Below are 144179 nucleotides of genomic sequence, written 5' to 3'. Positions count from 1 at the left end.
CACTTAAATTCTATGGTTGGAATGAGTTTCTTTCTCTTCATATAAATCTCAGTAATTCTTGCAATTACCATTACCCAATCTAACTATCCAGTATCTGGGAACATGCTCCTACTTACTCAAGTACAGTTGAGCATCCCTCCATTATTAATGTCATCCCTGAATTTCTGTTACTTTATCAATTACTACATATCCCTGATGAGACTGTTAACTTTTTGAGTGAAGTTCTTATGCATTATTCTTTAATTCCTATTTTATGCCATACCTGGGATATAAAAGGCACACAGACAGTATTTTTACTGGAGTGAACTGAAATCTCCAATGTCTGGTATGGTAACTTGCATACAGTTGATTTAAAATATTTGTTAATTTTGTGAAAATAAAGCTTTACTCTTTCATTGCGCTTTTTTTATTTTCAATTTTTGTAGAAAATTACCTTCTCTAGTACCAATCTCACACAGTATACTTCTTGGATAAGTTAAATTTTAAAATTTAAATAAAAACTTTATTCCAAAACAAAATTGAAAATATAAAAATTCAAATAAAAGTATTTTTAAAAGATATTTCAATGTGCTTACTACAAGTTTCATTTATTTGGGATTTTGCTAAACAACATATTCTTCATGCATAAAATAATAAGCTTATATTAAATATGTATCTATACAAAAGGTGAAAAACTAGTCAATCATTTTTTACTGGGCCTAAAAAACAAATTATTTGAAACATAGCTTGAAATGTTTTATTTTCTCAACTCATAAGATTGAGTCATAAGTTTGGAAGGAGTTACAAAGGAAGCTTAAATATTCCATGGCTTTAATGTCACATTTTTAATGACTATAAATGGTATTGTAATAAAAGTGATGGTAAAATCAAGTAGATTATTTTTTGTCTGATATCCATATATGATATTGTTATTCATTTACTGTAAAACAATTGAAAATAGATCATAGAGTGTCTTACTTGCTAGGATACAATACGAAATTCAGAGGCAAAAGGAAGTTAGGAGATTTTGAAAAGCACCTTCATATAAATCTCAGTAATTCTTGCAATTATGTTTGCTGCATTTTGAATGGATCTAGAACAGCCAAGTGGAATATCAATTGTGATAGATGGTATTTCTGACTGTGAATATGCTGAAATATGTAGGCTGGTAATCATTAAGTTGTGATGCTGCTCTTACATAATAAAAATAAGAACATAATAAACTGTGAGCTGAATGGGATGCGTTGTGGGGTGGCTCATCTGTCTTCCACATGTTACAGGTATACATGACTGGTTTTCCGACTGTGCTACCTGTCACAGGTAAATTGAAACTCTCTCAAATGCCCTTGAAACACCCCAACCTTTACCTCTATGGGACCCTGACAGAGGATATGGTTCAGTTCTTAATAACTGCAGCATTGCCTACTTATATTTCAACAATGCTGGCTTCGATGGTTAGGCAAGGAGAGTTATTCCCTGGTGAAATTTTTCTTACTAAAATCTGTGTCAGCATCAGTGTGCTTTTGGATATTGCTGTCTCAGTTAAATAGACCACAGTATTTGTGGGATATGAAGCAGCTGTCTCAGTCATATATTTCTTAGGATGGTGAGGAGATGAAAAGTGATGACAGTAGGAAGAAGGCTAATAGGTGTGAGTAATGGAGGAGATTTAGATGCAACAAACACTGTAAATCAAATATTAATCACAAGCTGCCAGTGATAAATATTCTTTATTTGTTATTATCTCTTTTTCTAAATGAAGCTACTTTTATTCAAGAGTACTGTTCACATATTACTTCTTTGATCACACACTCATGTCTTAGCAATCAAATTAGGAAGAGGCTGATGCTTTGCTTCCAATTAGTTGGAAACATTTTATATTACTAGAAAGCTTGTTGACATCAGTCCACAAGGGACATGTTTATCTTATCATGAAGTAAATTGTAGACAACTTACTATTGTTTCTGAGAATATTATTTAGAAAGATAAGCTATTCACATGGCTTTCCATTGCATCTATATCTCTCTGCAGTGGTAATGAAGACAATTTAATAGATCAAATTATCTAATTTCTGTCACAATCATACCCCAGATTAACTAAAGCCAAATAAGTTTTTTTTTTTAAATGTGACCTGTCTTCATTGTCCTAAAAAACTGGTACTTGAGTAATCATGTCCAGATTTCTTCTTTGTCACTTTTCTTAGATCTCATATGACATGAAAAAAATCACTTATTTGTATGTGCTTTTTATATCCCCATATGGGCGATGGACTACAATTACCACTGTGCATATCACTGTTCCTATTTAAGAGCTTAGTGGTGATCCACTGTAACAGGTAAGGCTTCGCCAGTCCAGGAACAAAAACAAAAACAAAAAACAAAAACAAAAAATAATAATATAATCAAAGTCAAGTAGTGATCTTAGAATAATTTAATTTACCTTTGGTTTAAACCTGACCAAGTATAGTCCATGAAATATTGCCCAGGCATCCCCAGAGTAAGTGGTCCAAAGTAGGACAGATGATTTAGCTAATGAGCTTCTTCCTTACAGAACTTTTTCTTTCTTTCTTTTTCTTTCTTTCTTTCTTTCTTTCTTTCTTTCTTTCTTTCTTTCTTTCCCTTCCTTCCTTCCTTCCTTCCTTCCTTCCTTCCTTCCTTCCTGTCTTTTCTTTCAAGTCTGAGGGCTGGGTTCTCTTTTTCCTTGCCATATGTTCCTAATGCCAACCCTATACTGCCCCTTGTATGATTTCCTATCACGATATATTTTTTTTAATGCTAATGATCAATAGGCATTTTTTTTATTTCTCCATTATTGGCTTTGGAAATACTCTTTCTTTTTTTTAGTTTTATTTATTTATTTTGAGGGGGAGAGAGAAAGAACGAGCATGAGTGGGGGTGGGGGGTTGGGCAGAGAGAAGGGAGAGAGAGAGAAACCCAAGCAGTCTCCATGTCAGTGCAGAGACAAGGTGGAGTTCTAACTCAAGAGTCATGAGATCATGACCTGAGAGGAAATCAATAGTTGAAACCTTTAACTGACTGAGCCACCCAGATGCCCCTGGAAATGCTTTTGAGTAGAAATCACTATTGTGTATCTGCTCATAATGTTTTTGTCAGCTTTTGCCTGGTAAGAACTAGATCAAGAGATGATCTACACAAACATTGCAGTTGATTAACTGACATTCACTGATATGATTTGACTCTGGTCATTTATTAGTTATTTTGTTGCAAGTTTTCCACAGCTGCTGTCTTTGCAAGAAACTTAATTCCTGTTTAGATTTTTAAAGTTAAAAATTCTTATGTGAAACTTAATTATTCAAAATACTCTGTAACTGGGAAAGGCTTCACGGAAGCCTTACAGGTGGCAAGTTAAGCAGACACTGCTAGCTTTTGATGCCATTCCCTGGATATGATCTTCTGATACATATACAGTCTATAAATGGTCCCTTACCCCCTGAGCCCTGCCCTTCTATTAGGAGACTCCCTGACTATCAAATGTGTGTGTCACCTTGCTGGTAGAAGAGTATGAGCTACCCAGACTCCTTATGGCACAAATCTCTGCTAGCATTAACCGTGTAGAAAAGATCAGGCAAAAGACTCCAAAGAACTTTAAATGGTAGAGTCCTGACCAGTTTGATTTGGACAGTTCTCTCTAAGCATAACACTAGAGAAAGGAACAACATATTCTGGATTAATTGCTACCTCTGGGGCAAGGTGCCATTTTAAAACTCATGGTCACTGAAAGATCAGGGAACTTCACTCCAGTATCAACGTTCCAAACGTAACACTTCAAGATCTTCTGCTGTAGAAGAGGAAGTTATTCTCTGTTCCCAACAATACACTAGGATAGGATGGAAACTGTCTCTTCCACAATATTAAAGATACTTTTCAGAACTTTGAGAGTCCTAGCATAAAGTGTAAGAAGTTGGAGGCATAGTAGTGTATAAATTGGAATTTGGGACAATTTATGCTTACACAGGTGGAATTTTAACCATTGCATTCTGTAAACAAGAATATTTGATTAGTAGACCCAAAATATGACATAGAATATACCCATTACATTAATATTATGAGTACTCTATAGTTCGTCTTTGTTTTATGTGTGTGTTTGTTTGCTTGTGTTGCTTTTATCTGAATGATATTTTACCAGCACTTTTAGTGGTAAGGAACAGAATTTATTTAAAGTGAAAAATATTAAAACAATCACAGCTACAATAATTTGTTAATGGATATGCAGTATACATAGATATAAATTGTTTCATTATTAACAAGTAAAATGGGTGGGAGAGAGGTAAAAGTGTAGAGATTTTGTATGCAAGTGAAGTTGTTATTATCAACTTAAAATAGACTGTTGTTAGTATAAGACATTTTATGTAAGCTCCATGGTAAGCATATTCAAAGAAAATCTATCAAAGTTTTACAAGGAAAAAAGAGAAAAGAATCAGTCTATCAATACAAAACAAAACAAAACACAATAAAGCACAAAGTAAGATAGCAAGAGAGGAGGGGAGGTAAGCATAAGAGGTAAGAGGTAAGGGGAGGTAAGAGACAAACAGAAAACAAGTTACAAAATGGCGATAATAATCCTTTCCTATCAATAATTACTTTATATGTAAATGAATTAAACTCCCTAATCAAAAGGCATAAAATGGCTGAATAAATTTTAAAAAGAAGATCCAACTGTCTACAAGAGCTCACTTTATTTGTTTTTTAATGTATTTATTTTTGAGAGAGAGAGAGAGAGCATGAATGGGGGAAGGGGATAGAGAGAGGGAGACACAGAATCTGAAGCAGGTTCCAGACTCTCAGCTGCCAGCACACAGCCTGATGCAGAACTTGAACCCACAAACTGTGAGATCATTACCTGAGCCAAAGTCGGAGGCTTAATTGACTGAGCCATGCAGGCACTCCTATAAGAACTCACTTTAGATTTAAATTTAGGCTGAAAATAAATTAACGGACAAATATATTTCATGTAAATGGCAATCAAAAGAAAGCAGAAACGTCTATTCTTATAGCAGACAAAATATACTTTAAGTCCAAGCTGTCTTTGGAGACAAACAAGGTTGTTATATAATGATAATTGACACTTGTGTCAATTCAGGAGAAAGATATAGCAATTATAAATACATATGCAACTATCATCAGAGTACCTACACGTATAAAGTAAGTATTGACAGATCTGAAGGGAGAAAGTGACAGCAATATGAAACTAGTAGAAGACTTCAATAACCCACTTTCAAAAGTGAATAGAACATCCAGATAGAAAATTAATACAGAAGCAGTGTTCTTAAATAACACCATATTTTATTTTATTTTTTTTAATGTTTTATTTATTTTTGAGAGAGAGAGACAGAGTGCGAGTAGGGAAGGCACAGAGAGAGAGGGAGACACAGAATCTGAAGCAGGCTCCAGGCTCCGAGCTGTCAGCACAGAGCCTGACACGGGGCTCAAACCCATGAACCACAAGGTCATGACCTAAGCTGCAGCTGGCCGCTCAACCCACTGAGCCACCCAGGTGCCCTATTAACACCATATCTTAAAAGGACCTAATAGACATATATAGAACTTCCCAACCAACAGCAATAGGATACACATTCTTCTTAAGATCACATGGAACATTCTCCAAGATAGATCACATGTTAGGTCACAAAACAAGACTTAACAAATTTAATATCAAAATCATACCAAGTATCTTTTCTGTCCAGAATAGAATAAAACTAGAAATTAATTACAATAAGAAAATAGAAAAATTCATAAATAAGTGGAGACTAAACAATATTTTCTTGAGCAGTCATTGGGTCAAAAATAAAATTAATTAAATAAATTAATTAATAAAATAAAAAAGGGAATTTCAAAAATATCTTGATACAAATGAAAATGAAAACACAACATACCAAAATTTATGGGGTATAGCAAAAGCTGTCAGTACTAAGAAATAACAGGTTTATGGCAATAAACAGTTACTTTAAAAAAAAAAAAAAAAAAAAAAAAAACAAAATTTAAGGGGAAAAAAAAAACCTCCAAAAAAAAAAAAAAAAAAGTTTTAGGAAAAAAAAAATTTATTTAAAAAAAAAAAAAAAAAAAAACAACTCAAGTATACAACCTAACTTTACACCCCAAGGAACTAGAAAAAGAACAAACCAAGTCCAAAGTTAGTGGAAGGAAGAAGATTAGAGAAGAAATAAAACAACTAGACAATAGAAAAAAATTAACAAAACTAGGAATTGGTTTTCTGAAAAAAAAAACAAAATCGATAGACCTTAAGCTGGACTGAGGGGAAAAAAAAAAAGAACTAAAATAAATAAATTCAGATATCAAAAAGGAAAAATTACAATGGATGCTTCAGAAATAAAGTGATCATAAGAGACTATTAGAACAATTACATGCCAGCAAACTTGATAACCCAGAAAAAATGGGTAAATTCCTAGAAACATACAACCTACCAAGACTGAATCAAGAAGAATGGAAAATCTGAATGCAGTAAATCAGATAAGGAAATTGAATCAGTAATCAAAAACCAACAATGAAAAGTCTAGGACCAGATCACTTCTTGGGGAAATCCTATTATTTCTTATTATAATTTCCCTTTATTTATTACTTACTATTACTTACTATTTCCTTTTATAATTTTCCATTTATTGTTTTCAAAGTTGAAACATCTGTTATTTGTGTGGTAGACAACCAGCCTTCCATGACTATGCTTTATACTTCTTATAATTTTTATACAATTTCCATCTCTATCTTTCTGTTCTACTTTCCCTGGTATTTCCATGATTTTATCTTATAAATTCAATTTATTATTGTTATTATTATGTTATTTTAGCAAGAAGTTTTAGCTTTTAAAGGCTATTTCTTCCTTTATTTTTACCTCTCTTTGAATATGCCATACCTTTTCCACTTTTTGAAGATAACATTTAATATATATTTTTAATATCCTTTGGGATGGTCTCCTTGAGTATCTTTTTCTTTTTCTTATTCTGATTTATGCTGATAAATAAAAAACCTTTTATGTATGGTGGTAACTTTTTAAGAAAATATGTGATAATTATTCATAATTTATATTTTTTTCTAATGAGGAAATGAAGCCCTTTCTTCATGGACATGCTTATTTTTAGGAGAGCATTGAGTTTATTTGTTATTCTCACAGGATTGAAATAGAATGATGAGGAGGGTTTTCTTCTGTAATGTCAGTACCCACTAAACTTTTCTGACCCTCCTTGTACTTTTTTTTTTTCTTTTTAATTTCCTTAAGTAAGAGTATTGGTCTATTCCTCTCTGAGTAAACTCTAGGCTATACTCCCTGCACTATACATGGAGCCCCGAGGGTAATTGTATATTAAAATAAAACAACTTTCTATTAATACATCCATTTCCATTTCTAATTTCTCCTTCTTTCACTCTTCCTCTCTACCTTCCTCCACTGTTTCTCAGACTCCAAAAACTTTTCCAAAGAAGATTGACTTCATCCTGCTTTCATAACTTCTACTTTCATTTTCCAACACAATTTTATAACTTTTATGTTCCCCAAATCCAGAAATACTTTGTCCACTGCTGACCTTGTCCTGACTCTGCTTATTATTGGTTTATATCTTTTTCTATTTCTTTATATGATTTTAATGAAATTTCAGGAGAGAAGAAAGGCAAGTTCATATGTCAGGTGGAATGTCTTTAAACAAAAGCTCCATAAAGATTTGTGAAATTTAATTTTGGTCTGACAAAACTAGCTATACCTATGATTTTTAAAAAATACCTTTTTTAAAAAAACTTTTTAAAAATGTTTTTATTATTTTTGAGACAGATAGAGACAGAGCATGAGCAGGGTAGGGCAGACAGAGAGGAAGACACAGAATCCAAAGCAGCCTCCAGGCTCTGAGCTGTCAGCACAGAGCCTGATGCGGGGCTCAAACTCACGGACTGTGAGATCATGACCCCAGCTGAAGTCGGGCGCCTGACAGACTGAGCCATCCAGGCGCCCCTAAAAAATCTGTTTAAGGTAGATAAAATAATGAAATAAAACATAAAATCATATATTTTACAAATGTGGCATTTTATTTTAAAGTTTTATGTCTTATTTTACCCTTTGGGTGGTGGGCTTTTCAAAATAAATAAAATGGCAATATTGTACCCAATCAACACAGAAAGTGTTCCATTGTCTCATCCTTTCTTCATCTATTAAAATGTTTCATACTTTACACACCAGCAATCCTTAATTAATCCATGAGCAAGTCTGTCATTTCTCAAATGAAATTCTAGTCAACAACTTTCCTGGAAAGGTTAAGGAAATGGAGGTGACATGGAGGAAAGGATTAAAAGAGGCAAAACTTTAATTTTCAACATCAAACAAAAACTTTATCTTCCCCAAATATCTGTTCTAATAGATCATATTGGTAACATAAAACAAAAAAAGTAAATATAGAGAAGGAGATTTGAACACCAAAATGAAGTTTTCATAATTCTCAAAACCTTTAATTTTAAGAAAGCCCACTAGTGACATTATTTTGCAAGCGTTTAATTTAAATATTGATTGACTCCCTAATCTGCAATGTTTCAAGTATTAAGTATTTAAATAACATTCACATAAAGTAAATATTTCAAAACCAACTAACTCTCCAAAATTCTTTTTTATTATGAAATAAAAGGGAAAACCCTCTGGAGATTCTAATACTCCCAATTTTGAAAATGCAGGCAGCATGCAGAGGTAGGTTTTGCTGAGGCTATTATTGTATAGATAATGAGTGCTCTCCAGTACCAACATGTATTTCATAATAGCTTAGAGTTTTAATAGCACAGGAGTGAGTTGTTTGAGGACTGAAGATTTATCTACTCTTGACTGAATGCATATGGAATTTAGCTTTTAGTTTCCATTCAATCTCTTTAACCTGCTCTTGTTTACTGAAAATCTGTCATTCTGTTCTGGTTTGAGGCTTTTTTTTTAACTGAATGGCTTATATGCATGGCATGGCATGTTATTCAGTCTTAGTGAATGATAAAGCTCATTAAGGAAGGAATTAAATATATAAACACAAAGAACTGTTACTCTGAAACTCTATTCTGCCAAAGACCAGTTGCCCATTCCTAAAACTTCTTTTTCAATACACATACCTAACCATCTCTATTTTTTCACAAAACTATTTTACTTATATTTACATAATATATCAACACCTTTTCATTTCCTTTTATATTTCCCCTTCAATGAGTGGAAGGAAAGACTACCAATATTCTAGTATAATAGACTTTTAAAATTAACCTTGAGGTCTCCATCACCTTTCTGACTCTAAATACATGCTCAAGAGATAAACATTTGTTTTCAAAGAACGGCGGCAAAATCAAAGCTGTGAGCTGATAGAGGGGCTAGGCTTGTGGATCTCTGAGTCCAGAAGAGAAAGTTAATTAGGAATTTGTCTCCTATAAGAAACAAAACATAAATAATCTCCAAAGAGGCAGAAGTCAGGAGTCAGAAGTTATACAGTAATGTCCAGGAGATATACAGAATTCCTGTTTTTAAGTAGGAGCTATTGAAAGAGGCTGAAAGAAAATGCCCAAAGCTCTAGACTAAACCAGCAGGTTTGAAAAAGGAGAAATAGAGTCTCATACACAGCCACTGAATGAAGCCACCACCTAATTGCTATGTGGTCTGTTATATTCCCATTATCAGCTATCACAGAAGTCCAAATTCCCAATATAAGATAAAATTATGGCTTAGATATTTTTGAAAAACAATAACTGGTAGGTGGCCAATCTACCAGATATCAAAATTTATTTATTTTTAAAAATTTTTTAAATGTTTATTTATTTTTGAGAGAGACAGAGAGACAATGTGAGCAAGGGAGGGGCACTGAGTGGGAGACACTGAGTCCAAAGCAGGCTCCAGGCTCCGAGCTGTCAGCACAGAGCCTGATGTGGGGCTCAATCTCATGAGCCATGAGATCATGACATGAGTCAATGTCAGATGCCCAACCAACTGAGCCACCCAGGCATTCCATGAGATTTATTTACAGGTGTAACTTTGAAATTGTCTTAAATAATAAGTTCAGTTGAATGCCTATTGAATGCCTAGAAACAAACCATATGTGTGTGTGTGTGTGTGTGTGTGTGTGTGTGGGTATAGAGAGAGAGAAAGAGGGAGAACAATACAAATTAGTTCATGATTGGTGAACTATTTGATAAACGGTTCTAGAAACACTGACAACATATATGTGCAAACATGAAATCGTTCCCTATTATACTTTAAAAAACATGTCCAATTAAAGACTTAATACAGAAATTAAATTTATAATATTTTAATATGGTGCAGTTGAATATGTTTATGATCTGAGGGCACTAAAAATTACATTAAAAGAAACAAAGCAGCAGCAAAAAGTAAAAGAAAGATCCATTTGATTAAATATATGTTAAGTCTATACAGAAAAAGACATTACTAGCTACATTAGTGGAGGAGCCAAGATGGCGGAACAGCATGGAAGTTTTTTTGCGTCTCACGTCCATGAAACACAGCCAGACCAACACTAAACCAACCTACACACTGAAAGGGCGGGCCTACACCGGCCGACTCCATCTTGTTCTGTGTCCTTCACCTTGACCACACCTCCTCCCCTTGAGTAACCCCCCCTCACCTGCCTAACAGGACTCGGACCCTTCCCCAGAACCCTTCCCCAGCCAATCGGCTGAGGCCATAGCCATTACCTCACCAACTGCCCCTAGGCCCCAATAAAACCTTTGTACTTTTGAAACTCGCTCTTTTTCCCTGGTATCTCACCGCTGCGTAGGTGCAGGTAGGGGATTGAGCTCGAGCTAGCTCGAATAAAGGCTCTTTGCTTTTGCATCGGACTCGGCTCCCTAGTGGTCTTTGGGGATCACGAATTCTGGGCATAACACACACCTAGAAAACTGACTGGAGGATTAGCACAACAATCTGCACAACCTGAACCACAGAATTCAGCAGGTACGTGGCGCGGAGAGGTGAACTTGGGGAGAGAGAAGCTGGTGGCTGGCAGGGAGCCGCTTTTGCAGGAGGAGAGAGGATGGAGACTGGGGAGGGGGGAGAATATGGGAAAAGCACCCCTCCCGAAAAGCAGCTGGAGAGAAAGTGTAACATCGGAAACAGCTGCAGGGACTAAACTAAAAAGGGAGAAAGGAGAAAGGAGAGGGTTTAAATTCCATTAAGACTGTAAACAAGGGGAGCGCAAACGCTGCAACTCCGCAGTTCGGTACCTGGTGGTGCTCTGGTGGGAAGGGCGAATCCCCAGGAACAGAGTGGGGTCCGGGAGGTTCTGGAGCCACACGGGAAAAGCGGTTCCACTGCTACAAGGACACTGGGTGGAGACTGTTGAAGCCACCTGGTCCACACAGACCCGAGAGAACGGCCACATTCGCTGGTGCTGGAACAAGGTCATTAAGGGTGAAGCCTGGTGCCAGATGTGTGTTGTGATTTTCCATAACCCCTGAAAAGCTGCTGCTGCACTATCTTGCAAACTTTTTCTGGCTGGCACCTGGCCGCAATCTCTGGACATCGGCAGCAGCAGGGTCCTGCAAGCATTCCTGGGTGCAAGCGTTATTCAGCCATTGCTCGGTGAGACCCTCCCACAGAGGGGTGGAACGGGTCGAAGCTGCAGTCCTTCAGAAGTAAGAGGCCGGGGAAAACAGCCGCATCTGAGACAAAACTCGGCAGAGTGGTACTGCCTGGGGCCTGGTCACAGAGAGTAAAAAAGCGGGGAGTGGATGAGAGCTGAAGACAGAGGACAGGTGCGCTATTGCTGATCCAGGAGAACAGACTGGGTGACTGGCTGGCGCCATTTTGACCACTCCCGTGCATGCGCATATGCACCTAGGAGCACCGCAACAATCCACCCAGTAGGCTAGCAGCGCCATCTAGTGGAGAACGTAGCCATTACACTGAGCCCCACCCAACTGGGCCAACCTCACTCTTCAAGAACCCAAGTCTCACTGCGGGCTTAGTTTATAGGTTATAAAGTGCTACATACTCTGACTTCTAGGAGAAAACGAAGTAATTTCAGTCCTATTTCAATCTGTTAGCAGGTCCATCTGTTCAATTTTCTTTCTTTTTTTTTTTCTTTTTCTTTTTTTTCTCTTTTACACTACTTTTCTTTTTCATGAATACAGAATGAAAAAATTCAGTTTTATTTTCAATTTTTATTAAAACTATTTTTCGCTAATTTTTTACTATATTTTTTACTTTTGTGTAATTTTTCAAATTCTTTCTTCTATCATTTTATTTTAGTCTACTTCAGTGTATTCACCTTTTCAAATATTCAAATGATTTTTTCTTTCTTTTTCTCTTTCTGTTTTGTTTCTTTTTCTTGAATGCAGAAAGAAAAAATTCATTTTTACGTTCAATTTCTATTAAAATGTTTTTAATTTTTTACTATATGTTTTGCTTTTATGCAAATTTTTTCAAATTCTATTTTACTTCCATCATTTTATTTTAGTCTACTACAGTGTATTCACTTTTTCAAATTTTCAAATGATTTATTTTCTTTCTTCTTGTTTCTCTTTCTCATTTCCTTTCTTCCTCTTGAATAGAGAAAGAAAAAATTCATTTTATTTTTAATTTTTATTAAAAATATCTTTCTTTAATTTTTTCTACTATATTCTTTACTTTTGTGGAATTTTTTCAAATTCTATTTTACTCCCATCATTTCATTTTAGTCTACTTCAGTGTATTCACTTTTTCAAATTCTCAAACGATTTCCTGTCCCCCCCCCTTTTTCCTCTAATCTGCCAAACAACTTTTAACACCCAGACCAAAACACACCTAGGATCTAGCATCATTTATTAGATTTTGTGTGTGTGTGTGTGTGTGTGTGTGTGTATGTGTTTAATTTTTTAATTTTAATATTTTTTTTAATTTTAACTTTTTTTACTTCAATTTCTCTACCTCATTAATTCCTTTTCTTCCTTCAAAATGACAAAATGAAGGAATTCACCCCAAAAGAAAGAGCATGAAGAAACGACAGCCAGGGACTTAACCAGCACAGATACAAGCAAGATGTCTGAACCAGAATTTAGAATCACGATAATAAGAATACGAGCTGGAGTCAAAAATAGATAAGAATCCCTTTCTGCAGAGATAAAAGAAGTAAAAACTAGTCAGGATGAAATAAAAAATGCTATAACTGAGCTGCAATCACAGATGGATGCTGCAGCAGCAAGCATGGATAAAGCAGAATAGAGAATCAGCAATATAAAGGACAAACTTATAGAGAATAATGAAGCAGAAAAAAAGAGGGAGATTAAGGCAAAAGAACACGATTTAAGAATTAGAGAAATCAGTGACTCATTAAAAAGGAATGACATCATAATCATAGGGGTCCCAGAAGAGGAAGAGAGAGAAATAGGAGTAGAAGAGTTACATGAGCAAATCATAACAGAAAACTATCCTAACCTGGGGAAAGACACAGACATCAAAATCCAGGAAGCACTGAGGACCCCCATTAGATTCAGCAAAAACCGACCATCAACAAGGCACATCATAGTCAAATTCACGAAATACTCAGGCCAGGAGAGGATCATGAAAGCAGCAAGGGAAAAAAGTCCTTCACCTACAAGGGAAGACAGATCAGGTTTGCAGCAGACCTATTCTCAGAAACTTGGCAGGCCAGAAAGGAGTGGCAGGATATATTCAATGTGCTGAATCAAAGAAATAGGCAGCCAAGAATTCTTTATCCAGTAAGGCTGTCATTCAAAATAGAAAGAGAGATAAAAAGTTCCCCAGACAAACAACAATTAAAGGAGTTTGTGACCACTAAACCAGCCCTGCAAGAAATTTTAAGGCAGACTCCCTGAGGGGAGAAAAGATGAAATATATATCCATATATATATATAAATACCCAAAACAACAAAGATTAGAAAGGACAGACAACACCACCAGAAACTCCAACTCTACAAGCATCATAATGGCAATAAATTCATATATTTCAGTACTCTAAATGTCAATGGACTCAATGCTCCAATCAAAAGCCCTAGGGTAACAGAATGGGTAAGAAAACAAGATCCATCTATATGCTGTTTACAGGACACCCACTTTAGACTTAAAGACACTTTCAGATTGAAAATAAGGGGATGGAGAACCATCTATAATGCTAATGGTCAACAAAAGAGAGCCGGAGTAGCCATACTTGTATCAGACAATCTAGACTTTAAAATAAAGACTGTATCAAGAGATGCAGAAGGACATTATGTCATAATCAAGGGGTCTATCACCAAGAAGACCTACAATTGTAAACATCTATGTGCCAAATGTGGCATCACCCAAGTATATAAGTCAATTAATCACAAATATAAAGAAACTCATCAATAGTAATACCGTAATAGTAGGAGACTTCAACACCCCACTCACAGCAACGGACAAATCATCTAATCAAAAAATCAACAAGGAAACAATGGCTTTAAATGACACACTGGACCAGATGGACTTAATAGATATATTCAAACATTTCATCCTAGAGCAGCAGAACATACATTCTTCTCCAGTGAACATGGAATGTTCTCCAGAATAGACCATATATGGGGCACAAATCAGCCCTAAGTAAGTACAAAAAGATCAGGACATACCGTGCATATTTTCAGACCACAATGCTATGAAACTCAAAATCAACCACAAGAAAAAATTTGGAAAGGTAACAAATACTTGGAGACTGAAGAACATCCTACTAAAGAATGAATGGGCTAACCAAGCAGTTAAAGAGGAAATTAAAACGTATATGGAAGTCACTGAAAATGATAACACCACAACCCAAAACCTCTGGGACGCAGCAAAGGCGGTCATAAAACGAAAGTATATAACAATCCAGGCCTTCCTAAAGAAGGAAGAAAGATCTCAGGTACACAACCTAACCTTATGCCTTAAAGAGCTGGAAAAAGAACAGCAAATAAAACCCAAAAGCAGTAGAAGACAGGAAATAATAAAGATTCGAGCAAAAATTAATGCTATGGAAACCAAAAAACAAAACAAACAAACAAAAAACCCAGTAGAACAGACAGATCAAAGAAACCAGAAGCTGGTTCTTTGAAAGAATTAACAAAATTGATAAATCACTAGCCAGTTTGATCAAAGAGAAAAAGGAAAGGACCCAAATAAATAAAATCAAGAATGAAAGAGGAGAGATCACAACCAACACAGCAAAAATATAAACAATAATAAGAGAATATTATGAGCCATTATATGTCACTAAAATGGTCAATCTGGAAGAAATGGACAAAGTCCTAGAAACATATACACTACCAAACTGAAACAGGAAGAAATAGAAAATTTGAACAGATCCATAACCAGTAAGGAAATCGAATTAGTCATCAAAAATCTCCCAAAAAACAAGAGTCCAGGGTCAGATGGCTTTCCAGGGGAATTCTACCAAACATTTAAGGAAGAGTTAACACCTATTCTCTTGAAACCATTCCAAAACATAGAAATGGAAGGAAAACTTCCAAACTCTTTCTATGAAGCCAGCATTACCTTGATTCCAAAAGCAGACAGAGACCCCACTAAAAAGGAGAACTATACACCAATTTCCCTGATGAACATGGATGCAAAAATCCTCAACAAGATATTAGCCAACTGGCTCCAACAATACATTAAAAAATTATTCACCACGACCAAGTGGGATTTATACCTGGGATACAGGGCTGGTTCAATATCCACAAAACAATTAACGTGATCCATCACACCAATAAAAGAAAGGACAAGAACCATATGATCCTCTCAATAGATGCAGAGAAAGCATTTGACAAAATACAGCATCCTTTCTTGATAAAAACCCTCAAGAAAGTAGGGATAGAAGGAGCATACCTCGAGAACATAAAAGCCATATATAAACGACCCAATGCTAATATCATCCTCAATGGGGAAACACTGAGAGCTTTCCCCCTAAGGTCAGGAAAAAGACAGGGATGTCCACTCTCACCACTGTTATTCAACATAGTATTGAAAGTCTTAGCCTCTTCAATCAGACAACCCAAAGAAATAAAAGGCATCCAAATTGGCCAGGAGGAGGTCAAACTTTCACTCTTAGCAGATGAAATGATACTCTATATGGAAAACCCAAGATTCCATCAAAAAACTGCTAGAATTGATTCATGAATTCAGCAAAGTTGCAGGATAGAAAATCATCCATTTCTGCAAACAGAAATTGGTTGCATTCCTATACACCAACAATGAAGCGACAGAAAGAGAAATCAAGGAATCGATCCCATTTACAGTTGTACCAAAACCTATAAAATACCTAGGAATAAATCCAACCAAAGAGGTGAAAAATCTATACGCTGAAAACTATAGAAAGCTTACGAAAGAAATTAAAGAAGACACAAAAAAATGGAAACAGATTCCATGCTCCTGGATAGGAAGAACAAATATTGTTAAAATGTTGATACTACCGAAAGCAATCTACATATTCAATGCAATCCCTATCAACATAACACTTGAATTCTTCACAGAGCTAGAACAAACAATCCTGAAATTTGTATGGAAACCGCAAAAGACCCCGAATAGCCAAAGCGATCTTGAAAAAAGAAAACCAAAGCAGGAGGCATCATAATCCCAGACTTCAAACTATACCACAAAGCTGTAATCATCAAGACAGTATGGTACTGGCACAAGAAGAGACTCTCAGATCAATGGAACAGAATAAAGAACCCAGAAATGGACCCACAAACATATGGCCAACTAATCTTTGACAAAGCAGGAAAGAATATCCAAGGGAATAAAGACAGTCTCTTCAGCATTTGGTGCTGGGAAAACTGGACAGTGACAAGCGGGAGAATGAGCCTGGACCACTTTCTTACACCATACAGAAAAATAACCTCAAAATGAATGAAATACCTCAATGTAAGACAGGAAGCCATCAAAATCCTCGAGGAGAGAGCAGGCAAAAACCTCTTTGATCTTGGCTGCATCAACTTCTTACTCAACATGTCTCCGGGGGCAAAGGAAACAAAAGCCAAAATGAACTACTGGGACCTCATCAAAATAAAAAGCTTGTGCACAGCTAAGGAAACATTCAGCAAATCTAAAAGGCAACAGACAGAATGGGAGACAATATTTGCAAATGACATATCAGATAAAGGGTTAGTATCCAAAATCTATAAAGAACTTATCAAACTCAACACACAAAAATCAAATAATCCAGTGAGGAAGTGGGCAAAAGACGTGAATAGACACTTATCCAATGAAGACATCCAGATAGCCAACTGACATATGCAAAAATGCTCAACATTACTCATCATCAGGGAAATACAAATCAAACCCACCATGAGATACCACTTTACACGTGTCAGAATAGCTAACATTAACAACTCAGGCAATAACAGATGTTGGCGTGGCTATGGAGAAAGAGGATCTCTTTTGCATTGTTGGTGGGAATGCAAGCTGGTGCAGCCACTCTGGAAAACAGTATATAGGGTCCTCAAAAAACTAAAAGTAGAACTACCCTACGACCCAGCAATTGCACTACTAGCCATTTAGCCATGGGATACAGGTGTGCTGTTTTGAAGGGACACATGCACCCCCATGTTTATAGCAGCACTATTAACAATAGCCAAAGTATGGAAAGAGCCCAAATGTCCATCGATGGATGAATGGGTGAAGAAGATGTGGTATATTAATACAATGGAGTATTACTCGGCAATCAAAAAGAATGAAATCTTGCCATTTGCAACCACGGGGATGGAACTGGAGGGTATTATGCTAAGTGAAATAGAGAAAGACAAAAGTCATATGACATCACTCATTTGAGGACTTTAAGAGACAAAACAGATGAACATAAGTTAAAGGAAACAAAAATAATATAAAAACAAGGAGGGGGACAAAACAGAAAAGACTCATAAGTATGGAGAACAAACTGAGGGTTACTGGGAGGTTTGTGCATATGGAAAAAATGGGAAAGCACGCTCTAGAGAGAACACTGAAAATATTGCTGGACAGCTTTTGCCAAAGAGAATTAGTGTGTTATACTTGGAGTCAATCAAACATCTCAGCAGAAATCAAGAATGGAGACGTGGTTATCCAGAAAATTTCTGTGGAAGACCCACATGTCAAAAGCTTGAATCTCCCTGAATTGCATGGAAGATGGACAGGTTTTGAGAATTTTATAGCAAAAGAAATGTTGCCAGCTTGGACTGAAAGAGACAGAGAAAGGATGAAATCAAGAAAGAATGACTCTGAAGGTGGAGCCACAGATGCAGAAGACTGAGCTAAGGCCTCATCTTGGGCTAAGAGGGCAAGGCTGTCATCACAACAGGACCAAAGGAGAGTCTGTTTGCACCTTCCCAGAAGGATCCAAAATCCTTCTGATTTGGGCTTTCCTGATAAACAGTGGAACAGAAAAATGTTCCTTAAGACATAAGGAGGAGGTCTAGAGGAAAATGACCCTGATTTGAGCTTATATTTTATTCCTGGTAATAGCAACATTATTTCTTCAAGAGCATTTAAACTGTTATTCAACCAAATACAACATAGTTTCTTTAAAAATAAAGATAACATATGGGGCGCCTGGGTGGCGCAGTCGGTTAAGCGTCCGACTTCAGCCAGGTCACGATCTCGCGGTCCGTGAGTTCGAGCCCCGCGTCAGGCTCTGGGCTGATGGCTCGGAGCCTGGAGTCTGTTTCCGATTCTGTGTCTCCCTCTCTCTCTGCCCCTCCCCCGTTCATGCTCTCTCTCTGTCCCAAAAATAAATAAAAAACGTTGAAAAAAAAATTAAAAAAAAATAAAGATAACATAAATATGCATTATTTACATTATTTAGAGAAATACAAAATAAACATTGAATTATTACCAATTGTTATCACAGTTTAATTTTCTTAGTTTCATTTTCTAGAATAAAATTATTTTATTTTGTAATGAGAAAAACATTTTTATTTATACGAATATATTTATATTATATTACATTATACTATATATCACATTATATTAATCAGTTTTGTGTGTGTGTGTGTGTGTGTGTGTGTGTGTGTGTGTGTGTCTGATCCATTAGAGTATTAGTGTGGAAAGTGCAATGACCTTATACAAAAATCCTGATTTCTGGATTTATTGCTGCCTCTTAATATTTGGACCTTGGACAAGCCACTTAACCTCTCCAAGGCTATTTCCTGCCCTACATACCTCACAAAGTAGGTGTAAGAATCAAATGAGATTATTTATGAAGGGTCTGTAATTCTCAGTATAAACGTCAGGAATAATTATTGCAAAAATAATTTTAACACAATTCCCAGATTCATATACATGAGTAATGTGCACTTTTTACTAGATATTTTAAAGTTTTTAAACTGTCATTTATCCTACAAAACATATTTGTATTTTCTCATAATAAAGCATCATATTTCTATAGGATTCTGGAGAAATAACCATGGATGTTTATATTTAGGTGAAATGTCATGCCATCTATCTGTAACTAAGAGAATTTGGAAATTTATTTCAAATTAACAAATGTCATGTTTGGTGCAAAGATTGTAACTATTAAACGCTGACATTTTGAAGCAAATTATTTGCTCTTGATGCGATCTTTGGAATTTATTAACATTTGGAGAATTTGATTCTTATTATTTGTTATTGTAATTTGTTTTGATTTGGTTTGGTTTCATTATAAAGAAACTTATCTGTAATTTACCTTTTTGGAAAGGAATGATTCCAGTCTCTATTGCATCAAATGAAAGCTTGAGCTTCAGTCCTGAAAGTAATTAATGTAAAATTTGGACTCCATTTTTCAAAAGCCCTCACAAGTCCTGAGCAATAACGGGAGGTGAGGGAGAGAGGCTGGATTCCTCTTTGAGACCCAAGTGCAAAACAGGACATACACCTACACTTTTATATCTCAGGAATTTATATTTTGTATGTGACTTCTTTCATAGTTTTCACATGAATTCAGGAAAAGAAAAAGGAAAGGATGTATAGCTGTAAAAGCTGAAAGCGCTAACTAATTAATCTTTTATATAGTATAACACCAAAAAGAGTTCTTCGAGAATACTAGAAGTTCCATAAATGGTTTCTGAATAAATTATGTAATTAAGGAAATTAAAAGAAAACACTGGAATGGAAGGTACAAAGTACAAATCAAGCTAAAATTTATCTTAAATTCTTATTTATTAACTTCTGGCAGGACACATTTTATATCAACGAGACAATATGATGGTGTGCGGTTTATACAAGAATTTTGGTTTGATGTTTGTCTAGCTGCAACTAAGTGGGAAAAATAAAGTTATTATAGTATTTTTAATATTTCATCTATGGCCAACCATCATATCTATGCCTGAATAAAAATGAGTGACAAAATTTTACAAACAATTGATAGTACAGTCTTTGAGTACTAATGGGAATTACCTGTCTGTAAGTAATCTAGACTATTTGATTATATATTCAAGATAGTGTGGAGTGCCTGGGTGGCTCAGTCGGTTGTGCATCCAACTTCGGCTCAGGTCATGATCTTGTGGTTTGTGAGTTCGAGCCCCACGTCGGGCTCTGTGCTGATAGCTTGGAGCCTGGACCCTGCTTCAGATTCTGTGTCTCCCCCTCTCTCTGCCCCTGCCCCGCTTGTGCTCAGTCTCTCTCTGACTCTCAAAAATGGATAAATGTGAAAGAAAAATTAAGATAGTATACTGAGCTCTGACGTGTATTTGTAGAAAAGTTATTTTGGAAATATGTGGCCATTGTTATCAGAGTAACATTAAGTCATAGAGTGATTTGTTCTTTCTCTATGTGTGTTATTCTACCCATGCTTTATTATTATTTCATATATATAGCATATATTTGCCCTATTAATATCAATGAATTTACATGATTCTTATATTTGATTCTATTATCAATTAAACATTGGAGTCCATAAAATTAATAACAGATTGAAGTTACCCCCTTAAAAAGAAAAAAATCACATGTAGTCTTTACAAATTTTCATAGACTATAATAACATGTTTACTCTAAGACAGCCAATTTACCTCATAATCTGTTATTTTTTCATTATTATTACTGCCATGGCAGCCAGGTGCCACAGTCATCTTGTGCACATCTACACTACATTCCTAGCAGCCACTGATGTTAATTTAAGTAATCATGAGTAACTGCAAGCCACAAATTAACTCTCCCAGTTACCACCACATACCAGGAGAAGGTTTTATGTGTGCTCTTCACATAGGCACAATCCAATCTCAGGATCCCATTTTGAGCGTCTGTCACAGTAAGTGCATGGATAAGGTTCCTGGCTGACCTTGAAAGAGGAGGAGTCTGTCTTCTATTTAATATTTATGTTTAATTTTTTCAGGCCTAAACATAGGCAATTACAGAGGCTTTACCTGGGAGGCCTTCTGGGGAAGAGCCGCTCATCCCACTTAGACTTGGTGCACGGCCAATTAATGCACTATGGTCTAAGAGGGAGAAGTTGAGTCAGGACTCAAGGCATTTCAAGTCTCATGGCTGGCATATTTTTCTACCAAGGAGAAGTGTTCACTCCTTCATGTGTCAGTGGAATATTTTGCAATCTCAATTCAAGGGTCATATTTATTTATTATCTACCTATCTATTTATTTATAAACTTTAAATTTATTTTTGAGAGAGAAAGCATGAGAGGGAAAGGGTCAGAGAGAAAGGGGAACAGAGGATCTAAAGCAGGCTCCATGCTGATATCAGTGAGCTCAATGTAGGGCTTGGGGCTTAAACTCAGGAACCACAAGATAGCATATCTGAGCTGAAGTCAGATGCTCAACCTACTGAGCCACCCAGGTGCCCAAGGGGTCACCTTCATTTAAAAGTCTCTCCCAATCCATGTGCTATCCCCACCTCCCATGGAAACAATGACTTCTGCTTATAGTTATCAGAGTTTAAACATGGCAACCACACCCATTATAGATATTGCAAGCAGGAAGAGAGTTCATACAATGAATGAGCTATCTATACATGATTGCAAAGGCTAAAACTAAGAGGATCACCAAGACGTCTATTAGCTATCGAGCTCACAGTTGACTTTCAGCAAGTTTCAGGAACTACTACAGAAAACTGCTGTTGTTGGTCATGGTTGCCTCACCAACAGAGGAAGGGGGTTCACAGAGTACATATATAGGTCACAACAATATGCCTGCCAAAGCCCATACGCCTGCCACCAAATGTTGGTGGAGTACGGGTGAAGCTTGTGCTCTTTGCTGGTCAGTGGCATATGGTGAGCTGGCATCTGGCTGGAGGAAACAAGATGAAGGTGCTGGAAGTTTCTGTTGAAGTTGATGTCCTTTGAGGGTGCCTGGGTGGCTCACTTGGCTAAACATCTGACTCTTGATTTCAGCGTAGGTCATGATCTCATGGGTTCATGAGAGCAAGCTCCACATTAGGATCTATGCAACAGCGTAGAGTCTGCTTGGGATTCTCTCTCTCAGTCTCTCTCTGCCCCTCACCTGTTTGTGCTCTATCTCTCTCTCTCTTAAATAAACTTAAAAAAAAAAAAAGACATCCATGTACTTTGAGGATATGTTTATTCATATTTTTCCTGCATGCTAAGGAACTTTAACATCTTTTTCAACTTAGTTGTTCAGATAATTTTTATTAATGTAAATTAAATAATTGTGTAATGCTTTGTTTGATTCACCCTTGCTGGTCATAGTTGTATCTATCATCCATCCCTCTATGTATGCTGAATATACAAACAAAATAATTATGTGCCCTTGAAATCAACTTTTAATCTCTGCCCCTCCAAGAAAAAAAAAAAAAAAAAAGCAAAGAAATGCTGATTCTATTAGGTTTCCTTTCATAGAGTGTAATTCTGTGATGTTATCAAAACCTACTATATTCTACTGAGTAGTCTGGCCCACATTCTGTATTCAGAGGAATCACTGCCGCATTTTAACATTGCGGCTTCAAGAACTAATGGCAGCATCTTGAAATTCATCTATTTTGAAACTTCAACAAATATGCCAGAATTAAATTTAAAAAAAAGAGAAACTGATACAAGCAGCATTGCATTTTTTTAAAAAGTAACATATAGTTATAATTTGAACCTGGCTAAAAATCTAAAGCTTGCTCTGGCAAAATGAGAAACAATTTTTTATCGGTTCCAACCATTTACATTAAAATGAAATAAAATACAATCCTGGCTTATGGTAAGCTAATATATTTTGTTTTATAATATGTAGTATTATAAATCTTTAAAACCATGTAACATCAAAATTTTAATGTAGACATTTTATTTTATACACTTTTAAATTTGCTAATACTATGATTGAAATATCTGGACCTGGTTAAATCTACTTTTCTATTCGTTATGCTACCTAATTTTACAATCAGATAAAAACTGAAATGTTTTTTTTTTCTTATTGGCATAATAATTAAGTTATCTTTTCTTAAAAACTACAATGCATTCACCTTATATTATTTAATAACTCAGTGACCTTGCAAATCTCCTCTTTAAAAGAGATATATTTTTACTTATGCTTTGTGAAAATGGATATTCTTCATTAGTAAAATTAATCACAAAAGTACACTAATGCAATAACAAACTTGACCTGATTTTTTGAAATATGGGATACTTCTGGGTAAATGTCCCAAGAAATGTGAGTCAGTTGAACACGCTCACCTTCTTGGCAAGCATTTTAATAATACAATTTTCTCCTTTGCTCCATTCAAAGCTCTACTTCTCTTGCTATTAAATTATACTTTTGGCTCATTGAAGTGTTTATGAATCAGCATTGCTTTAAGTCAATCTGTCTCCACTAGCATTAGTTTTAAATATAGAATTTCAGTGAGTAGAAAAATAATAGTTGAATGTGAATCAAAAGTTACAAATATAAATTATTAATCCTATCTCTTTTACAGTCTTTGGTTTTTCCTCTTGAGTCCTTGATAGTTTCAAGAGTGATAAAATAGCCATATTTCTAAGTGTACTAGTGTAGGAAAAATGCTACACTTATTTAAGATTTCTAAATATGTAATGGATAAGGATAGTGTAAGTAATCCTTGGTTTTTGTTCACCTGAAAACAGAGTGCATATTTCTTAAAGAAAAATAATCTTAAATACATTTTTTGAGAGTGCACTTTAAATAAAACTGGAGATTTATACATGTTACTAAAATAATTGCATATATATCCAAATTATATGTTTTTAATTCTCAGATTATTGATTTTTTACTAGAATTGTATATAGAGAGACTTTTCTTTCAAATTAAACTCAGTTTTAGGACAGTAATAGCAGTTATAATTTTTACTAGTCCTATCATAGAATATTGATGAGCTATGGTCAAATTTCAATTAAAAAATTATCTTCTTAAACTCCCCACCTGCTATTGGCTTTTCTCTTACTTTATTTTAATTAATTAGTTTGTTGTAATTTGCATTATAAGTGTACCAAAAACTGAAGTTACCCTTTATTCTACCTACTCGCAACAGGATTTATTTTAAAATGTTTTGAGATTTATTATAATAGATGCTAACACAATGAAACATTATTTTTATAATAATTACATCAGTTCAATTATTTCCAAGTTAATTTTTTGAAGCTCTCTTGTATGTATTATATTAGGATAGCACGCTCAAAATTACATCCGTGAACTGCCTGAATATAATATGCTATCTCATTTCAAGTCTTAGTGTCAAGAACGAGTTTATTAAAGAGAAAACTGGCAGTGAGGATGACGAATAATATTTGTCATTAACTTTATTATTTTTTGTTCTACTTACCTTCATTTTCTTCCATACCTTTCCTTAAATTCTCTTAGAAATTTTGTTGTGGTATCACAAAACTGTAAGTTTTTATTTGTTATAGTCTTAATTAAATGTGCTAATATATTTTATCAATATTCATTCTCATCATTGTTTCTTACATACTACCTTTTTCCAGGGGTTTATTTTTGTTCTTACTGAATATCCTTTAATAAAATTGTAATGAAGTCCTGTATAGACTAAATTATGCTATTAGTGTTATGTCTACAGGTGTATTTATTTTTCTCTTACCTATGAACTACAGTTTAATTGGTAATAAAGCTTTAAAGAGAAAGCACTATTTGCTCAGCAAATCTAATATTTTGCTGAAATATATTTTTGGTCATGAGATATTCACTGTCAGTTTAATTGCTCTTCCATGATAGGTAGTATATTGAGACCTTTGTTAGCTTTTAAGATATTTCTTTGTGGACTGCTGTTTGATTCCAAGTCTAGATATAAAATTGTTTTTATTTTTCCTATTCAGTATTTATTTGCCTTTTCAATCTGAGAATTTACTACTTTTTCTTTAGGCACATGTGCAACTTGATTTTGCCTTTCAAATTTGGTCTTTAATCCATTTGGCATTGATATCATTATATGCTGTGATGTAACTAATTTTAGGCTTTTTCATTTGTTTCTTTTTCCAAATTGACACCAACCGTTTCCTATACTTTGGTGAAGACCCAACTCTCACTGTTCTGCAATACCAGGTCTGTCATAATTAAGGTTTTATAGATGTATAGGTCTATTTCTGTGCTTTCTTCTGTTTCATTTGTCAATCCATTTGTTGTCAATTCCACCCTGCCAATTATTAAAGCTGTAATTTTGATATTGTAATTCTCTTCAGCCTGTGTTCCCTCTTAAATCATTTCTCGGATATTCTTATCCATTTGCTCTTTTTAAAAGATAATATCATTCTGTCATTTTTCAGAGAGACTGTCAGAATTTTTATGAGACTTACATTGCATTTGTTGATTAATTTTAAGAGAATTAGCGGCTTTTTTGTGTGTGTGGTGAATTTTCCTGTGATCTTCTCCCTTAAAACATTTTAGTCAAATTTTATTCTCCACTTACTGTTCTGCTTTCCTTCTCCAAAATACCTCAGTTTAGATCTATCTATTATGTTCTTTACAATTGTTATCTTCTCTTGTTTTTCTTCTCTCTCTCCATTTACCCTGTACTATGGAAGTATTTCTCAAGTTTTTCTTTCATATAACTGTGGGATCTTTAGCAATAGCAATTTAGCATTTTACTTCTTGAAGATCTATTCAGAACTTGGTGGTTGAAAAGAAAGAAATTATGCAGTTTTCCATGTTTCTGCTCATGCAGCACTATATCTATTCTTAGATCTGTGAATTATGGCAGGTTCGGTGCTTACCAATCACCATTGTGTGACAGGTATTCCAACCCACAAAACTTTGCTTTACTGATATATAGATTTCTCCAACTTTTTGATCCCTCTTCAATCTTTTCTTCTCTGGATTATGGTAAAAACTACAATTGTGTCTATGGATTGCTATTATGACTTTAATGCTTTGGTTCCTATTATAGCGTCTCACTTCGTAGGGATGACGCCTTTTGAGATGCAGTGTCTTATTCTACCCTCCTCTGTATTTTTCTCTTTTACTTAATCATTTAACATTTTTGATGGAAGCAAACCATAAGAGACTCTTAACAATAGAGAACAAACTGAGGTTGTTGGAGGCAGTGGGTGGGGGATGGGCTAAATGGGGGATGGGTATTAGGAGGGCACTTGTGTGGAGCACTAGGTGTTACATGTCAGTGATGAATCACTAAATTCTACTCCTGAATCAAACATTACACTATAATTTAACTAACTAAGATTTAAATAAAAATTATAAAACAAAGAAATGCTTGATGGAAAAAACAGACTGATCATTAAAAAAGTACTTATTGTGGGGTGCCTGCATGGCTCAGTTGTTTGAGTGTCTGACTCTTGAATTCAGTTCAGGTCATGATCCCAGAGTTGTTGGATCAAGCCCTGATTTGGGTTCCATGCTGAGCATGGGGGCTGCTGAAGATTCTCTCTCTCTCCCTTTGCCCCTCTCCCCTACTCACTCTCTCTCTCTCTAAAAAGATAAAATAAGATAAGAAATTACAAAAATATATTTATTGTATTTCTGTTATATATCAAGCACTGCACAAGACTCTGGAGATAGGCTGACAATCAAAAGTAGATCTTCCTCTTGCTCTTAAAGGAGCACAAACACTGTAAGAGAGAAAGGGGGTAAGATAGAGGTCGTTGCCTTGACAGATAGGAAATTAAAACTTAGAGAAGCAGTTTGAAGGAAACAGCACTTTAACAAGGGATTCATTATTTGAGAGGGAAAATGTCTTCTCTGAAAAAGTGATATTTAACCCATGCAATGCTAGTTATTTATTTATTTATTTATTTATTTATTTATTTATTTATTTTTGAAATAAGCTCTATGTCCAACATGGGGCTTGAACTCATGACCCCAAGATCAAGAGTTGCATGCTGTCTAAACTAAGCCAGCCAGCCCCCCCTGCCCCTAACCTCCACAATGCTTTTAAAGACAAACTGAATGTGATGATTTTTCTGGTTAATAAGCCCTTGATTTTCTCAGTCAGAGGAAAGACTCTTGCACTACAAAGTTCATCTTCATAACTATAATAAGTTTGTAAAGATTCCTCCCAGTATCTGACAATACTCTGTATGGAATTTTAAGTTTTTAAGGTTGTGAGTTTTCATCTTGTTCTGTGTTTCCATAGATATTTTAGCAGGAAGTTTGGAAAGATTGCCCAAGGGCTCCTTGTTTATGCCATTTAAATCCAGAAATCCTGAATTATTTATTAAGAAAAGAAGAAAATATTCAGTATGACTGCATACCTAAGCTGTGTTGTTAATGTGAGTTTAGAACTTTGACATTTGACTGTCTGTGTCTGAATCATGGATGCATTTACAGTCATGTCCTAAAGAGAATCATGATCTTTACCCAATTTGTAACCTCTTTCAGTGTTTGTTTTAAAATACTACTACTACTACTATTACTACTACTACTGATTACAGTAATTGTGATGTTATTGGTAATGAATCTGGCTAATATTTATTATTTACTATGAAACAGGCACTATGTTTTTTACTTTACTTACATAATTAACCCACTGTATACACTCTGCTATAGCAGACACAAGACTTAAACTGGTATTCATGTTTTGAATCTGTGGTCCTTGGTATGTTTCATTGCTTTTTTATAGTGAGGGAGCTCATTCATGTGTAAATTATACCACACCAGACAGGCAACGTGCATATCACATAGTCTGTTTCAAAACTGCCCACCTAGAAATTCCTTTTTCTTAGTCTGGAATATTTTAATTATGGAAGTTTGGGGAAAGTAGATGGAGAAGAAGAATCATTGTTAGTGGTGGGACCGCCAGTTGCAAAAGTCTGCAATGAATACAGGGAAGGCAAAAGATGAGAAAAGAATAAATAATGGTTTGCAGTGAGAAGCTAGTTGATACCGTTTCATATATTCCTCATACCATTTAGAACTAGAGCTGGATTGTCAGACAAAGCCAGTGTTTTCTCAAACGGTCATTGTTGTCAGTTCGTACATTGTATGCAGAAATATGTGTATATTTAGATGTATATGTTGTGTGTGTGTGTGTGTGTGTGTGTGTGTGTGTGTGTGTGTATGTGTGTGTGCACACACGCACACTTTGGGTGTTTTTCGTCCTTGGACTTGCCTCTTTAGGGGAGAAAATTATTTCTTTTCAATTTGCTGGTGCTGTCATATTTTCCTAATGTGACCAGTGGAATTCATCTACACCTGGAAAGTCTAATGCCTGTTCCAGACTTGGCCAATAGTTGTGTCAAAAGTAAATAATAAGTTGCTATCCCCAGACAAGCTCCACCACATTATTTGCAGCTGCCCCAAATTCCTGTTGAATAAAATGATTACTATGGAATAATGTATTGCATGTTCAGGTGAAGGTATCTGTCTGAAAAGGGGACAAAATGTGTTGCTTATGATATAAAATAGAAAGAATACTCAAAAAGGATAGGTAATTTTGTATCTGTTTTGTTCATTAGTGTATTTTTTTAGAAACTCAAACATTGCCTGGCCTCCAGTAGGTTCTCAATAAATAGTGATTGGCTAAATATTTAAAAATACATAAATATTTAAGCAACAAAATAAAAGTGATAAGAAAGAAATGAGATAAATTTTCCAACTCAGCCTGCGGTATGAAAAAGTTGAGTGAAAATTTAAAAGTCCAATGAAAACACCAAATGGACTGCATTCCTGAACACCACTGGGAAATCAGGCCAGGTGTCCAGAAACAGGTAGGAATGACTTCTTAAGTTGTACCCCTGTCTGACATGGAATTATTTTGGTGGTTTAAGCTATAAAACCCTGTATATTGAGGAGAAGTGAGAGTTATAGACATTTAATGCACCGATTCAAGTTTTCACCTTTATTTTAATCAAATGCAGGAGGATATTAAAATTTCATCCTAAGTTTTTCCCATCAAAACATGCAAATTACCCTTTCAGGTCTTTAACTACACTGAGATATAAGACCTAACAGGTTATGAAATGAAACATAATTATGGGCCAAGGACATTTTTCTTTCAAAATCTTTATAATATAAAACTTTAAAATGCTTTATGACTCTTCTATATAAGTAGCAACTAAACTTTTAAAAAGTAAGGTCCTTTTTGCAAATTATTGTGAAATTTCCAACTTGGTAAAAGTAAAGACAGAACCCTTTATATTCAAAAATCATTATTCACATAAACCACTTAATTAATCTCTTTTGCATCATCTTATTTCTGTCAGTCCATTTTTATTTCAGAATGAGTTTGATATTACTACTCTACATGAATTGATAAATACAGATGGCTGGATGCATGATGGATGGAGATAGATAGATAGATAGATGTATAGATAGGTAGCTATAGAAAGTTAATTTATGATGTTTCTTAATATGAAATAAGGATATTCACTTTCATTATTGTTATGGGTTTTCTATGTTTATGTCCCTAAATTCCTGATGTTTTCTTAGTTGGCCTAAGGCATCATGTGCTGGTTTGAATAGGGTAAAAAGGAGGTGAGAAGGGATATAGAATTCAACATGCAGAAATACAGAACACAGGTAATATTCAGCTTCCTACATGTATAATAAGATAATATTTTTTAGCTACTCCCACTCTTCTTTTTCTTAAAATTATATTGTGGTAAGAACAATTAACATGAGATCTATATTCTTAGTAAATATTTAAGTGTAAAATACATTATTGTTGACTAGGTCTAATGTACTGCAGTCTCTAGCTGTACATCTTAGTTGGCGGAAATTGTATGCCCTTTGATTGGTAACTCCTTTTTTCTCCCTCCCCTCAGCCCTTGGAAACCATCCTTCCACTCTTTGAGTCTATGAATTTAACTATTTTAGATACCTCATATGAGTAGAATCATGCAGTATTTGTCTCCTTATTACCCTTAGTGTAGTGTTTTCAAGATTCACCCATACTGTGACATATTGCAGAATGTCTTTATTTTTCAGGTAAAATAGTATCCCTGGGTGTGTGTGCATGCGTGTGTGCGTGTGTGTATAGTTATGGCTTTCTGTGCTGTCTCACCCCAAATTCTCCAAATCTTGAAACAGAGTCACAAGAACCTATCCAGAAAGCAAAATTATATTGGGAAAATATCTTCAGTTTAGCTTTCTTGTTCTACTTCAAACTTCAGGTTATGTGAATGCTGAGTTGAGAGTTAGTGAGCATTTCTGGAAGTGCAGTGGAAGGACTGGATGATTCCACAGCAAGGGCTGGTTGTAGACAAATGGGCCAGGAAGCTGGACAGTAAACAAAACACTCACTCTGATGTTTATAACTGTCAGCAGTCACGGTTAGACGAAAATAATCCAGGAAACACTCTTGGCACTTGACTGTGATAAAAAAAAATATGGAAGCATAATTTGTACCATTTGTAGACTGCAGTCAACAACGCTGACAGGGTAAACAATGCTCCTGTAAATGTGAGAAACCGGCTTCAGTATCAGCTGTACCATCAGGGGGTCAGAGGCAGTTCTTCCTTGGAGAGAACTGAAAGAATGAGGATTATAAGTGAGAAATTGAGAACTTTCATTTAAATCAAAGCCTGGAATTTTATAAAAAGATTGACTAATTATTAAATTGGGATAAGTGTAAAATAGAGTGACAAAAAAAGTTTCCCCTAACAAAAGATAGATGTACTGATGGAGATCATATCAGCTATAGGAAACAAACAAAACCAAAAACAGAACAACACAACAATAAAAACACCTCTGCAGAGTTTTAATATGAATTAAATTGTATTACGTTACAGACATATTAAGAAAAAAATTGTAGGGGCGCCTGGGTGGCTCAGTCGGTTGAGCGTCTGACTTCGGCTCAGGTCATGATCTCACAGTTCGTGGGTTTGAGCCCCGCCTCAGGTTCTGCGCTGACTGCTTGCTCAGAGCCTGGAGCCTGCTTCAGATTCCGTCTCCTTCTCTCTCTGCCCCTCCCTTGCTCACCTTTGTCTCACTCTATGTCTCAAAAAAAAAAAATGTAAAAAAATTTTTTTAATAAATAAAAAAGAAAAAAAGAAAAAAATTGTAAAAAAATCATATATTTTTGATAAATGTAATCTAACTGATTAATCCAAATATGTGTGATATTTGGTTGGAGTCAATAATATCAGTTGTCAAATAAAAACAAAAAACAAAATAAAAATAACGAATCCACACCTATGTAAAGAGGGACTTTGCTCAAAAAAACTATTGTAATAGAGATAATTCTTGGACCATAAGATTGGCAAAGTCTTGAAATCAAACAGAAAAAAAAACTTTCTTTTCTTTCTTTTTTTTTAAGTTTATTTATTTTGAGAGACACAGAGGCAGCACAAATAGGGGAGGGGAAGACAGAGGGAGAGAGAGAGAATCCCAAGCAGGCTTCACACTGTCCGTGCAAAGCCCCATGTAGGGTTCGAAATCATGAACTGCAAGATCATGACCTGACACAAAACCAAGAATCCATCACTCAACCGAGTGAGCTACGCAGGCACCCCAAGACTTTATTTTCATAAGGAGAGATAAACAGGGCTGGAAAACTTTGTACAGAAGGGAGGCAAGAGAATGTGATTAGGCAGATGGTCTGAGAGTGGCAATTTGAGAAGAATTTTGGTCACCTGATTCTTATAATGAACCATTAAAAGAGTAAATTCTGTGCCTCAATAGTCACTTAGGTATAAGCCAAAGTTCAGGGACATATGGGGAGAATGGCAGTCTAACTATTGTTTGATCAAGCAAGTCAATGAGTAAGTAATGGGCAATGTGAACACTCGATCACAATATGAACTCATATCAGTATAGATAAGGATAGATGATAGATCAATAGATAGATTGATAAATCAATAGATTATAAATAGATTGATGGATAGATGATAGATAGATAATAGATTAGATGGATGGAAGTATGGACATATATGTGTAAATAACTGTATGTATATTTTCTAACTCTGCCAATTCAGAAGGCAGAAGTGAAGAGCATTCTAATTAATAAATATAAAAGGAATCATGTAAATATAAATATCACCGTTAGGTAAAAAACACAGTAATAATTGATGTACACTCAATAGGTACTAAAATTTGAGGGAATATGGATGATGAGAAATAGACATTTGCATAGTCTCAAATTACATAACACAAGTTAATTATTCATCATAATGTATAAAATAATAGCTTTACTGGGAAGAAACTTGACATATACCTCCCTAACCAAATTTGGACAGAATACTCATTCTTCATTCTGTTTCATGTGTAAGCCTTCTATTTCATAAAATCCTATTGATAAATTTCTACTTTTATTCACCATTCAGATTTACTTATAAAAATTTTAGTTTCCATTTTTATCTTATTTTAAGTATTTTCTTAACATTTTCTCATTGTATTGTTTTTTTGTCTACGTATAATAACATTTTAAATGAATGCACAATTTAATAATTTTATTAGGTAGTGTGTGATTTATTAGATATTCATAGTACTTTCTCAGAGGTAGCCATCTGACCAAATGCCACTGAATTTTCATGACAATGGCAAAATATGTGAAAACACTGCTGTACTGGCTGTTGTTGAAGACAGTTGGTGGCTGCATAAGAATGGATGCCAGCAGCTTGTCATTCAGATAGAGTTAAATTTGTATGATTAACGACGCTAAACATAAAGATGGAAATATTATCTTTCAGTTATCAAGGAAGATTTAAAATTTGGGCAATTCTATCTTTCATAGAAATACAGGACAAAGAGAAAATGTAGTTTCTTAAATAATTGCAACTATGCATTTTTAGATTTTTATGGATATGGTGATATACATAATGCAGGAAACATCTCAAAATGTTCAAACACATTTTGAAATCCAATTTGATTGCTTGAGATTAATTAACTAATACTATGAGTGAATTTGATAGGATGTTAAAAATGTAATTTATTTTCTCCTTTACATTTGGAAGAAACATAACTTTCTCTATTAGTCAGTTGCTATAGTTTCTAGAAATGAAAATCTGTGCCCAGTGCATTTTTTTGTTTGTTTTTTGTTTTGTTTTGTTCTTGTTTTTGTTTTGTTTTGTTTTGTTTTGTTTTTTGTTTTTTTATCATCTTGCCTTTTGGCTCTGGACAATATTGTTTTTTCTTTGAGAGTAGGCAAGTTTTTTCATTTGGCAAAACTAGTAATGTCTTCCAAAATTATTTCATAAATTATTAGAAAGGTCCAATGGAAAAAAAAAGTAATGATAAATTGTTTTCTATAAAGAAAAATAGACTATAAAACTTCTGGAGTATTTGTCCTTCTTTGTAGTATATTCTGAGGTGGGTAAAAGTAGATATTCAGGGTAAATCTAACCCAGGAAGAATCCTAATGATAGTAGAGGGATATCTTGGGTATTTACTAAACATAACAAACTTTTTCCCAAAAAGATTCAAAGGAAGTCTCCCAAGGGCCCTAGCAATGTTCCTTGTGGAAACACACATATAGAGAGAAAAATAAGCAATTTTTTCTTGTGTGTACATGTAACTTTCTAGTCTTTCTCAGCACACACATCTTATAAAATTTTTTTTGTAATCATGAGAAAAAATAGAAATTAAAATGTACACATTAGTTTTATCAGTCAGGATCATGATAACTTGAAGTAAGAAAACATTAAATCAAAACATGCTTTTCCCTCTAAACACCTTTAAGTTATTGACAGATTACATAACTGATTCAAGGCTAGTTTCCTCTTCTATCTTCCATCTGCCTCTCTTCATCTTGAAATATTGATATGAATATTCAAGATCCTTGAGGCACTTTACAAACTGTCCTTACCATGGTCATCATCCCAAGGATGGCCTGCTTCTTTAAATCATCCAAACTTCTGAGTTTTTTTTATACCTTATTATATTTAAGAAATTATTTGATTACACACGACTATTTGATTATAAGGTACTTTTTTTTCCTATTTAAACATCAACTTACAATGTGAAATACGTTGTCATTGGTATGGCAACATTGGACGATCATAATTTCTTGGCAGCAGAGCAATGCCTCTGTGTGATTCATCTCAATGAAAGAACACTGTCCAAGGGCAGTGGCATTACTGTCCTCATGACCTCATAAGGGGTTGTTGAAGTCTTCCTGTAATAAATAAGGAAAGCACTACTAAAAGTTTAAGGGGGAAATAATATTCCTTTCCTGAGAACTTGAATTTCAAGTGGCAAAAAGGTAATCCCCAAGTCTCTTCTATTGAAGATAAGGCAGGTGAGATAAATGCCTGGAATAACATTCTAAATCTGATATGACTCAGGGTGCCTTCCTTGTCCAAAGCTCACATTGAAAGAATAACAGAAGACAGCTTTCTAAGAAATGACCATAGTCAATCAAGCCATGATGCTAAGCCAAAAGACATTTCTGTAGAGACAGACCTATAGTCTATGGAGTAGCCTCATAAGATTATTATGTTAATTGAACACAGACAGATGCTCTCAGATCCCCTCTGTTGGGGAATTTAGTGACAGATAAAGAAGTTAAGAATAATGGCAAAAAGAATGAGAGAGCCTGAAGCAGAATCTATTAGGCAATAAAATCAATGGGTAAACAGGAACCATAATTTAGAGTAGAAAGGAGGTAGCAAGATTGAAAGAAAAGGAGAAAAACTGGAAAAAGAAGCCATTGGTACCTCAGAGGGAAAGAAGGATTGGAAGTCATTGTGTCCTGAATGATTTTCTAAGTCTCCTTAAGACAGCTCTTTTTCATGTCCTCAGGAATTTGTCCTCACACAAATCTATTAATTTTGGCAATCTGATTGTCAATACCTTGAAACTTTTAAGATAATAGCACAAACATCCTACAATAGTGCAAGAGGGTTCGCAAATTAAAAAAAAATATAGACAGTCTTTGAACAATAATACTTTGCTCAGAATTGTGCAATATGTTTCTGAAGTACATGAAGCTCCTAATACTGAACATGAAAGCGATCCATGTCAACTGCAAATGTGAAACTGTATTTCCCCCAGAGGATATTTGGCAATATTTGAAGGCATTTTTGTTTGTCACCAAAGTGAGTAGGCAGCTGCTGCTGGTATTAGGCTGCTGTTTAAATATCTTATGATGCACAGGACACTCCTCCCCCCCCCAAACAAAGAATCATCCAACCCAAATGTCAGTAGTGCCAACTATGAATCTAGACACTGATCTAAACCAAGACAGGTTGGATTACAACAAATTAGAACATTCTAATTGGAACTAATTGTGATCTACTTCAAATCAATTTTTCCTCTTTTTACCTATATTCCTCTATCACTAGTATAATCATATGTAATATATGGAAATTATGTTACATGCAATTCCATAATTGAAAACATCTGAAACTAAACATGTAAACGTTCAGAGTATAATGTTTTGAGTATTTTGTTTTGAAAGATTATTTCCTTTGTGCAAGAAAACAACATCGTGAGAAGTTCCTTTGAATTGCACTCTTGCCATTTTGCTGATGTAAGTTAAAGGAACAGGCTGAAATGAATGCTTTTAGACAATAGGGAAATCAATGAAAGTGATGAACTTGCAGAGTCAAGTGTCCCGATTTTTATAAAGCAAAATGTCCAAAGTCTATTTTCTTGAACCTCTGATACATCTAAATGTGAATAGGTTGGCCTTGTGCAGACTGATTATTCATTTTATATATCTGACTCTTTGCATGTAAGTGCTTAATAATAATATATTATAGATGCCTTAGAATTATACATGAACAGATAAATGTTTACCCAGCATGATTTCAACTTCAGACCTAAAATCTTTTCTTCCCTGACAGAGGGAAAAAAATAAATCATTCAATTGTCATTTCATACCCATTAGATTGTATCATTAAAAATGCAAACATCCTAAGGTAGTGGAGAAAGAGGAAAGCAATTCAGAACAGAAATTTCAGCCAGCTTGGATATGAAAAAGAACAATGATAAGGAAACATGAAGCTTTGAAAATGTGGAAGGAAAGCATACTTTCCTTCATAATTACTTCATAATTTGAACTAACGCTCTTACTAGTTTACATTTATTAAATGGTAACACATTTTTTTCTTACCCAAAGCCGATAAGACTGGTATGACAATTTTACTTATATGGAAACTGAGGCTTAACATAGTTCATCAGTGTGTCTGTGGTCACACAGTGAGTGAAGGCAGAGTGAGGGTTAGAACCAAGGTCTGACAGAAAAGAGAGGATATAATTTTTTAAATTTACTTTGCAAAATCTTTTCATAAAGATGTAGGAAATAATGTGTAATGGATGGTCAAAAAGTAAAGAACACTGACATTCACTGACTACATATATACTAAATACTATGCTAGTGTCTTTACATAAATTACGTTATTCACAATAATAGCTGTGTCTATTATTAATAACAGAGAATTAAAATTGAATAGTTAAGATGAAAGATGTTTATTTTCCTGGTATTAATAATCCTATGGTATGTAATCTGGCCTTACTTTTTGTTGACCAAGTCCCTGAAATGTTCACAAAAATATCTTTCTCATAAAATAAAGTTTAATACTCAATGCATAGGAAAGACCACTACCTTGAAAACATTTTAGTAGCTACTTAGAGTAAGGAGGTCACTCACAGAATAAATACAGATTGTTGGTGTGAATTTAAGATGGCTCTCTCAATCTTGGGGCCTATTTGAGAGTGGGTAAAATTCAACTTGTGATGGTTTACGATTTTAGGTGAGTACAAGAAGGTAAGGATTTAGAAGGCAATCTTGAAGGGTAAACAGCCAGTCGAGAAGCTGGTTTGCATTTGTCTTGAGAAGAGAGAATTTAGGACTAGTGATCAGATTAGTGTTCAGATAAACAGATTGGAGTTTATTCCTGAAACTGGCAACAAAGCCAATTGCAATGTCATTTGGACAAGAGTTTCTTGGACTAGTTAACACATTAATTGCATACATATTGCTTCTCCTGTTTTAGCTCAAAATGTCATCAAGAATTCAAGTTTCTTGGGGTAGTTGGGTGGCTCAGTCGGTCAAGCATCTGACTTTTGGTTTTGGCTCAGGTCATGATCTCAAGGTTTGTTAGTTTGAGTTCTGCATCGGGCTCTGCGCTGACAGCACGGAGCTTGCTTGGGATTCTCTCTCTCCCTTTCTCTGTGCCCCTCCTCTGCTCACACACACACTCTCCCTCTCTCTCAAAATAAATAAATGAAATTAAAAATAAAATTAGTAATAAAAGAAGTCACGTTTCCTTTTCTTCCCCCCTGCCATCTTTTGGCAGAAGCATGTATCTTCATAATTTGAAGGTAACTTGAACACTTCCAAACATCACACCCACGTTCCAGATATTCAAAAGAGAAAGGAAAAGCAGAGAAAGGGGGAAAGTCTCAGTTATCCAAGTTTGTCTTTTTAAACATGTTTTCCCATAAGCCCTACGTTTTGTTTCATTCTGTCTGTCACAATAGGTCTCATGACTAGCTCTAGCTAACAGGAAGCTGGAAAGGGAAATCAGCCTTTAAAGCAGAAGAAGGAAGCTAAAAGAGGTTGTGACTTGATTTTATTTTATGTTGCTAATACATAGTGTTGGTTGCAGCACCGATTTTAGCTGAATAATCTCCTAACTGTCACAGTTATCAATATTAGTAAGGTATCATTTTGAGCGGTACTATGTCCCCAGGCACTCTGCTATATTATTTACATGCATCACTTCATGAAACTTGACCCCAAGCTTCTTTGGTAAAAAATAGTACTACGCCTCTTACAGATGAGGAAACTTGATGGTAGGTCTTGCCTAAGGATAAAAAAGCTTATGTGTCAGATGGGATATAAAACCCAGAACAATTTTACTCCAAAGCATGGGCTCTTCTCATTATAACTACTGTTTCTTCCAATGTAAAAGTATAACACTTCACTGTAAGGGACATACTAATTGTGATTCCTTTTATGACTAGCAAATTATCCTATACTCAAATAGTTCTCATTTTAATCAGACCTTCCTATAATCAGATAAATTAAATTCGTCTAAGTATCTAATATGTTTTTGACATGATAAAGTCTCTCTTTAAACAAAAAATTCCACCTGATGTGGAATAGATATATTGTAGTATTTTTTGCATATGCTGAAATCAGTGAAATGGAACTCGTGTTGTAAGCGATGTTTTTGTTGGCAACTGTTATCACCCAAGGGCATATATTCAAAATAATTTAATAATTTCATCTTATAAGTTGCAGACTCAAAAGTATTTTTTAAAAACTCATCTAAAAACAAGTCAGCATGAATTTGTCCATTCTCATATAGTATCCATACAGCTGATTATTTTAAATAGCAATCTCAGTAGAATTTCAAGTTTAGTAAAATCATTTTCTCCCAACATGCTGTAAAATCTTTCCATGTTTACATTATAAAATCAACTGATTCAAAATAGAAACACAGTGCTGCCTGTTACTTTTCTGAGGTTGTTATGAAAACATAATTTGTCATTCCCTTAGAAAATGGTTAAACCAAAACCAAGTAATCTAACAATAATAAAATATCTATTACAGCTGTTGCCTTGCAGATTTTTTTTTTAAATACTGCTTCTTGTACTGCTGACTATAACTAAGAATTGAGAGTCTGACCATGACCTTATAGATTTGTTAGGGTAAATGGATCACATGGGAACATAAACCTCCACTTACATTAGGCAAAATACTTAAAAGTTAGCCTATGCCTATTGCTCCCATCAGAATTGGACTTTTACATGCATGGAGCATACTGTTGCCACAAAATGGGACTTGAAAGATATTTAGAAAACTCATTTTGTCAATATAACAAAAAGAAAAAGAAAACAAACAAAAAAACATTGATCGGTCTCTATGACTGCCATCCTTGCTTTTTAAAAATAGGAATAATATGGAGATTTCTGTAGATATAAACTATCTCCAAAGAATAATACATTAGGCCATGATTATTAATCAATAATTTATTTCATGAACTATATTAGAACTATACACTGCCTTAGATTGGCTGTCTAGTCATTGAGCAGGGACCATAGATGGTAAAAGTCAGACAGAGCAAATATGTTTGTAGTCTTGTTATCATTACTTTTGCTGTTTATAGACTGTTCTAGAATGGGTTAGCTAAGGGAAGAATTGCCACTTTAGGAAATCTACCTGCTCCTCAGGAAAGTTTGAATAGATAGGCAAAGCACCCTGATAACTGTAAATTTCTTGTCTTTCAATACTGGCATGCATGAATATGATGTATGATGAAAAACAGGTATTTTGTGTGTGTGTGTGTCCAGAAAGTTCCACAAAACAATCATGGAAAAACAATTAGTTTCCTAAATTTTTGCTTTTAAAGCCTAATTTTGACTCCTGCTTGCCTTTCTGCCTGACTGTTGGGTGTCCTGGTTTTCTGCCTTTTTTCCTTACCTCATTTTTCCCTTCCTAAATAGTTCATTCTAAAAGTCATTAGGTAGGATCAAGAAAGGTGGAAATCTACTTGCACTTGAGTGGAACCACAGTACAGGAGCTAAGAGTAGGTGGAGTAAGGATGATGCCCATCCAGTATGTTAGTCAAAGGCAGGCAGAATGCAGAGAGTATCCATCAGAGCATAGAGGATGCTGCTTGCCATGGAGTGTTGGAAGCCAACCAAGTAGGGTAGGAAGGCCATCTACATAGAAGGGAGTTAAAGGCATCAGTGTGAAGTTATGGTTTTGAATATATAGAGACTTGAATATGTGGGGAAGAGGGAGGGAGTAAATATATTATTTAGCTCAACCCACTTAAAGACTGTAAAAGCTTGGGAGCAGCAGTCACCCAATCAATAATGAGTATACTTAGGGTCCACATCTTGTTTTCTAAGTATCATTGTCCACCATAAAGAACCAGAGCTCTATAGGGAAATCACTAATCTAGAGATTGGCACAGGGAAAATACAAGATAAGCCTAGAGTAACTTATTATACTAAAAAGTAAGAACTTTCTCTCAGAAAAATTAAGTTGCATCAAAAACAACATAAAGCCAGCTTGAAGGATCTACCACAAGTAATATTGGGGATAGTCTGATCAGCAAAATAAATAATGGTAGGAATGGATTATTACAAACAAATAAAATAGGAACCCATTATTTTTTGTTACTGAATAAATAAATTAATGAATTCATTTTCAGATGGAAAAATCTTCCCTTCAATGGTATGCCAAGGGAAGACTGTAGAGAGGGTTTGATTGAATAGATAATTATCTCTGGCAGCCATTATAGTAATGATTAATTCATCCAAGAAACAGAAATAGTCTCAATTACCTCCCTGTGAGATCCTTATAAAGACAAAAAGATTACTGTACCATGGAGAAAGTTGGCAGGGAATACTTCAATCAAAGTGTTAAGTTTAATATCATAAGCAATGGAACAGATTGAAATTGTGTACCATCTGATAGCATGGAATGGGAAGAACACAGAGTCACTTGTGTGAGATCCCTACCCAAACTATACAACCTAAACTTTAAAATGAAGATTTTTCAGTTAAATGCTATCTAAGAGACATCCTGTAAAATAATTGGTATAATCTTCAAAATGTCAAAGTCATCAAAGTCAAACAACTGCTGCAGAGTAAAGAAAACTAAAGGTTCATGACAAGTAAGTGTAAAAGGTGATACTGGTCTGATACCACTTACTATAAAGGACATTATTGAAAAAATTCCCAAAATTTGAATGGAGTATGTGGATTAGATGATAGTAATATACCAGTGATAATGCCCTTATTTAATGGCTGCATAGTGACTATGGGGGAAAAAAAGCTCTTGTGATATTCTTGCAATAGTAAAAGCTTGTGGTTTTATCAAAAGACAAAGACAAAAAGTGTAGAGATTTATAATTCCATATAGAAGGTGCTCCAACACATAAACTCTGAAAAATTTGACCCACTATTTTCCATACAAACTTCTCTTGGAAGTCAAGGAGAACAGAGTTATTCGAAAATGATTGTATGATAATTGTGTCTTTAAGAGCTTAAGCATAGTTGCAGAAAGCTTCGAAGGAGTTCTCATTTAAAAATAATGTTTAAAATGTGTATTTCTAAATTACTCTAATATTATATCTACCAATTACTGGTACTTATTCCTTTATAGCTTCTAAAATTAATTTATTTTCCCATTACTCTCTTTCTTCTCTTGGCTGAAATCCATGTTTCCATATCTCCTTAGGCTGTTTAAAGAAAAGTAGAATTCATTGGATTCTCTTTCAAATTCTTTCTCTGCCGTCTCATGGGACATGTTTTAAAATGGTAAACTTGCTTACGTAAATTTCAACATAGTTTGTAGCTCAAATTGTGGCAAAAAGACAAAACACAGAAAAGCTTATTTTTTATTTAAGAGAAAAATAATTGATATAAAATAATAAATAAACTGCTGAGAGAATCTGACTTAAAGTTACCATAGGTTTAATTAATTAAAATGAATTGTAACACATGCAAATTTTAGCACCTGTGACCTTAAATAAATAATTCAGGATTGGACCCAAGAAAAATACATTAAAATTTCTGGTAGAAATAGGGGGCACCTGGGTGGCTCAGTCAGTTAAGTGTCCGACTCTTGGTTTCAGCTCAGGTCACAATCTTATGGTTTGTGAGATTGAGCCCTGCATTGGGCTCTGAGATGACAGCATGGAGCCTGCTTGGTATTGTCTCTTTCTTCCTCCCCTTCTGCCCCTCCCCCACTCATGTTCTCTCTCTCTCTCTCTCTCTCTCTCTCTCTCTCAATTTGTCTTGAAATAAATAAATAAGCATTTAAAAATAACTTCTGGTAGAAATAGAATAAATATGTATGTGTTATATTGCTATCTTACTAGAGTTATTTTGCAATGTGTTTTTGAGGTTGGGTGCTATATTTGTGCAAATTGAAAATTAAAATATTTTACTCTGGCATCAATCCTACCTGTCGCCTAAGAATCATATGACTAACATCATATTGTAATACTGTAGTGGAGTGAACTAACTTACAGCTAACAGTTTGCTCCATTATATCAAATGACTTATTTTGTGTACAGTATGACAAATACATGATGAATTCTCTTTCTGTCTGAAAACTCCTCTACTTGTGTGGCTTTGAAAGGAAAGGTGCCTTTGAGGATGAATGAGCGGAGTTCCATAGAGACAAATAGTCTTGAGGGCAACAGGTCAACCCACTCAATCTGTGGTGAAGCAGAACTTCCCTGGAGATAAGTCCAAAAAGCAAAGAATCAAAAATAAGGAAGCTTTTAATTTAGTATTCAAACCCAGGAAAAGTCAGTGTTTGCTTTCTGTAATATTTTTAGATATAAGTGACCTAGAAAAGTAATAGTCATCTTACTATGAGATGTCATACAAATACAAATAAAACAATTCAAGAAGAAAACCTTGGAAGCATTTGAGGACATAGTTTTTTTGTTTTCATTTCTGTTTTTTAACCTGGGCTACAAATATTTTACAATACATTATTCTCCCTACGTAATTTTAAAGCATGATACTAAAGCTAGACTTAACAGAGATTTTTACAGATGAGCATATTTGTCATAGACTTTATTAGTGAGACACAGAGATGCTACATCATTAATATATTACCATTTTTTTGGATGCAATACATCCTTTATGGAAATAAATTCCAAGTTTTCTGGGGATTTAGACATCAGAAGAATTTCCACTGGGCAACAATGTGGTGTTACAGAAAAAGTAAAGGTTTCAGAACTGGAAATCTGGTAATAGAATCCAGAAGAGTGTAACAAAGTAAGAATTCTCTTTTGTAGAAGTAGATTCTTGAGAATTGATAAGACCAGTGTTACTTAAAGCAGTAATCCTGAAGTTGCATTGTTCCTCTAACTCAAAAGGTCCCTGGATTCCACACTGACTACTGAATCTCAGGCACCTTTGTGGGGAACAGCATCCTCTTCCTGTTATCTTTGTGTGTGAGTATTCTCTATACTGCCTATTTGCTGCTTCAATGTCAACTGAAGGAAAGACAGCCTTGGAAAGGGTCCACGCGTTCCATCTTCTCAATTCTCAGGCTAGGACCAAATTTTCTTTTCTACTTTAGCTCATTTAGAAGAAGAAAGACCAAGACTTTTGGCAAATTGCCTAATTTCAGGTTTCTCATCTTTAAAATGACAATAATAAGATTTACTTTTTAGAGAAGCTATAGAATTTAAATAAGATAAAATTTAAAAACAGCATTCTTTTGCATTTTAAATTATAGCACTTATTAAGCACTTTATTTTCTTTTTTTTTTATAGCTTTTCGTTAGGCCGTAGTTTGCCTCCTCTATATCTGTGATTTATGTGCCCCCAAGGAGAATGAATATTCTCCATGTGAATGATCATAATACAATGATGCCATTTTTCGGATATGTTTTATTTTTCCTTTCAGCTTCCTTTTAATTTATTTCTTCTGAAATCTTTTCACTTTTGGGGGCATGACAACTTCCTATAATGGTCCTCCTGGCTTTTGTTCTATGTCAGTGACATTCCAGATTCATCAGAGTCAGTGTGATGATTGTTGTCAAAGATGACCAGGATGAGTTGGGTCATGCTCACTGGGAATGAGATTTGGCTGTCAGTCAGGTGAAGGTGACAGAAGGTGAAGGAGACTCCTCGGATTCTCCAAACCCAGTCATGGTGTCAGATGACTGCAGCTAAATGAAAAACCCAGAAAAGATGAGCCAAGAACTTCCCAGACAACCAACAGAATCATGAGAAATTATAGGTCATTGATATTTCAAGTCATTAAGTGTTGGGAATGAGATTTAAGCAACCGTACATAACTGAAATAGGCAGTTAATGAGAAGGAGAAGAGGAGGAAGGTGAACTGCCATCCCTAGTCCTCCAATGCATAGGGATCAGCATCTTGAGACTGCTTTCCTCTTTCTACTCTCCGGCCAGGAATCACATTTTGCTTTTTACTTCAACCCTTGGATAGAAATCATGTTCCTGTTGCTTGGAATGTTTTTTCCCTTATCTTTCTTTACCTAACTGATTCTTACTTAATCCCCCAAAACACTTCACAATGACTTTCTCTAGGCAACATTACAAACTTCACCCCAGTCTTTCTAAATATCCTAATTACAATTTCACATTTCCCCCAATGAATGTCACTATGGCTCTTTATGTGTTACCTGCTTATCTCTCTCTACTAGATTGTAAGGCTTGGAAAAGTGCCGTGTTATATCTAGCTTTTTGCCATCAACACTCAGTAAGTATCTATTTAACAAATGCCTAAAATGTTTATCTGTGGGAAAACTGGTTATTTTATGAAATGTAGATGAATTCACCTAATTACTGTGTCTAACCACGTAGTAAGAATAAAGCAGGTAACTTCACCTAGTAAAGGTTAGGGTTAGAGTTAGAGTCTAAGAATTTGATCAAGGAAGAGATACTCATATTAATAACTAATGTAAGACGGAAATATATTAGATGTCTGTATTCTAACAGTGAAGGGAAAGAGGGAAAGAACAAAGTAAAACCATTTGCATGTAAGAGAGAAGGCACGAGTGTTATTTAAACAGTAGTAATATCCTTGCTTTTTGAAAAATCTTTTAGAGTAATATATTATGTTTCCTTCTAAGTGATGTGAAATATGCAATATGCATATCATATACCCAATCTCTCCTCTCCCCAAACAGTATCACTCACTAATCCTCCAAGGTAGGATTACCAGCTGAATTCCGACGTAGCTTCAGAATATTTCTCACTTTAGTGCTCTAAGCAGCCACTATCAGTCCGTGAGAATTGGTGCTTGAGTTAAAATCAATTTGCTTTTCTATTTGCTATTCCAAACAGATCAGGAGAAGCTGGAAATTCATACTGGAACACTAACATGAATTGAAGAAACAGCCCAAAGTTTGGATGGTGAAGTTGCCTATACACTACACTAGGCAGATTTCTGAGGTCTAAAATTATCATTAGCTTAAAGGACATCTAATCTATGAAGATGAAAGATACTCTTTTGTTCATTCTTTTGTTCACTTAAAACCCATTATTGAAAACATTTAAGAAAATCCAAGTAATTTCTAACCAGTCTAAAGCAAAGATTATTTAGGTCTTCCACAACAAATAGTTTTCCTATAATGGGTGTTGAAGATAATAGGAAAAAAAAAAGGTAACTGCCTTTAGAGAGCTTAGAATTTTCCCTTAATGTCAAAGACATGCCACTCATTAAAAACACCACTGCAAATAAGACAAACAACATACTTCCTCGTGGATCTCAAATATTAGTTGAGAGGCAGTAAACAACAGTTAAACAAATAAATAAGATAGTTGACATAGGAAAAAGTGCTCTGACGGAAATTTAACAAAATAATGGTATAGAGAGCAAGAGGGGATAGAGTATCACTAAGAAGCCATGGAAGTCCTGTCTGAGGACTGAGAGACTGATGACAAATAGGAAGGAATTGGGATATGGCATTGATGTCAATGCTGTTGTCATTCTGGTAGGATTCCTATGTCCTATTTTATTCTTAATACTCCATGATGCCAGAACTACTTTCATGGAAAGGAATGAAAGAAAAGAAATCCAGGGAAAGAAAATAGAATATACAAAAGCCATGAGACAGGAATAGCCTAATTTATGCTTTTGCGCAATACATGATTAATATTAATCAGTGTATACAAAACTTTTCAACTGCCTGCAATTTATACAGAATATTTAATCTTCCGATAGAACACATTCATGACCAAATGGAGTATAATCCACTGCATGTAGATTACTCACATGTTGCTATTTGTTTTTCTCAAGGTAAGTATTCAAACCATTATCACTAGGGGTAGATAGTGTCCCAGTTAATACAGTTGTCTTACTTTATCTATCATAACTATCTCTGTCTTCATTGGGACAAAAATTTTACTTTTTTCTGCTGAACGTCAGTAGTTTAAATTCAGTTCAGGGTTATTAAACATCTCTTAATTGTGCAATGTTTTCAGCAAACAAATTGAAAACATTAGAAAAATTTGTAATTGCTATAATTATTGTCCGAAGCAGTGGTAGGCAAACCACAATTTACAGGCCAAGTCTAATCTGCTGCTTGTTTTGGTACATAAAGTTTAATTGGAACACAGCCATGGCCATTCATTTGCATATTGTCTATGGCTACTGTTGTTGCTGCCACAGGCAGAGTTGAGCAGTTGCAACAGAGACCACATGGCCTGCAAGTCTAAAATAGTCACTATTTGGTCTTCTACAGAAAAAGTTTCCAAACATCTCGTTTGAAGTGCTTCAGTAATATTGGAGGGCATTTAAAACACCAATGTGTTTTATCAAAGTCTTCAGTGGTAACTTTAGTTCTTGTTTTTATTTTTATCTACTTCCATTCTGTAAATTTCACCTGAGCCAATTAATTCTATTTCCAGTTTTAAAGAAATGGAATCCTTTTTAATTTTTTTTTTGAAAACGTTCCTTTTTATTTTTAGGCCAATGTGCTATTTTCTTCACCAAGTGGACCAGTTTTTCTTTCCTTTTCTTTTCTTTTCTTTTCTTTTCTCTTTTCTTTTCTCTTCTTTATTTTCTGTTTCCTTTCCTTTTCTTTCTTTTCCCTTTCTTTTCTCTTTTTTCATCCTTTTTTCCCCTCTTTTTTTCCTTCCTTCCTTCCTTCCTTCCTTCCTTCCTTCCTTCCTTCTTTTAAATTAGAAATACTTCTTTCTCTCCATCCCTCCTCTGGAATATTTTTATAAAATATTACTTGAGTTTATATAATACAGTACCTCCATAAGCAAAATTTCTGCTGTCAACATAGAAGAGAAGCCTTGACTAAATAAAAGTTACCCCAGTTTTCTTGGGTGGAGAATAGAAACCTTGCTGAATTTAGATCCATCCACCCATGGTCAGGAATTGTTGCTGTACAGCTCAAAGTAGCAATTTGAAAATGATTTGTTTCATCAAATAATTCCTGATAGCAAGACAAGCAAATGCATTTATATACACATATAATTTTTCCTTTTGGAACACCACCTTAATAGGTTCCACATTAGGAAGGCTGTTACTCAGAGAGTGTAGTTAGAATTAGGATTAGCATGGGGGCACCTGGGTGGCTCAGTCAGTTAAGCATCCAACTTCGGCTCAGGTCATGATCTAGCAGTCAGTGAGTTCAAGCCCCGCATCCGGCTCTGTGCTGACAGCTCAGAGCCTGTAGCCTGCTTCACATTCTGTGTCTCCCTCTCTCTGACCCTCCCCCATTCATACTCTGTCTCTGTCTCAAAAATAAATAAACATTAAAAAAATTTTTTTTTTGATAATTAGGATTAGCATCTTGATATATCACTGCACTTTAACTCACTATGTACAGAAGCTTGGCCACAAATAACAGCAAATATAAATCAGAATCCTGTATTTAGGTTTCAAATTATAGCATTTACAAGTGAGATGACTTGGCCAAATCATTTACTCTTTCTTTGTTTAAACTGTTTCTGCTATCCCTGAATTTGCATTGCTAATTATTTTTAAAAATATTATCAATATGATAAGCATTTTGTGGAATATGATAAGCATTTCATATGATAGGAGTTTTATGGGATAAAGAGAAGATCAAGAGAATTCTTGCCATTTATTTTGCCATTTGTGACCTTGAACACATTATGCTAAGTGAGGTAAGTCAGACAGAAAGAAAACTACTGAATGATGTCACCCATGTGGAATCTATAAAAATCAAACTAATAAAAAACAGAGAGTAAAATGGTGGTTAGTAGGGGGGAATGGGGGAATATGTTTGATGTTGTTTAAAAGTACAAACTTGGAATGACTAGTAAATAAACCATAAACATTTAATGCATAGTATAATGAATTAGACAACGGCATTGTTCTTTAATTGTGTAATATGATAAATATCTCTACAATGGTAATCATATTATAATATACAAATGTATCCAAAATATGTTGTACACTTTAAAATTTCACATTACCAAATGCCAAATATATTCCATATAAATAGAAGTTTGGGATGCCTGTGTGGCTCGGCTGAGCATTTGACTTTTGATTTAGGCTCTGGTCATTATCCCAGGGTCATGGGATTGAGCCTCGTGATGGGCTCTGCATTGAGCATGGAGCCCACTTAAGATCTTCTCTCTCTCTCTGTCCCTCCCTTTGCCCCTCTCCCCTGCTCTCTCTCTATGTATAGGACAAAAAAATAAATGCAAAACTAAAAAAAAAAATTCTGACACCAAAGAACATACTAATTGTTTTGCAAGATATTTACAAAAACATTGACAATATTATACGTGCTTCAAAAAAGGTAGAAGCAAAAACCATAAATGATCAGTGAAAGGAGAAATCACTTCTACAAAGTAGAAAGTTTATGTAATTTTGCTGGGTCTTATAAAAATAAGATTTCAATGCTAACTAATGATAAAGTATGAAGCATTTAGGCCTACAGTCACTTTTTTTTCATTTATTCATTTATTCAACAACTATTTACTGAGAAATTTTTATATGTAGCCTCCATGCTTGGCCATATATCAACAGTGGCAAACCAAGCTATATACTAATAACTAATAGAATTTGCTATCAAGTAGAGGGATTGATCAATAAACAAATAAAGAAAGAAAGAACAACATGTGACAGGTGAGAATGTACATGAGAAGGAAAGGACAGGGAGACAAATCAACAACAGGGCAAGATGGAAATGGACAAAAATCTATTCACATTATTTTTGTTGCATCCTCTATTTTAAGAAATTGGATTTTTTAATAATACATTTGCTCATCAATTACAAATATTGCCATAGAAACAAAAGTACTATTCTTTATCTTTTGAAAAAAGTTAATTTTTTCCCTCTGTGAAGTGGATTTGCAATTAATTGAGTTACTGCTGGAAATTTTATCTTGTTAGTTACTATAGAAGCATTTATTCTGAAGTGGAAAATCATGGTAGTTATTTTAAATTACATGTCTCTGGCTATTTTGAAAATCTGAGCACTATATCCATAAGTTTAACAGAGCAATACTGTTAAATACTGTGGAATACTCACAGAGCAAGTTACTCACAACCCAAGGTTTTACTGTATTTGGGTATTCAAAGTTAGAATTCACAGATAGTTAGAATTGGAGGCAGAAATTTGAGACGTGTAAATCTACAGATACTAATAATTTAGGATGAAAGTTCTACAGATATAGTGCAGATTAAGAAGAGAAAACAATCCAAGACTGAATCTTGAGACAGTCCCACATTTCGAGGTTAGAAGAAGAGGAAGAACCACTTTATTATTTTTTTTAATTTTTTTTAACGTTTATTTATTTTTGAGACAGAGAGACACAGAGCATGAACGGGGGAGGGTCAGAGAGAGGGAGACACAGAATCTGAAATAGGCTCCAGGCTCTGAGCTGTCAGCACAGAGCCCGACGCGGGGCTCGAACTCACAGACCGCGAGATCATGACCTGAACCGAAGTCGGACACTTAACCGACTGAGCCACCCAGGAGCCCCGAGGAAGAGCCACTTTAAAGAAGAACAAAAATGTGCAACCAGTGAAGAGGAAGATAAAAAGAGAATAGTGCCACAGAGATCAAGAGAATAAAAGGGTTTCAAGAAGGAAGAAATTAATTGGATTAAACATTCCTGAATGATCTACTGAGGGGAGGATAATGAAATGACCATTGGATTTGAAAACATGGAGTTTAGGTAACAAAAGTTTCAGGGCAGTGGAAAGGACAAAAACTTATTTAGAGAAGGTAGAAGAGACACAGAGGGCAAGAGAAGGAAGCAAGAAATACAGGCAAGTCTTTAAAAAAATTACAAATATTTTAATTTCAGAATTCTGACCTTGATAATACATCTTTTATACATTGAACATATATACATATGATGTACATACGATGGAAATTTATTATACAATTTGCCATTATTTATGAATGTGTCGACTATTAACCAAGAGTTAGTAAGTATATACTTTTAAGTATTTATGGCAGGGTTAGTTAATTAACTGTAAGGGGAAAGAAACATATCACCCCATTTTGACATTTTCTAAGCCAACATATCTTTCCACTTAGTCACAAGAAGTTTTAGTTCCCAAAGTTTATTTTATAAAGCATGATTAAAAGTACATTAAATATTTTTTCTTAATTTTAGAATTAAATTTCATGGTCGTAAGAACATGGAAAAGTATTTAAAAGAGTTATAATGATCCACGATTTATCGAGTATTAAATTAAAATATGCAAGTTGATATATTATAGACAGATTTAGCTTGTAATAGTGCCTGGATCATTGATTCCTTTAGAAGTGATTATGACTTGCATTTATCATGGTAATCAGGATATGAAATGCACAAGCTAGAAATACAGTTTTAAAATGTAAATAGAAATAGAACTTTGATTGTAAGTTATATAAAGTACACTTCAAGTGTTTAATAAGATTTATGACTTTAAACATGAATTCATAGAAGTCTCTATTAGCTGTATGATTTGCACTAATCCTATCAACTTCAGGTTTTTAAAATAATCAGAATTATGGTACTGTACTTTATTTCATTAGTACTCATAGCTGAAGAACTGCATATAACCTTTTTATATTACAGAGGAATGGATTTATGGCATGATTACAGCTGTTTTCAAATCAAGCATTTCACTTTAATATTTGTAGTAAAAAAACATCTTTTCCCTTGATAGATATCCCATCCTGCTCCATCTACAAAATAAATCATAGATGTTTTGATATTGGAACTCTCTGAAAAGTAATCCAGAACACTTGAAAAATGTTAGCATAATATTACTAATTTGTTTTGCTTCCTATTAATAACAAAAGCTATGTAATGATTATGTAATATACAGCCTAGACCACAACTTGTAAATGGAGTTTAAGTCATTATAAATTATGCTGCTTCTTTTTATGCTAGTATAGTTAAGAAATATCCACCATGTCCATTATAAATCTTTACCGTTTGGGCTTTTATATGCCATAAAGAAGCATTTAAGCACAGCTTACAAGGTTACAGTTTGGGAAAATATACCTTTTAAGAATTTGAGAAAAATATTGCAAAGAGACTATTATATACTTATATATATATATATATATATATATATATATATATATATATGGCCTCTCTATGAATAAGTGACTCTATTTAAATTAAATATTGAAACAACATTTAGATATGTTGTCAAAAACTGTGAAAGGTCTGAGATGTCACCCTACTTACACAGCATATTCCAGGAACGCGAACCTGGTTCAGAGTAGAGTTCTATTATACTCATAGCACAATCAACAACCAAAGTAACATTGTGGTATCTATTTTCCCACTCTGACAACCCAGAAGACCAATATTATGAGAGCCAGATGGAAAAATTTCCTATACTCATAGTGAGCCCACTCCATAAGTGAGGGCTGGGAAATACGAATTTCCTACATTTATGAAGTGGAAAGAGATCATTTTCTCCCTTCCCCTTCTGGAAGAGTTTTATTGGAAGGGAAAATAATGCCCTAACTTAGTGGCCTATCTAGAAAAATAACTTTTGGCTCTTGGAGCGATAGGGAAAATGTTTAATGGATGGGAACAATACTTCAATGACTAGGCCACAGATCTATGCCTCATAGTATGTGAAAAATAAGGTATTTCTAGAGGAAGTGAAAGTAAACATTTTCAAGTCTTCTATGGAGTATACATTTTTATTTCTCAGGAGACTGAGGCTTTTCTAGGAACACTGAGAAAGCCAAGAAAGCTTTATCCCCCACAATATATAAATCATAAAATTTAATCTTAATTATTATTTTGTAACAGCAAAAATCTTCCCCAAATTCTGTAATAAACAATAACATTTTTGTCAATAAAATTTGATTATTATAAACATATATATTACTATTCTAAATATATGTTATAGCAATTATGTATGCTATGTATTTTTTCTTGGTTTAAAATTATTTAGTTTGTAAGGAGTTTTGGAAAAGAATTCTCATTTTGAACAACAAATATAAATTTTAATTTTACCACCATTCAGTTAGATGTAAGGTAATAAATTAAACTTGGATAAAGCAACATTAAATTGAAGGTTATTAAGCTTTTAATTGTTAATTTATTTTATCACCTTGATTGAGATATAACTGATATTCAAAGAACTATACATATTTAATAAATACAATCTGATGATTTTGAGCATATGTAAACACCCATGATGCTATCATCACAACCAAGGTTAATATATTTATCCAACATTTCCAGAGTTTCCTTGTGGCCGTGTGTGTGTGTGTGTGTGTGTGGTGGTAAAAGTACTTAACATAAGAGCTTGAAGTGTAGTTTCAGTTATGCTAGATGTATAAGTTCTAGATATTTGCTATACAATGTAGTGTCTATAGATAACAATATGGTATAGTACCCTTAACATTTAACTTAGAAAGTATTATTTATTTTAGTTTGGGATAAATAAATAAATAAATAAATAAAATGTAATCCTTGTATTTGTATGTACACCATATTTACTTGAAGATTTCTTTGGAACGATATATAACAATGTTCACAAGTAGTGGTAGAAATGAATATTTTATATATATATATATGTATATATATGTATATATATTTCCAGACAGCATAATCATTTCGTTACAATGCCCCCCATTATGGTTATTATGTATTATCATTCTATATCTATATTAAATCTGACAATGCATGATTATGTTCTATACAATATATATTCCATTTTACTCCAGTGTGGTTAGAAGAGATAGGATGTTTCTAGAGTCAACAACTCTAGCATTGAGGTCCTGATTTACTAGGCTTTCTGATTCTACATCACTTGCACTGGGCAGAGGCAACAGTTACTTTTTAGTTTGGTTCTTAGGTGTTGTTTGAGAATTGTTATTTAATATATAGACAACAGGGCTCTGGGTGGTTCAGTCAGTTAAGGGTACAATGGGATGGAGCCTATGTATGGCTCTGTGCTGAGTGTGGAGACTGCTTGTGATTCTCTCTCTTTCTCCCTCTGCCCCTCTCCCTGCTCATGCTCTCTCTCTCTCTCTAAAATAAAATAAAGCAATATTTAGACAATAGACATTTCTAGCCCGCTGTATGACTCACTAAGCTATGTATGCCATTTACTAAATCTCTTCTCACCTGGATTTCATCTTCCTTAACTAAGAACTCTATGCATTACAAAGCTTGTATAGCCTGTAACAGGAATACAGTGATTTACATTAATTTTTCAGGAATGGCATATTTTAGTAAATGTATGGTGAAGATAAATATGTGTAAAATAATTAAAGTATAGTTTTTGTGAAATAACATTTCACTCTCTTATACACTCTGATTCTGGACAGGGTACTAAAGTTCTGTCTAACCATGTAGTGGTAAGTACTTTTGATTGGAAGTTGTACTCAAGCTGGAAATACACATTCTAGACATTGGCCAACTACTGGTCTTCTCTTCTAGATAGTGTTTCAACAGATTGATTGGAAGCCAAGACTTATTTATGTATATTTTTTAGGAATCTCAAAACATTAATTTTATATAAAATTGATCTAATACATCTTCCCTGTCATCTGCATCAGATGACCCCGGCAGTTCATTGAGATAGTGTGACTCCTGTTATTTCAAGGATTTGGCCTAATGTTGTACTTTTCTGTTCAGAACTACTTTGAGAAACACCTGGGAATCATGTCAAAATATTTGAAGATTATGAGAAAAAAAAGAAGTTAAGATTTGAACTTTGTCTTTCCAGCTTTTTTTCCCTTATACTTGGTGAATATAATTCAAATAAATAAAAGTTAATCAAGTTATTAAAATATGCTGTTTATTTTTTGAGATTATAAAAATGATAAATACTTGCTGTAAGAAAATTAGAAATTTAATAATACTAAATTTAGAAAATATGTAAAAGCTCCAAAGGGAAACTTAATCACACCTTAACTACTTAAAGACATCCATTATTAATAAAATTATGCAATACATCTATCATAAATGTATACATATGTAAATATATAAAAATAAACTATATTTATGCATATACTTATTTCATATCTATATTCTACATTTAGATTATATGATGCTGTATTGAACCCTGTTTGATTATAGAATCATGTCAAAACTGACAACATGATTGTATGATCTATTTCATGAAACACCATTTCATATTATTTCATCAAAATATTATTTAATCAACTTAAACAATTTCTGTGGATACATAAAAAATTGACTTAAGTAAACATTATTCCATTACTTGGTACTTTACTACTTATACTATTTTATACCACTATAAGGTATTTTTCTTGTTGTTTCTTATATTTTGCTACCAAACAGCACTGTGATGAGCATTCTTTTCTTAAAATTTTTTAAATGTTTATTTATTTTTTAGAGAGAGATACAAAGTGCTAGCGGGGAAGAGGCAGAGAGAGAGGGAGACACAGAATCTGAAGCAGGCTCCAGGCTCTGAGCTGTCAGCACAGAGCCTGATGTGGGGCTCAATCTCTCGAACCATAAGATCATGACCTGAGCCAAAGTCAGATGCTTAACTGGCTGAGCCACCCAGGCACCCCTGATGAGCATTCTTTTACTTAACTAATTACCTGAATCTTAAATTATTTCTTGTTTCAAATAACTATAGTTCCTTTATCCAGGGATCTGTATTCCATACGAAACACTGATAAATATTGTAACATTGCATTCCAGACAGGTTACTGGTTTACTCTGCTAACATTGGGTTATAAAAATAGACATTTATTATACCCTCATGAACACTACATCTTATTTTCTAAAACATTTTCTTCATTTTGCAAGTTAAAAATGTCATTTAATCTGTGCTATAATGTATATTGGAAAAATGAATATCACTCTATGTATACTGTGATGTGTTTTTATCAATAGCTATTTGAACATTTTGTCCTATGTTATTGCCCATTGCAGTTCATCTTTTGTGGATTTTCTGATCATGAACTTTCCCATAGAAAAATAAGAGTACGTTGTTTTTCACAGTCTCTTAGAGCATTAATATTGTCTCTGATATCTGTGGAAAAGTCTGTCAATTTGTTCATGCTATTTTACTTGTTAGGAAATTTTGATTGATAAATATGAAAAAAAATAGTAAAGTGTAATTCTTTGCACTTTCTTTTAATTGCTTGATGTGCATAAGTTCCATCTTGGCCCAGAGATCAGACACCCTTTCCATCCACATTCTTTAGTTATATAACTCATATAGCAGTGGCCGGGAGTCAACAACGGCATATGTATGTTTGAATGCTTTCCCCTCTTTCTAAGCAGCAAATTTTAAACATTCCTCATTTTTAAAATGATTTGTGATACAAGCAGCTTGCTACAAAATTTTGTATGCTTAAGGGTTTTCTTCCCTTCCTCATATCTCTGTTTTTATTAAATTCTCCATTGTCTTGCTTAAGATCCAACTATTTACATAAAGTAGATTTATAACATGTTTTCCAATATGCCAAGGAAAGTTCTCCTTTGCTTATCTTGACTTTGAAAATATTTTGGCTATTCTTTTTCTGAGTATTATAATCAGCATATTTTTAAATGTTTTTTAAATGTTCTCAAAATAACATTAATGAATTTTATTGAGAAATATATTTCTGTAGTTTATGAAAGAATGGCAAGATCCTTTAAAGACTCTTTCTATCCAAAAATAAGAACATTCCCTTCAATTTATTTTATTTTATTTATTTTTTATTTTTTTTAATGTTTATTTATTTTTGAGACAGAGAGAGACAGAGCATTAACAGGGGAGGGTCAGAGAGAGAGGGAGACACAGAATCTGAAACAGGCCCCAGTCTCTGAGCTGTCAGCACAGCCCAACGTGGGGCTCGAACTCCCGGACCGTGAGATCGTGACCTGAGCCGAAGTCGGACGCTTAACCGACTGAGCCACCCAGGCGCCCCTTCAATTTATTTTTTAAACCCATGTATGGTTTAACACTTTGTCTTTCATTCCTGTTAAATAATAATTTATTGTACTGATTACATATTGTATCTAAGAAAGCTGTTAATAGTAGAATGCAGATTTTGGTTCTGTGCTCACTTTGCTTAGTTTTTGTGTCTCAGTTCTCTGAGAGACGGCTATTGTTGGGGGAGGATACCAGTAGACAATATCACCTGTTAATAATAATACTAATATCAAGTTTCACATATAAATACACACACACAGGCACACACATACAGACACACACACACACACACACACACACACATATATATATATATATTCTCTTGTTTTGTTTCATCTTATTGGTATAATCTACCATTATGAGAATAGGTAAAGTGATATTTCCTATGTTGTTAATAATAAATGCCATTTAAGGGGCGCCTGGGTGGCTCAGTCGGCTGGGCATTCGACTTCAGCTCAGGTCACGATCTCGCGGTCTGCGGGTTCGGGCCCCACGTCGGGCTCTGGGCTGATGGCTCGGAGTCTGGAGCCTGCTTCTGATTCTGTGTCTCCCTCTCTCTCTGCCCCTCCCCCGTTCATGCTGTGTCTCTCTCTGTCTCAAAAATAAAAAAACGTTAAAAAAAAAATAAATGTCATTTAAGTGTTCTTTACAAAAAGTATTACAGTTTACAAGTTTTTAATCAGAACTGGGTTTCTAGCCTTCTTCTAACTAAAGAGCGATACTGTTTCTTTAAAGTTTTCTGATTATTTACTATATTTATTCCATTTCTATAACACTCTATCTATCTGTGCTAAGAAATAACATGTATTTTTCTTTTAAATCACACTAAATCCCCAGGACATTTGTTCTGTAACTTGTGATCCCTGATATTTTCATTCTTAACATCCTCACCTAATTAAGATTAATTATTATTCATATTTTGGTTTGATTCTTGCTTCAGGGGAGGTGCCTCTCATATTATTGATTAGGTTACAGCTCTGTCTTAGAAACATTTATCTCGGTGGGAATGCAAGCTGGTGCAGCCACTCTGGAAAATAGTATGGAGGTTCCTCAAAAAACTAAAAATAGAACCACCCTACAACCCAGCAATTGCACTACTAGGCATTTATCCAAGGGATACAGGTGTGCTGTTTCAAAGGGACACGTGCACCCCCATGTTTATAGCAGCACTATCAACAATAGCCAAAGTATGGAAAGAGCCCAAATGTCCATTGATGGATGAATGGATAAAGAAGAAGTGGTATATATATATATACAATGAGTATTACTCGGCAATCAAAAAGAATGAAATCTTGCCATTTGCAACTGCGTGGATGGAACTGGAAGGTATTATGCTAAGAGAAATTAGTCAGAGAAATACAAAAATCATATGACTTCACTCATATGAGGACTTTAATAGACAAAACAGATGAACATAAGGGAAGGGAAACAAAAATAATATAAGAACAGGGAGGGGGGACAAAACAGAAGAGACTCACAAATATGGAGAACAAACTGAGGGTTATGGGAGGTGTTGTGGGAGGGGGGATGGGCTAAATGGGTAAGTGGCACTAAGGAATCTACTCCTGAAATCATTGTTGCACTATATGTTAACTAATTTGGATGTAAATTTAAAAAAATAAAAAATAAAACAAGTTACAAAAAAAAAGAAACATGTGTCTTGGGGCACCTGGGTGGCTCAGTTGGTCAAGCATCCGACTCTTGGTTTCAGCTCAGGTCATGATTTTGTGGTTTGTGAGTTCAAGCCCCACATTGGGTTCCATGCTGATAGTGCAGAGCCTGCTTGGGATTCTGTCTTTCCCTCTCTCTCTGCTCCTCCCCAACTCACTCTCTCTGTTTCTCTCTCAAAAGTAAATAAACATAAAAACAAAACAAAACAAAACATGTATCTCTTCTCTGTAGTATGTAGGCTAGTTATGTGCTACTCAGGTATGTGCTGTTTTGCAATTTCACATTTAGGTATGTTAGTTTTTTAACATAAATTTTCTCCCTCCATAGGCTGCAAGATACTTGATCCTGGATTTGTAAAGACTTTTAGTCATTGTTGTGTCCTCAGAGACTAGCACAATGTCTGGCTAATTGTAGGCCCTTTCCTCCCTGGGACCCACTGTGAGCCAGACATAACCCACATCGGGGAAGAGGTCACTGGGTCCTGATGATGTAATGGGTGCCTGCACCCCAATCTACTTCTCCATCTCCTTTTCTTCTTTCTTCTGTGGACTTTTTTATGTCAGCTGTGTGTTTACAGTTTATTCCCTTTTTATCCCTTTTCACAGAGAAATACAAGTCTAGAAATTTAAAAATGTGTATTAATTTAATAAATTAGTGGCAAACATCACATCAGCTAACATCTTGCAAATTTCCCATGATTCTAATATGTAACCAATCTGATACTAATTTCATGTCAGACTTCCCTGTTTCTTGTGTATGCATGATTAAATTTCTTCTAATTATCTCATCCTGCCTAACAGTAACCACTATCAATGGCAATGATTGCAAACAAGAAACTCTTACTTAGCAAGCCTTTATATATTTATATACATATACTGTAATAATAAATAACTGAATACATAATAAATTTGGAGAAGGGACATCTCTTTTTATTGTTTTTATTTTGGGGGACAGTATTTTTAAAGCAGGATTTGAATTAATAAATATAAAGGAATAATGGAAATAGAAAATCATCTTTAGGTAAACACTAGTATAAAATGAGCATTGCACATGAGAATCAATGACAGATAAATCATAGTCTCAAAGTATCTACTTGTAAGAGATTAGTTCATTAAAAGGGAAAATTAGTTAAGTCTATAGTGGGGAAACTTGACAGCGCATTTATCCTGTGATCAAGGTAACATCACCAATAAGATAAATAGACCCTGTATAACTCGGGATGTGACACACGGAGAAGAGTTTCACTTTATTTCTGTTTCATTCTTGCCAAAAATGTACCAACTCAATTTAATCATGAGAAAACATCAGACAAATCCCACCTAAGATGCCCTGAGGGGCATTCTAAAAAATATCTGGTCTGTATTCTTCAAAAGTGTTAGGATCGTAAAGAGAAAAATTGATGTATTGTCACAGATTAGAAGAGACTAAGATGACATGACAACTAAATGCAGTGTTGATCTGAGATAGAGTCCTGGACCAGTAAAGGACAGTAGTGAGAAACCAGTGAAATTCCAATGAGTTCTACAGTTAATGATGCTATATCCCTGTAAATCTCCAAGTTTCCATCATTGTACCATGGTTTTGTAAGAGATTATCATTAGGAGAAGCTTGGTGAAGAGGAAATGCTTACTATATTTGCAACTGTTGCATAAGTCAAAATAATTTTAAAAGAAAAAGTTTGGGAGCACCTGGGTGGCTCAGTCAGTTAAGTGTCCAACTCTTGATATTGGCCCAGGTCATGATCTCACCATTGAGATCAAGCCTGCATTGGGCTCTGCGCTGACAGAGTGGAGACTGCTTGGGATTCTCTTTTTCCCCACTCTCTCTGCCCCTCCCCCATTTGATATTGATACATTATTATTAACTAAACTCCAGATTTTATTTGGATTTCTTTAGTTGGTATATAGGGTTCTTTTTCTATTATAGGAGGTCACCTTATATTCAGTAGTCATGTTTCCTCAGGCTTCTCTTGACCAGGACAATTTCTCATTGTCCTTGTGTTTCATGACAGTGATAGTTTGAGAAATACTGTTTAGGTATATGATAGAATGTCCCTCGACTGGAATTTATCTGATTTTTTTTGTGCCTAATGATATTGCAGTTATTGGTTTTGGGGAGCAAGACCACAGAGGTAAATGGTCAGCATCGTATCATATCACAGTCACATACTATTGACATGGAGTCATCAGTGTACAGAGGTATGATGATCTGACTGAGACAGCATTTGTCAGATTTCTCTACTGTAAAATCACTGTTTTTTCTCTTCTCTTTTTACACTGTACTCTTTGGAATTGAGGCATTAAGCACAGCCCACATTTGAGGAGTGAGGAGTCTCCTGTCCTGTTTCCTCAGGACACAGCATCTTCATAAAATACTTGTAATACCTGCTGCACGTGAGATTTGTCACTTTCTCACACTTCTTTATTTATTTACCTATTGTTATCAGGATAGATTCGCAGGTATATAGATACTAAATATTAATTATTAGTGTTAGATATTAAAATTTAAATATAATATAACATATTTAATAGTGTTTGATATTTAATTAAATGTTAAAGTATTTAAGTATGGGGGGAACTCTATAATCTTATCAATAAGTCTCACTTTTTTAGTTGGTCTTTGTCCCTCAACTCTGACCTTCATAAATGTTTTTCTTTCCCCCCCAGCCCACCGTCAAGATAGGCAGACTAGAGTGGAGGAGGCTGCGGTTCAGAGAAATACACTTACTACGTTTCCCCTCTCCCTACTGTTACTTTTCTCCTCTCCCTACTGAGGGCATATTTCTTGGCTGTTCACTGTGATAACCTGGCAGAGTTCCTGGAGGTAAAATCCGATAATATCGAGGAGGCAGTTAAGAGCATGGACCCCAGAACTTTTCGAGTGTCCACACTCAGCCTTCAGGTGTTCTTCAACATCACCATTTACGTGTTCCAACAGTTTATTGCTTCAGTGGCTTCTGTTCCATTTATGCAGGTATCGGTTGTGACTTTCTGGATTTGCCTGTCTCTCCAGATTTCAGGGACTTTGTCCTAGGACCTGAATTCCTTAATGGATCCAAGAAAAGTCATTGATTTTCAGTTCATTCAACTTGTTTCCTGTTGTATGGGCAGGAGTAATGACACCTATGCACTTTACATGACAGAGATAAAACAGAAAATCAGACTTACCATTTTGGTATCTTTTTTTTTTTTCATGGACATATTAATCTTCCTTAACTTTTAACCACTCATTTTCTTGCTAATTTATTGAAAATAAAGAAAATTACAGGCAACTTGTTGGCTCAGTTGGTTAAGCATCTGATTCCTGATATTGGCTCAGGTCATGATCTTGCTGTTTGTGAGTTCAAGCCTTGTGTCGGGCTCTGCGTTGATGGTGCAGAGCCTCCTTGGGATTCTCTCTCTCACTCTCTCTCTGCCCCTCTCCCACTTATGTGCATGAATGCTGTCTCTCTTTCTCTCGAAATAAATAAACTTTAAATAATAAAAAAAAACATAAAATCTTCCCAAAGGAAATTTCCCCAATGTATTCAGCCTTCAAGAGATCACTTCCTTTTTACTCCATAATTTCTTTGATGATAAATTTAAGTGCAGCTACTTGTACACCTGGCATATAGGGCTTTGTGAATAAGTATCACAAATACAATGGAAGCAAAAATTTAATTGCAAGAGGATGAATGTACTATACAGTATAGCCTAAGAAGCACAAGAAACAGCATTCTAAGTCCTTTGTATCTTTACACCAGTTTACAGAGGGAATGGAGAGTAATAGTTTATTCCATGAGTTAGTTAAATAGATAATGGTAAAAAGTATTCTGCATTTTCTGTAACAATTCCTGTAGCATCATTCTCTTATTCCTAGATAAGAAACATACAGATTTGAATATGATAACAAAAGAATAATGGGTATACTTCCTTTCAAACCAATTACTTTGATTTCTAGGGGGAAAAAGTTCATTAAAAAGAGAAGTGGTGCTGTGTGCAACAGACTATCACTCTCTTTTAAAAAAAAATAAAAATGGGGGTTCCTGGGTGGCTTTGCTGGGTAAGCCTTGGACTCCAGTTCAGGTCATGGTCTCATGGTTTGTGCAATCGAGCCCCGCCTCAGGCTCTGTGCTGACAGTGCAGAGCCCGCCTGGTGTTCTCTCTCTCTGCTCTCTCTGTCCCTTCCCCACTTGTGTTCTCTCTCTCTCTCTCTCTCTCTCTCTCTCTCTCACTTCCTCGTTCTCAAAATAAATAAACATTAAAAAAGATGAAATAACTATTCTTTTTTACATTTTAAGAATATTATTTAAGAAATGCTACATTAACGAAGCATTAAACATCTACAAGCAATAAGATTCTTACCAGCAAGCTGATACTACCCTATGCTGATAATTCATTATGAAATACATTTTAAACACAAAAGCAGATAAAGTTAACACATTGTTATTATCCAAATACAATTAAGCTTTAAATAATTTAGTGAATAAACACGTTGTTTATGTGATTTTTTTTGCTTAAATACACTTTACGTATGAAGAAAGACAAAATGAAGCAGAATAGTTTTTCTAATGGGAATTTTTAAAACTATTTCTCATTTTGAAAATATAAAATAATTGTTAAGTATTTTTCACATTGAGGAGCAATTTCAGGAAATTAAATAACAGGATCTTAAACATAATTTTAATTGGGGGCTTATTTAATAGGAAGAAATTCAGGGAATATGTGAATTATTGTGTTTGAAGCCATTAAAATGTGTAAGAAGAAAGGTTAAAGTAACTCCTCATCTTGATACATTTGGCAAAACATCTAACAGATGTTAGCAGACTTGCAGTTTCCAATTAGAATTTTTAAACACACTTAAGGAGGATAACCAGTTTTGTTTTTAATTAGTTAGAAAGCCATTATTTTGGTTGAGTTGGTTTGTTTTATAAAACTTTAAAGGGAAGTCATTTTGTGTTGTAGGCTAAAGCGGTTCCTGTGCCATTAGTAGTTCTGTTCTAGCTTTAATGATCTGAAAGGCGTTTTCTGCTCAGACTTCTGTTTCTTCCTGGAGTTTCTCAGAGCGCCCTGCATTCCCTCACCCAAACAGAACCAACCCCATCCTGCCTCCCACCACAACCCCCAGGAATAATGAGGGTTTTGCTTTAGGCAAAACAATTTATTTCTTGTACAAACAGTCCCTGACTTACAATGGTTTGACTTACGATTTTTTTATTTTATGATGGTGCAGAAGCTCTCCACTTCAGTAGAATCCGTACTTCTGGTTTGGGACTGGGATTTTTTCCCAGGCTGGTGATACGCAGTACGACTTGTAATTCCGGGCAGGACTAGTCAGCCATGCTATCAGGAGAATGAACAATTGATACAATCATTGTGTCCCCATATAAACATTCTGGTTTTCATTTTCAATACAGTTTTCAATAAACTACATGCGACATTCAATACATTTTTATAAACTAGGCTTTGTGTTAGATGATTTTGCTCAACTGTAGGCTAATGGAAGTGTCTGAACACGTTTAAGATAGGTTAGACTAAGCTATGATGCTCCATACGTTAGATGTATTCAGTGCATTTTCAACTTAATGGTATTTTAAATTTACGATGGGTGTATTGGGACTAACCCCACCATAAGTCAAGGAAGATCTTCATTCTGTCTTCAAATACAAGTTTTATTTCCATACATAATTTATTTCTGCCAATTCCTACCCAATTCATATTTTTTTTAGCTTCCAGGTAGAAGTTCTCTTGCTAATGAAAAATAGTAACTTCCAAACGGTTGTTTATGGATACATTTGTTGTTAGATACAGTTACTTATTGAAAAGAGTTAAATTTTTCATGTGAGGCCATTTTCACCAAGCAAGGATATCCTGTTTCTCAAACCAAAACAAACAAACAAACAAACAAACAAAAAACCCTTTACTTCTCTATTTTCATTGTTTTTTGTTTTCTACTCCTGTGCCCAAATGTATCTGTTTTTACCACCTTGAACATTTTTGAAGCAAGTGCAAATTGCAGAGTATCTTGGGAACAATGGAGAAAAATTATTTTCTCAGTCTGAGTTACCACTCACTGGGCTGCTTTGCTCTTTATTTCCCATAGAAAAATCTGTACTTTATTGCAGACATGTTTCATTTGCTATTTTATTATACATAGTCTTGTCTTCAGAACACCTCAACTTCTGAATTTATGAATGATTTAATTACATTACTGATTATTGAGATTTTATTCATTATTTCTTATATACTAGGAACAGTGTTCAATGCTGAAGAGTAACAGAATATGGCATCCCAAAATATGCCACTCCAAATATGCCACTTTAACACAGTAATTATTTTGAGGCAAAGACAATTACAAAGAAGCAAGTAAAATAATAGCTGTCTGCATCACCTCTATTTGCCTAAAACCAGGACAAAAATATGTAAAGGTGTTCCCCATTCTCTCTCTACCAGTAAGGGCAGAAGTTAATCATGAAAGACAACTCTAAGTCTTTATCAGCCTTGAGAAGGCACCGGAGAAATCTACATAACTAGCAAACTTTAGCAACAAGCCTTCATCTACCTTTGGTTTCCCCACATATTTACCTTCCCACAATTTGCTGCCTCAGAAATTCAAAGCCTTTTTTCTTTTCTTTCTTTCTTTCTTTCTTTCTTTCTTTCTTTCTTTCTTTCTTTCTTTTTTGTTTTGTCTTGTTACTTCCTTAAAAGTGAATTGTTTTTTTGTAAAGATGCTATATATAAGGCCCATGTTCTAACCACCTGTCTATTTAGGCTGTTGCTATACCATAAAAACCAGTCTGGGTGGTTTATAAACAGTGTAAATTTATTTTTCATGCTAAGATCAAGGTGCAGACAGATTTGGTGTATGTCAAAAGGCTTCCTGGTTCATAGACTATCCTTTTGCTGTGTTCTCACATGGCAGAAGGGGAGAGGAATGTCTCTAGGGTCTTTTTAATAAAGGCCCTAATCTCATTCATGAGGGCTTGAGCCTCATGACCTAGTCTTCTATAAAATGCTCCACCTCCAAATGCCATCACAAGGGTTAATTTCAACAAATTTTGGTAAGCATATAGAACTTATTCCACAGAACTATACCTTTGAGCTACTAATCACTGAGTGCCTATATGTGTGTGTGATGCACATGTTAATTAAATTCCTTTTTAATCAGTTAAGGCAGTGGCGTGGTCTGAGACATTTCCTGATTTATTGTAGACTCTGTGATGCCAGTACAAAGTTATCTTGGTGCTTGGAGGTTGTACAACTTCTGGTTCCTTGGCGTCCAGAAGTGATTGTACAAGAAGGTCTGGTTCCTTGGTACCTGTTCCTTCTTCAAAGGAGGGCAAAGTCTACAGATGCACAAAGGGGGCTCAGTAAAGGCAATGTGTGACCTTAAAAAGGAAAAAAAAAACCATTTTGCTAAAAGATAGCTGGGCTAATCAGAAAGCCGAGGCAGTTTCAAACAGATTTGCTGGCCTCTATGGCCTAGGAACCTTCTTGTCCTTTAATCCCCAAGGCCAGTGGTTGGCAAACCTCAACAAAAATAAATTAGTTCTGTTACAAATTAAGAGCCTGAATTCAAGAGTCAAAGAATGTGTTGACGTGAAGCAAATTAACCCTACAAATGGGCTGGAGTGTTGTTACAGGTGTACTGTTACCTACTGAATTGCCCAGTAGACAGGTCTAAATGGAGGTCTTCATACAATACTTAATCAACAAGTTTAAAAGTTAACTCTTTATCTTGACTCCATTTGTCTTTAAAATTTTTATTTTATTGCTTATTTACTTTTGAGAGAGAGAGACAGAGCACGAGCAGGGGAAGGGCAGAGAGAGAAGGAGGCACAGAAACCGCAGGAGGCTCCAGGCTCTGAGCTGTCAGCAGAGAGCCTGACGTGGGGCTTAAACCCACTAACCACGAGATCATGACCTAAGCCGAAGTCTGGCACTTAAGCTACTCAGCCACCGAGATGCCCCAACCTTGACTCCTTTTTGTGAAGTTTATTTTCAATTATTATTATTATTATTTTTTTAAAATGACTGGAGCTATTTTATTTTTTTTTTAATTTTTTTTAACGTCTATTTACCTTTGAGACAGGGAGAGACAGCATGAACGGGGGAGGGTCAGTGAGAGAGGGAGACACAGAATCAGAAACAGGCTCCAGGCTCTGAGCTGTCAGCACAGAGCCTGATGCGGGGCTCGAAATCACAGACCGCGAGATCATGACCTGAGCCGAAGTCGGTTGCTTAACCGACTGAGCCACCCAGGAGCCCCTATTTTCAATTATTTTGAGAGAGATAGAGAGCAAGCAGGGGAGGGACAGAGAGGAAGACAGATCTCAGGCAAGTTCTGCACTATTAGTGCAGAGCCCGATGCAGGGCTAGAACTCATGAACTGTGAGATCATGACCTGAGCCAAAATCAAGAGTCTGAGGCTTAACCCACTGAGTCACCCAGGTGCCCCATCTTGACTCTTTTTTTTAATCTCAACTCTTTCTCTTGTGAAGATAAGTGAAGACCACTCAAATGAGAACAAGCAAAGGCTGTTTATTATAAGCTTGCCAGAGCAATAGTCAGCTACACCACTTGTATTTGGCAAAGGCTTAAGAGATAGAGAAGTGAGAAAGCTTTATAGTGGAAAAAGGGGAAGGCTTCAGGTCTGTCCTGACTGGAGGCTGTTCGTCTGGGAAAGCTGGAGGCAAGATAACTAGAAGCAGAGTGTTCTCTTTGATTTTTTTAAAGAGAAGTAATTTTTATCTGGCTTTCTTCAGTTGGTCCTAAATTGGGGGAAAATGTAGGGAAACTCAGTTATTGATCAAGTCCTGACAATTTGGGGCCAACTGCTACAGAGCTTATGGATTGGCTTACTGCACTGGTTGCTGCATATTTTAGGTCAAAGTTCTATTTTTATATGTGATCTGGTCATTTCCTATTTGGATATTGTCTCTCATTGTTAATGTCATTGGCATTCTTTCTGTCATCCAGGCTCGAGACAGTGAAGTCATCTAGATTTGTTTTTGTTATCTCTCAATCATCTTATCAACTTTACTTTTTAAAATGCATTCGTCTTTATCAATTATATTCTTCTGAACTATGAAATCTCATGCTCTTCCCATGGTTATGTTTTTAATTCAAGTCTTTGATTTCTTTATCTAGAAAATGCACCAGTGTTCCCACTGGTTGCTCTGCTTCCGAAATTTTTCTTAGCATTCTATTTTTCTACACTACTTTTAAATAAACACAACTTAATTTTGACTCAGTTGTCTTCCCCACCACAGAGTCCTTCATCCTTGTTCCTGTGGCCTAGCTGTCAATTCTGTGTATATTCAACCCAGCTGTCTTCCTTGTACATATCATAAAGTCAGTAAATGATGTTTATTGGATGAACAATATTGAATAAAATGAATTAACTCTGTCTAATCCCCCTTTTGCTTTTCTCCCCCAAATCAGACTCTTTTTTTTCCCTTTGTTCATACTCAAGGCTTTTATTTAATAAAATGTCAGTTCATTTGAAATTTTCATTTTCTGAATGATATACTTTTTCCCTAAGATTTGCCTTTTACTCTCCTGACTACATTTTTACAACTAAATAATTCTAAGTAAATAAAATATTTCAGCTAAATAGTCAAGCGATACTGGTGGATAATACTTACAATAATGTCAGCAACAACTGTGTCCCTTTCCCGGATTTCTGGAGCCCCAGGTAGTCACTCTGAGGCATTTCTCCAGGGCTGCCTGTCAGTCATCTCAGTGCCAGAGAGTAGAGACTCCTGCTATTATCACAGCAAAGAAAGGGCAGCTGCCATGCTGTCTCTATTTATTAGTGTCCCAGGAGCAATGCCCTCACCCCCAGAAAGGTTTTATTTGACAAATTACACTTAGAGTGCACTTGATCCTAAGTTTCTCTCTCTCTCTCTCTCTCTCTCTCTCTCTTTAAATAAATTCAGTAGTGGGCCTCCAAAATACCTGTTATAACTTAGTAAATAAGAAAGCATGCTTACCCATTTTGCAAGTTTTGTAACATTTGACTTTTATTTTGGCTTAGACATTGTTGAAAGAGAGACAAGAGGCCCGGAGGAGTGTCATTTGTGCTAAACCGCATGTCAGCAAACCAAGCTTAATACCTAATCTGGAAGTGGTTGGTTTCAGCCTCTCCCAGCAATGAACCTGTCCCAGTCAACCTGGAATTACCTGATCAGCACTAGTGAGGAAATCTGCCTGGGAGACCCCTAACATCTGCCTTAGGAAGGGGACCTTGCCTGAAATGATATACTCTTTGCTAATAAACTTCTTTTTGGAGCCTCCTTTCTGTCTTTAAAAATCGTTCCTTTCTTTCTACAGCTGTTGAAAGCTCCTTTCAATTGGCTGGATGGGATGTGGCCCAATTCATGAATTGCTAAAAAAAACCCAAATTTGATCCTGAAATTTACTCCATTGAACTTTGCTAACAAAGTGAAATTCGTTTATTGAAAATATCTCCAAATAACACTATTCCTGTTGAAAACTTAAATAATTACATGCAAATCAACTAGGAAAAAAAAAGCTAAAATAATTTCTGCATTCTCTCCTATAAATGAGTCGGGGGTAAGCCAAAGGGAATTTTCCCATTGGATTTTATGATTAGTAAGAATGGGCGCCATTTCTTTCTCATCTTGCATCCTATTAATTAATCCTACTATAATACTTTGAAAATAGCAGATGCAGCTACAAATAATTTTTAATGAAATGTAATCGAAACTTTCAGCACTGTGAATCTTTGTGTGACAAATATCATAGCTCAAAGAAATCACAAGGGCTCAGTGATCTAAATGCCAGGAATTTTATAACTAACTTCTTACCAAGGTCATTTTAAGATTGGATTCTGGCATAGTTTGCATGTGTGTGCAGGAGATTTGCATGACTATATGGACTCATAGCATGCCAAATGTGACCCTTTCTAGAAACATTTCCAGTATCTATCCTCCACTACCTAAGCACACGGTAGTTGTCCCTCCTGTCCATGACATTTTGCCTGTATCATAACATGCCTCACATGAACTAATCTTTCTCCCCTAGCTGTTGGTAGTTCCTTGAACATCAGGGACATCACTTTTTGTTGTTGTTGTATGTTATTTTGAATGTAGGTCATAGAAAAGCATTGAATAGGGGCACCTGGGAGGCTCAGTCAGGTAAGCCTCTAACTTCAGCTCAGGTCATATCGTGGTTCACGAGTTCCAGCCCCACCTCGGACTCTGTGCTGACAGCTTGGAACCTGGAGCCTGCTTCAGATTCTGTATCTCCCCCTCTCTCTGCCTGTCCCCTCTCGAACTCTGTCTCTGTCTCTGTCTTTCTCTCTCAAAAATAAACACTTAAAAATAAAAAAGACAAGCATTAAATAACTGAAATTGACAGTAGTGAATATTTTTATATAAAAAGACAACAAATTAAGATTGTTTTAGTAAGTCATATTACATATGATAATTTGCAAGAACACAGGAGTTAATTTGTAAGGACTATATATTAGATATGGGATTTTTGCCTTTTTTTCCCTTCCATTGTTTTTATGTATTTCATTTTTCTAATGAGAAAATCTGAAGAAAATTCAATATTCAAGAAGACCTGAGTTTGAAATTTCTAAAAAAAAAAAAATAGAAAAAATGAACATTGAGAAGAGTATAGTACAGATATCTTTGTTTTCAAAACTCAGAATGTTAACTCTAATATGGTAAATAGACTAATATCCATCCCATAAAACTTTGTAAAGAATCAAGTCTAACAACAAAGAAACATACATGTCAAATGCAACCATGACACAATTTAATTCTCTGACGGTTTTGTAATTCTGGTCCAATACACTTTCTAGATAACAAGAAGTCCATCACTTTGATGAGGTTTACTATTCTTTGAGTTTTATTATTTTTAGCTATGAGACAAAAAGTATATTATACTCTGAGATACAATGATTATACATATATGTGTATACCTTTAAATTATATTTATTTATTATGTATACCTTTAAATTATATATATTTATATATTATACATTTATGTATAACTTTGAAACATATATTGAATTAACTAATTCTCTAAGTTCATGTCTATGTATCATATTTTTCACATTAATGTGACATATGTAACAATTTCAGTCACGTTGATTTCATGAATTGGAACTGAGTAAACATAATTTCAAGGAGGAAAAAGGAAGTGAGTGGACATAATGATGAAGGACTTCAGGATAGCCCCACCCCGAAATGTGCCACTTTGTCATGTGGATTATTTTGAGAAGAAGGCACTTGAGACCCTTTGGGCTCAGGAGAAAGTTTTATCCATCCCTTAATCACATGGAAGAATATAAATTGGAGGTCTTTCCCAGAATAAGGGATATTAACAGTGATAAATTTTATCTGAGTGACCCATCTGTATGGTAGGGCAAACATTTAATTATAAAACATCTGCTCTTATCGCCCTGTAAAGTGCATTCCTTTCCTCTGAAGTCCCAACCCCCCACCCCCTTTCTTTAGTTCAGAATCACGCACACACAGACACACACACACACACTCTTTGTCTCATGTCAATTTGATTTCTAGTCCAGCTAAAAGGACCTTTATTGGACAGGAATTCCCTCCCCAACAATGAAAACTTTTTAAATAAATTTTCTTCCTAGATCTGTGCAAAAGTTAGAATTGTGAAGAGGAAAGACACAGACTGGTATTTGTAGATTATGTGAAATAATATTTCTTCAAATAATGTATTGAAAATTCAAGGCATTAGGATTAAAATTAAAATGCCTATTGTTAAAATCTTGAGAATTGTCAGAAAACTAGAGAATATTGTGTCTCCACTGTTTCAAAATTATTCCAGTGGGGAGAGTTTATGCATGCATATAAGGAATTGGTGCTACTTGGTCTTATCAATAGATATGCAGTGGAGGTCTATTATATAAGAAATAGGACAGTAGCAATGTGTAGAAAATTGCATAATACCTGCTTCTCAAATCTTCTAGTATGATAAGGCAGATAGACATATTACTCTGACTATATTTAATTGTTAAGCAGGAGAAATTTAAAGTGTTACAGAGGTGTATCAATTGAGATTTACATTAACCTCTTTTTATATGGGTGGGAAAGAACTATTTAGATAAATCATCATTAAGGTGGTACCAAGCAAAGGCGTGAAAGATGAATATGGGGTTAGAAAGGAGAAGCAGAGACTAGGGAGGTATATTTCAGGTCTTGAGAGTATATGTGAATACCCTCAAGGTAAAAAGAACATGATACTTTCAAGGAAGTAAATAGTGCCTGCTAAAGAAAGAAATTTAGAAATAGGGGACAGTGGAACTAATAGGCAATTGTAGGAAGGTTGTAGGATACAAGGTTAATACAAATTTAATTTCTTTATTATCTAACAGCAAGGGACTTTTGAAATTTGAAATTAGGAACACAGTATAATTTACTTTGGCACCAATAAAAGTGAAATACTTAGTTATAAATCTAATGAAATATGTACATGATCTATATGAGGAAAGCAAAACTAGCCATCCAACAAACAAACCACATTTTATCTGATATAATTCTCTATTTTAATTCTATAAAGTGTTCCAAATAGTGCTTGTATTGTTTTGGATGTTTTTATTAAATTAATATGTTAGATCAAGTTGGCTTTAAACAACTATCGATTTAACCTGATTTTATAAAGTATCTACACGATGCTTATTATAGGTATATCCATGAAGCCTGTCAGTTGTTAGATAGGAAATCACAAATAGCTTGAGGAAAAATTATCATAATAAGTAAAGATAGCTATGTCAAGCCCTCTTGTGATTATATATTCACTATACCAAAAAGCCTTAGGCCAGATTCTCTTTTGAGTTTGAATTATTTTTTAAAAGCCTATTTTAATATTTTCCCTGTTATTCTTGTTGTTTGATTTTTATTTTAAAAAGATAAATAAGAGGAATTCAAGTATACACAATGCTACCTTATTTGGTTAAGAGATATCTGAGTTAGAATTAGCAATGCTTTCCTTAGTTACTTTGTAGGAATAAGGTACAAAAACAAAACAAACGCACACACACACACACACACACACACACACACGAGTGTTTTCTTCAATATAAAGATATCAAACAGATCTCAAAACCTGAATCCTGGGAGAATTGTTGGAAACTTGTTTCAGTTTAGGCTCCAAAAGCAATAAACAAAGGTTTATGTGAGAAAATAAAAAATAGAAACGAAGTTTGTTGGGTTCCATCCAAATGAGACCTAGACTGGCCCATAAAGACACTCAAACAAAAAGGAAATTACATGTCATGTTGGTTTGACATCACATCAAAACTATTGAGATAACATATTTTTTATGGGTACCACCCTGAAAGTTTTGATACTTCTTGATTTTATGAAGGTAATCCAGATGATAAAAATGAAACAAAACAAAACAAAACAGTAGTTTTATCACGACATTGTTTGTATTCCAGCATTCTGTAAGTTTTCCCTCCTGTTGGAAACTTGCACATATTTAAATACCAGTGCAGAAAAGATTAGTATCACATCCCTGTATATGTCAATCTAAAGTGTTTTATTTGCACATAATATGTTAGGAAAAATATTTAAATATGAACAACTTCTGTATTCTGTATTTTTAGTAACAATAATAAAAAATATATATTATTTATTATTTATTTTTTAACGTGTATTTATTTATTTTGAAAGTGAGTGAGAGAGAGAGGGCACAAGCAAGGGATGTGCAGAGAGAGAGAGAGAGAGAGAGAGAGAGAGAAAGAGAGATTGAAAGAATCCCAAGCAGGCTCTGCAGAGCCCCACGCGGGTCTTGAACTCACAAACCGTGATATCATGACCTGAGCAGAAGAGTCCAACGCTCAACAGACCGAGCCACTCATGTGACCCTATTTATTTATTTATTATTTTTATTTTAGCAAAAAAGCCAGTGCAAGCTGGGGAGAGGGACAGAGGGAGAGAGAGAATCTTAAACAGGCTCCATGCTCAATGTGGAGCCCAACACAGGGTTTGATCCCATGACCTTGGCATCATGATGTGAGCTGAAATCCAGAGCCGGAAGCTCAACTGACTGAGTCACCCAGGCACCCCAATATTGTTATTAGTAAATGGCTTCTAGAAATTTATGTGTGAACTTATCCTAAATGAAATGATTTTTCACAGTCAACATTTGTGGATTAGAGTTTATATTATAATATGAATGATCCATTTCAGCACTCAAAACGACTGTGCATGTATTTCTTAATTACCAAAAATGAGATGCATTTGTTGTATTGGAGGAAAAAAAAATACTTTTTAATTTCAAACTCAAAATCTTCATTTATGACTATTCATGTATGTTTTTTCAGCAATGCTGTTTATTGTGTTCATTTTCACATTTGGTAAATAACAGTAAATATTTTCAACTGAAAATGTGAGAATTCTCCAATTATATTAAAAATATATTTTTGTTCACTTATTTGACTCTAAGGGTCAAATTTTCTTTTATCTAAAAAAGCTTATAAAACGAGCACAGATGCAATTTGGTATTGGCAGTCATCATTCCTTGTCCTCTTCAGCATAACTACCACATCCTTCTGTTTCTTGAGGTTAACTCTAAATAATAATAGAAGAAATCATTATTCATTCATTACTAAAGTTGGCTATCCTCTTTTTGCATGATAAGTTAAATATATTGAACACTAAATTCAGCTATGATTAAAAATAATAATTTCACTAAATCATTTTCTCAGAAGTCAAAGTGTTTCTTAAAACCACAAAAGGAAATTCAGCATCTGAAACATAAACACAATGTATTATCAATATGTGGGAGGCATGTTTAAGACAGAATAGGATTTAAACAATATTTTAACATTATTATTACCCTGATTCTAGAAAAGGACAATTTGAGGTTCCTAGGTCTGAAGTAGTACTTTAAATCACTTAAGTCTAATTACACAGTGAAATTTCAAAATATTGTAATGGAAGCAAAACAATCTCTCTAAAATGCAATTGAATGATGAAAACATATATTAAAAAGTATCATTCAAACTCCTGAAGGTATTTTTACTTACAAATATGTTATAAACAGATATTAGGATACACAGTCCTCTCCACCTAAAATATTATGTTTTCCAGTGACACAGATGATTTTCTTTCTTTTTTTCCATAGCTTCAATCAATATTATGAAGGTGTCTACATATTTTAAAGGTCTCAGACTTTTATCTGGATTCTTCTATCAAAGGTTTAGAAGCATGCAGATAATGTCTTCCTTGACTGTCTCCATGACACCTCAAAGTCAATATATCTAGAATATTTTCTTGTCTTTCAATTTCAAAATGCCAAATGTTCCCTAGTCTGGCTAGTTCTCATTATATCCCAATAGTAAAACTATACTTCTAATGACTCCAAATATACTGTTTTAACCTTTAGTTTCTCCCCTTTCTAGGACATATTAATCGTCTAGACAAATATTTCAAAATTTTTGTTCATTATGCCATTCTCTTGGTCAAGAAAATATGCTGGGTTCCTGCTACTTTTCTGAAAAAGTTACCAAATATTCAAAAATTACCATCCAGTGTTCCTATCTGGACTCATCTCCAATTTTAACTTTATTGATGTATGTCCTAAAGACTACTCTCTAATCCATCACCCTCGATTTTTTTTTTTTTACTTTGAGACTTAGCATGGCATTATAGTAAGTACCTGGACTCAAGTAAAGTCTTGTGTGAGGGTCTTCTGGGGTTTGGGGGGCCAGAAGTGACTTATATTGCTGTCAATAAGAGTTAAGAAAGAGTGACATCACCAAAATGGTGGAGCAGGAGACCCCGGGCTCCAGTCCTGGACAAAGATCAACAAGTAGTTAGTTGAGAACAAAAACAGCTCTGGAAGAGCATAGGAGTCTAGGTAAGAAACTTCAGCAACACAGTGGAACAAAAACCCTGAGAGTAACGCTCAAAAAGGGAAGGAAGAAGAGCTTCATTTTGCCTGTTTTATCTCATTCCAGACCAGCACTGCTCAATACCAAGAGGAAACAATCCAGCTAGAAACAGGTTCCCTGCTGGGAAAGGGAGAGCATGGTGAGTGACCAGCTTTTCTAGCTTTTTAAGGGCACTGAAGGAATAACCCCTCTTATTTCACCCCACCAAGAGACTGGCAAAACTGAGACATATAGAGATAGCCAGAAACATGAAGAATAAGGGGCTACCAATATTTCAGTCAAGAGCCACAGTGATCTGTCCTGCAAAGTATTCTAGCACCTTTTGCCATTGAGGAAACCGACCTCCAGGACAGCCATGTGGACCCCTTACAAATTCCACTGGTTGTCACACCCCAGATATTTGAGTTTGCAGATGACAGTTGCCTGAGTCCCTCCCACTCCTGGTCTTCCAAACCCCAGCAGAAGCCCAGGACTTGCACCAGCAAGTAGTCCAGGCCTCTGTGGTTGTGTGAGTGCAAGACACCAGCTTAGATCCACGAAATTGATCCTTCTTCATGTTGAGACTCAGAGCTAGCCCCTCCAGCTATGAACCTGAACACCCTTTACCCAACTCTTATCACTGACCTTCACTGTTGTCTGTGTGCCTGTGGCTGACCAAGGGTGCACACTGGCCTGAATCCTAGGCTTACTTGCAGCTAGCCCTTCCATTGTACACCTGCCTGATTCTCTCACCTGCCTCCACTGTTGTGCTTCCGTTTATAGGAAGACCCTGCAGCCACAGGAGAATATGCAAGCAGCCATGGCCCAGGCAGTTGCTAGAGTGCCCACAGTTGACTCTGGCCCTTGCTGCTGGCTCTGTGTGTGTATGTCCACAACTGACCCCTGCTACTACACAAGCACCTGTAGTGGGCTCCCACAGCCAAATGTGTGTAAACGATGACTCCAGCTACCATGGCTGTCTGCCCTGGTCCTTGATCGTTGAGCCTAGAGGTGCCACTAAAACTTTTACAGTTCTTGTAGTCTCTCTAGAACCCCATAGTAATGATCAAACACCAGGAAACATCTGCCTCCTACCCTGTGCCCCAGATCCAGAGCCGACATATGCTCGTGCACTAGGAAACTGCTCCACTAGACCCAGGGCCAGAGCATGCTCCATTATGTCCTCCCATGCAGGTGAAGGTCTGTTTTGTGTTTGGGGGGGAGGGGGGTTTGCTGGGTTTTTTTTGTTTGTTTTTTGTTTTTAGAGTCAGTCCATTAGAGCAAATCAAAACCATGATGAGAAATCAGCTCACACCTGTTAGAATGCCTATTATCTGAAAGAGAAGAGATATCAAATGCTGTAGAGGATATGGAAAACAGGAAATGCTGGTGCACTATTGGTGGAAATGTAAATTGGTCCAGCCATTATGAAATTTTTTTCCTCAAAAAGTTAAAAATGGAACTACCTTATGATGCAGCAATTGCACTACTAAGTATTTACCCAAAGAGTATAAGAACACTAAATCAAAGGAATACATGAACCCCTATGTGTATAGCAGCATTATTTACAATAGCCAATATATGGAAGCAATCCGAGTGTCCACTGATTGATGGATGAATAAAGACGAGGTTACATACATATACAATGGAAAATTATTTAGCCATAAAAAAGAATGAAATCTTACCATTTGCAATGACATGGATGGAGCTAGAGAGTATAATGCTGAGCCAAATAAGTCAGAGAAAACAAATACCATATGACTTCACTCATTGTGGAATTTAAGAAACAAAAACAAACAAGCAAAGGGAAAAAATGAAAGAAAGAGAGAGAGAAGAGAGAGGAGAGAGAGAGAGAGAGAGAGAGAGAGAGAGCAATTAAGCAAGAAACAGACTCTTAATTACAAAGAACAAACTGATGGTTACCAGAGGGGAGTGGGTGGGCAGTTGGGTTAAACAGGTGATGGGGATTAAAGAGTGCACTTGTCTTGATGAGCACCAGGTGATGAGTGGAAGTGTTGAATCACTATATTGCACACCTGAAATGAATATGACACTGTATGTTAACTAACTGAATTAAAATAAAAACTTAAAAGTAAAACAAACTGCTATATCACTATCAAGATCCCAGACTGGCCACTAATTCAATTCATAATCAAATAATACTGCAAAGACTTTAGAAACAGAACTGATATTGCAGGTAGAGCACAATAAAGGCTGATCGGTACTTGCAGCCTGAGTCCAACTGGGCTGACTGTTAAAACATAAATGTCATTCTTCGTAGGCTTTAAGTGAGAGGCAGAATCCTGTAAGACAATATGCAAAATGTCCAGGATGTAATCCAAAGTTATTTGGAAAATGAAGAACAAGAACATGTCAGCTCACATGAGAGAAGATCACCAATGTGTGTCACCACTGAGATGACATCGATGTAAGTATCTGACAAAGATTTTTAAACTATTATAAAATACCCCATAATATTAGTGCCTAAAAGATTACCCCAGCACCACAACAAAGTTCTCACTCTAAGGCCTCAATAGCTAAATTGAGATGAAAGAGAAAGCCAGTGAATGTGAAGATAGATCAATATTCCACTTGAACTGGGAAAATACTGGATCTACATGGACTTTCAAAAGTTAAGTATGTATATTAGAATCATTACGTCAAACACTAAAAGAAAACTACAAAGAGATATAGTACAAAATATAGTTGGTGAATTAAAATGGGATGCTAAGAGAGTGGAGACAATCTCAAAAAAGGCAGAGAATGGGAAAGAGTAATAACAGAGCCAACAACCAGAAATCCAATACAAATGGTTGACCTAAATTCAAACCAATAATTATAGTAAAAGTCTAATTGCATTAAGAGCCTAAGCACAGCAAATAAAATACAATTAAAATACAATTAAAGATCATCAGAATGGATTAAAAGTGGTCCAACTATTTGTTGTCTATAAGAAATTCACCTTAAATACAATAATATAGGTACATTAAAAGTAAAAAATACATATATCATACAAATACTACTAATCAAAAGAAGGATTAAATGACTATATAAGATATAGTCATATAAGATAAGACAATATCTTACCTTTTGTTGCAAACCCGTTACTTCCATTCACTCTCAGAATTATATCCGAATCCCTTGTCTTGATCTAATAACAACTACCGTATGCAACTTCCAATGCTCTTATCTGTTCACTAGCTGTTGCACTTCATAGCTCTTAGATCTACCTGACATAATGTTAATCATTGTTTGTTTGTTTATCCTAAAAAATTGTAAACTCCATGACAGAATTGTCCATGCTTGTCTTCTTCATTCTGATGTCCTTGGTATGTATGAATAGTGTTTGGTATAGAATAGATAGATATCATGTGTAAATTTTGAGTGCATAAGTTAATTCTCTTTCTTGAGATTGTTATATAAATTGTATTCCCCCGCCCCTTGGCATAATAATTTCAAGATCTCAAAACAACACGAGAAATAATTTAACACCACTTCTAGATTTTAAACCCATTGTTTAAAATTTGTTTCATTAGTATTCTTCCACAGATGATAAATAATTCTTGAATTACTTTCATATGAATGTCTACAGATAATGTGACATACTTAATGCTACTTAATGTGACATACTTAAATGTTCATGCTTTTCACTCTGGGATGCTATTCACATTGTATGACTATGGATTTTTAAAGGCAGCAGGACTCAGCCAAGACTTATATAAGTTTTCCTGAATGTCAGAAAACATGCTGAATTTGGGTTATTGATACATTCCAAGAGAATTCGGGGCAAGCTGGTCTATTACAATTAAAATAAGGAAGGCAAAGAGGAATATAAGGAGAAAAAGAAGTAAAGTTAGTGTTAGTCTTGTGATTTTTTTCTTAATGTTTGAAGAATCACAGAATCTGAGACGGAGAGAAATTTAAAAGTCAATATTAACTTGATTCAACTCAATTCAATTTGGTAAATGCACTGAAATGTGCTTTCATCTGGAAGATACTGAATGATTAAAGATACAGAGCAATACAGGGCTGTTTAGCAAAGATGGAGAATCCGGATCATCTTGGCGTCTAGTGGCAGGATGAAGCACAAACAAATGGGAGCTAGCATAGCCTCCATCACACTCTAGACATTCAATACATATTTGCCGAATGGATGAAAGGTAAGCTACAGACATGTTTTTAGGGATTTTTGAAGACCATTACACTGTGTACTTACCACTGCTACTCCTCCTCTGTCTTTTTATAGAGATATTCTGCTTCTCTGCTCCCAGGGGTAAACAAGATCCTTGTCTAGGCCGAGGATAATTGCCTCATTCAAATGTACACAGTGACTTGCCAAAAGGTAAACGTGTGGCCCAAGTTAAGCCAACCAAACGATTTCGATATAAATTTTCAATTTGCGAGTGGGAGAAACAAGTTTTTTGATTTGTGTTTTTTTTTTCTGCCACTGAGTTTTCTGCCCCTCCATGATTGTGAGTAGAGCACTATCAATCATCACACCTCCTCCTTTACATACTGATCATCAGTAAAAGAGAAAGAGTATGTAGACATTTACATATAAACAGCAGCATAAGGGGGGGGGGGTGTTGCTTTCCCCTCAAATTATGTTTCTTTTCATTTGGAAAAAAATTTACTTAATTATATATTTGCTCGTATAAGATTTTTTTATCATTTTGGGGTTGTAAACTGCTTTGAGTATCCAAAGAAAGCTATTTCTATATTCTTTACATTCTTATACATTAACATATTTTTAAAAAAAAATTTAACGTTTATTTATTTTTGAGAGAGAGAATGAGAGAGTGAGCAGAAGAGGGGCCGAGAGAGAGGGAGACCCCCAATGAGAAGCAGGCTCCAGGCTCTGAGCTGTCAGTGCAGAGCCTGATGTGGGGCTCCAGCCCACAAACCGTGAGATCATGACCTGAGCAGAAGTTGGATGCTTAACCGACTGAGCCAGCCAGGTGCACCTACATTAACAGATTTGCCGGATATTTTGGCTGTCTTGATGCCCACCCATGTAACATTTTTAGACAGTATGTACCCCAAGGTAGTGAAAGGAACTTGAGCAAGTAAGAAATGGACACTTGTCTTATTCACACATCAACCTTTACTTCTAATGCTTCTTCATTGATGTATTGGTGAAATCTTTAACCAGGTAGCAGATATATGCCTGCATTTTTCTTTTTATTCCCTCGATTGAATTGTATCTGTCTTATTTATCTTTGTAATGGTCAATCCATATTACATTAGTACAAAGGTCTCAGTTTCTTCATCTGAACTGTCGCAAAATTCACAATTTAATGGCAGAATCTTCCCCTGTAGCATTCCCGGAGTACCAGACATTCCACTTTCAAGTAACGATTGAACTGGCCACGTAAAGCTTAAGTGTTCAATCTGGACTCTGCACAGAGTTTGCTTTTCATTTTTATAGAAGAATGGCTTTTCTCTCTGTGAACTTCACTTCAGAACCTCTTTAATTATTCTGTATGCTCAAAGGTATGTGCTGTGAAAGCAGATGTGGATTTATTTTCTGGTCTGAATTATGGTGAGATGAGAGCTGACTTCAAATTGGTAGAATCTGAAAATGTTTCTCTCCTGAAGAGTCTTTCTATCTTGTAGTTATTCCTAAGTTCTTGCATCTGCCTGAGGTCTTACTACTGTAAAACTTTATGTCTGGTATTTTAAGGGTTACATTGGCAGAATGCTAATTTTATCATTTAAAGAAAATTTTTGTTAATGCTAATTTCTGAGACAGAGAGAGAGAGAGAGAGAGACAGAGTGTGAGTGGGGGAGGGGCAGAGAGAGATGGGGACACAGAATCCGAAGCAGGCTCCAGGCTCTGAGATGTCAGCACAGAGCCCAACGCCGGGCGCCAACTCACAGACCGTGAGATCATGACCTGAGCAGAAGCTGTCCGCTCAACCGACTGAGCCACCCAGGCACCCCTAATTTTATCATTTTTTAACCTATCACCCTTGCAAGCTGAAACTTCTCCTTGCTCTGAATAATTTCCAAAAGTCAATTAATTGTTAGAGGATTCTTTGTGTAATCATCTGATGGGTGACAGTGATTCAGCTTAAATATTGCTTGGATATTTACTAAATACTGATCGCATGCAGAAAAAGTCCTAAATACTCAGCCAGACACCTCAGAATCTTGATATACTATTTCAGCAAATGTATCCAAACTTCTATTTTCCCCTTTACTCCTTAAAAATTTTTCTAAAATTATCAGCATTATTAACTCCTAACATATATTAAATGTCTATTTTTGTCAGACATTGGGTTAAATGCTTAATCTTATTTTGACACTCCAATCATCCTTTGAAGTAGGAACTATTATTATTCCCATTTTACACATAAGGCAGCAGAGGTCTAGATGGGTAAAGTAATTTGCTCAAAATCACAAAAACACTCTTACACACTTCAAAGAAAAATCTATGATGGTGGAATTTTAGTTAGGTTGGTTTATTGATGGATCTTAAAAACATACCACAGTACTGAAACACAAATGGGATAGTATTTTTTAATGTGATGAATATTCTCCATTTTTCTATATAATAAACTTTTAGTTTTAAAAAGATATTTAGTTCATTACATAATAGACAACATTTAAAAGGTATTGATTACATAATAGATTTTTAATATTTAAAAGGTATTTAAGTAAAAAAAAATCTCTTTATCTGGAACAAAAACTGCTAAAAAAATTAACTGCATCAATATATGTTTGTTTAATGTGTATGATATACTAAAAGAGTGGAATCATTGTCTAATCTTGATCTGAACACTGCTTGATTGTGAACACTGCTTCCAAATCGATAAGCTCATATTTTTATGAAGTGTAGTACCCCAAGGTCCTAACTCAATTTTGAGGGAGTAAATCCTTAATCTGTGAAATAAAGATTGCCTCACATATGTTTAGAACAGATTTACAAATATTTACAGCTGTTTAAGTTTCTGTGTCTATTCAGTTTCTTTTCTTTGACTAGGATGATGAATTTCAAATGCCAACAATTTCTCTTCCTTCTGGCTTTTGCAATCAAAGTTTGACCTGAAGAGAACATTACTCCATTTTTATAAATATCTAATTATTTAAATATCTTGTTTTTGAGAGTCAAGCTAAATTGTAGCATTTCTAAACAGAATTTCTACATATAAAGTCACATTTTAGATCCTTGAGATATTCCATTCTGAGCCAATGTGAGTTTTTTATGTACTGGAGCTGGACTTTTTTATGCAAATATATTAGCAAAGTATAATTACTAATTGTTGGTAATTCAATTTAGTGCTGTAATATATTCCAAAGTTAGGTCTTCTGTAAACTTAGTTCAACCTATAAATCTTATTATCCTATTTTTGAACCTAACAAATTTTGATAGTATATCCTTATAATCTTTTATTCACATTTAGTACCATTTGCAAGTTTCAGTACATATTTATTAAATAATTTTTATAAGTATATTATATTAAAGGGTAAATACGGCAATCGTTAAATTTGCTTAATTGTTCCAAAAGAGTAAATAAACTTGTTTCAACGTAAGTCACAAATACAAAGCAGTTACTCAAATTATCTGTTGATTTTTTAATCATGAGACTGATTCACATGCTCCTAGAGCCCTGTCTGCTGGATTTTTGGATCAACTCAGATTTACACGCTTGGTTTGCTCTCTGGCCAATGGGAATAAACTTTGGATAATGGGGAACAGGACCCTGAAGGTAAATTCATTTCCCTTTCCATCCCCAGATGGGCTGGTTGGACACACAGTAGTTCCATATGGTTTCATGTGAAAAGTCTGAGCAATCAGCATTTACTTGTATTTTCTCTTCCGTTGTCTTACTCTTCTTTTCCCTTATTTCTATTTTGCTAACATTGCAATTCACTTCACAGTGCAATTTCCTAAGATTTTGTCTCAGTCTTTGTTTTCTAGACATCCAAATTTAAGACAACCAGAACCACATAAATATTACATGCCTGTAAAATGCCATATTGCCACAAATTTCTTAATCAAAACATTAATGCACTTGCCATATGTGTACTATTTTTTCTTTTACTAGCCCTCGTGGCTACACTATTTAATTGAATTTGCATTTCTTTAGATGTTTAGCTATTTAAAATCTTCTCTCCTAGCTCAAAAACTTTGTACCCTTTATGAAAAAAACTTGTAGCTTTATTTCCTCAGCTGTTAAACCCATAAAATCTTATGACACTTTGAGATTCTCACTTGGCTTTGCCTGATTACATGGTTGTAGAATTCTAATAAAATCCTTCTCAAACTTCAGCATGCATTAGAATCACCTCCAACTATTGTTAAAATATAAATTGCTGGACCTCATCTCCAGAGGAGATTCAATACATGGGCAAGAGACAGAATTTGAATTTCTTACAAATTTCAATATATATAAAAATTATATAAAATTATAATTTGCTTCTTAAATAAGATACAATAAACCCAAAGATTGAAAAATTTGATCTTTTAGAAATAGTCTGTTTTATGAAAGTTTCCATACATAAGTTGAATTGATATTTTTTTTCACATAGGGAGTATATTTATAACACATATAACTAACAGAAGAATAATTTTAAAAATATATATAAGCAATCCATGAGTCATAAAGAAAATATCAATAATCCAAAAGATAAATGGGTAATGGGTATCACATGTTTCCATTAACATGAATAGATAATCACATTAATGATAAGGAGAATACAAATTAAAACAACAAGCTACTGTCCTACATTCATTAGATTCATAAAATTTAACAAATTGCTTTACATTAAGTGTTGGTGAGAATGTAAAGAAGTTCTTTAACCTTTCTGATAGGATTTTTAAAACATGTTTATTTATTTATTTTGAGAGAGAGAGAGGGGGAGACAGAAAACCTGACAGTGCAGGGGCTAGAACCCACTAACTGTGAGATCATGACCTGAGTTCAAAACCAAGACTCGGACACTTAACTGACTAAACAACCCAGATGCTCCAACATTTCAGATAGGATTATCATTTGAAAAACTACTTTGGAACCTAGCCAGTCTTTTAAAATTTTAGCCATTGTGGTAGATAGGTAATGGTATCTCATTGGGATTTTATTATTGAATATGGATAACTATATATTTATTTTGAAATATTTTTTAGTTTGTGTCAATGCACTGAATTTACAAAACAAACATAGATACATATTCAATGAAAAAACTTGGCCTTAATGTCTGGCCCTGTTGTAAAAGTTAGAACTCAAATATTAAATCACTAAATGAAACATGGTAAGTAAGAGTGAGGGGCTCTATTCATTATCACTCACATACTTTTTAGAATAATTTTAGAATAATTTTTAGAATATGTCTTGGAAATGCAAGTCTTTGATAAGGTTTAAATGATAATTTGAGATGGTTTTGAATATTCTTATATGGACTTACTGATATTTCTAGCATATCTTTGAGACATGTTATGATTTTACCAACATAGATATTGAGCAAGAAGAACATAGTTGGCAACATCACACTTCCTGATTTCAAAATATGTTACAAATCTATAGCAATCAAAAAAGTGTGGTACTGGCATAAAAACAAACATAGACCATTAAAACAGAGATAAACTAGTCAATTGAACTTTGAACAAGGGTTCCAAGAACACATCAGAAAGAAAAAGAGAAAAAGAAAGAAATTAGGCTCTTATTTCACACCACATACAAAACTCAACTCAAAGTGGATTAAAGACTTAAATTTAAATGTAAGATCTGGAATTGTAAAGCTACTAAAAGTAAACATAGGCAAGAAGCTTCTTGTGTAGGCAGTGATTTGGGGGGGGGGGGGTGTTGACACCAAAAGTATCGAAACAAAAGCAAAATTAGGCAAGTAGGATTTTTATCGAACTAAAAAGTTTCTGGACAACAAAGAGCACAATCATCCGAGTGAAAGGCAACCAAATGGGAAAAACATTTGCAAACCATATATCTGGTAAGAGGTTAATTTCCAAAATATATAAGGAAGGGGGCCTGGGTGGCTCAGTCAGTTAAGCGTCCGATTTCAGCTCAGGTCACGATCTTGTGGTCTGTGAGTTCGAGCCCCGCGTCAGGCTCTGTGCTGACTGCTCAGAGCCTGGAGCCTGTTTCAGATTCTGTGTCTCCCTCTCTCTCTGACCCTCCCCGTTCATGCTCTGTCTCCGTCTCAAAAATAAATAAAACGTTAAAAAAAATTCAAAATATATAAGGAACTCCTAAGACTCATAGCAAGTAAACAAATAATTTTAAAAAATGACAAAGAAAATATACAGACTCACAGCCAATGGGCATATGAAAGGTGCTCAATATAACTAATTATGAGAAAAATGCAAATCAAGATCTCAATAAAACATCGTCTAACACCTGTTGAAATAACTATCTTCAAAAAGGGAATAATGAAGTGTAGCAGAAAATGCTACCTCAAAATAAGATATGCCACTTTGGCATAGGATTATTTTGAGTTAAAGACACTTGAAAAACAGTAAATGCAAGAAAAAACATTGATCTTCTTCTCTTTTTTAAAAGCAGGAGATAAAATTCCCATGTGAAATATATCCTCCCCATTGCAAAAGTAAAGAAATATCCTAATCATCAAGAATAAGAAGTTAAGACTGAGAGAATTCTATACAAACAGACCTTCAATTCTATGCAGATAGACCTCTGGGAACCACTGTTCTAAGACAACACCAATGAAGTACCAGATAGGAAGTTGTATTTTTTTTTTATTTTAACTTGATTTATTTTTTTATTTTTTAAAATTTACATCCAAATTAGTTAGCATATAGTGTACAATGATTTCAGGAGTAGATTCCTTAGTGCCCCTTAGAGATTTAGCCCAACCCCTCTCCCACAACACCTCCCATAACCCTCAGTTTGCTCTCCATATTTATGAGTCTCTTCTGTTTTGTCCCCCCTCCCTGTTTTTATATTATTTTTGTTTTCCTTCACTTATGTTCATCTGTTTTGTCTCTTAAAGTCCTCATTGAGTGAAGTCATATGATTTTTGTCTTTCTTTAACTAATTTCACTTAGCATAATACCCTCCATTTCCATCCATGTAGTTGCAAATGGCAAGATGTCATTCCTTTGGATTGCTGAGTAATACTCCATTGTATACATATACCACATCTTCTTTATCCATTCATCCTTCGATGGACATTTGGGCTCTTTCCATCCTTTGGGTATTGTTGATAGTGCTGCTATAAACATGGGGGTGCATGTGTCCCTTTGAAACAGCACACCTGTATCCTGTGGATAAATGCCTAGTAGTGCAATTACTGGGTTGTAGGGTAGTTCTATTTTTAGTTTTTTGAGGAACCTATATACTGTTTTCCAGAGTAGCTGCACCAGCTTGCTTTCCCACCAACAATGCAAAAGAGATCCTCTTTCTCCACATCCACGCCAACATCTATTGTTGCCTGAGTTGTTAATGTTAGCCATTCTGACACGTGTAAGGTGGTATCTCATTGTGGTTTTGATTTGTATTTCCCTGATGATGAGTGATGTTGAGCATTTTTGCATGTGTCGGTTGGCCATGTGGATGTCTTCTTTGGAGAAGTGTCTATTCACGTCTTTTGCCCATTTCTTCACTGGATTATTTGGTTTTTGGGTGTTGAGTTTGATAAGTTCTTTATAGATTTTGGATACTAACCCTTTATCTGATATGTCATTTGCAAATATTGTCTCCCATTCAGTCAGTTGCCTTTTAGTTTTGCTGAATGTTTCCTTAGCTGTGCAGAAGCTTTTTATTTTGATGAGGTCCCAGTAGTTCATTTTGGCTTTTGTTTCCCTTGCCCCTGGAGACACGTTGAGTAAGAAGTTGATGCAGCCAAGATCAAAGAGGTTTTTGCCTGCTTTCTCCTCGAGGATTTTGATGGCTTCCTGTCTTACATTGAGGTATTTCATCCATTTTGAGGTTATTTTTCTGTATGGTGTAAGAAAGTGGTCCAGGCTCATTCTCCCGCATGTCGCTGTCCAGTTTTCCCAGCACCAAATGCTGAAGAGACTGTCTTTATTCCCTTGGATATTCTTTCCTGCTTTGTCAAAGATTAGTTGGCCATATGTTTGTGGGTCCATCTCTGGGTTCTCTATTCTGTTCCATTGATTTGAGTGTCTCTTCTTGTGCCAGTACCATACTGTCTTGATGATTACAGCTTTGTGGTATAGTTTGAAGTCTGGGATTGTGATGCCTCCTCCTTTTGTTTTCTTTTTCAAGATTGCTTTGGCTATTTGGGGTCTTTTCTGGTTCCATACAAATTTTAGGAGTATTTCTTCTAGCTCTGTGAAGAATGCTGGTGTTATTTCGATAGGGATTGCTTTGAATATGTAGATTACTTTGGGTAGTATTGACATTTTAATAATATTTGTTCTTCCTATCCAGGAGCATGGAATCTGTTTCCATTTTTTTGTGTCTTCTTCAATTTCTTTCATAAGCTTTCTATAGTTTTCAGTGTATAGATTTTTCACCTCTTTGGTTGGATTTATTCCTAGGCATTTTATGGTTTTTGGTGCAATTCTAAATGGGATCGATTCCTTGATTTCTCTTTCCGTCGCTTCATTGTTGGTGTATAGGAATGCATCCGATTTCTGTGCATTGATTTTCTATCCTGCAACTTTGCTGAATTCATGAATCAATTCTAGCAGTTTTTTGGTGGAATCTTTTGGGTTTTCCACATACAGTATTATGTCATCTGCGAAGAGTGAAAGTTTGACCTCCTCCTGGCCGATTTGGATGCCTTTTATTTCTTTGGGTTGTCTGATTGCAGAGGCTAAGACTTCCAATACTATGTTGAATAACAGTGGTGAGAGTAGACATCCCTGTCTTGTTCTTCACCTTAGGGGGAAAGCTCTCAGTGTTTCCACACTGAGGATAATATAAGCGTTGGGTCATTCATATATGGCTTTATGATCTCGAGGTATGCTCCTTCTATCACTACTTTCTTGAGGGTTTTTATCAAGAAAAGATGCTGTATTTTGTCAAATGCTTTCTCTGCATCTATTGAGAGGATCATATGGTTCTTGTCCTTTCTTTTTTTGATGTGAATGAATCACGTTAATTGTTTTGCGGATAGTGAACCAGTCCTGCATCCCAGGTATAAATCCCACTTGGTCGTGGTGAATAATTTTTTTAATGTATTGTTGGAGCCAGTTGGCTAATATCTTGTTGAGGACTTTTATATCCATGTTCATCAGGGAAATTGGTGTATAGTTCTCCTTTTTAGTGGGGTCTCTGTCTACTTTTGGAATCAAGGTAATGCTGGCTTCATAGAAAGAGTTTGGAAGTTTTCCTTCCATTTCTATGTTTTGGAATGGTTTCAAGAGAATAGGTGTTAACTCTTCCTTAAATGTTTGGTAGAATTCCCCTGGAAAGCCATCTGACCCTGGACTCTTGTTTTTTGGGAGATTTTTGATTACTAATTCAATTTCCTTACTGGGTGTGGGTCTGTTCATATTTTGTATTTCTTCCGGTTTCAGTTTGGTAGTTTCTAGGACTTTGTCCATTTCTTCCAGATTGCCCATTTTAGTGGCATATAATTGCTCATAATATTCTCTTATTATTGTTTTTATTTCTGTTGTGTTGGTTGTGATCTCTCCTCTTTCATTCTTGATTTTATTTATTTGGGTCCTTTCCTTTTTTCTTTTTGATCAAACTGGCTAGTGGTTTATCAATTTTTTTAATTCTTTCAAAGAACCATCTTCTGGTTTCATTGGTCTGTTCTACTGGATTTTTTTTTTGTTGTTGTTATTTCCATAGCATTAATTTCTGCTCTAATCTTTATTATTTCCTATCTTCTGCTGGTTTTGGGTTTTATTTGCTGTTCTTTTTCCAGCTCCTTAAGGTGTAAGGTTGTGTTGTGTATCTGAGATCTTTCTTCCTTCTTTAGGAAGGCCTGGATTGCTATATACTTTACATTTACGACTGCCTTTGCTATGTCCCAGAGGTTTTGGGTTGTGATGTTATCATTTTCATTGACTTTCATATGCTTTTTAATTTCCTCTTTAACTTCTTGGTTAGCCCATTCATTCTTTAGTAGGATGTTCTTCAGTCTCCAAGTATTTGTTACCTTTTCATAATTTTTCTTGTGGTTGATTTAGAGTGTTATAGCATTGTGGTCTGAAAATATGCATGTTATGATCTCGATTTTTTTGTACTTATTTAGGGCTGATTTGTGTCCCAGTATATGGTCTATTCTGGAGAACATTCCATGTGCACTGGAGAAGAATGTATATTCTGCTTTAGGATGAAATGTTCTGAATATGTCTGTTAAGTCCATCTGGTCCAGTGTGTCATTCAATGTCTTTGTTTCCTTGTTGATTTTTTGATTAGATGATCTGTCCATTGCTGAGTGGGGTGTTGAAGTCCCCTACTATTATGGTATTACTATCAATGAGTTTCACTATGTTTGTGATTAATTGACTCATATATTTGGTTGCTGCCACATTTAGCACATAAATATTTACAATTGTTAGGTCTTCTTGGTGGGTAGACCCCTTGATTATGATATAATGTCCTTCTGCATCTCTTGATACAGTCTTTATTTTAAAGTCTAGATTGTCTGATATAAGTATGGCTACTCTGGCTTTTTTTTGTTGACCATTAGCATGATAGATGGTTCTCCATCCCCTTATTTTCAATCTGAAGGTGTCCTTAGGTCTCAAGTGGGTCTCTTGTAAACAGTATATAGATGGAACTTGTTTTCTTATCCATTATCTTACCCTATGTCTTTTGATTGGAGAATTTAGTCCATTGACATTTAGAGTGAGTACTGAAAGATATGAACTTATTGCCATTATGATGCTTGTAGAATTGGAGTTTCTGGTGGTGTTCTCTGGTCCTTTCTAATCATATATATATATATATATATATATATATATATATATATATATTCAGGACTTTTTTTCCCTTGCTGCTTTCATGATTCTCTCCTTGCCTGAGTATTTTGTGAATTTGACTATGATGTGCCTTGTTGATGGTCGGTTTTTGCTGAATCTAATGGGGGTCCTCTGTGCTTCCTGGCTTTTGATGTCTGTGTCTTTCCCCAGGTTAGGATAGTTTTCTGCTATGATTTGCTCACATAACCCTTCTACCCCTATTTCTCTCTCTTCCTCTTCTGGGACCCCTATGATTCTGATGTCATTCCTTTTTAATGAGTCACCGATTTCTCTAGTTCTTAAATCATGCTCTTTTGCCTTAATCTCCCTCTTTTTTTCTGCTTCATTATTCTCTATAAGTTTGTGCTCTATATCTCTGATTCTCTGTTCTGCTTCATCCATGCTTGCTGCTGCGGGATCCATCTGTGATTGCAGCTAAGTTATAACATTTTTAATTTCATTCTATTTTTTATTTCTTTTATCTCTGCAGAAAGGGATTCTAATCTATTTTTGACTCCGGCTAGTATTTTTATTATTGTGATTCTAAATTCTGGTTCAGACATCTTGCTTGTATCTATGTTGATTAAATCCCTGGCTGTCATTTCTTCGTGCTCTTTCTTTTGTGGTGAGTTCCTTCTTTTTGTCATTTTTAAGGGAGAAAAGGGTTTAATGAGGTAGAAAAATTGAAATTAAATAAGTTAAAATTAAAAAAATTAAAATTAAAAAAATTAAAAACACATAAACACACACACACACATAAATGTAATAAATGATGCTAGAGCCTAGGTGGGTTTTGGTCTGAGTTGAAAGTTGTTTGACAGATAGAGGAAAAAAAAGGTGTGGGTACAGGAAATCATTTAAGAGTTTGAAAAAAATGAATACACTGAAGTAGACTAAAATGAGGTGATGGGAGTAAAATAGAATTTGAAAAAATTTATATAAAAGCAAAAAATATAGTAAAAAAATTAAAGAAAAATATTTTTATTAGAAATTGAAAGTAAAATGAAGTTTTTCTCTTTTTGCATCCAAGAGAAACAAAACAAATGAAAAGGAGAAAAAAGAAAAAGAAAAAAGACAGAAAGGAAATCCTTTGAAAATTTGAAAAGATGTATACACTGAATTAGACTAAAATAGAATAATGGAAATAATATAGAATTTTTAAAAATTTACACGAAAGTAAAAATACAGTAAAAAATTAAAGAAAAATATTTTTAATAAATTTTAATAAAAGTTGAAAATAAAACTGATTTTTTTCTCTTTCTGTATTCAAGAAAAAGAAGTGTGAAAAAGAAAAAAGAAAGAATAGTGAATAGGTGGACCTTCTAACAGATTGAAACAGGACTGAAATTACTTTTTTCCCCCTAGAAGTCAGTCTATGTAGTGCTTTATACTCCATAAACTAAGTAGGAGGTGAAGCTTGTGTTTTTGAAGAGCAAGGTTGGCCCAGTTGGGCGGGCCTCAGTGTAATGGCTCCACTCTCCACTAGATGGCGCTGCTAGCCTACTGGGGTGGATTGTTGTGGTGCTCGTAGGTGCAAATGCACATGCGAGGGAGTGGTGAAAATGGCGTCACCCAGCTACCCAGTCTCTAGTATTGGAACTCTGTTCTCCCCGATCAGCAATCGTGTACCCGTCCTCTGTCTTCAGCTTCTGTCTACTCCCTGCTTTTACACTGTCCATGACCAAGCCCCAGGTGATACCTCTCTCCTGAGTTTTGTCTCAGATGCAGCTGTTTTCCCCGGCCCTTTACTTTTGAAGAACTGCAGCTTTGACCCATTTCGCCCCTCTTCGGAGGGTCTCACCGAGCAATGGCTGAATGCCAGCTGCACCCAGGAAAGCTTGCGGGTCCCTGTTGCTGCCGGTGCCCTGGGACTGTCCAGGTGCCAGCCCGCCCCAGAAAAAGTTGACGAGTTAGTGTAGCAGCAGTGTTTCAGGAGTTATGGAAAATCACAACACACATCTGGCACCAGGCTTCACTCTTAATGACCTTGTTCCAGCACCAGCGAATGTGGCTGTCTTCTGGGCTCTGCTGGGACCAGGTGGCTTCAACAGTCTCTACCAAATGTCCTTCCAGCAGTGGAACCACTTTTCACCGTGTGGCCCGAGAACCTCCCAGACCCCACTCTGTTCCTGGGGATTTGCCCTTCCCACCAGAGCACCGCCAGGTATGGAGCTGCACAGTTGCAGCCTTTGCACTCCCCTTGTTTAGAGTCTTAATGGAATTTAAACCCTCTCCTTTCTCCTTTCTCCCTTTTTAGTTTAGTCCCTGTGGCTGTTTCCAATGTTCCACTTTCTCTCCAGCTGCTTTTGAGGAGGTGTGCTTTTCCCGTATTCTCTCCCCTCCCCCAGTCTTCATCCTCTCTCCTCCTGCAAAAGCGGTTCCCTGCCTGCCTCTGGCTTCCCTCTCCCCAAGTTCACCTCTCCATGCTGCGTACCTGCTGAATTCTGTGGTTCAGGTCATGCGGATTGTTGTGTTAATCCTCCAATCAGTTTTCTAGGTGTGTAGGATGGTTTAGTGTTGGTCTGGCTGTATTTCTTGATTGCAAGACACACAAAAAACTTCCATGCTATTCCACCAGCTTGGCTCCTCCTCTTAGATAGGAAGTCTTGATTAAAAGTGTGATATTAATATGGGGTAGCCAAGTAGAGAAGCAGTATCTTATCTTATCCTTCTTTAGCCTCTCCATATATTTTATTTAAATTTCCATAATTGCCTCTTTTTGTTCAGACTACTTACTATAACAGCCTGTAGATTCCATCATGTCTTTGGGTCATCATTTCCTTTTGAGGGCACCGATGTCACATAAAACTTATATGTAAATTTATACCACTTATATATTAAATGATTTCCTCTTTTTAATCTGTTTTATGTCACTTTAATTTTCAAGTCCAGACATAAAATCCTACTAGAGTAAAGTTAAAAATCTGTCTCCCATACACTAATAAGTGTTGGCAAGGATGTGGGAAAAGGAATCCTTGCATATTATTGGTGGAAATGTAAATTGATGTAGCCATTATGAAAAATAGTATGAAAATTCCTAGAAACATTATAAATAGACCTACCAAGTAATCTGGGAATCCCCAATTCTGGGTATATCCAAAGGAAATCAAATCACTATCTCAAAGGAACTCCCATGCCATTTCAGCATTATTCACAATAACCAAGATACAGAAACAACCTAAATGTCCATCAAGAAATAAATGGATAAAGAAAATATAGCTCATATATATATATATATATATGAGCTGTATATATATATATATATATATATATATATATATATATAAAATAGAATATTATTTTTCCTTAAAGAAGAATAAAGTCCTGCCATTTACAACATGGATGAACCTGGGGGAAATTGTGCTAAGCAAATGAGCTAGACACAGAAGGACAAATATTGCATGATCTCACATCAAATATGGAATCTAAAATAGTTAAACTTAGGAGCAAAAATAGAATAGAGATTACCAAACACCAGTGGGTGAGGGAAATAGGAGATGTTAGTCAAATAGCACCATGTTTCAGTTACGTAGGATGAGTAAGTTCTGGAGACCTAATACACAGTAGTGTGACTGAACATAAAAATACTGTATCATATACTTGAAATTTATTAAAAGATATATCTTAAATGTTCTCATGACAAAACAGCAAAAACAAGAAAAAAATAGTAACCATGTGATGTGATGGATATGTTAATTATTTTGGTTATGACAATTTTACACGTGTGTGTGTGTGTATAGTGTTGTGCACCTTAAATACCTACAATTTTCATTTGTCACTTATATTTTTTAATGAAAGTGGGGAAAAAAAGCTGTTGTGAAAATTCTAACTTGAATGTCAGGAATCTATATGTGTGCTTTTTTTACATAAATAAAAAGTATTATTTAAAAACAGTTGATCAAAGTTTTTTTTAAAAAAATTACACATTGTTGGGGTGTCTGGGTGGCTCAGTCAGTTGAGCATCCAACTTCAGCTCAGGTCATGATCTCATGGTTCATGAGTTCAAGCCCCGCATTGGGCACTGTGCTGATATCTTGGAGTGCAGATCCTGTTTTGGATTCTGTGTCTCCCTTTCTCTCTGACCCTCCTCCACTCACTCTCTCTCTTTCTCTCTCTCTCAAAAATAAATAAACATTAAAAGAAATTTTAAAAAATTATACATTGTCATTCAAGCTTTCCTCAGTGTTTGGATGCTCGTTGCCAGTCTGAGTCTCCATTATGCTTGCATTTAAAATCTGTGTTAGAGGAGTGTGCCTGGTGGTTCATTCAGTTAAGTATCTGACCCTTGCTTTTGGCTGAGGTCATGATCTCACGGTTGGTGGGATCGAGCCCTTCATTGGGCACTGTTCTGACAGTGAGCCTGCTTGGGATTCTCTCTCCCCCTCTCTCTCTGCCCTTTGCTTTCTCTCTCTCTCTCTCTCTCTCTCCCAAAATAAGTAGCATTAAAAAAAATAAAATATATGTTAGCAAAAACTGTGTGTGTGTGTGTGCGTGTGTGTGTTGAGGACTTCTACTCTGCTACTGTTTTGTGTGATTTTTGTAAATTAACTTGTTTAGCCCCTTTAACACCACTGTGAGTTGTCATTTCCTTTAACAGCTCACATGGCAATGGGAGAACATGTGCTAGGCACCATTCTCAGACCTTGGCAACACTGCACTCCTTTACTCTTCATAACCACCCTGTTCATAGCACTGCTAAAATATGCATTTTACAGATTAGTAAATTGGCCACAGAAACCTAAAGTAACTTGCACAAAACACAGCCCGTGCATGGCAGAGTCACAGCTCAAAACCCAGCTGTCTGTGCTTGTTTTTCTGCTATGTTGCCTAAGAGGAAATAATGCTAACATGGATGAGAAGAAATCAACAGCAAAAGAGAACAAACTCGTAACCAGGCAATATCCCTCCTGAATATGGCCTTTTCTCCCTTGCACAATGTCTCATGGTGGTTTTTCATAATAGTAGTTAGGTTGTTTTATTTTTTAAAGTTTACTTATTTAAGTCATCTGTACATCCAGTATGGAGCTTGAACTCAGGACCCTGAGATCAAGAGTTGCATGCTCTACCAGCTGAGCCAGCCCCACACCCCAATAATAGTTTTTCATCAGATATCACATGTTCCAGTCACTGCAGTCCAGACTTTCCATGAATTTGCTTGTTTAATCCTTAAAAAGCGAGGTACACTAAATACTTAAAAGTATTAGTATTATTTTATAAATGAGGAAACTGGGCCTGAATTCAGGTAAGTGAAGCAATTTAGACAGGTTAAAGAGCCGGTGATTTTGAGAATCAGATGCAAATACAGGCACAATAATTATGCAGTGCAGTCGAAATCTTTCACAAAATCCATTTGAAATTTTACAACCTTAATTTAGGATTAAACAACAACAATACAACATTTTGTTGTTGAATAGATCATAAATAATTTGTTATAATCTAAGCTCCATGAGCTCAGGAGACTATTCATCCTAGCAGTGTACCCATTTATTCAACAATCATCTACTGAGTGCTTGCTATCCATTCTTTCATTTATTTCTCAACATACATTTGCTGAGTGCCTAGAATATCCCAGGGATTCCTCAATGCACTGTGGATCTGAGGTGAACTAAAGAGAAAAGCACCCTGGTTCTTTGGTGCTTAGAGTCTAGTGAGTGGTTTCAGGGGAGAAAGACGGTAAATGGATAAAACCACAATAAGCAAGGGAATTTCAAAAAAAGGTAGTTACTGTGAAGTCAATCAAACAAGACCATGAAGTGAGAGTTGTGAAGGCAGGCTGTCAGGAAAACCTTTTAGGATGCCATTTGAAATAAAACACAAATGCTGAGAAGGATCCAGACATGTAAAGATCATTCCAAGGTGAGGAAACAAGAGAGGATTAGCCTGTGCCAAGCACTGTGGGGATAATTTCTCTTTATTCCGATTTCCATCTTTTTCATCCTGGATTTCATTATTCTTACCGAGTCTCATTACAGTTCCCTAACAATCTCTTTTCCTTTGCTCTCTCTGATTTCCAGTTTAGCATTTTTTTTCATCTGACAGACTTATCTTTTTGAAGCACAGATTTTACCATTTAACATCCTTGTTCAAATGTTCTCATTACTTTCTCTCAGCCTATAGTATCAAATGCAAACTCTGTAGACCAGGGTGTCTTGATAATCTTCCTTTGTTCTCATGACAATCTGCATTTTCAGCCATATTTTTTAGCATATCCTTACATATATATATATATATATATATATATATATATATATATATTTATTCTGGCCAAAGTAATTTTTTCAGTGTTCTGAGATTTTTTTCCTGTTGTTCTCTTAACCTAAATTCCCAAATGCCTTGTAGTTATACATGTCCATAATGTTCCCATATTCTAATGGCAAATAAAAGTTCTGACCTTACCCTAAGCATCTCCCAAAGTGATGAATTATTTGAAATCACTATTCCCAAGGTTTCCATAACCAGAAATATACAGTGGACTAGAGAAGTGATTTCTTTAAAAAAAAAAAAAAAAGACGTTTTAGCAGATACATATGTTATAGTGGACATTTATTAAGTTTTCTTTCTTTCTAATCACTGGATGATTTCTTTCTTTATGAATAATACATCTTGTAGACTGGAGCCTTAAAACTCATTCTTGAATGTCCTTCGAAGCTACAGCAAAGGCATACAACCTTTGGCTTCATCAATCGACCACAGGAGCACTTGATTTTAAATAAATGTGGCATAGTTTCTGGGAAAATCTCTTGTTTTCTTATTGTTAATGTGATACCCAGACAACTGTAATAATAGTCACCTGGAGCTTAGGGAAATACATACTGTTTCCTGTATTCTACTGATGTCGCACAGTGAAACTTAAAAAAAAAAAAAGACATCTAAATACTCACCTTTTATACAAACTGTCCTAATGTACATGTACTATCTTCAGGAAGTATGGGAAAGTATACAACGCTTTTATATTGCACTACTTTGCTTAATTAGAATTGACTCTGAATGAAGTACGATTTCGCCCTCTGTGAAACTGCCTTGAACTTTGTCCACTTATATGGATTCCTTGGCTTCGTTGCCAAGCAACCATGTACAGATTGCTACTTTGCCTTTGCGCTGAGAAGAGTCAGCTGTACTACACATTCGCTTTGCATTTTTTAAGCATAAATATTTTTTCTCTTCTCTTTACAGCAGTTGTATCTTTTAGTTTAGTGTTCTTGACAGATGTGCTCTATAAATTATTTACATTCTGTATCTTATACCTTAAAAGCTTCCTTTTCTGTCAACTTAAGACTTTGGAATTTATCTCCTTTTTGGCCTCTCAGTTTAGCAGAATTGTACTTCTGTCTTAATAAATAAAATAATGACATTTACAATAGAGGTAAAAATGAAAAAGATAGAATAATTAACTCAGCAAAAATTTGCTATATTCCACTTATTCTTTTTGGGACTAGGGATATCACAGTGACCGAAGCAGACAAAAATGCCTGTCTTCATGAAGCTTGCATTATACTCAGGGAAAAGACACACTACATAAGGGAACAAAAGGGGGAGAAATATACATGGATGGTTAATAAGTTATAGGCAAGAGAAGATACACTATTTGTGTAGTCTTTTAATATTATATCTCTATATTTCTGTATATCTACATGTATATCACATATAAGAGAAATAATAAAAATAATAAATACAAAATTAGAAGAACTTAGAAGGGGCTATGGAAAAGAGGACTTAAAATGCATATGAGGGATTTGAAATTTAAGTATCATCAGTGTTTTTTTAAGTTTATTTATTTATTTTGAAAGAGAGTGTGTGCTAACTGGGAAGAAGCAGAGAGAAAGAGAGAGAACTCCAAGCAGGTTCCCCACTCACAGTGTGAAGCCTGATGCACGGCTCAGACTCACAAAGATCATGACCTGAGCCAAAGTTGGATGCTCAATCAACTGAACCACCCAGGTTCCCCATATCATCAGTTTTATGATACATTCCCCATTGATGTAATGGCTAAATATAAAACTGAGATGAGAGATGTGGAGTCCCGGGCTGCTAGGAAGTTGCAATTCTGTGTGGGTAACCAAAGAAAGCCTCCCTGAGAACATGGCATTTAAATAACAATTTTAAATAGTTAAGAGAAGTGATGGTGTGATTAATAAGTAGTTACAGTTGGATGAAACTAATTGATAAGAAGTTAAACTGAAAGACAAGACAGAAAGTTGTTGCTTCAGAGCAGAATCCTTGAAATTTAGATTATGGATGTTGAACATATTGGTAATAACAAAGTTATTTGGTGAGATTTTCTGTAGTAATGAACAACTGGAGTGAAGAATATGATTATTGGAAGCCTAGCGATCAAGAAACTGAGTAGCAAAGTTATTAGATAAATTATATATATTGGTCTTTAAATAATCAGCAATTAAATGTTAGAGTGCATGGCAGTTAGGCAGGTGTTAAAATCACCTATGAATGATGGGTAATGAGCTGAGAGATGGTGGTAATAAAACTGACAGCATGGTGAAGAGGAGAGGAGGGAAAAGGGTCTTGCCAGGGACACCCAGCGTTTTTCAGTTATACATTTTTGTGTGTATGACAGTAAAAAGGATGGATAGTGCGTGGTATAATCTGGTCATGAAATTTGTGACGGGTAATTCTGTGACTACAGATGAAGAATATCCTGAACACAACAATGAGGAGCATGAGTGTTACGAGCCCTACCTTCAGGACCTCTAAATGTATAAAAGCATGCAGCCACCACTGAGGACTACAAGTGTCCTGAATAGTGTCCTAAGAGAGATCCAAGTTTCATTTCCACCAAGAAGGTAATGTGGAAAGAAGCGATTTAGAATATAACGTGCTTGTTGGTGACCAGCCATGAATCCCTAAAGACATAATGGAAAATTTTTCAAAACTGAAGCACAGATCGCATGAGCTTACAGGAGCAACTGAGAGAAAAAAGGGACACGTAGATCTTAAGGGAAAATAGAGTCTCCATGATGAGGTGTACTAGTTAGTATAAATGTATAGTGGAATCAAGGAGATTAGTTTTATTGGCCTGAACATAGATTCAGAATTACAAAGACATGTGCATCTATTCTAACTGCATATATATCATTCATACTCATATTCATATATTTATATATATTTACCGGCATATCTACATACAATCACAGAAAATAAGCATTGGAACTTTCAGAGTTCAGGCTAAAGATGAGATACTGATATGAATTATCATGCCATGCATCTGACTTGTAACTGGCTTCTGTCCTCTGGAGTTCCATAAACACCTCTCTAATGAGTCACCCCTAGCAATGGAAGTCTATTATTAAACTTCAGAGAGCCAAAGAAGAGCATAATTTTCTTATATCCTATGTAGATCACAATGGACAATATCATCCCACTACATTGCTACACTGTGTAGAACAAAAATTAAAATGCCTGTAACTTTAATATAACCCTTTTATTAAAATATACTTTGAAATGAGTTGATTTATTTATTAACAGAAATAATATTAGAGGAAAAACCAAAAACTCAACATAATGCACTCACATTTATAGAACTATTTGATGACTTCTACTCATTTACTAATCCTATTGAGCAAACATTAAATCTATGTGTTTTGAATTCTTATGTTTAAAAGAAAGAGGCCATTTCACAAAAGAATCTTGTACTATTTAATTAAATTATAAATTTCAGTGGTAGTTCATTGTATGACTCGTTGACCTTTATCTCTCTGGTTCTCTCATTTAAATTGAACTCACATAAGCATTCCTAAAAACCCACACTGGTAATTTGTTTGTAAAAATCCACTTTGGAAAAGGATTTTGTAAATGTCTTTGTCTCATCTGAAATATAAAGCAATTCAAGTGCCTCAAAAAATTCACAATAACTGACAATTTCAGTGTCAAACGAGGGGGCACAATGGCATAGAAACTCGATTGTAGTCTTAATTTGCGGTTGCTTATGCTAGGAATTCTTTAATCAGTCTATGTATGTGATTTATCTAGAAGGAAATTTATGATATTAAAGATAAATATTTTCACATACTCAGGGAGTCTAGATAATATTTTGTGTTATCTAAGGATGGGATTGTCATTGGAAAGGCCAATTTAGTCATTTCTGATGGGTAATTTAAGTCTCAATTTATGGAAAAGGAAGTGAAATAAAGGCTCTTGTTTCTTGAGGGCCTAGAGCAAAAGAAGGTTACTCAGGTAAAGGGGGGAAGGGTCCAGAGGCAAAGGTCCTTTCTCTGAGAGGACCCTCATCCATTCATCAGTTTGAGGCTAAAAAGCATCAAGTCCTGTAGATGAGAAAAGATTCCTGTGTGATGAATTGAGTATGAGTTGTCAGGATCATGGTGAATAAAAAATGCCAGGTTGGGGCGCCTGGGTGGCTCAGTCAGTTAAGCGTCGAACTTCGGCTCAGGTCATGATCTCATGGTTGGAGCCCTGTGTTGGCTCGGTGCTGACAGCTCAGAGCCTGGAGCCTGCTTCGGGTTCTGGGTCTTTCTCTGCCCCTTCCCCACTTGCACTCACACTCTCTCTCTCTCTCTTTCAAAAATAAATAAATAAACATTAAAAAAAAAAACAAAAGAAAACTTTTATTTAAAAAATGCCAGATTAACTCTTTATCCAGCACTGATTCCATGAGAGGAGTATTGCCTCATCTCTTTCCTGGGTGACTCATTCTAGCAATCATTACCCAAAAACAAGCTCCTGTAAGTATCTTTGGGATTTGGAATTTTTATGTAACAAACCTGTTAGTTACCAGGTGGGATGCTCCTCTGCCTTCACGCAGAAGCTGGTACCTCCCTTGGCAGAGGGTGATTAGGAACTTTCTTACCAGTATCCCGTGACTGGAATAGGACAATTTAGTATAATTGAAGGGGCATCTAGTGAAGCAAATTCTAGTCATATGCTATTGTCAGTTTACACTCTTTTTCTTTCCATATCAATTAGAAATAGTGCAAAATGGATGTTGCACGTGAATAATGCTGACAGAAATCTCAAATCAGTAATATATGTTTAAAAGGGCTGAATTTATTTAAAACTTATTAAAATTTTTTCTAAAGCACTAAAGGGAAAGTGCTTGTAAATATAGAAATCCAGGGTTGAATTTATTCAAAATTTATTAAAATTTTTTCTAAAGCACTAAAGGGAAAGTGCTTGTAAATATAGAAATTCAGCTTCTTACTGAACAAGGAAGATGAGAAGTTATTTAACTTTGTGGGGGGAAAGAGGAATTTGACCTTGATTTAAACAAAGCAGAGTTCTAATTAGAACTTAACCACTGAAAGAGTGTATTCTACAACCAGAGTGGATCTGTACCTAGAGGATCTACTGCATGAGAGATATTCAGAGCAGTCTTTGACTACTTTTCGAGTTTCTTGCATGTATGATTCATATCCTTCACGAAGAGCAGGATTTACAAATTCCTATGTATGTGCAAATGATGTCTTCAGGCAAGTACAATATGATTTTGCTTTCTGTCCCTCTCTTAATCCCTCTTTGGCTAAATCTCATGGGAAGCCATGAAATACTGTCCAGATCTATATACTGTCACAATTGTACTCAGGATAATCCCTTACGACATTTAGAATAGGGTAAAAATACATACATCATAAAAACAAAAAACAGGATGAGCAATTCTGGAACTTCCAATTTTCTTAGTGAAAGAAAGCAATAGTGTGGAAAGACAGTACTTCGCCAAGAAAGAGAAATTGTTATCACAACTTTCTTTCAAATTAGAATTCTGAAAGGCTTAAGAGTCAAGCAATGCACACAACAGCATGGCAATAAAAATAAATAAATAAATAAAACATTCTAGACTTAAAGGCCACAAAATGTTAGGATAACAAGATAAATTTAGCCAGATCCAGTTGGTATGAGCTCTACGGACTTTTTCTGAGATCTCAGATTACCATGTTGAGCTCATCCATCAGGGATGGAGGCTAAAGAATGGTTGGATTCTGACGACTAAATACTCAGGAAATGTATGTTATGTTTTCAAGTCTCTTGATTCCTTTGAATGAAATGACCGAGATTACCAAGAGAGTCTTAGTGGAAAACCTCATATTCCACTGAAATCTACAAAAGAAAAAGCTGAATTTATTCATTAAAAATATTGTTTCTCACTGAACAAAGAAAAGTATGAGGTAACACAGGATGTGGGGAAATGGTAAGGTGTAGGCTATATTTAAACAAGACAAGATTTTAATTTGAGCAAAGCAAAACAGGTCTATTTTGCAAATAAAATTAAGAATAGATATGTTCATAGGGGACTCTACAGGTGGTGTGTGATTCTACACAAAACCAGTCTTTATTTTATGTTAGTCACATTCTTTAGGGTCCTCAACAATATTTTTTAGCATTTGATTAAGTTTTAAGGATTCTTTTAGTTATGTTGTATATATATCTCCAAGAACAAATCATTGCTTAAAAGGAAGCTAAAATGCATTGGTTATTTTTTTGTTGTTGTGTTAATTTATTTGTAAACCATTCATAACTTCCAAGAATTGAAGATGATTTAGGGATGGACATATTTTCCCCTGTTAAAGGGAAGACATTGTTTAGTGGCCTTTATTTAGATGTTAAATATTTTTGTGCTTAGAATAACATTGTAAGTAATGTGCTCTGGATCAAAACCTGTCATATTTTTTGATTACTTTTCAGCGTTACGTAAAAATAAGACTCAACGATAAACACATAGGATGGTGATTTAACAATAACCAAATAGGCAATGAAGTCATATTTTCATGAATGATTTATTATTATTTTCATGTGTCACAAAATGCGGCAATTCATAAGGCAGGACTTCAACTATCATTGCAATTTGGTTAATGCTAACTGACCAACTAACTTTCATAAATAATTTGCTTGTTTTACATGATCAAATTAAAGGCAAGTTTTGGTCAGGCCAACAGAAACAATAAGAAATTAGGGCACACAATGGGGCACCTGAGTGGCTCAGCTGGTTGAACAACCAACTTCAATGCAGGTCATGATCTCACTGTTTGTGAGTTTGAGCCCCACTACGGGCTCCTTGCTGTCAGCCTGTCAGTTCAGAAAGCACTTCCAAGCCTATGCCCCACTCTCTCTGCTCCTCCCTCACCCACTTGTGCTTTCCCCAGAATAAATAAATTTAAAAATTAAAAATAAAAAAAAATCAGGGCACACAAAACCATTGGAAGAGCTGGGGGTGCAAAGGTCAGGAGTTTGGCAATGATGATGTCCTCCTGAAACTGAAGCACTCAGGCTGGAGTGCTCATGAGCTTGCTGGAAGCCACTGTGACTCTTGTATGTGGTTGCATGTGTGGGAGCAACTCTTCTAGAGAATAATGGGCCATGCTCTTGGCCTTGCAAATCTCATACACATTCTTTGTTTAAGCATTAGTTTAATGGTGAATAATACTTTGTGTATTTCTTTCATATTGCTATGTTAGGAGTGAGTAGATATTGGACTCTCTTGAACACATGGCAAAATTAATTACCTTGTTTGTGATATAAAAAGGGACTTGAAAGTACAATTTTACAAGACATGGATACATAATATCTTTTTAGCTTTCACATGGAATAAATAAGAAAGCCCACATTAATTAGAAATGCTAGCATTTTCTAATAAATACCAAATTCTGCCTTTTTCCTCCTCCAGAATTCTTTCTGCTCCACAGTGCCAAACAATTTTCTGAGGGCCTCATACTTACTAAGTTACTTAAACTTCCTAACAGTTCTTTGAGGACAAATTATCACTCATTTTGTAGATTAAGATAATAAACTACAGAGAGACTGGAGAATTTGTCTGTGCTTATACAGCTCTAATTATCCAAGTAATAAGTGAAAGTTAAGAAAAATTAAATATCCACTATTATGGGGTTCCAGTGTCTAAATGCCTGATTTTATACATAGTGAAAAGTTGTATATCTTATATTAGTGCCCAACACATTTAAATAGCTCACTACTTTTTCTTCCAATCAATTGCCTTAATATTGATAATAATAATAATAATAATAACAACTTGGATTTCTATGACATTTTATTTTTTGCAAGTTATTTTACATTTTTAATGCATGAACACACACAACTTAGCAGCCTACTATTATCAGTTTTATTCACTCGGGGAAATAAGCTTTGAAATCAAGATTAATAATATGGTATTTATTCTCTTTGGGAATTTATATGTAGAATTTATATATTAATTTTATATCAAATTATTATATTAAATACAGGCATATTTTAATTACACACAAAACAGGGGTTTTCCATGGATGTCAAAGTAAAAGAATTACTTTTTTTCCATGTCTGTATATAAAGAATGCATTGATTCTATTTTTAGACTACTGATTTTTATAGACTTTAAATATCAGAATTTGGGGACCTTTGTGGCTGAGTTAGTTGAGCATCTGACTCTTTGTTTTGGATCAGGTCATGATCTTGCAGTTTGTGAGTTTGAACCCCATATCGGGCTCTGTGTTGACAGCATGGAGTCTACTTGGGATTCTCTGCCTCTCTCTCTCTCTCTCTCTGTCTCTCCCCAGCTCATGCTCTCTCTTTCCCTCTCTATCTCTCAAAATAAATAAATAAATAAAATAAAAATCAGAATTTAGACAGTTTTTAGTGAGGTTTTCTTGGTTGTTTTTGTTTTGGTACTAAATAAATTAGCAGAAATACTATTTTTGTGGCGTTTTGAGGCACATTTACAGAAAAATGTTTCAAAGATACACACATTGAAGGTAAAGGTACTTTTGCCTTTGGTTTAACAAATAAACAATTCAAAGGAAAAAGAAGAGACAATATTGGTCAAACTTATGTAATATCTAGTTATCTTTTAGTAGGAAAAATATAGAGATATACCTATCTGTAAACTTGTGTCCTTTCCATGTAACTTAATCATTTATTTTAAAGTTCTTAAGAAGTTTAAAACATAGATCTAGGTAAAAATTCCATATGTTTATACAGCTATGTAACCAAAACTAATTCAGAAATTATAAACACTATAAAATTAATAACATTCAAATTAACAATGTTGATTTAATGTCACAATTAATATTTTGCTGAAATTTAATTGCCATAACCAGCTGTGCTAGCCCCTCCCCTTTTTTTAAATTCTGCGTGCCAATGAACTTGTCCTCACTGATAGCTAAATTTTCTTACCAGTATTTCTATTAAAGCTTTTATGGAAACTTCACTAACCTAAATCATTTGGCAGAAATGCAGAATTTATATATACTATACCTATTGCTGTCTCATTAGTAGTAGAATATAGCAACCTTTTTTTTCTCATCAGAATAATACTGTGGATTCAAAACATCTTGAAACCCAAAAATCAAACTAAGAGGCATATTCTCAGTATTTATTCTTAAAAATATATTCTAATAAAACAAAAATATATTATTATATATTTATCCACTTATACTTAAAAATTAGTTCAGTAGTATAGTATTAGTATTAGTAAGGGCTTACTTTGTAGCAGAAGCGATAATTCTATACCTATATATTCTGGAATTAAAAAAAAAGGCAAAGATGATGAAAATTTCTTTTTTCTGTGCAGTACTACATACATAAAAGTATATAAGTAATATATAAAGATATATGAGTGATATATACTAAAATTATAAATATATATTTATACACATGTTATACATACATGCACATAAATATATCCTTTAAATTAATGTACAATATATTATATATAGGTTATATATTTAAAGGTATATATTATGTCCATATATAAATAAGCGTAATAATGTTCAGTATAGTAGTATTTTTTGAAATGTTTATTTATTTATTTTGGGAGATAGAGAGCAAACAGGGGAAGGACAGAAAAAGAGGCAGATAGACAATTCCAAGCAAATTTTGTGCTGTGAATGCAGAGCCGGACGTAGGGCTAGAGCTCACAAACCGTGAGATCATGACCTGTGCCGAAATCAAGTCAGACGCTTAACAGACTGAGCCACCCAAGCGCCCCATAGTGTAGTATTATTTTTAATCGCAAAAGATGATAAAACATCCTAAACATCCTTTGATAGCAACTAGTTGACTAAATGCCAATGACATGGAGTATAATACAGCCATAACAAAACAATAAATGTGCTCATGATGTAACAAAATGGAAAACTATATAAGCTTTATTAATAAATGAAAAGATACAGAGATTATTTTGTATATATGCTATCAATTGTTAAAAACAGTTCATATTTGCAATCTATTTAGATCTTTAGAATTCACAGGAAAATAATAACAGTGGTTACCTGTTTGTAAGATAAAGAATGAAACACAGGCAGACACATTCCACTGAATGTATCTTTTTCTATTTTTTGCTTTGTGAATCACAAGAATTTTCCACATATTCAAGAAATTGGATCAAAATGTAATTTTATAAAGATCTTCCAGTGCACTTGAACTTGTGAGTTGGGTTCAGAGACCATGGGGTAACCTTATAGTACTTGCTTTGAAAAATGAGGGGGATGGAGGTAGATATGTTAAGAATAGGTTTACACATTCAGGATACATCTGAAAACTTGTCAAAGGGTTGGCAAACTACAGCCCTTGGTTGAAATCAGGGCCAATGTCAGTGTTCCAAATAAAATTTTACTTGAACACAACTACACTCGTTTTATGTACTGTTTATAGCTTCTTTCATACTATGACATCATAGTCAAGTAATTGTGGCAATGATCACATTGCTTGCAAAGACTACAACATTTACAATCTTGCCCTTTACAGGAAAGTTTGCTGACCCCTGGTATAGATCAGGGAATTTTCTAATGGATGACTTGTGTGGTATTAAATAGTAATGGGAGTAAATAATGACTATACCATTTTTAGCCTGAGCAACTTGCAAATTCAATTGCCATTTATTGGTGTTTATTAAAACAGGATCACTTGGAGTGAAACAAGTTAGTGTTGAATAAGACTAACACATGCAACAAGATCTTGAATTCCTTGAGGGATTCTGCATGACCACGTGAGTCCACAGATCCCAGGTTGAGAAGCAGTTGTGTAGTAGGATAGGAAGTACATATTTTTAAGTTCTAAAACTAATTACACTTTGATTAAATTATTTAAGGTTTATGATTCTCAATTTTGTCATAAATAGTAGGTTAATCTTCGTAATCACTAAAGTCTTTTCCAACCCCAAATCTGTGAAGTAGTACAGAAATTTTAGTATATGTATATAAATCTGTTAACTGTTGCTTTTAAGGACTTTTTTAGTTAATGAAGGATGCAAGGTATCCTTGCAACAGGTAACCTTCCCACCGAAGGCCACAGGGTAGATGTGACTTTGTAGAGTTTGTAGATTTTGAGTCAAAAAAAACATCATTAAAAAATAAAACTTTTTTATAAAATTATATGATGCTAAACCTTAAGAACACTTACATTGCAAAATTAATCATAGGGAAACAACCAATCTAGAGGTCATATAGACCTCCATCAAACTAGCATCCCACCTCCACTTTGCATTTTAGTTTGATGATTTTGCATAAACATAAAGGATTTTGATAACAAGTAATTTCAGAGAGTTAATTGATGAAGAACATAAGGCATTCCATTACAAGTTTAACACCTTGCTGTGATGTTTGACTTAACGAATATAGCGAGAGTGCAGTAAAAAAAAAAGTGAACTTCTCAGTGTTCCTTTTCTCCCTTTTCATTAGAAACTTCTAATTTTTTTCAAAGAGTGTCACATTTAAAAGCAATTTGAACATATATGAAGACCAAGAATCAGTTTCAACATTTCTAATTACCAGTCTGTTCCTGTCGCAATGAATTTTCAGACCCTTTTTAGGCATTTCTAAATTATTAAATACATTTAAATATTACCTGGCCTATTTAAAAAAATGTTAAACATTACCTTAATAATTTTTTTAATGTTTATTTATCTTTGAGAGAGAGAGAGAGAGAGAGAGAGAGCAAGCTGGGGAGGGGCAGAGAGAGAAGGAGACAGGAATCTGACGTAGGCTCCAGGCTCTTGAGTTGTGACCATAGAGCCCAATATGGGGCTCAAACTCACAGACTGCCTAAGTCATGACCTGAGCCAGTCAAATGCTTAACTGACTCAGCCACCTAGTGCCCCTAGCCATTATTTTTTTTTTTAATTATGCTATCTTTATGATTTTTTTTCCCCACACACATTCTCTGACTTGTTCCACACACTTTTATTTAGAAATGCTGCTAGGTGTAGAATTTCAGTGTATCCAATGTTCATGAGAGTAGAAGAGAGTGTTTTCTTAAAACTCCATTGTGACTAAATTTTCATCCCCCAAAATATAAAGTGGCAATGTTATCACTCTTGCACATCGTTGGTGAAATTCCATTTCTATTATCTCTAAAGTTTTCCTCTTTTGTTTCCTCCAGTTGATCAATTATATTCTCAGATCAGCAACTGGGCCTACATGCAGCTTTGTGTGATCTAATCATAATAAATTCGAAGTTGTACTCATCTGTTATCTGAAAAATTATCATGCACATCTGAATAAGTTCTATAAAACAAGTTTATTAACATATATGCAAGTTTGCATAATAGTTATTTGTTTTTCTCATTCAGGTTTCTTACTTTATCCTTGGACATCTTGCCATCAGAATTTTCTTCATTTTATCTACTTCAAAATTTACTGTTCATAAATGTATAGAGATTCCTCCTTGAGCACAGGTAAATCATTTATACTTAAAATTATATAAAGATAATATGGGAATATTACATAAACATTTTTGAGAATCAATTGGTGAGGATTGGTATATTTGGTGACACTAGAAAGGTGGGTATATATACAGGCAAGCTTTTAAAGGACAACATACTCTCTTCTTCTGTCAGCTGCCACAGATAACAGAAATATATCGTTTATGATTTCATAAACAGGCTCAGCTTCCTCACAAATAAATACCTAAGTGAAAATATCACTCATCTTCGGCTTTCCTGCAAAACATCTAGCCCACTAGGCTCCTTTGTGAACCTCTGGGTAACAGAGAGCCTTCACGCTGAATGCTTATAGGAGAGACGGCAAATTGGAGACAGTGACCAGGCTCAGCTGCCTGTCCTGATACACTTTGAAGTTCTCCGAAAGTCACTTGTGGGAATTACAACCCCAACAGCGTACTATGTTTGATATTAAACATTTGTTTATTAACTCTCAAGATTATCATTAATAGTGTTATAAACAGTAACTAATTAATACACATACAATTCTAAAATACTGCTCTTAGTACACACATTTTTGCATAGATAATCTATGTGGGGGATTAATTATATATATATTTCTAAGAATATTTTTAAGCCTGTCTTCTTAGAGGCCAGCTTAGTGCCAGTAGATCTTAGAGGACATTCATGAGTAGTCAAAGGCTGACCTTAAACACATTAAGCGAGTTACGATTTCCATTCTCTGCTAGTGGATCTTGCGCAAGATGGAACTGCAAATGAAAAAAAGCAAGCCATTCAGAACACCTGTTTTCATTTTTACTTTTCTCCAGGACCTCTCATATCTCCTCTGCATCTATGCATGGCCTCACGTTCAGCCATGGATATGTGGACAGCAATACCCCTCCCTAACTACTTCTGTACAACATTGTTTGACCATGCAGCTTTGCAGACTAGATGTTATATACAGTATATACAGATATACAGCATCTTATGGAGGCTTATTTTTGCTGTTTCATTTCTAGGATTTTCCTGGTAAGTTTCTGGATAGGCGTCCTGGCTGCAACTTGCCCAAACCAAGACTGTAACTTCAGACTTCCTGCAACATTGGTCTTTCCCATTTGGTTGCCACTGATATTGCTACTTTTTCCCACAAAGCCTCAGGCATGAGATATTTTCATGCTCCTCTCCAAATCAAGTGAGCACCCTTCAGCAGCAAAGCTGCTAATTTTCATAGCTTGTTTATTCTGGCAGAAATACTAAACACAGGGAGTTGCGACTGGTGGAAGGAGGGAGCCCCAGTTAAGATTGCTATGACTTCCAGGATTTTTATCTAATGTTCAATAGTTTTTCTTAAACAAAGGAATCTCTGTGGTGTGCCTTTGGTCAAATTACAGAATCCTCAAATAGTTGTTTTGACAATTTGTTATAGTTTTGTCATTGCATGTTGGGGGTACAAAATTGCCTAACTCTTCAATTTGCCAATCCAAGAATCTTGCCAAGACATCAATTTAAACATACCTGGGGATAGTCTATTCTATCACCAAAGAGAAGGAAAACAAACTCAAATTCATATAACTGTCATCCTGAGTTTCAGACTTCTAAAGGATCTTATACTTAACACAACTCAGTTTTTATAGTGGTAGGTGAAATGCCAGAGTTCTTTTTCTTATATGCAGGAATGCATGACAAAGTGGTCATCTAGAGATATTAGAGCACAATATTTGACATGATATTATAGTAGCTCTCCTTACTAGCCTTCAAGTTTTTAATTATATCATACTGTCTTTGAATGGATATTATTGGAATTATATGAAATAATGTAGATAAAGAATACAGAGAATAAATGATACATATTAGAGTATCAAGTAAGATCTTGAGTTTAGAAAGCATATATCTGTGTTTTAGGCACAATAAAACAATCAGTTAGGCAATCATTTTTATTTGCTTTTAAATACTCAATTAATGTAAACTCCTGTAAAACTAGTTGCTTTGGAATTATATAGTTTAGGAATGCCTAATTTGAAGGTTTACCTGGGCCAGCTACATAAGAAAAATAAATGAAAGTAAACAGGATACTGCCTATAAGGAGCAAGCACTACTCAGCATTGGTTAACTATCATTCTGTCAGGAGTGTTTTAGTGTTATAGAGATTTTCTGATTATTTTATGAAAAGTCAATAAACCAGGTTTTTATGCGACATGTCTTGGAAAAGCACATTATATATATTATATATATATAATATACATTTATATATATACATTATATATAATATACATTTATATATATACATTATATATATTATACATTTATATATATACATTACATATATACAATTTAAATTTACCGTTTATAATATATATAGATAGACAAAAGATCTTTCTATCTGAAATTGAATTGAACAATGAAATTGTATTGTAATGTTTTGCTGTCAAATTAAACTCAGTTCAAATTTGGAGTTAGCATAATATTTAGTTTCACATTTTTTAAGAAATAAGGTATAGAGACTTTTTCATTTAAAAAAATTAGGTTTATATTCGATTTATAACAAGATTGTCAAACGGAAGAATTCTAGATAAAATCATCCCAATAAATACCACTTAACTATATCATCTCCAATTTGGTGGCTTATGCTAAAGTAACCATTTAAGGAAACAAACATTGTTAAGTATTTACTGCATTCAAGGCACTGTGCTGAATAACAAAGATATAAATGCAAAAAAGACCTGATAAGATGTTTTGCATTGCACATTTAAAAATGAAACTATCTTTTGGCATACACGTATATGGTAGTTAGGGGAATAAGTGGTTTAATTTTCATTAGGGTAGGTGGGAAAGCCATATCAAGAACTGTTTTATTTATAATAATTTATTCTTTCTTGATAATTAGAAATATTGATAAGAAACTTGTTAGAAATAATTTATCTGGGGCGCCTGGGTGGCGGAGTCGGTTAAGCGTCCGACTTCAGCTCAGGTCACGATCTCGCGGTCCGTGAGTTCGAGCCCCGCGTCGGGCTCTGGGCTGATGGCTTGGAGCCTGGAGCCTGCTTCCAGTTCTGTGTCTCCCTCTCTCTCTGCCCCTCCCCCATTCATGCTCTGTCTCTCTCTATCTCAAAAAATAAATAAACGTTAAAAAAAAATTAAAAAAAGAATTTATCATAATTAGTACAAAAATAAACTAATATTCATCAGTTGGAAAATAAAATAATTTTATGAATTTCACATATTTATGATTGGATATTATAGAGATATTAAACTCTTTCTCACAAGTATTAATGCTATGGGAAAATGTTCACATAATTACACTGTAAAGCAAAAACAGCATTCAAATATATAAACAGGATGATTCCAAATATAGATATCTTTATAGAAGAAAAGATATGGGAGTACAAAAATATATGGATGGATGCATAGATGGATAGATAAGTAGACGCAGATATAGACACGAATAGATGAAGTAACCATTACAAATGCTATACTGTGTCTCTGACCCATGAAATTACATAAGACTTTTTTCTGTATACTTCTCTGTTTTAAAAATTATTTAACATGGATTTCATATTCAATTCCTAATCAGCAAATCAGACTTTTTCCTGAACCCCTCTTCTCCTTCCCCATCTCCCTGCTCCCACAATATTCAAAACCTGCACAAACATCCTTACATTAGAAAGAATTATAGATAGATAATTGTTTTATCTATTTCAGTCAAATGTAATCTCTTGAAATACAAGAATCATGATCTTCATCTCTCTCTGTCTGTCTCTTTTTTCCCCCAGAAACAATAGCCACCCTTGGCCATGGAGGAAAAATAAAAAATTGAATGAGGTCTACCAACTTCATTACAAAAACAAAATTTACCAAAATATTCAATAGTCTCTAAAGAGATCACATTTTAAAGTGGCAAAATGATATTAATATAACCTGAAAATCTTTAAGAATTGGCAGTTTTGAGCTCTCTAGGGAGATATTAGATTTTATTTTAGTATTTTAAGTATGCATGTACAAATATGTAGTCAAAAAAGTGCAGAATAATTTTTAACAATGTTAGACATATTCTATTTCCTGTTACTTTTATGCACTGTTAAAACCAATGCAAAAATATTTAATTGGTTAAATTCTGCGTTTATATTTTATTTTCAGTTGGTGTTTGCTAACTGGCTATTAGCCGTGTATTTTTATCTCTAAAGAGACCTCTGAAGCCAATGCAATTTACCCTGATCATTTTACCCAGTGAATTATTTTGAACTTCTGAAGCCTTTTTATGTGAATTTAGAAAGAGAAAATACATCAAACTAAACCTTTTAATAAAGCTTCACTGAAATAATAAATAAGATGACTATTGCAAACAGCATAGAGGTATACTTGTACCACTAAATGATGTAAGAAGCATATTTAGCATAAATGAGTTGTTTGAAAATCAAAGAAACATCATTCCATTTAATATTTCCTTTAAAGCAATCCTTTAAACTCTATTTGTTTAAAAAACAAACTAACTTGTTTTTGTTGAGTTCTGATTTTTTACAAGATTTATCAGCAATCAAGTTTTCAAATATACTAAACTTTAAATATTTTAAAGTAAAATAAATAAATAAATAAGTAAATAAACAATAAAAAATAAAAACTTTAAAGTATAACCAGGTTACTCTGCATTTATTTATTTTTATTTTAAAATTTAATTTAGACCAATGAAAGATTTGAATGTCTTTTTCTAAAAAAGGTGGGAACTCTATTAATACAATTAATAACATTAATTCTGTTGAGAAGATATGCATAGACATTGTTGGGATCACCAATATGACCAAAGTCTCATAAAAGAAAGATTGTGGAAATTATGTTATTCGTACATGCTCACCTTCATCAAAAGATGTAACTTTTGAGCTTCTTAATTAATCCTTTTAGTGTTTTCAAGAGTGTTGTGATGTTGCTGTTATTATTATTTTCCCATATTATACCTTCTCTAGTCTCCCAAAAGACCAATTACAAAGGATTTGAGAAAAAAGTGAATTACTAAAGAGAATCTTCTTTTTTCTAACATGACTGACAAGGAAACAAATCAAACTAGCCTTTTTCCTTTCATCTCCTATAATAATTAAGAAGAAATGAGAATGCATAGACTCAAATTTTCTTGGCACCCATTCTGGTTCTGAGTAAAGACTGTCAGCATATATAACACAATTCAATACATTTAGTATTTAAGTTCTTTACACTTACTGTTAGAGTTGAGTAAAGAGTGTCAGCATATATAACACAATTCAATACATTTAGTATTTAAGTTCCTTACACTTACTGTTAGAGTTCACATTAAATAGTTACTTATGAAAGCTTTGCACTATTTAGCACCATCCCTCGACTGCTGGTAGTCTCAATACCTAACTTCACACCTTCAAGATTGAGAAATGGGTTTCAAGGCCTGGAAGTAGCAACAGAAAGCTTTCTTGGAGTAAATGTATATTCTAAAGCTGAAAGAATAATCAATCATTCATTACTTGAGAAGTATTTATTTTTTAAAACATTGTTTTAATGTTTATTTTTAAGAGAAAGAGAGAGAGAACAAGCTGGGGAGGGGCAGAGAGAGAGGGAGACCCAGAATCCGAAGCAGGCTGTAGGCTCTGAGCTGTCAGCACAGAGCCCAACGCAGTGCTTAAACCCACGAACCACAAGATCCTAACCTGAGCCGAAGTCAGACACTTAACCCACTGAGCCACCCCAGCTCCCTGAGAAAGGTTTAATGAAAACAGGAGAGCAGAAGTGGGTGGGGAAGACAAGACTCAGAGTATATCACAGCATTTGCTCAATCATATCTCAAGTAAGTCTGATGGCACCCAGAGAGGCAGGAACTCCCCCACTTGATAATCAAATAGTGTTGGCCTTCCCCCAGCCCTCCCTGAAGAGGTCCCATCTCTAGATTCTCCACTAGAGGGGAGTCCACATTATGACAAATCTCCTGAAGTCTACTGAAAAGACAGATCTGACTTAAAAATCAAATCCCTTCTACTCGATACTCTATGAGGATTTCCACTGAAAAGTGGGAGAAAAAATTATCACTTCAGCTGTTATTTGTGTAGCAAATTTGTGTAGCCCTGCTTTTAGATACATTTTGCTATTTAAAAGCACAACTTCTTTTAGTAAATATAAATCTCAACTTTAGGGAACCCTATCAAGTATTCTCCTTTTGATGTCTTTGCCATACATAACAGTATTGCTGGTTTATGATTTCAAGTTTTCATGGTCAGTCGTTCACTAAAGCAATGTTCTAACGCGTAACTATTTTATTAACTCTATGAATATTCTCAAACATTATTTACCTGATAGTAACTTATGGATAAACTTTCAGAAATAGAAAGAGATAAAAAAATCACTGAACAAATTGTAATTTTAGCTCTTTAAATTTAAATATATACAACATCAGTAAAACCCATATAAATTATTTAATTTTCAATCCTTATGTTCTGAGAATCCATTAAATAGCAATACAAGTCTAAACGCTGATATCTGAAATTTCAGCAGCCTCTTAAATAGAGGAAAATAGATTAAACAATAACACTTCCATGTAAATAGGTGGAAAGATCAGTACAAAGGCAAAGGATCTGAGCCAAGAAATAATTTTCCTGGAAACATTCTATGGTCTCTGGGATTGATTTTTATTTATGTTTAAACTTATCATTCTACTATTTTAATTCTATAAATTAATATTAACTTACAGAAAATAAATGTATTAAAGTCTCCACTTGTAACTACTGGGAATTCACTATCACTGTCACATTTGCCACTCTTTGTTGGTAAAATAATATACATTCTGTCCAGATTTTGTCTGCTCACCTGTTCCTAATCCTACAGTTTATAAATGCATTTAATTATTAACAGCTAGATAATCTGTATTTGTCATAGCTAAAGGATGGCCAGAAACATGACTTTTTAAAAATTTGTACATGGGAGGAGAGAAACTCATAACATGAGAATATTTGCAAAGAGAGGGAAAGTTATTTCAAAATGGTGGACAACTATGACCATGCCAACTGTCCCTCACACCTGCCATTTTGTCGATATTGTTAAAGAAACATCTATGCAAAATCAGCAAGTACATGCCAAAGTCTTTTAATGGTATCACATTTTTTAATGAATTTCTCAAGATATTTTTAATGTCTCTGGAAGCCAATCAAAAGAATATGTATTTAAATTGGTCACAAATCATAAACTCAGCAAGGAGAAGAACTATGCTTTTAAATACAAACTGGTTTAAAAGAACCTGTGGCTCCATAGGCCTAACTTCTTAGAATCTGCTACAGTCCAGGATAGAAGTTCTACCACACATCAGCTGATTGCCCTTTGGCCACATGATTCTAATCTCATACTTCCCCTGACTTTCCTACTGTGCTTTAGATAGTGTTTTCTGCCTCCCTGTTTCTTTTTTATTTGTTTGTTTGTTGTTGTTATTTCTGTTTTTATATTGTTGGCTTGTGTTCTAGGAATGTGTACAAAAGAGTAATTTTTCCAAGTATTTTTAGAATTAAAAATATTTTTATGTCTATATTTGATTAATATGTTGGCTGAATATGTAATTCTGGCTGAAAATCACATTTGAAGAAGTTGCTCTATTTTTTCTAGCACTTAATAGTGTTTTGAGAAACCTTACCCTTCTGCTTCACATTCTTTTAAACAATTACTATCTCCAACCCTGTCCCTTTCAGAAACTTTTTGCAGTCTCTACCTCACTGTTGAAAAGGTGATGGTACTATGCTTTAGTTACTAATTAATGATTTGTGATATATACCATTACACTATAAACAAAACAAACTAAAACATAAGCAAAATGAACAAAAGCCATAGAAAGCTAATTTTAACTCAATATGCCATAGAAAATATGAGAGCAGAAGTCATAATAATAATAGATGAATGGCTTATCTTCTTTAGCATGCAGAGTCCTTTCTCATGTTGTGAAAAAATCCTCTTTTGGTGAAAAGCTGAAGATTGATTTGTGCGGAGTTTTGTCCATGTTAACAGTTTTAGGAAATGTGTTGATCTTGGTTATTATTTGAACATATTTACTGAATCTGATTTTTTAAAAGAAAAGTTGACTTCAATTTCTAGATCAATAAAAAAGGAATATTTTCAGTTTCTTACAATTTAAAGTTCACAGTTTGACTTTATATAAATGTGGCTGATACAGATATGTTTGTCTTACCTGCTGCCATTTTTTTTCAAGCTAAGAAATGACTACTGAAGATAAAGTTCTACTTTTTGAGGCACGCAGGAAAACTTAACCCAACCAGTTTGCTAAATTTATCTTTTTCCAGATATTTTGAATTTTGTGTGCATTTTTTGCTATATTTTAATTTTAAGTTAATTAATTTTTCTGTCAGCAATAATTCCTGCATGATATACATGCTTCTAAAAATATTTATTACACCATGTTTCTTGATTAACTTGTCCTCAGTCTTCAACTATATATTTCAGTTGCAGACAATCAAGAACTTCTTCAATAATGTTCTTCAGGCAATATTTAATTATATTTTTAAAAAACAATTTTTTTGCACACCTTTTTGCCCTTTCTAACATATATAAATGTGAATTATCTAAACTATTTAAAGACCTATGAAAATCTTCCATCTAATTTGGCCATCACTGGGTTTCAAAACTTATAGATATTACTTTCTCTTAAATGTCATATTGCTTAGTAATAATATTATAGTAATTCACTAAACACATCAAAATTTAAGATTCTAGACCATTTTTCAATGTAAAAGTTAAAAGTGACTATTTTTAAAAATTGCTGTACGTATTCCTTACACTAAAAAAGTGTTTAATAATATTAGTGGTCAATTTTGCCAAAAATACAACTTAGTCAAATATACTAAATGTCCTGAAGCCATAAAGACATAACTTTAACATTTTGTTATATTTTAATATAAGATGATTTAAGTCTATGTGAAGTATGCAATATAATGCTTAAAATGATTACTTAATATTAAAAAAAAACGACTATATGTACTACAACTGTTTGGCAAAAAAAGTGAAGAAGTTTGTTGGCTTAAGTAGTCATCAGGGTAACTCATAAACTGGTATGTATTTTTTAATTTAGTTTAACAAGGTGACGTTTAAATGAAAAAATTTTCTCTGTCCAGTGTCATTTCACCATTGTGGAGTCAGATACACACACACACACACACACACACACACACACACACACACAAACACACACACACATATAAATGAAAATATATATATATATAAATGAAAATATATATAAATGAAAACTATATAAATTATATGTATATTATATAAAAATTAAATATATAATATATATTATATAATACATTATATAATATTAAATCTCAATCTATATAACTTTGGGAAAATAAAACTTCCCTGCTCCTCAAAAAGCCCCAGTTTCTGAACCACAGAATCATATGTACTCTAAAATTTAAAAAGAATGCTTTTTTTTCCCCCAAGAAACATCTTCATTTACCATAAAATTTAGATCTGTAGCCATTTGTTTAGTTAATGACTCTGATCAAAATGGATAATAAAACTTCTGTTTCTCTTTTTTGAGATGCCAAAGGATCACAACCTAGACCATATCTCAAGGTTAAAACCCAAGGTACCAGGAAGGCTGGAATAATATCTATCTAGTATTTGCATGTCAAAGGGGATAAAGCCCAGAATTTGGAGACATTGCTTGGTCAGAAATCCAGAAACACCAAGGCCTATCTGGCTCCTGGAGAGATTTTACTCATATACCAAAAGTCTGGAGTTAGAATTCAGGTTAGTTATATTTTCTAGGAGGGCCTTCAAGAAGGGAGGAGGACAATTGCCTCCTTACCCTTTATCAGCAGAGAAGAATAATTTGTCTTGTTCCTACCCTATGGGACATCTGGCTACTCATTTAGGACAGTTGACCTGGCTCTCATGATATCACACTAGGTATAAGTATAGGGCAAGAGGGGTAATAGACTTAAACTTTATTGTGTGGTGTTTAAAAAGAAATCTGTCTCTGACCCAAAGTTTCTTATACGTGTATCATGATGAAATTAATAAAGATGAATATTAAAAACCTAGCAATCAGAAATAGGAAAATTTATGTCGACCTCCCCCAAAATTGCACTTGGTTGAAGATTCAAACAAGGGAAATTAACTGTAAATGTTAATGACATCAAGGATTATGGCCAGAGTCTTCACCTCCACAACTGGGATATACTTGCCACAGAGATGTCAATGTCTTGAACCCATGGGACAGACAACTCCTACCCATTAACTGTGTTCATTTTGTCCAGATTGTCTTCACAGACATGTTTAGATAAACTATTTTATTTAAGTCATTAAAAGTAGCTCATTTTCCTTATTTCAAAGTTTTGTTTGAGACTAGAATAAAATAAGGAATGGAAATCTATCTGCTCTCAAGTATTCCCTTCTTTCCCAATCTTTCATATTAATAGACCAGAGTGACATCAGTATCATGGCGGCATAAGATGTCCCTCCCTTTTGTTCCCCTTTTAATAACTGGCACACATCTATGAACAAAAGTGCCTCTGTGGAAGCTATGGGATTCAGCACCAAACAACAACAGACCCGGGGGGCAGCTTGTCCACCTGCACACTAAGTAATGGGCAGGCAGACCTCAGTGTGCGCTGTGAAACCTCCTGAAACCTGTAACCTGGCCTCAATTCCATTTGGCCACAGTAGGGGAACACCTGAAGAGTACAGACTTCAGAAGACACTGATGGATGAGAGCCTTTGCAGAAGTTCAAAACACTGCCAGAATAGTGCCCCACCTGAAAAACTGGAGTTTGGATACACGTTGCCTTTTGCATGGTGAACACATTCTAGTGGACAATAAAATGCACAACGTGTGCATATTTTCAATAGATCCATTTACATGTCACTTTCTCAGATTTCTTTCTCTATGATGTCTTATTTTTTTCATCAGAGTACAGTTAGTCAAAGCTATTTGCTCCTGCCCATGAATCCATATGTATTATTAATGTGAGTGACTTTTTTTCCAAAATAGATGAGCAGGGGCACCACTTAGAACTCTTCCCATTGTCCAGGTTTCTGTTCATCACTGACTTTCAAAACCACCAGTGAGTAGGGATATAATGGAGTAGCTACCCAGCTTTTGCACGTGCCCACATAATAAGCTTATCATTCATGAAAAAAAAGCTTACTTTTCTGAACTCCAATCAATTACCTGCTGTTTTTCAAGTGGTGTAAAATTTTCTGCTGCACATGACATAGCCATGCTCCAGAATCCTAGGGGATTTTTCATAGTAATTCTACGTAGAATTTCTCTTTTTGAGGTTTACCCTAAACTTGCCATGCTATATTTTCCTGCAAAAGATACCCCTAATGTCACAGGAGCTACACTGTGGTGTTGACTCCTGCAGAGCTTTTTCTCCCCTTGGGCCTCTCTCAAAGCTGATAGACTCCTTTAAACTCAATAAATGAGTCAAAGCACTATTCCCCAATGTAGAAGATGCTACAGTGAAGGGAATTTTTAGGAGCTCCACTTCCTGATTAGCGGTGATAGGTGCAAGATGAAATATATCCTTCACTTTGGAGAGAAAGTGCTGGTATGCTGCAGACAATTGGATCTTTACAATTTTAGTTATGTGCAGGCCCACTAAACTGATACCATTGATACCATTGATGTGTATCTTGCTTCTGAAATGCTATTTTCTAATGACCAACCCCAGAGATCCATAGATATGTTATGACCTTAGATATTACTTTGGTGACAAGAAGGAAAGATAGGGAAAGATCCTGGAAAAGGATTGCCTCACAAGACAGAAGCTTCTGCATGTTGTTTGAGGAAGAAAGAAAGCTAATCTGTCACAAAAAGGAAGGGGCTACTTTTGAAGAACTATGGGTCTAGGAAGAATGTGGAAATTCAAGATTTTCAAGGGCAATGATTCCAATATCACCATCCAGAGATTCCGTTGTCATTCCCTCTTAATCAAAACCTAACCTTGGTATACTATTGCTAATGTTGAAAATACAATACATTCCTGTTTAGGCTGGGTTTATGGTACTTCATTTCAGCAGACCTAGAAAACCAACAGAGGTGACATTGATTGCTGCAGTTTATTTTTTACATTAAAGCTCTTAGTTGTAGGTTAAAGAAAACATTCATGCTAACTTAAACAAAAGGCAATTAATAATCAAATATTCGAGAATGGGCCATGGAAGACGAGGTGCAGATGCAGAACTTGTGAATCAGTAGGATCTAGGATGAGCACACAGATATAGAGCCTTCTCAATCTATTTGTCCACTTCTGACAGTGCTTCGTTATTTGTTTCTGCTAATAGACTTTGTTTGCACTACTGGCCCACAGGATGAAAATCGCGGCCACCGAACACCTCTGAGGAACAGAATTCTTTGTCTCTGTATCTTTTTCTTCTTCTTTTTCTTTTCTAATTCCAATTCCAGGGGAAAATACTTTTGATTAAGCCGTCTGTATACGACCTCAGCCAACAAAACGTGCCCTCAGAACAGTAAAAATCAGGGATGCTAATAAATCCCATCTGTAAAATTGAGTAGCTTGGGAGAAAGTAGCCATCCCCCCAAAAAGGAGAGAGAGATCATGCGAATAATCTAGTAGATTCTCACTACTTACACTATGTTTGGTCGAATGGCTTGTCGAGAAGCTATACTTTTATTTATTCTACGTACCAGTAATTGAACACTTTGCAAAGTAAAGCTTTAGAAGATCATAGCAATAATAACAACTAATTATATCTATCTAATCATGCTTATTCATTTCAATATATTTGTCTTCTCATTTAATTCTTGCTAAAACTGGTGATTTATTCAAAACAACTATAATCATTCTGTGATGAAGAGATTAAAGCTTGTGATTCACATGTATGTCTCCAAATAACATGTTTAGAAGGAGGCATAGTCAAGACTAAAGGTTCAATTACCTTAGTCCAGTAATTATCCCTGAGATAGTAGAATTGCACCACATATTAGGAGTCTAGAGACCCAAGTTCTATCACCATTTGTGTTATTTAAAAATTCACTTATTTTCCTTTAGAAAATACAGTGGGTTTTTCATTCTCTTAATAATTTATTTTGACACTCTCCCTGACTCTTGTATACCTTCACAGTCTTTATTTTGAACACTTAGTTTAATTTACACTAGAAAATAATATTAATAAAATTAAAATGGATGCATGCCTCTCTACTATATTTTTCCCTGCGATTTTCCCATTTGTTTTATGTTGAAACAATTTTATTCCTGCAACACCTGGTGATCTAACTTATCTTTGTTAAATGATTGTTTTAAAAGGTACTTGAACTTCATCTGGGTTTTGTTTATACTCTGAAAGAAGAAAAGATTGAAAGACTCAACCCAAATTAACAGAGTATTTCTAGTCTGCATCTGAATGTCACTCATTGTGTAAACACAGAAATTGTCAGATGAAGCAGCAAAATACAGTCTTTGGAGAAAGTGCTATTCCCTGCTGAGCAGATTCTTAGAAACACTGAAAGTCTTGAAAGAAAAATGAAGCGAGTCTACTTTGAAATAAGCATGGTGTTCCATGCTGAGACAAATCACACTCACAGGGTATATGAACTTTGAAAACAGAATTGCAAACCAGAAACAGGAAACAATGTAATGCTAGCTAGAGATTCTACCTCCAAAAATTTAAAAGGAAAATTTTAGCATTTAGAGGAATTTAAGACATGAAGTCAAGCAAATAGAGCAGCAACAATAAGAAAATCCTAAGGGTTATATACGATCCTTTTAAAAACAAAAGTAAATGAAATACTGTGTTGACAAGCATAGTCCTCTAAAATGTGAGTGCCGAAGTGTAGCAGTTGTGAACCTAATTAGATGAACCAGATGTGACTGTGGTGAAAGTCATTTCCGTAAAAACTGATTTGAGGACGCTGGCTTTTAAATGCTCTGACCTCCTCTTTCTGAAGTGAGTGTCAACTACAAACATCTTTAATATGAAAACTTCTAGCTCAAAATCCGTTGGAACATTTTCTATTTCTATCATGTCCAAAGCGTAAGCACTCTTTTAGGAGACGGAGGTTTCATAAAATATTGTCTGCCCCCAATTCCATGTAACATATTAATATTACAACCACATATTTTACAAATTAAAGATGAGAAATAAGTGAATCATAAAAACTTGAAAATTAACACTACATAGTGGATTCCAAACAACAATAATCAAATTAGAAATGTTTATAATTGTACATTTATCTTTGTCACAAAGCCTCTTAAAATATATAGGGCATGATATTTTTATTCTATATATTTTTATTTTTTCTATATTTTTCACATACATATAAGACTTCAGGGCAAGAAATTGACTGACAAGTTGTAGTAGAAATAAAATCTGAACATATGTGTTTAATGTGTTATATGCAAAATTAAAACTGTGGGAAATTAATTCTAGTCTCATGCCTTACCTGAGGTTATGAAAATATTGCACATTAGAATCAGTTGTTAGAAATGTATAGCTTGTAAAAAATAAAAAGCAAGACAAAAAATGGTGAAAAGTAAATTATAATTTATATTTATGATATAAGTTATTGCAGACAGAACACTTCATTTTCTAGTTTAATTGTACCATGCCATTACTTCAGGATCATAGAAATAAAACAATAAAAAATAAGGTGAATGAAAATATATAGCTACTAAGAGAATATAAGAATTGCTTATATACAATGTAGACGCCTTTAAGGTGTTCCTAACAGAGTGTTTTTCATATCATAGACCTCAATCAATGAATTAAGATAACATATAAGATTACAGAACAAACAATTCGTTGCTAAGCAGTTTCTCAAGCATTGATGTGTATTCATTTATCCAATCTTTACAGAATCTATAATGTGTAATTCCTTCTAGAAACGATGAGAGATAATGATACAGGCTTGTCCTCAATATAGTTACGATAAACTTGGAAAGACAGAATTAAACATTTTATAAGTTTTAAATAATGCTATATGGCTTGCTATGAATAAATATTCTCTTCAAACTATATAATATTTGGTAAAGCCTTAAAAAAACAATAGAATTTAGGGTATATGGGTAAGGATGGTGACAAAAGGACACTGACAAAAACAAGGCAGTTGATGCAATAAAACAAGAACAAGGGCACTGAAGACACGAGCGACTGACTGGGAGATGAGTGGTCGGGATGACAGTAAGGATCACATTAGACCGAAGTATCACATGCCCACGAAGGTAGTATGAAAACTGCATGTGGTAATATGGAAGACACAGTGGTTAGTAGCATGGCATCTAGAAACAAATTTCCTGGTTTCAAATCTGGCCTTCTCACTAATTCACTGAAATTAGGCTATGTGTTCAATTTCTCTGTGGCTTGGTTTTCTTACACATAAAATAGGGCCTACTGACGTTTTCTAGCTCGTGGGAATGTCGTGAGGATCAAATTATTTTATAAATGTGAAGTACTTACAACAGTATCTGACATTTAGAAAGGTTAAGTGTTAGCTATTATAATTATCTGATATTCTATAGTAAATTATTAAATATATATATCTTAGAAAGAGGCAGAACTTTAATGGCAATGTGAGGACCACTATAAATTCTTTCCTCCATAAAAATTAATAAAAATACTTGAAGAATGATCAAAATAAACTTTTTCAGAATTCTAACTGAAATCTTTCAGCAATTTAGAGTACTTACTCAAGAAAAAAAAAACAGTGAAATTCCTGTCAATATTCTAGCGGGCTATTTTTTCATAAGTTGACAAATAGATCTTAAAGTTTACATGGAAATGAAAAACACTTAGAATAGGAAAAACACTTTTGAAAATTAAGAGTAATGTTATAGAAATTTTGTTCCTGATTTCAAAAATTATTATAAAGCTACAATCTTGAAAGCAATGTAGTGCTAGAAGATAGATATATAAATCAATATAAAGACTAAGTGTCCAAAATAAATCAACTGAGTTTTGATGAAGGTGTCATGGTAATTCACTGGGGAAAGATACTCTGTCCAACAAATGATGCTGGGACAATTGTTTATCCACACGTAAGATGAACTCAAAACCTCACCTAATGGGGTACTTGGGTGGCTCAGTCTATTGGCAACTGACTCTTGAATTTGGCTCAGGTCATGATCTGACTCTTCTTGAGATTGAAGCCTTGCATTGGGCTCAATGCTGACAGCATGGAGCCTGATTGGGATTGATTCTTTCTCTGTACCTTCCCCACTCATGTTCTCTCTCTCTCTCTCTCTCTCTCTCAAATAACATATAAATAAAAACTTAAAAAAAATCTCACTTCATATTGTACACAGAAATTAGTTTAAACAAGATCATAGACTTAACTGTATAGTTCAAACAAATAAACTTTTAAAAGAAAACATAGGAGAATACCCATGAGACTTAATTAAGCAAACATTGCTTAGATATGATACCAAATGCATGGTCCATAAAAGAAAAAAGCTGGATCTCACCAAAATTCAAAATGCTTTTACTTCAAAATAAACTATTAAAAAAAAAAATACAACCAACAGTCTGTGAGAAAACATTTGGAAAAACACATTACTTATAAATGATTTGTATCCAGAATTTGCAACTAATTCCTGCTGCTCAATAATAAGCACACTACAGCACCATCAGAAAGTGGGCAAAAAATACATAGTCATTTCATCAGAGACAATATAGTCATGGCTAATAAGCAAATAAAACGTGCTGAATATCATTAGAGGAATGAAAGTTAAAGCCACAATTTGATATCATTTAATACCTACTAAAATAGCTACAATAAATAAAGTAGTCAGTATAAAAGCTGGTGAGGATAAAGAGAGACAAACTCTCATGTGTTGCTGGTGGGAATGTAAAGTAGTGCAGTGACTAAAAAAATTATAGTAATTTCTAAACATGTTAAACGAAGCTACCATACGACCCAGCATTTTGACTGGTAGCTCTCTAACCAAAGAAAATGAAAACATTTTTCTACACAAAGACCTGAATGTGAGGGTTGACAGAAGCATTATTCATAATGGCCACAAGCTAGAAATAATCCAAATGTAATGAGTGGAGAGATTATATATAGTTTATCCATACAATGGAATATTATTCATCAGTAAAATGAAATACTGTCACATGCTATGAACTTCAAATATGTTGTTAAGAGATCATACACAAGAGATCATATATTTTATGATTCTATTAATATGATATGTTCTGAAAAGACAAATATATAGTGGCAGAAAATAAATTAGTGGTTACCTGAGGCTGGGGATGAGATGGGGATTAAATGAATGGACGTGAGGAATCTCACTGAGGGGATGAAAATGTTCTAAAACCAACGTATGGTGATGGTTGAACCACTCAGCAAAATTAATAAAAATCATTGAATTGTATACTCAAAATAAATTAGCTTTATGTTATGTAAAAATACCTTAATAAAACTGCTTAAAATGTAATGTTTTAATAACGTTTGTGGAAGGATAGGGAAGCCAGATATAAGTTTAATTATAATTATCCTTATGTTTTGATACAATTTGAAAGTATGTACAGCATTGTAGCTTGATTTATCACTTTCAGTGTCATGTAGCCCAGTGAGGTGGAAACAGCAGCTAACTAAATATCCTTGGTAAAATGGATAACTAAAGTGGAAATAAATATAGACTTTAATACTTGAGACTTGTTACCTGTATTTAGATTTCTGAATGCAATTGGATCAAGTTGGAGTTGAATGTGGGATATAAATAAGATAATATTATACGAATTAATATTTTCTGTGTCAACATACAAAGGAAAAATGGCAATATCTCAAGGGCATTGATTTAATAATTAATAAAAATAACAACTTAAGGTCAATACTCATTTAACTAGTTATATGAAGCATTATAACATTTATAGCTCTTTTTAGCACCCTCTGACTCTTTACTGGATATGATTTCCTCACCAAAGAATAAAAAGGATTTAACAAAATATAATGTGAAAACACATTAAGGTGTTTTCAGACTGACCGTCATGAAAATCTCAACATGATGTCTATATTTTCATTTTGCTCTCAAAATCAAAAGAGTGAAATTGCTACTTCAATTCTATGTTGAAAATAAGTCATTCTGTAAAATTTGATGGAGATGCTGCTGATGATACAAGCTTTTAAATGAGATAATGTTTTGGAAACAACATAAAATTGCAGGGGTCAGTAGGCAATGACAAATGCCCATGCAAGATTTCTAAATTTCATTGAGGAAGTTACATTTCATTTTGAATGATAGAGATTAATATCTGTAAGTTATAAGTTTTGTCTTGATATTGGAATAATGAGAGAATAATTCTATCAGATTCAGGCATTTTTTCTCAGTGACCATGGTTCAGTGAATCAGATTTCTTTCCTATGCCATTTGAGAGAGCTTGCTGAATAAAAACTTCCTTTTCCAACATATCTAAGAAATGTAAAGGTTAAACTCTTAGAGATTTTAATGACTTTATAGTTGGACCATAAACAATATACCCAAAATGTTAATGTAAAATTAATAGTGAGCTAGATGTTCTCAGTTCTTTAAATTTTCTTCCGAGAGAAACATTTTTATTCAGCACAATACTATTTGGAAAACTCATCAGTCTATTTGGGATTTCAAATGCAATCACTGCCTCAAATGAAGACAGTAATTATTTCAAATTTTAGTTTATTGAAATAAAAAAAATTAGTATCCTAGTCCAGTATAATTTTAAAAATATTACTAATAACATAATAATGGCATGAAAGGAGAAGTAACTAGAAGATTAGACAGATCCTTTATCTACTGATCAAATAGAGGTAGTGATCAAATTCCGGTTGTGTTAGCAACCGTATTTCTGCATGCTCTTGAGGATCACCGTTGGAACAGCCAACGTTTATTGAATATTTACTATGTAATGAAACAGTATAATTGCTTTTCACTAATTCATAAATTTGCTGGGAAGATATATATTTGATTTCTTCGTGTACCAGAAAGCATTCTTGGGTTTGGAAATGTATGAGTAAACAAAAGAGGAAAAAAAGAATTCTTTGCATTCATGAAGCTTACTTCTGGTAGCAGAGGCAGGCAAGGAAAAAACGAGCATAGTTTCAAATCTGGGTTACTTTAATATTGCCATTTTCATAATATTAGAAGGTGTAACTAAATTATTTTTCACACTGTCGGGTCACTAATGATATTGAGCTGATAGTAATTATAAACGACATAAAGATTTCAGTGATGTTAAAATGTAAAGAAGGAAGGGAAAACTGTATGCTGTAGACATGTTGGAATAGTAAATAAATATACAGAAGCAGAATGTGATAAGTACTATAGATAATCAGATGGAGACCGTTACGGGCATCTGGAGTGTTGGGGGACTTGGAATTTTAATGGGACACTCAGGAGCAGTCATTTAATACTGGGTTTTAAGGATGAGAGGAAGTAACCATAACATTATTTTAAAAGAAAATGGTTGGTTCCAAAATCCAGGAAGAGCCAGTGCAAAAACCTGTTATGTCAAAGCAAACCCAGGATGTTCAGAGATAAGGAGGAGGTAAAAATGTCTGAAAGGTAGTGAGCTAGAGGAGAATAATGGGAGGAGTGTAAAATCCTAAAGGGCATCAGAGGCCATGGCAAAGAACTACTGGCTGATTATGTCATGAAGAATTGACCTGACCAGTGTCACAGGATCACGTTGATTTTTGCTTCCACAATGAATTGTAATAATGCACAGGCAAGGCAGGGAGATCAGTTAGGATGTTAGAGCGAAAATCTAAGCAAGGATCATGGACATTCAGGTATGTATGAGGTATGTATGAGAAGTTATATTTTGGAAGTAAAGCCAAGATTTCTTGAAAGAACAAGAGGGTGTGAGAAAAATGTAGAATGCAAGTTGATTACAAAGGTTTGGGGATTAGCAACAGGAGTGCAAATCAGGAAACTGAATTCTAAGAGACAGTTATTCTAGTATGAACTTGCTAGAGATTTTACAAATAAATTTTTGAAATAAGATGATCAAATGTACACAATTTTGGTAGAATTACAAATGTTTTCCCTTGATTTTAACTTGTTATTCTCTAATAACCAGAATGCACTTTTATTGTTTAATAATCACTCATATGTCTTGAGTTATGTCTCATTTTGGAATCAAGGTAATGCTGACTGAGAATGAGTTTGGAAGTTTTCCTTCCATTTCTATTTTTTTGGAACAGCTTCAGAAGAATGGGTATTCATTCTTCTTTAAATGTTTGGTAGAGTTCCTCTGGGAAACCATCCAGCCCTGGACTCTTGTTTGTTGGGAGATTTTTGATTACTGATTCAATTTTTTTTCTGATTATAGGTCTGTTAAAATTTTCTCTTTCTTCCTGTTTCAGTTTTGGTAGTTTATATGTTTGTAGGAATTTATCCATTTCTTCCAGATTGCCCCATTTGTTTGCATGTTATCACTCATCGTATTCTCATAATTGTTTGTATTTCTGCAGTGTTGGTTGTAATCTCTCCTCTTTCATTCATGATTTTCTGTATGTGGGTCTTTTTTCTTTCTTGCTAGGGGCTTATCAATTTTGTTAATTCTTTCAAAGAATCATACATGCCTTGAATTATTAACTCCACGCTCAAGAGTTTTCAAGGTTTTCCGTTGATAGTTTTTTTTCCCCTTAATTTATAGAAATGCTCCATGTATTACATAGGTAGCCCTGTGAAATATTTTTGCAATATTGGGTCTGCTTAGACACAATTCTATGCTTTTAAAAAGGTATACATATTTAATTTTTTATGTAGACTAATGTATCCAGTAGTTGCACTGATTAATTTTATACTTTTTTAGGTTTTACATTCTTTAAGCAGAAAAATTATAGCTACCTACATATTATTTTTCATTAATTCACACTGAATATATTCATATTTTATAAACATGTGAATTTACAATGATATGATGAAGACAGCTTTGCATTAATTTTTCTCTGGCTGCTATAACAAATAATCATGAATTTTGTGACTTAAAACTATATAAACAAAAAAGTATACAAGATACAAGTATATTATGTTATGGTTTTCGAGGCTATAAGTCCATAAAGGGTTTCACCACATACACTCTGGAGGTTCTAGGAGAAAATCCATTTACTTGCTTGTTCAGCTTCCGGATTTTGTCTTTGTGCCTTGGTTCATGGCCACATATCACATTACCTTTTCTGCCCAACTTCCATGGTCACATGGACTTCTTTCTCACTTCCCTTCAAAACTCCCTCTATCTCCTTTATATAAGGATACTTGTGATTACATGTAGGGCTCAGTCTGATCACCCAGGATGATCCTACCATATCAAGATCCTTAAGTTAATCACGTCTGCAATGTCCTAGCTACCACATAAGATGACATTCACAGATTCCAGGAACTAGGACCAATATTCAGCCTGTTACAATCATCTTCTTAAGAAAGAGAAAAAACAAAGAAGGAAAAAAATTATCGGTAGACTTGAAGAACTTTACACCTAACTCTTCTACTCAAATTTACTTAGGTTATGTAAGCTAGGCATATATATATATATATATATATATATATATATATATATATATACATATATATATATATATATAGTAATTATTTTTGATATCACTGACCAATTTTCCAGAAATTTGGACAAATAATTGCTCGTTTTCCCACTAGTTTGAAATGCCATTGCTGACGAAAACAAGAGTACTTGCATAGCATTCTTTCTATTTTTTAGCATAGTTTGGGCATGGTATTTTAAGCCAAGGATCTGGCTGCAAATACTTTTTCCAGGCTTGATCTTTTTCAAATTCTGTAGGCTCCAGACAGTCTAGAAAATGTGTTATTACAAAAAGAGTATCTTCTGTCTTTACTTGCCTTTGCTCCTCAAGTTTTATCTGCTTGAAGCAATTTTCCTTTCTGTATTCCAGCTCGACAAAATGTTCCCCCCCCCTTAAAATTGCAACTGACATGACACCTCTTGTTCTTATTCCTCTGTAGGTGTCTCTCCTTTCCCTTTCGTGCTACTAGGAGCTTGTAGGCACTTACCTTACTTTGCTTTTTGTCAGTTGAAGGTTAAAAAATGATGCTCTAAGGTTAAAAAATGAATCTTGCTTTGCTTTGTATTAATTTAAGGTTAAAAAATGAAGGTTTGGATTCTACTTAGTGGGAAAGCATAAGAATATTATTTTTCCTTGTTATGTCTTATTTTCCCCAACCATAAAATGATGCAGTTAACAATCCCTATTCATGGAAGTGTTGTTAAGGATAAGTGTAATAATCCACATGAAGAATTTCACCTAGTACTTGTAAAAAGCAAGCTTTCAATAAACACTAGCTATTCCTCTACTACTTTCTACATATACTTTTAACATCATTTAGATTATTTAGATTATGACCTTCATAATGTCAGGGCTCACGGAAATGACTTCCCCAGTTCCCAGATACCTATGATTTAATTAACTTATATTCAGTTCAACTAATACACAGATCCTTTTAGCTTATCCATCTTATAAAATAATCATAAGCTTTAAAAAGCATAAACTTTCTATATTCTTATTTTATATTTATACGACTTCTTCAAGTCATATAACTTCCCTGCTTCTAAATGCCTCACTGCTGATATACTTACCCAATAAATTATAAGCCATGATCAATTTTACTCATTCAGAAGAAAATCTGTAACTCTGCAGGTTAAAAATTAGTTCATCACATAAATCTTTTTCCTAAACAAACACACTTTGCAATTCACTACCCTATTTATGTACTAAAATAAATGCATTCAGCAAGTAAATTTTAAAATTGTGTTCCATCTTTAGACAAATATTTACAAACAAGTTTTCTTGCTGAATGAAAATACCATGTTGGCTGGTTGAATTTTTACTCTCAAACAGTTGTGAGGTTTTTTTCCCACATAAAATCATACTGAATTAATTGCATACTTCACTGTTGAAGTCAAATACAATGACAAACCTATTTCTTCGTCTAAAATTCACCCTAAATTGTCCTATTTTTTACAAGTACACTTTGCATGTTTTTTTTTTTAAGTTCATTTATTTATTTTGAGAGAGATAGATAAAGCAAACGGGAAGGGCAGAGAGAGAGAGAGAGGGAGAGAGAGAATCCCAAGCAGGCTCTGCACTGTCAGCACAGAGCCTGATGTGAGACCATGACCTGAGCCAAAACCAAGAGTCAGACACTTAACCAATTGAGCCACCCAGGCGCTCCCGCATATTTCTTTTTGATCAAAGATGTTTTCAGGCAAAAACATATTATTTGTAAAATTCCCTGCCATGTATTTTTTTCTTTTGCTTTTTCAATGTGGGTTAAAAGGAAAAATAAAAAAATTCTTGTACCAAGCAGTCAGCCGCAAGTATCATATAACTTCTATGACTGAAAAGTACAGATAATTTGCTTGTTTTCCCAGAGAAGTGGGCAGGCAGCCAAATCTCACAACCAAAATTAGTTCCCAATTTAGTGTTCGATGTCATTTCACAAGGACTGGAATGAAAAATGAGACATTGGACATGTTAACTCTGAGGAAAATTATCACTTCACCTTGTATAGGGCGTCTTTACAGGATGAAATCAGAGGAGATAAATCATCTCATCTTGTGACAGATCTGCCTGTCATCTAAGGGAAAAATGTCCCATGGTGAGGGGGCAGGCACTGTCTGAGTTCGCCTCAGGTTATGACCAGGTATATTTTATGCCTTAAAATAATCATAGAAATTTGAAAATGGAGATGATGTATGCAGGACACATTTACCAAGTTAATTTTTCCCAATGACATTTTAAGTGTATGTATATAAATACAAATAGAAATGCATACAAATTTGTGAACTGCATGTATCCTTGAAATGTTTACTGAGTAAAGAAAACATTTACTGAGTGTTTACCATGATCAGGCATTGTAGTGGTGGGTAATGATCAATACAAGTAAATGCATATATCCAAGTATTAGGCATGGGGTATTTTGTCCTCCAAATTTTCCTTCAGAAAGGAGGAAATCAGCTTATATTTAAATACGTACAAAGCCAGTCATATTATAGTAAAAGCTCTCACATAATTTATTTTGAAATCTAAAGTACTTTTGGGAAAAGGTGCATTAACTAGAAATGATATCACTCCAAATCAAATTTTGATACATATAGAGGTCACCTTATGGAAATACTAATAATAGAGGCAAAGATATTTTATCGAGATTTTATGTTTATTCCTGTGCTATAGTATCTATCACAACTGAGAGTTTTGGTTGGTGTTTTAAACAAGTATTTTTTAAAGTAATAGAGAATTACTAATGAGGAATTTGAATATAATCCTTCAACACTAGTAATTAGCTTAAATGTTGAATGAGTGGGTCTTTGTGTTTGAGATAAATGCTTAATGGCAGCAGCATTATTTTAAAAGAGCTGTATCTCACATTTTCAAAGGAGGTCAAAGTCTAAGTTTCTAGATAACTCAAAAGTGGTTCTAAATTTAATAAAGTTAAAGCTACACATTTCTGCTAAAAAAAAAAACTAGCTCTGGCATTATAAAGATAAAGCTATGTTATGAAGGTTCTAAATAAAATATTTATTTTCTTCTAAAACCCGATTCTAGTTTGGCCAAAAAAAAATTATTTTGAAATCATCTTATTAAATATGCATTCTATCATCTTATATTTCTGGTTACTTGATATTTATAAAATACATTATAAAAATAAACAAATTTAAATAAGTCAATGTTTCCATGCAAAACTTTTTGTAATTCTTTAAAAATTATACCACCTCTAATACTGAATAATATATTTATAATTATAAAAGTAAAATAATTGAGAATAATTTAGGGGAGGGTTATCCTTCCAAGGAAAACCATATGTGATAAGCCTATCTGTGGTTTTCTATAAGGTTTCATTAAATCTCTTCCTGAGCTCCAAGTAATAATGCATGGGGACTCATCTTTCATTCTTGTTCATCATGCACTTATCAAGCACATCCTCTTGCTTGGGTCTTGTACCAGGCACTAGATATACAATGTAAACAAAGCAGACATGTCAACTCAGATCTTGAATTCCAGTGACCATAGATTTAGTTCATCTGGTTGATTGTTTAGGACTGTTGTAACAATAATACATTAATGTCATATGAGCCAGACAGAGGAAGGTACACACTGGGACCAAATGGGCTAGCAGGAAAAAGAAAATGAGAAGAGATGTTTTTTTTAAAAGCTAAGACTAGAAGGGCCATCAACGCAAGAAGGAATGCTACCCGTTACAAAAAAAATAATCTGGATTTAGGGATTATGTTAATTTCTATACAACTGATGGAAGCGGGTATTTGGAAACTGGCACAGAGACTAACCAGAGGAAAATATATTAGCTGGCTCTCTGTTATCCAAAGGCAAGCAAAAACTCCATATGACTGCATTCATACATTTATTTATTTATTTTTTACTTATCTAGTTATTAATCAAAAATTTATTGGGTACCCTCTATCTACCAGGTATCCTTCTATTTCATGGGCAAACTAAAAAGAAGTCATTGTCCTTTGGAGCTTATATTCTACTGGAGAAATAAAGATAATAAATATATCATACATTTATAATATAGTAATGTACCTATAAATCTATATAGATATACTCTATGAAAGCATAGAAAAATAATAAAGAAGAAAGTGAGATATAAAATCTTAGGAGACAAAGTATGAGTTAGAAGGTTTATAAGTGATTTTTTTACTCATTATTTTAAAATTAAGCTTCCTTTCTACAGGTCTTGGACATGATGCTTCACATGTTCCCAGTTCCTCAACCACACTCTGTCCCTGCCCTATTTCTTTAAATATCCTGTTCTAGTTAATTGGATGCTGTTCCCAAACTTCTTTAATTTCAGATTTAAAAACCCCTGACTTTTGCTCTAAAGCCTGGATTAATATGCCAACCTCTATAATACGTTGTGTTTTGTTGTTGTTGTTGTTGTTGTTGTTGTTGTTTTGTTTTTTTGTTTGTTTTTATCCAGGCATGGTTAGCTGCTCCTCACTAAATAGTGCTTGAGAGTCCAAAAATGTGCTTTCTGATCACATTAGTTTACTGTTATGAGAATTCCCCAACTCACTCTTCAACATTGAACAAAACTTTGTTGCTGTTGTTGTTGTTGTTGTTTTTAATTTCACTAAATATTGGGTGCCTGGGTGGCTCATTGGTTGAACGTCCAACTCTTGGTTTCTGCTCAGGGCATGATCTCAGGTTCATGAGTTCAAGTCCCGTGTTAAGCTCTGTACTGGCAACGTGGAGCTTGCTTGGGATTCTATCTTCTCTCACTGCCCTTCCCATGCTCATGCTTTCTCTCTCTCTCAGAAATCAGCAAACTTAAAAAAATAAAATAGTTTCAGTAATATTAATTGCCTGACATTATCAAGTTCTCTGGCAGATGTTTTTTGTTTTTTGCTGGTTGTTTTTGTTTTTGTTTTTGTTTTTCCATTATGTGACCTCTAGTTCAATATCAATTGTTTGAAGAAACTGGCTTTATATTTAAAGGATAGCAGTTTTACCCCAGAAATTATTGTAGGCCAACATTGTTCTTAAACCTGGAGGAAGGGAGAACGATTCAGAATACAGAAGACTCTCCTTAAAATAAAAATAAAAATAAATAAATAAAAATTATTTTATTTTTAAAGTAGATTCATGACTGTATGTTTATAGTAAATCTCAAATGGTACTATGGATATTGAGAAGAGGCTTTTTACAGCACTGTTATAAAATTCCTACTCAGCAGCAAGATAATGAATATATAGCATAATGAAGCCATTCATGAGTATTATGAGCAAAAGTAATTATTAGTGGAAGTTAGTAATTGATAAAATTTAGGCTACATTTGCATATATACCAGCAGGGAAAAAAAAAAGAGGTTGCTGTTAATTTAAGTAGCAACTTCAGTAAAATGGGATTAGTGTTAATATTGGGTAAATGTGCACTTGCTTTATGAGTGCGCTTCATACATAATGTTTAAGCAAAATTTATATTTCTTTGCATCACTATGCAAATAGTATTTCACTAGCAATTTATCTTCTTGCCTTGGAAAACATACCATTTTAATCTAAAGTCCATCTGTCTGGTAGACTGATCTAAAAATGCAGATTCAGTCATTATACAATTTTGTTTAAAATGCATCTTTTGGGAGTGCATTGGTGGCTTAGTCAGTTAAGTGTCAGACTCTTGATTTCGGCTCAGGTCACATTCTCATGGTTCTTGAGTTCATAGCCCCAATCGGGCTTTACTGTCAGCACTTGGGATTCTCTCTCCTTCTCTCTCTGCCCCTCCTCCTCCTCTCTGTCTCTGTCTCTGTCTCTCTTTCTCTCTCTCAAAACAAAACAAAACAAAAATTTAAAAAATACACCTTTGGTTTCTCCAAATCTCAGAAGAATGTTAAAATTCCTATCCTTTGATGCCTGTCAATGTGACACCTCTATGTACCTATCTTGCCTTTTGAATTTCTTGTCAGTGTCAGAGAAAGAGTTCTCTTTCCAGTCCTACAGGAACCTGTACCTACTACAGGTATTCATACTTTTGCAAAGGCTCCTCCCTAGGTTTGTAAAGCTTATTCCCATTTCTTATTAAGCTTTCTCCAAAACCCTATATTCTAACATCAGCTGATGTTTTATTTCCTTCAAGATTGCAATCTGCCATTTCCAGGCTGCGAGGTATAACCAAGCTCCCCGGGTATCTTGTGTGTTAACTTAATTTGATTCTTGTCACACATACAATTTCTATATTATACTTGCATATTTACTTGTCTTTCTCCAGCATTGTTACATGATATCCCATAACTTTACTTTGTGATTTTTGGCATACATATTTTACTAGGATTCATGATTAAGTCCCATCCCAGAGATATTGATTAACTAGTGTTTAAATTAAGCCTGAATTGTGAATTTAAGGGAAAGAATCTGAAGAAAAAAGAAAGGAAAACCAAAGAAGTATTTGAAAATAATTAACTGGTACCAAAAGTTTAGACTCACTGTCCTGAAAGAAATTCTGTAATCTTAATGCATTACTTTGTTTCCGGAACATTATAAGAAGAGAAAAAAATTGAATAAAAGTAAGTTTTCAATATAAGTATTGGAAAACTTGATCATGCTTCAGTTGAATTAATGATATGCAAAATATTGCATCATTTTATTTGCCACCTTCATTTGTAACTCTGTGACCAGTGGTGGCTAACATCCTTGTTGTTTTCTAATGTATCTTAACACACCAGAGCAAAGAAGATTTTCCATAAGATATCCCAGTGTAAATTTGCTGCATGGCTAAAGGACTCTTAGACACACCCAGGCATAAGCCTTCCATCTTGTTCCAGAGACCACATAGTTTATGTGTGCAGGTCTCTGACACTATCATCACAAATTCTTATTCTCTATTTTTTATCAAAAGTCACTTTGTCTAAGGCCCTATTATCCCGGAGTTCTGACTCTGCTTTGGTGAACTGCTTATGTAATAGATTGAGGTAAAGTATGCCGAAGGTTTATGTGGGCTATATTCCTTATCCTGCTATTTACCATCTCTTATTTATATTTAAAAAAAGAATTTCTGGAATTAGAGTAACTTAATAGGAATCAATAGCATTAATGATAGCAGTTCAGTGGGCAGACAGGCTGTTGAGTTTTTATCTTTATAGTTTTTGATTTTTTTTTTAATTTATTTTGAGAGGGAGAAAGAGAGCATAATCAGGGGTGGGGCAGAAGGGAAAGAGAGAATCCCAAGCAGGCTCCGCCCTGTCAGCCTAGAGCCCAGTGCAGGGGTCAAACTCACAAACTGTGATATCATGACCTGAGCCGAAATCAAGAGTCAGACACTTATCTGACTGAGCCACTTAGGCACCCCTGAGCTTTTTTATGAAGAAAAAAATTCCCAGTTCACAGTCAGATAGACTACACATAGGGTCACAACTAAAATATCATTTGAATGTTCTTAATTACTTATGTGTTAAAGAAGAATGAGACCGCTTTTAAATCATGTATTTATGCTTTGTAGGATTACTTAATGTTTCATGCAACTGGATATTGGCCTTTCCGCAAGCCACCATTGCTTGAAATTTGGCTTGGCAGGGAGTAACAGAGCACAGCGGTAGTACAATGAAGTGTTAGGTATCTTTAGCCACCTTATAGAAGCTAAATTTAATTTAATTCTAATCTAGGGAACACTAAAATGACTCAATTAGCTTAACATTGAGTAATTAAGAATATGAATATTTTTAATATAAAAAGCACCAGGATCCATTTTATACAAGTTGTTTAAATATAATAACAATCAACATAATAATAAATTATCACATAGAAGGCATGCAGTGCATGCTAATAAACAATAAAATATAATCATAACAAAATGAGCATCATAATTTAAGTCTAAAATGTTTTAAAATTAGGAACATAAATTAATTTCCTAGCATATCATAAAACTAACATATTCCATGCTGTTGCCACTGGTTTGTCTCTTACTTTTATTGAAAAAAAAAATTCCAGCATTATATTTACTTACAGCTATTTAATGAACATGAACAGAGAAAAAATTGACTTAATTCTCTTTTGATGAAGTCATAATATTAAAAAAAGTATAGCATATCTCTTACAGATGGAAAATGAAAAAGAAAAAAAAATTGCATCACATCATGGAACGAAATCCATAATCCTTGGATCACAATGCCTTGTGTGTTAGAGCTTGAGCAACAATTTGGTTTGTTGAAAACTTACGAAATTAGAAAACTGCATAAGTCTGCTGCATGATATTTTAACAGCATCTCACTATGCACTTCAGGAAAGTCATTTTTGTTAGTTTGCTTGCTTGTTGATTTGTTTTTTAATGTTCTCAAAAGTACTGTAGCCAGGTTATTACAATTTCCTCTGGCATCTGGTAATCATACATTTGGTCACTAAGGTCATTTTGCCACTGCCTGCTCTTAGTAACTCTTAACGTTTTTTCTTCGCACATCTCAATTCATATTCTTCAATGAGCTACTACCATTTAAAGCCCTAACCTGATGACTTTCCTGTTATACAGGCCAGCTTTGCCCAAACATAAAATGGCTACTGAAATCAGATAAATATTTGTTAAAGTTATTTATGCAGAAAATAGCTGTTAGTCACTTAAATTCCAATCGGTAACCTGAATTTCCTAGCTAAACACTGTATTAAATAGAAATGTGTTCCACTTCCCTTGTCACTCATGGCATCCTAGTCTGCATTTAAAATGCTAAAATTTCATTATCAAAAATTCTTGCCAAATAAACACCCAGGGTTAATAGTATTTAAATTTTTTTTAATGTTTATTGATTTTTGAAACAGAGAGTGAGCAGGGAAGAGGCCGAGTGAGAGGGGGACATAGAATCTGAAGCAGGATCCAGGCTCTGAGCTGTCAGCACAGAGCCTGAAGTGGGGCTGGAACCCAGGAACGGTGAGATCATGACCTTAGCCGAAGTCGGACGTTTCACCCATTGAGCCACCAGGCACCCTGTGGCTTATTATTATTAAAATTACATATGTTGGGGGCACCTGGATGGCTCAGTCAGTGAAGCACCCAACTTCAGCTCAGATCATGATCTCGCAGTTTGTGGGTCCGAGCCCCACATCGGGCTCTGTGCTGACAGCTCAGAGCCTGGAGCCTGCTTCAGATTCTGTGTCCCCCCTCTCTCTCTGCCCCTCCCCTGCTTGTGCTCTGTCTCTCTCTGTCTTTCAAAAATGAATAAACATTTAAAAATTAAAAGAAAACAAAAAATAAATCGCATATGTTGGATAAAAGTAATCTGTAGAGAATTTCTCCTTTGTATTGTGGCAAAGGGCACTCTGGGTACTTCAGAAAATACTTTATTTTACTGGTGGTTTCCTCTGAACTTTTATACATGATTTGCATAATGAATTTCAACTTCTTTTCTTCCTTCCCATTATTATAGATTCTTAAGTAAAATGTAGACTGAAACAATTTATTGTAGTTTGCTTCTATCTACTATTCCTTTTTTTTAAAAGGAGTGTTTATTTTGAGAAAGAGAATAGGAGGGGCAGAGAAAGAGGGAGAAAGAGGGAGAGAGAGAATACCAAGCAGGCTCCACGCTGTCAGCACAGAGCCCTATGTGGGGCTCAATCCCACAAATCCTGAGATCATGACCTGAGCTGAAATCAAGAGTCGAAAGCTTAGCTGACCGAGCCATCCGGGCGCCCTGCCACAACTCCTTTTTAATTCCACTATCTTATAATTAATTTATGTTTAGCTAGAGCATTTTAAATTTCTAGTAACAGAAATTAACTTGAACTAGCTTAAGGAAAACGGGGCGCTTTATAAAGTATAAAGGGATGTTGACATCAGGATAGAAATGTAGCTGGTCCTTAGGAAAGATTAGAAACCAAATAAGAAGGACTACCCCAAATACAGAACATGTGAGTTTTCTTTGGCTTTTAATTTCTAATTCTTCTCAGTTGACTTCATTCAGCTTTTCTAGCACAATAGTGTTCTGTATTATTCAATCCACATGATTAAACATAACAAAAACAAACAAACAAACAAAAAACAAAGTCACACAATTATAGGTGGTACAATGATTATTTTTCCTCCTTCTCTCCCTTGGTGCAAATCCTACATTTTCAGGGTGAGGCTTCTCAATGACTGAGCATGGGCCAGGGGTTCCTTCACTGAACCAACTCTAATGCCCACACTTCAGAGCAACAAAACATATCCCATTCTAGGTGTAACCTTATGCTTATTGAATTCATTTGCCTCTTGACCAGATCTAGGCACGAGAAATAGTGATCAATTTTGGAGCTTAAATTTATTGTCATGGAATGAGAGAAATTTGGAATCAATATATTTGTCAAAGGAAGAAACAGAAAGTGGAACCATTGAAAATATGGCAATGCATAGACTACAGGCTTTACTATCAGTTAAACTTGCATTCACAATCTGTCTCTGCCATTTTATAGGTGCAAGCTCATGTACATAGTGTTTAATTTCTTTGAGCATAATTTCTCAATTTGATAAAAATAATATTTACCTAATAAGTTGTTTTGTGGGTTAAATATCATGATGAATGTGAGTTCTGTGCGTAGAATGTATCAATATAGTACATCAATATAGCTAATCCTGCTAGTGATTCAGTTTCCTCCTCTGGGGAAATCTCTTCAGAAAACCATTTCTCCATTATCTTACCCTTTAGTCTGTTTTATTTTTCTCATTGCACGTTTTATTGTTTAAATTAAGTCATGTCCATGTATATTTCTTTTTTTCTTTTTTAGCTATTTCTTCCATCAGAGTAAAAGTTCACGAGAGCAGGGTTTTTTATACAAATTGCTCACGAATGTAGTCCCATTTTCTAGAACAATATCTACTAGATGTAAATTTGTTTAATGACAGAAATGTATATTAAACACATGGCAGCCATTATATCTCAGTGAAATGTTAGACCAACCTCCAGATCTTTGAATATGTTGTGTTATGAACAAAAAAGCATTCTTTAATTAAATTCTGAAAATTTTCATGGGATCTCTTAAGGTTGTAAATGTAAAGAGACTATTTTCCAATTAAAAAGAAAAAAATAATTAGGAAAGTAAAAGAAGATTAGAAATTGAGTCTATATCCCATTTCCATTATCCCAAATATGTAAGAAGCAGAATAAAATACCTAAAATGCTTTCTTTGCCTATCAGAAGGTAGTTCTGGATGCTGTGATCTTGCATAAAGCTTAATGCTAATAGTTTTCTGAACATTTTATGTTTACAACATGGATTATGTAGTAGTGCATTACAGTGGAATGAAGGTTGTTTTGTTTTAGATGAAATACTGTAGGTATGAAATAATGTTATCTATATCAAGCTATTAAATTATACAATTAATTAATTTTAAGTGATTAGTTAAACTGCTATGAATCTTTGCCCACAAGATGAGATTAAACAAGTACACGGATAGGAAGGAAGAATATCTGGCATTAAGGAAGGGGTAAGCATTTATTTAAAAAACTTTGTTTCTGTTTATTCATTTTTGAAAGAGAGAGACAGAGCACAAGCAGGGGTGGGGTGGAGAGAGAGGGAGACACAGAATCCGAAGCAGGCTTCAGGCTCTGAGCTGTCAGCCCAGAACCCAATGTGGGGCTTGAACTCACAAACTGCAAGATCATGACCTGAGACGAAGACGGACACTCAACCGGCTGAGCCACCCAGGCGCCCCGGAAGGGGTAAACATTTTAAAAATGGAATAAAGAGTGTTGAGGTGGAAGTGAAAATAGAAACTAAGATAGAGAAATATCAACAACATATGATCACTGACAGATAGATAATATTAACTATAATTATGTGAAAGACTAGTTACCTTGACCCAAATGTGGAAGATCCATTCTAGAATTTTCTCTAGGTTTGTCTTTCATGTGATAACTCAGTAGCCACAAAAGCTTGATGAGATTACAAAAAGCACAGTCCAATACCTGGCAAAAATAAGAGGATTTGCGAAATTAGTGGAGCACGTATTTCTTCAGAAATACAGTCAATCATTCAAAATTACTGTTGCAAAGAAATTTTAAAGTCATCATCACAATATCCAATATTTCATTGCTTTCTAACTTCATTCTTTGTTATTTCTGAATCTGATATTCAAACACTATCTTTCATGTTCAGTATGGCTATCTGAAAATATTACCACCTTGTTCTGAGAAGTTAGGTTCTAAGATAAAATTCATTGCTTTCTAGTCACAGTATCCAAGAGAGGGAGAGAAAGTATAGCATGAAGAGGGAGACATGCAATCAGCGTCTAGAAATGTATGATACAAATGAGATGAAATAAATATACACTATATAGAAAACATGCCTTATACAAATAAATAGATGTAAAATATAGGCATAATCTTTGAAGTTGCATGTAATGCTACACTGTGGCTATTTAGTGAAAAAGTTCAATTTACGCTAATTGTATAAGGGAAAGAAAAACAATTGCATTAAAAATAATTTATCATTTGGAATGCTTTGGTGTTATTTAAAAAGGTAAATTAAGATATTTATAGTTATATATTATCCATACAATGCATAATGTATAATGCATATATTAGCAACAAATTGTTCTCATGGTCTTAGACTATTTTTTGTTTAATTAAAAACCATAGTATCTCCTAAGGAGAAGAAAACATAAATGTTATTGAACCATTTTTTTTAAAATTATACTCTACCCTATGTGTACAGAATGATAATGCATGCTAAGGTATGAAGATTAAAAGAGGTAACACATACAAACTCTCTAAAAATGCTTTATAAAGGAAAGAATGTGTTTTATCTTAACAAGTTAAGGTAATGCTGTGAGCTAGACATGAAAAATTTAAACATTGGCAATAAGAACAAAGATATACAATGTTTGAAAATGTTTAGGGTTTCTTTGGAATATCCACATCAACATCCATCCTAAGGGGACATAAACAAGGTCAAGATTATTTCTATTCTTCTGGCATTCTTTTCCAAAAATAATAATTAGCAAGCACTAAACTATATTTCCCCTCACAACCCATTCGTTTAGATGCTTTACAAAGACAGTATTAGAATAAAAGAAGCCTCGGGCATTTCTATTATTTTAACAAATGTCTCATGAGATGTGATGATATGCAGGTTACAACATTCTGGTAGTGATTTCTAATGCATTGTAGTAGGGCATGGACTCTTGAGAATCCCATGAAATTCTCTTCCATCTAGATTACATTTTTTCACTGTCCCAATATGCTTGATATGAACTGACACAGCCATAAATATGTTTATACAAATGGCACTCTGTCAGAGTTAGATAGAGAAATATATAACACTGAGTGAAAAATAATTTCAGATACATTTCAAGTGCTCTTTGCTGTTGTAGCAGTAATTCCTGCAAATCACATGGTGGACTATGTAAAACAACAATCCCAACTACAAATTGAGTGAACTGTGTATTCTTTGAGGAAGGTTGAAAATTTGTGTTCGGACCATACCTAAGTGTACTATGTAGGATAATTTAACTTTCTGGAGGTTTCTAGATCTCCAGTTCCCTACACTATTTCTTGAGAAAGAAAACCAAGTGCTCCTGTCCTTCTGAAAAATTATGGATGAACGAACCAGTGATCACTGCATCCAATTAACTAGAGAAATAGACTGGCAATATTCTAAATCTATATACAAAGGAAATACATATATTAACTGTGTTTTGAATTGAGAAAATACGTATTTCAACAACGTATTGTTTTCAACAATAGAGATATTAAATTTATCAAATGCTTAGAACAGTGCCTGACAGTAAGTACAGGCCTTTTATATTTGTTAGATTTAATGCATGAAATTTATAAATATCGTCAAGATTATTATATTGTCTGCACAAGGCATCAGATGAAATTAATTTCATATTTCGAATATGACTTTCCCTTTGTTCTTTTACTTTGTTTAAATAACTAGTGGTGTTGGGTATAATTGAGCCCCATGATGGAGCTGATCCAGTGAATGTATTACTCAGGTTTTTCAAACAGTAGGGTGGTATTTGGAGGACTTTGCCATGTTGCATGATTATTCACACTGAAATATTTTTGTATCATAAATCCAAATTGTAGCACTTGTGATGGATTTTATATCTAACAATTTTTCGAGGTAATTGTATATCATACTCCTCACCACTATGTTTTTTCTGTTTCTCAACAATAGTAAGCTTGCCATTACTTAATGCTTAATTAAAACATCCTCATAAAGTGTCCTCCAAACTCTATACTAATTTTCTTCTTCTTTAAACTCCATGCCAAATGTAAAGGCAGCAGGAACATTTAGAAAAACTTGTAATTTTCTTTATTGAATCTCTTATTTTATTTCCACATTTACTCAACAAATTCAAGAAAGCCTGTTAAGAACATTTGCAAATGGACTCTAGATTTCATATGAAAATTTGAAGGTCCAACAATGTCAAAGAAAATTTGGAACAAAGAAGAATAAAGTTGGGCAATATCCATTGAATCTCAAGATGAATATATATGCAGTAAAGAATTAAACTTGCTCAAAGAAAAATTGGCCCTTTGTCCTCGAATCTTGGGAGATGACTTCCAAGCCTTCCTGATAAAGTGTCTTTATTTACCTTGAGATATTGTGTTACGCCACTGAGTCTATGGTAGATGTGGGTGGTCAACCATGTCTACATGATCAACCCCCAGTAAAAACTCTGGACACTAGTGTATGGTATTTCCTCATTGACAGTATTCCATGAGAATTTCCAGATATCACTGCTGAGAGAAATACAAGTTCTCCACAGCATTCTCTAGAAGATGACAGCAGGA

The sequence above is a fragment of the Panthera uncia genome, chromosome F1 (assembly GCF_023721935.1).
Source record: "Panthera uncia isolate 11264 chromosome F1, Puncia_PCG_1.0, whole genome shotgun sequence".
NCBI classification, from domain to species: Eukaryota; Metazoa; Chordata; class Mammalia; order Carnivora; family Felidae; genus Panthera; species Panthera uncia.
This window is presented reverse-complemented; position numbering follows the sequence as displayed.